This window comes from Trichoderma reesei (genome assembly GCF_000167675.1).
Source record: "Trichoderma reesei QM6a unplaced genomic scaffold TRIREscaffold_10, whole genome shotgun sequence".
Classification (NCBI taxonomy): Eukaryota; Fungi; Ascomycota; class Sordariomycetes; order Hypocreales; family Hypocreaceae; genus Trichoderma; species Trichoderma reesei.
The window spans coordinates 1-127,052 of record NW_006711157.1 but is presented as its reverse complement, the minus strand read 5'-3'; the positions used below and the strand labels follow the sequence as shown (position 1 = coordinate 127,052).

The window sequence follows — 127,052 nt, the reverse complement described above, 5'->3', positions numbered from 1 at the left end:
AGGTTAAGCTGCAGTGCTATTAAGGGGGTTGCGGCCTGTAAAGCGGCAGGCATTAAAGCAATTAAAGGGGTGGTTAGTAATAAAGCAGAGGTTAAGGCTAGCAGGGCTAAGGCAGCAGAGTGCAGGTATAGTGCATATAAAGGGGTGTAGTAAGGGTATAGCTATAGGCCTGCATATAGCTATAAAGGGCTATAAGGCAGCTAAGGCATATAAGGGGGATATATATATATTTAATAATATAAGGCGCTATAAGGGGCCTATGCCTAGGAGGACCTAGGGCTGCTTAGAAATAGTAGTAAGAATGTTATTTAACTAGTTAATATAGCAGTTAGCAGTGCTAGACCTGCAGTAAGCGCAGGCCTAAGAGGCACTAAAGGCGCTAGCTAAGATAAGGATAATAAGGCTTAAGGTAAAAACGCAGCCCTAGCTAATATATAATAGGCAGCTTTTAATACTGCAGGCAGAGCGGCTTTAAATAGCCTAAGCATTACCTAAGGCATAAGTCTAGATAGCAGGGCCTAAGGTGCAAGTCTAGATAATAAGGCTATTAAACCCCTATTACTAAAGCCTGCAGCTAGTTAGTTCTAGTTAAGACTAGAGAATGTATCCCTTAAGGCCTAGAATAGCGCTAATAGTCCTAGAAGGGTGTAGAAGGTTAAGTTATTTAATACTGCCTTTATAATACTATTAAGGAATTAATTTATAACTTTAGTAAAATTAACTAAATCTAGTAGTAAGGAGTAGCATAAATAGATATCCTTAATAAAGGCAGCCTTATATAGTTAAAGTTCTTTAAGCAGGATAGTATTATAAACTGCTTTAGCTACTGCTATAGTATTAGTTAGCAGGACTAAGTAAAGATAAAGGTAAAGCCCTATATTAATCTCCTCCTAGGCATACTGCAGTAATATAGTATTACTAATATAGGCAGCTTAAGTATAAGGGCCTAGGTTCTAGGTTAGCGCAGGGGTCTAACTAAAATCTATATAAGCAGGACTAGAGGAGCTAGAACTAGAGAGGCCTAATTTAAAGGGGTCTATACTAGTAGCGCCTAATTTAAATAAGCCTAATCTAGAGGAGCTAGAGGCAGACTATTTAAAAGCCTCCTCTAGGTTAGCTGCAGTTTAATAACTGCCTTAGCAGGGCATTATATTAAAACTATAGGGGGGTTAAACTATTCTATCTAGGGGTATAGGTCTATTTAGGGAATATATTATCCTAAAAGGATTAAAAACTCTAATATAGTTAAGGCTAAACAGCAGGCATTTAATTAGAGCTAAAGCCTAGGCTTTTAAGAGGTAAGAGATAGGGGAATTTAAGGAATTTAAACCTTCTAGCTATTACTATCTTAGGACTTATTAAGCTAGTTTACTAAGGAACACAGCTAACTAAGTATATAACTAAAGCAGTTATATGCCTAATTAACTAGGCAGTAGACAGTATATAGTAGGCTTCTTAGTTTATTTAAATAAGCCAGATATTAAAGGTGGCTGTAGTAAAGGTTATATATTTATTATTAGGGGAGTGAAAGTAAAAGTTAATATAAGTAATATAGCCTAAGAAGTAAAAAGGTATAGGCTAAAGATAGAGTTTACTAAAGCATCTCTAATTAAGGAAGGATTAAGGTTAGTCCTTGCTTTTAGGAGCCCTGTAAAGGAAAAAGCCTAGCTAACTTCTACTATAAACTATATAAGTAGGGAAGGGGCTAAAATAAACTTTAAGGCAGATCTAGGCCCTCCTAATACAGCAGGCAGCATATCTACCTAGTAAGTAAGCGCAGTAGCATTTATAGCAGGAGATACTAAAAGATATATAGCTAGTAAAGGAGTATATCTGCAGGTCTAATAAAGTAAAAAGCAAGAGCGAAAAGGGTATAAGGAGCTAGTTAGTAAAAGTATAGGCAAAAGCTTATATTATAAAGTAACTAGGCGTTAGGCTTTAAGCTGCTTTACTTTCTTTTTAAAAATAAAATATTTATTAGCTGCTTTAAGATATACTAGGCAGCTAATAGTAGGATAAATACTAACTTAGCAACTAGGCATAGGCTTAAGGAGCTAGGATAATTTACAGTAGTAAGTTATAACTAGTGCTGTAGTTAGCATAACATTAAGTAAGCTAGCATAGCTATATAGCACTTCTAATATAGAAAATGCAGAAGACTGCTATTTAATTTATAAAATAATATAGGTTTTAGAGATCTAGGGAAACTAGGTCTTAAAGCAAGGCTGCAAGGGGATAATCCTTATAAAGGAGAATCCTAGCGCTTAAGCAGGGATATAAGAAATACATACTAACTATATAAGTAATAAAATCTGTTTTAGAGGGCTAAGATTTTATAATAAAGCTATATACTAAGATTACTATAACCAGGGGTTAAGCAGTAAGTATTAGTGTAGCTTTAAGTAATTGCTACTATATTAAATAATAAAGGGATTAAAATAAATAATTAGGGCACTAGACTTAGTGGTTATAATAGATAATAATAAGTATATATAATCTAACTAAAAGTATAATGCAGAAACTAAGCTAGCTAGGGTATATATAAGGGTAGAGGGAACACTTATATCTATTTACTATTAGGTGACCTTATATATGACCTGTAATATCCCTGTTGCAGAAGAAAAGTTAATATAGGTAACGTGGCCTAAGGAGTAAAAAGGTGCAGGCTAGAGATAGAGTTCGCTAAGGCATCTCTAGTTAGGGAAGGATTAAGGTTAGTCCTTGCTTTTAGGAGCCTTATAGAGGAAAGAGCCTAGCTAACTTTTACTATAGACTACATAGGCAGGGAAGGGGCTGAAATAAACTCTAAGGCGGATCCGGGCCCTCCTAACACAGCAGGCAGCGTGTCCACCTGGTAAGCAAGCGTAACGAAGGGATCGAAACAAACAATCAGGGCACTGGACTCAGTGGTCGTGACAGACAATAACAAGTGTATGCAATCTGACTGAAAGTGTGATGCAGAAACTAAGCTAGCTAGGGTGTGTGCGAGGGTGGAGGGAACACCCATATCCATCCACCGTCAGGTGACCTCGCACGTGACCCGCAACATTCTCCTTCAGTCGAAGAAAAGCTCTTTCTCTCTCTGTTGTCGATGGATTTACAGAACTGCTGCTCCACGATCCCGAATGATATCTCTTTTCTATAGGATGGATTGCATTGGTTCCTGAGGACTCTCAATCAAAGGTTCAGAAGCAGATTGTTTTAAGGCCGGCGGCGCCAGAGAAGTGGTGAACAGTCTTGGAGTTTAATGGAGTTGCTCGATTTGTCGGGCTTCGAGCTTAACGATATTATTCATGGTCCCATTCGTCTGATGAGAAACTCTGCATCCTCTAGAATCATTGTTGATAAACCCGCCGCAGCTGCCCTTGGGTATCTTTGTTGGATATCTAAAAATCATCATTGAGTCGACAGTGCCCTGATGCCAAACAGTACCTTTAGGATTCAGAAATCTGCAAATGGCAGAGTAGCACCCCCCTCTGTCTCATACCTCCTGGATATTGTCGAGTTGGCCCACTTGATCGTCGTCTTTGAAAGATTGTACGTCGCATTTGGCGCGGCTGCCTCAAACTCGCTTCGCCATTCTGGTGTCCGTGTGGGTAATGAAGCGTTAAGATAAATAATTAAGGAAGAGAAACTTACAAACGGACTGCAGCAGGCAGTTCTTATTCTATACCTTACCTACTTTACTAACAGCATAGAAACCTGAGACAACTGTGTTTCTAGCAAGAGAAATGGTCTGAGTAAACAAGGAGATATAGTCTTGTTGAATAAGGAGAAGTGGCCTTTGCAAATAGGGGGAGATGGCCTGCATATCAATGCACTTTGCAATTCCGTCAGGACCCTCCCATGTTTATCCCAATTCCTCGAGATATGTTCTCCGTTGCAGCCCATCCCCTTATTCTTCCTGGATAGGAACGATTGAATCAGAGGCAAGATTCAAGAGAGAGAAACGCTCATTCCAAGCACTGGTTCTCAAGTGTATCACTGAGATTGGGAGACATGGGCGTATGTCAGGTATGAGTTGGTCTATCTCAAAATGCTTATCGGCATGATACCTAGGTAGCTCTAGGACACGTAGAAGCAGAAGCGAGAAGTTCTTGGTCCTACCCTGAAAAGAATATATTCACGAGGCACTCATAATCCAGACGCAGCGAGGCATTTGACCTTTTCCAGCTGCTATTCTAATTGGCCCCGGTAATCGTTGATAGCTTGACTCTTGTGATGTCAACTTCGCATTATAGGGTAATTAGTGTGTGAATCGCCGGCGGCATGTCGTGAGACTTGACTCTCTCCAACACACACCGCAACCTCATCTCAAATCTCCATACCTTATTCAGACAGCCTTGGATTTCACTCCACGCTTTCCATCTCGCTTATCACTAGCATCTCGTCCTTGTTTGTCCCCCCTTACCATTGGCCCGCCAAAAGCCTCGCTTCCCCAGAAAGCCCCGATTGCGACGCTGCCCGCGCGGGCACGAGACGCAGGAGCAGGGATTCAAGGATTCAAGGATAGCTTAGAGGCGGAATCAACTCGCAAATCTCCACTGCCGGGCAATTCTCATTCGCTCGGACATCTGCATCGTCCCTGTTCGGCAATTGAGGCCCTGCGTCTAGACGTGAAGCTGCTCCTCTTCCCCCGCATTCCTGCCATTGAGCGGTGCGACGGCGGCAACGATATCGGGCGTCTCTCTCTCTCTCTCTCCCTCTCGTCGCCGAGGCTCTCTCGCCTTTTCTCTTCTTTTCTTCTCATCTCTGCTCCTTTTATTTTTGTCTTCTTGTCTTCTTTTCAAGTCCATTTGAGAGACGCCTCTTCCTTGAGGCTTGAACTTGGGATCGGCGAGGTTGCAGCTTGTTGGCTTTGATTGTGCAATACATCGTTGATGGTGTGTTTGTATACAGCTGTCTAAAGACCATCCTTGTTACAAACGTTTCCAAGATGGATGCAAAACTGGAAGAAGCAATGGCTTCGCAAAAGGCGGATGTTGAAGCCATCACAATCTTCAAAGAAGTATGATCAATCCCCAAGCTGCTCCCTCTTCCTCTCATACGAAATGTATCAAGCAATCTAACACTCGCAATCTCCCAGGACCTCCCGCCCGCTCAAGCAGGCGTCATATCGGAAGCAGAGAAGAAGCTCCTCTGGAAGCAAGACATCCGCATCATCCCCATCTCGGCAGGCATCTACTTCCTCTGCTTCCTCGACCGCGCCAACATTGGCAACGCCAAAGTCCTCAACGTCACCACCCACGACGACCTGCAGCACACCGCCGGCATGAGCAACAAGCAGTTCAACGTCGCCCTCATGGTCTTTCTCGTTGCCTATGCCGTCTTTGAGGTGCCCAGCAACATCCTGCTCAAGAAGCTGCGCCCGAGCCGGTGGCTGGCCTTTCTCATGTTTTGCTGGGGCGTCATCACCATGTGTATGGGTGCCACCAACAGCTTCGGCAGCGTTACAGGAGTCCGATTCTTGCTTGGGGTGTTTGAAGCTGGCTTGTTTCCCGGACTGGTGTATTATATCACCTTCTGGTACCGAGACCACGAGCGCAGTGTTAGGTGAGAGACGAGTCTGCTTTGGCTTGGTTACTACAGACTGTTTGACTTATACGCGATCGGCTTAGGGTGGCCTTTATCCTTGCCTCGGCGACATTAGCAGGAGCTGTAAGTCCTTGTGCCATTCTTCGTTTGAATCTTGCCGTTTTTTTTTTCTGACCAGCGGCAATGCCTGCAGTTTGGCGGTGCCATTGCCTACGGAATCGGCCACATGAACCAAGTCCATGGCCTGGCCGGCTGGCGCTGGCTCTTCATCCTCGAAGGCATCCCGTCCTGCCTCTCCGCCTTCCTCGTCCTCTTTTTCCTCCCCGACTACCCTGAGAGCGCCACCTGGCTGTCCGAGCAGGAAAAGGACCTGGCCATCCAGCGCCTCTTTCACGAGGGCAGCAAGGGTCACCATCCCAGCATGACATGGCAAGACGCCAAGGCTACGCTCACCGACTGGCGTTTGTATGCTCACTACGCCATCTACTTTGCCGTCAGCCCGCCGTTTGCCAGCCTCAGCCTCTTTTCGCCGTCCATCACGAGCGGCCTTGGATATGTCGACCTGGAGGCGCAGCTCATGACGGTGCCCCCTTGGGCGGTTGCCTACGGTAAGTCCCCCCCCCCCCCCCCAGCTGCACAAACCACAACCGTACTGCCAGATACACTAGAAACCTGTTCTCGAAGTGGCTGACTTGACTCGTTATTCGCAGTCTGCCAAGTCTTGGTCGCGATATCAGCAGACCGCTTCAACGCCCGAGGCTATCACGCTGCGGGAGCTGCCCTCGTCGGCGCCGTCGGCTTCATCGCCTCGGCCGCTCTCCCGGCAACGTCCTACAAGGCTCGCTACGGAGGCCTCATCCTCGCCACCGCGGGCTCCTTTGCCAGCATCCCGCCGATGCTGGGCTGGCTGACGTCCAACGTCGTCAGCACCGCGTCCACGGGCCTCGCCATCGCCATCAACGTGAGCATCGGCGGAGGCCTGGGGCAGATCCCCGGCGTGTGGATCTACAAGGCGGACGAGGCCAAGAGGGGGTATCCCACGGGCCACTGGACGAATGCGGGCTTCTTGCTCTTTGTCGTGGCTGTTTGCTTGGGGCTGAGGGTGTTTTATGGGCGCAAGAACAAGGCCTTGATTGCGCATGGCGAGAGGGAGGGCGTTTCCGTGAGGCTGTACAAGCTCTGATGGACGTGGCTCCTTGATGATGGTTTATGGTTTATGAATCATGTTTGGCAACTTTTGATCTGGCGTGGCTTATACAATCGCAAGACAGCCGTATATAATCATCAATATTTGTGGACGCTGTGAGGCCTCATCACTCATGAGCGTTCCTGCTGCTGTTTCTGTCTAGGAGTCTGAGCAGATGCTTGCACAACTGAAGCTCTTGCCAGCGTCTTTTTCTTCTAATCATATGGGTTATCTCTAAGGAACCAATCCACCTAGAAGTTAGTTGTGTTATGGGTCGCAACATCTTGGTACTAATTCATGTCCCTTTAGAGTTGTGGTGTGTAAATGAATGATTATAATACTAGTACATGTATTTCCAGTCCCAACCTACAACCACCTGTGTGTGTCCTGACATGTGGGTATTTATCTGGAGGAAGACAGCCAGCGAATAACAACACTTCCAATCTCCCAGAAGGGAAGAAAACCTAGACAGCGTTCTCCAGTAGTCAAACATCACGCCCAGTGCCTCGATTAGACGATGCCATTCTCCAGTGAACCAAATCTGGGGATACATAGGGTCACCATCCGGCCGAGAAGCTCCGGGGAAGATGCATCTTGCAGACAAGACGCACCAACTCCACTTACTGCAACCCCATTTGCCTTGGAACCGGGTTCGAAGGACGGGCAGGACGGGGAACGAGGCTCGCCAGTTCCGTCTCGCCGTTTCCCCCGGAGTGATGCTGTTTGCATGTCGATCCTGTGTGGCAAATGATGGCATAGACTTCTTTGGAGAAGACGAGATTGTCCTTTCATGGTCCCAAAGGAACGCCTCAAAGGACACGAGCGTCTATAGTACATACAATACCTCGAATTACACAAAGGCAAGATGTGACCTGATCAACTTAATGCTCACTTCCAACTAGCAAAGTGAATGTCTCCGATACGTTGCGAGCTGTGTACAGTACTGATATCGTTCTTGTACTCGTACATGATGCATTATCAGAGCCCTGCATGTCAGACATCCAAGGCCGTTGAATCAAGTTGCACCATGACATCAGCAGTTTATGCGCCCTGCCGCGAGGCGACGGCTTCAACGTCATTGGCCTCCGGATGGGCTTGATGGCTGCCATGTCCGGCAAATCTCAACTCAAGCCTCTAGTAGTAAGAGATGTGCGCCAGTTGAGATGGACAAAGCTGCTTTACCAAGGCAATACTTCTCTGTTGTTGAGTGAGACAGGTAATAAGCGGTTTGTCAGTTCTGATCCATGTTTACAATCAGGACCTTCTGTCTGCCTGGGGGATCTGATGAGTGAGTCACATGTGTATGTTCAGCAGGTGAAGCCAAAGAAGCATGTGTCAAGAAGCTGTGTGCCTGGCCACGGGCAGCCTCACGAGAACACCGGTTCAGAAGGATGCAAGCAGAAGTAGAGAATCGAGGCCAACAACAGATATCATGGTGTGTGCTTTTGATACTATGGCGCACCCGTGATGATGTCGAAACAAGGTCCAGTCTCAGGTACCGGAACGTGTAAATGACGGCTTAGACTTGGGGCGGCCCACTGTGACGCACGATGACTGCATCCTACAGGTATACATACAACAACGCCGCATCTTTGACGGTATGTACGAGTACTTGTGCAAAGACCAGCAGATGGCGAGCATGGGCGATGTGCAGCGGCCTCTTCTTTTCTATTTTGTCCCCTGATTTTCTGGGCGTCGTTCCGGGTTAGTAGTAGTTGCAACTGGCCTCTCATCACGATGCACCCGTAACGTAATCACAGAGGATCGCCATTAGTCTGATGCACGCCTGAGCCAAAAAAAAAAAAAAAAAAAAAGGCTTGATCGAGGGCCAGCGCGATGCCAGAACGAGCCTGGCGATGCGCAGTATGTAAAGATGAGAAATGAATGTTCCCCTGTCCTTTGAGTTCTCACAAATCTATATGTATATAAATGTACATGCTTTTTGAAGACGGTTGGACTTCATACCAGTGCCACACTCTGCACAGTCCGGTGCTCAGCAATCGGCACTCACTCTTGATGGTGTCTTAGGTAGATGTAGGTACTGTACATCACACATTCTAGCCAGCCCCAGATCGCGCAAGATGAACCATTTCAGGCACCTCACCGAAACAACTGCCGCGGCCTGATACCATCAAGTATTTAGTGCTAACTTGGTCGACCTAGATCTCAAGACACGATTAGACGTGATTCTTCCCGCAAGTGATACCGCTAAAGGATCATTTGGTGGAAGCAAGGAAACGGGCATCCAAAACATGGCGTCTCTGCCCTGGTCCTTCCCAAAGTCGCGTGGCGCCGCAAGGATGACGTCGGCTGCGGCGTCATTGTCGCGGATCCAACTCGCGCCCCGCCAAAGGGAGAGAAGGAGAAAAAAAGAGGAAGAAGGGAAAAAAAAAGAAAAAAAAAAAAAAGGCCAAACACACCCTGCTGCAGGAAGTAGCCGGTACTTCTGTGGTGAGCCAATAGTGCTCGTTGGGGGAGGTATCGCAACAGCTTCGAGTACTTTGGGCAGCTAGCAGAAAAAAGAGGTGCTGCGATCCATCATGATGCATTTGCTCCGTTCTGGCAAGAGATTTGGTTTCCGCCCGTGGTCTTGGCATCGGTCATCCATGTGCGTTAGTACCTGATGTATACATGTAGCAAAAGTACACCTTGTCCTGCCATGATGCTGATGAAATCCCCCCCTCCTTTCGCATCTGTGCAGTGCCATGATGCATGAATTCCCTGGCAGGTGAACGATGCAGGTTCCTTGGTTCTAACTTCAACCGTGTTGGTCTACCCTTTCATCGCCCATTGTCTCATGCAGGTGTCCTTGCTTTGGAACAGGCCAACAGTCAGCTGTCGACGACGGCATCAGATCAGTCTCCAGATGGCATCCGGTGCCAGTGCAGTGCATGAGACACGATTGGCTGTTCTGTGCCCTCGCCACCGGCTGGCTGTGCGATGCTCGATACTCACTCAATACCTCGTCAATAGCCATCGCCCGGGGATCACGGTGGAATCCGTCCTTGCCCTCCAGCTCTGCAGCTTCGATTTACCCACCCCGCGGTTGAAGCTGCAGGCCTCTGCGGTCTCGACCCGTAGCGTCGCATCATGCCTCGAGGTCTAGATCTACCGGAGCAAAAAAAAGACGGGAGGCAGCCCTGGAGGGAAACGAGTCTAGGCGCTGCCGATTCAAGGTTACAGGCCGCCCTTGTAAGCACGGCTGGCGCCCGGTCAGCGGTAAGGCCTTGTCGTTAATGTACGCAGTATATCCATGCCCGTGCAGTACCTGTCTTCCAGGTTTTTGCTTGCCCGCAGGCGGGAGAGGGAATGTGACGCTGCTGTGCCCTTTTTTGGCCTCGCCGTCAGTACTATGTATGTACTTGGAAGCTGTACCTGTACCTGTACCTGTATTTGTTTGGTGAGGCGTCTTGACATCAAATGTCCTGCAGGCTAGAGTTGGAGTGATGGCACCTGCTGCAGCCAAGGGACAGGAGAGGGCGGGTTAGCTGATGGAAAGCAGCTGTTGCAATCCGCCTACGTGCGTCATCACCACCCGAGTGCAGGACGACTCGACGTCAACTCCCTCTACCTTCTAGACACTGTTACCAAGAGTACCTGAATACTATTCAAATTGTAGCAAACTGTTATATCAATAGAAAAATAATGATCTCCATCCCATTTCTTACTCTACTCTCTCTCTCTCACACTTTCATAATTATTAATCCTTCAGCTTCCATCTTTTACCCCCCCCTTGCCCTGCTGCCAAGTCTTCTTCGATCGCCTGTTAGTGCAGCTGCAGCGGCTAACGCCACTAAACGCTGCCCAAGTCCCCAGTCCTTCTACTACCATCCCCCCCTCTGCCTTACCAAGCCTAGCCTCTTGCAGGCGCACCAGCCGCACGTCACTCACCTGTGCTGTGTCTGGCCTGGAACTGGCCTGAACGGGCCTGAACTGCACTGCACACTGCACTGAACTGGACCAAACCTTGAATTCTAGTGGTGACGGCGCCGGAACCATCCACCTGCAGCTTGAATTCACTAAACAGCCCCCCCCAGCACCACCTGCTGCCGCCCGCTAAAAGCGATTCCCTTCCGCTGCCTCGATACTTCCTCCGTCTTCCTCTCTTTTCCTTCATCCACCTCGTCCCTCGCCAGCGGTCAAATCCTTCTCCCTTCTTCACACCCTCGATATCGCTTTGCCGTTTCTGCTTCTCCCACCCGCTCACACTTCCACCATAGAGCCTTTATTCCCCTAGACGGCCAAAGAAACACAAGGGACAGAAGAGAGAAAAGTACCCTCTTGTTTGCTTGCCAGCACTGCAAACTCCTTTCAAAACCCCGCATCATCACTCATCGCACTTTGCCTCCACGCAGAAACAAAATCGCCGTCAGACATCATCGCGTTACTGCTGTGCTCCGATTCTTCTGATTGAGCTTCTGCAAAAGAAGTCGTCTCCAATACACGATTTCTTATCCTCAATTTCCCCTACGACGCCCGATTATAGAGGGTTCCGAAAAGAAGCAACTGTTGAATTGCGCTACATAGAATTGAGGTTGCATTTCGCCTACTCCAACTTGCACTTTTCGCCGCGCTGTCGCTCGCCAGCGGCATCTCTCGGTAACCATGTCGACCATTCAACAGCTCAAGAACTTTATTCGCCATGGTAAGATCTATCCTTGCCAACTACTCTGCTCTTACGCCCATCCTCAATGAGCCTCGCCATCTCCAGCTCATGCCTCCTCCTCCAAAGTACGCACGCAGGGTGTGGCTGACAAGATTGAATTCTAGGCAAGCAAGCACGCACTGCCAACTTCGCCGAAGAACAACGCAAGAGTGACGCCCCTCCCCAGTCCGTACCACAGCCGCCCCCAGAAAAGTCCGTGGCAACAGGCCCCCTGTATGGCAAGGCTCCCGGGCACCAGGAGCCTCTTGCAGCATACTCCGAGGCGCCCAACGACCAGCAGAACCGCGCAGCGCAGGCCGCCCACGCCGCAGCTCACCATGTCGAGCCCGCTCAAGCCAATGGTACCAAAAACAGGAAAATCGACGAGGCGAATCTGGCCCAGATCATTGCCGAGGAGAATGCCAGCAAGAGCAAGTTCCCCAAGTATCCCGATCTAGACCGCTGGGAGCTCCTCGAGAAGATGGGTGATGGCGCCTTCAGCAATGTCTATCGTGCGCGCGATTTGCAAGGAGAACATGGCGAAGTGGCCATCAAGGTCGTGCGCAAGTACGAGATGAATCGCATGCAAGTAAGTTTGGCTCATTTGCTTTGTCATTTTCCTTTTTTCTTGCTTGCCTGCCTGTTGCTGCCATGACAGCCGGTCTCCCTTTTAGCTGGCTCGTTGTATCTGTCTCTGTCTTCTCGCTTCTATCCCGCTTTTACCAACCACGGCGAGGGGTTTCCCCTGAATAGGGAAACAAACATTTACATCCAGACTTCAAGAAGATACCAAAGGCTGCAGAGGTGCGAAAACAAATTTTCCTTAAACTATCTCATTGCTTTCAGTCCCTCGTCCTGAGGGTACGCATTGTATACATCGGGGCCAGAAGTCGTGGCCTCTGATGCAGGGAAACGATAGCCGCAATTACAGATGTGCTAACAGGTCCATCTAGCGCTCCAATATCCTCAAGGAAGTCCAGATCATGCGCCAGCTTGATCACCCCAACATCATCAAGCTCATCGAGTTCTCCGAGTCCAAGCAGTACTACTACATCGTTCTGGAGCTCGCCCCCGGCGGCGAGCTGTTCCACCAGATCGTACGCCTGACCTACTTCAGCGAGGAACTCTCTCGCCATGTCATCGTGCGAGTCGCCAGAGCGCTCGAATATCTGCACGAGGAGAAGGGCGTTGTTCATCGGTACGTTTCTTGGCTGCACACTCACCCGCCTCATTTCTAAGCAGACCCAAACCAAACAAAACAAAATGGTGGGACAGGGGTTGTCAGAGTCCCGCGCTGACGTCATGGCCACCCCCCCTTGTCCACTCAAAAGGCATACCTGTGCGCGACCCGTGCTGACTCATCCATAACAGTGACATCAAGCCGGAGAATATCCTCTTCAACCCGATACCGTTCATTCCGTCCAAGCACCCGAAGCCGAAGCAGCCTGGAGATGAGGACAAGGTTGACGAGGGCGAGTTCATCCCCGGCTTGGGAGCCGGCGGCATTGGCGAGATCAAGATTGCCGACTTTGGCCTGTCCAAGATCGTCTGGGAGGCACAGACCATGACGCCTTGTGGCACCGTTGGCTACACTGCGCCCGAGATCGTCAAGGATGAGCGATACTCCAAGTCGGTGGACATGTGGGCGCTCGGCTGCGTGCTTTACACCCTGCTCTGCGGATTCCCGCCCTTTTACGATGAGAGCATCGAGGTGCTCACCGAAAAGGTTGCCAAGGGCCAGTACACTTTCCTGTCACCATGGTGGGACGAAATCTCGTCTTCGGCTAAGGACCTCATCAGCCACCTGTTGACAGTGGATCCTGAGAAGCGTTACACCATTCGAGAATTCCTCGCCCACCCCTGGATCCAGGAGGTTGGACCGACGCCTCGAGACGAAAAGGCACCGGGCATGGTGCCGCTCAAGCAGTTCACCGCCACCCAGTTTGAAGAAAACGGAAAGCGGTACGACTTCCGATCCCCCGCTGCCGTCAACCTTCGCGAGGTGTTCGATGTCAGCTATGCCGTCCACCGCCAGGAGGAGGAGGCCAAGAGAAGAGCTCAGCTTGGAGCCCGGGCCGGCGGTGCGGGACGTCCTCTGGGTGGCCTCAACGAAGAGGAAGAAGAGGACGAGGAAGAAGAGGATAGCGACGTCGACAACATGGACGTCGACAAGGAATCCGCCGACAACAACAAGACGCGGGCTCTGGAACAGAGCATGCAGAGAGCCAAAATCCAGGACCATGACAACACCCAGACCCGTGGTCGCGAGCGGGAACGAGCTGGCGAGAGAGGCTATGGGCAGCATTCGGCCGCCGTGACCGCTGCCGCACGCCAGCAGGTGCGCGAGAGGCAACGTCAAAAGGGCGCGTTTGAGCTCAATCTCGACAATGCAACGCTGCTGGGCAAGCGAGGCAAGAAGGTTCCCGTCATGGGAGCATAGGGGCTCAACTTGGATGGATCATCGAGGCCTGCAACGCCAAAAGATGTAGCCGCCGTGGACGGCATATTCGACATGGATATGTCGCCCGGTGCGAGCGAGGCTGCGGGGCCGGCTGACGGGCGCGACTCCATGATACGCGACGTTTTACAATCCGGCATTGAGAGCGCGGCGGATCACGAGGAAAACGTGCTCGTCGCATCACACAGGGCGCACACGGCTTGACGCCGTTCCAGGAGGCGTATTGGAGTAACGAGGAAACGGGTTCGGGAATGGTTCTGAGAGCGTCCATTTTTATTATTTGCTTTATCTTGTATCCAACTTTGCTCCATCCTGTAGAACAAGGCAATGGAAAGACTAGCGGTGGAAATTTGAAGACGAATCGTGATTGACGCAGCACTCGAGGCAGTCGTGGAGGTGCTTATTCCCCAGTGACATGCCTGGGTTTTTCTTTCTTATTTTATAGACGAACTATCAATCTATGGGTATCGGAATGCGTGTTGTTTGAGAGTCCGCTCTGACTGCATACTCTGTCCGGTTCTTGATCTTCGTGTGCCTTGGTATTCATTCTCTTCCTGTCGAGTAGTTGGGTGACTGTTCTTGTACCCGCCTTTGTCCCGTCTTGCTTCCCCCCCCCGCTTATATCGTAAAGCCGTCTCTTGCTTCACCATGACCCAGCATATCCAATGATTCATTGCTCTAGAGATCAATCGTCCAGCTTCATAGCCCTCTCATGTCATGTTGTGCGTTGAGCCAAAAGAAAACAAAAAGACAAAAACCAAAGAAAAAGGGATAGAAAACAAGAAAAACATTCTCTTGCCCAGCCATATCCGTTGAACCCATCAGAAAACAAGTCTTGTTCATTCTTTGGTACAAAAGGACTCCGATCCATCATGTGAGAGAGTAACAGAAGGGGGAAAAAAGCAAAGGAAAGAAAAAGAAGGAAAAGATAACAAGGAAAGGGGATATCGTGGTCAAATTGACTTCTTGTCCATAAAGGCTGTACAAAGGAAATAAAAAGCACACAGACAGAAAAAAAGGGAAATGGAGAAGACAGGTGACAGATAGAATTAAGCCAAGATCCGTAGATATTTGGCGGTCCAGTCCGAGATGTGTCCAGCGTTGATCGGTGAAATCAGAAGTCGAGATTGACAAATCGCAGTAAATCAGTGCGCTGATAAACAAAAAGGTATGCATTTCGCATCATTGCTTCCTCCTTCTTTCGAAGGGTTGAGAGTATTTGTGATTTGATGTGAGGGAGGCATCTGGCTGGCCTTACAAGCATCATATCCAAGGTCTTGATTCGTGGCGGTTCGATCGTGTCCTCCTTGGTACAGGCGGAGGGCCCAGAGGCTGTATGTGCGGCGTAGAGTCCGAAGGGTTATACCGATGGAAAGGTGCAAAAGGTGGCGGAGGCATTCGAGACGAGGGCGACATCAAGGGCGGCGCGAGGAAGTACTGCGGCGAGACCATGCCGGCAGACTGGGAGAATCCCGAGTCGGAGGTTGCTGGCGAAGAGATGTTGGACGTCATCAGCGGCCGGGCGTTTGGCAGGCGTTTGGTAACTCTGCGGAGAGACGGCGGCGTGGTGCTGTTTTCGGACTCTGAGAGGTCCGAGTCGTGGTAGCTGTGGTGTGTCTGGCTCTGGCTGAAGGCTGGGTTGTAGTTGTTGGCGAAGCTTTGGCCGTAGCCTCCCTGATCGTAGTCCTGACTGTATCCCTGGCCGTATCCGTAGTTTTGGCTGTAGGTTTGGCCGTAAGTTTGACCATGGTTGTGGCTGTAATTCTGGGCATAATTTTGGCCGTAGTTCTGATTATAGTTGTGGTTATAGTTGTGGTTGTAGTTCTGGCCATGGTTGTGATTGTAGTTCTGGCCATAGTTTTGTCCATAGCCGTAGCTGTGGTTGCGACCATGAGCATACGCACCGTTATTGTTGTTGCCATAGGTGTAATTGCTGCCGTTGCTGCCATAGTTGTAGTTGCTGTAGCCGCTGTAGCCGCTGTGGCTGCTGTTGTAGCTGTTGAGGCTGTAGCGGCTCGCCGAGGGCCGGGCTCGCGGCCGTGGAGGCGGCAGAGCCTGGTCGTCCGTCTGCTGCCAGGCCTTGAGGCTGCCGTCGCTCTGGACCTCGAGGCCGGCGGCAGCAAAGAGCGGCACCGTCTCGGGGTACGAGAGAGTGAAGGGAATCCAGAAGGAGCGGCTGATGATGTCGCGCGCGCGCTCGGGCGTCAGGCGCTGGATCGGATCCGAGGGCGGGATCTCGGCCATGCGCTTGAGGGTCCAGGCCAGGTACCGCGCATAGAGGGCCTGGCGGTCGGTGGACGAGGAATGCAGGCGGAAGACGTAGCTGCGGGCGATTGTGTTTGCGATGCTGGGCAGCGTCACCATGCTGGCCTGGCCGGGGCCGACGCGCACGACCTCGAGGGCCTCGAAGCCGTTCTTCATGAACTTGATGCACACGGGGCACGAGCGGCCGTTGGCGACGCGCACGCTGAAGCCGTCGGGGTTGTCGGGCAACGGCGTCATGCCCTTGGCCAGCGCCCAGCAGCGGATGGCCTCCTTGGACTCTTCGGGACAGGTGATGCTGACGTGGTCGGGCGAGTAGGCGCGGTAGCCGTAGTAGATGAGGGCGGCGGTTCCGCAGACGGCGTAGGGAATGTGGTCGAACAGGCGGCCGACGCAGTCGACGACCTCGTTGACCGTGGCCACGTCCATGGTGGCTATTGTTCGTTTGTTGTGCCGAAACAGTTCGGTGCTGATGAGGGGGGTGTTATCGTATTGCGAGAATTCGAGAATGAGGGTCTGCGATTCAATTTGCGGCTTCGGGAGACGAAGGCATCGGGGTGTTCCACTGCCAATGTTTGTTGACGCCGTTGATGATCGTTCGGGCAACGCTGCAGATGGCGTCGATGCTGTGTATCTAGGATTCTGCTTGTCGGCAATGCTTGTTGGTGTTTCTTGATTCACCAGCCCGCCGTCAAACTGCCAGCACCACCACGGCCACCTCGACGTGGTCGCTGGGGGGGAAGCGATGGTGGCGCTAGTTGGTATGAGAGGGAAGCAGGAGGAGGAGGAAGAGTCCGTAAATAGAGAGATGTGCAGATTGTGGGATGGCTGTTGGGTAATGTGACCGCACTACCACTCACTACTCCCGCCTAGTACATGTACATACGAGAGGCGGCAGCAGGGAACAGAGAAATATCACTGGCTCGTGGTTGTACTGCCGGTCTGCACCTATGTAAGGTGTGTATGTACTCCGTCGTGAAGGTAGCAATAATGATTGATACCTGTAAGATGCTACCTTGGTAGTTGTCACAATGCTTGTCGATAACTGGGACAATAGCGTTGCCCTTTGCTCGCAACACGGCGCAACTCGTCTCTGGGAATGGTCTTGGAGACAATTGGGCTCCCCCCTGCCCCATGTAAGGTAGACGCACGAAATGCCGGCGCCGCAGGGGAGGATGCGAAGAAGAGGATGCGATGCGATGCCCGTGTCCTTGTGGCTCTTTGTTCAAATTCCCTGCGTTTGCAGTTGTGGCTCCTGCCTGCAGGTGATGGCGACGGCAATGATGACAGCAGCAGCAGCAACAACAGCAGCAACAGGGGGCACAAAAGCAAGCGGGCGGATCTTGCTGCTACGAGGGTTCGACAGCCGCGATTGTCGACGAGAATCAACGGAGCGTGAAGAAGCGTCAAGAGAGAAGACGGGGGGGAGAGAGAGTCGAAGCCGAGTGTCTGCGCGGGAGTTGCAAGAAGTGCGCGCAGTCAGAAGAAGAAGAAGAAGAAGCAGCAGCCGCGGCTTCAGTCCATGGCTCCTCCAGCGCCGATTGAATTGGATGGTGAGTGGTTTGAGCCAACGAGTGAACGAACGAGCGAGCGAACGAATGAACGAACGAACGAATGAATGAATGTTCAAATGCTTGTCTCTCTGTCTGTCTGTCTGTCTGTCCGTCTGTCTCGAGCAAGGGAAAATGCACGAGCAGAAGCGAAAGCGGGCTGCGGTTCCCTCCCCTGCACGTCATTGGCACTGTACGGAGAAACACCAGACCCCAAGCGCAGTGGAAAGCCTAAGCCTGGCTGGCGGATTCCTCGATCAAACTGCTTCTGCAGGTGGTCTCAACTGCACGGTTCCGCACGTTCTTCCTGGGCAGCGAATCGAGCCCCTACCGACGCTTCTCTCGCTTCCAACTGGTTCCCTTGCTGAGCCCCTTGGCAGCGGCTACTGCAGTGCTCGCAGCAGCGCCTCCAATCCGCGGTGACTGCCGGGCGGAGGCTGAGGCGCGTCGCCCTTTTGCCGCAGCTGATGATAGTACATACCTAGCATTGGGCGTACGAGTAATAAATAGGTACCTAGAATGCACGCAGGTATTGGACACCAGGGGAGGGGGGGGGCCTGCGCACTGTGGCGGCTGCACGGACAGGGGGTGGGAATGGGAAGAGAAAGCAGCAGAGCCTGTCCTGTCTCGTCTCTCGTGTGCGTGCGTGCGTGCATGGCGCGAGACATGAGAAAAGACGGAGACGACTGGAGACAGCTTCATGGATGTGCTGCAGCGAATCCCGGCTCCAGTCACTACTTGTTCCACAGGGCCCTTGTTTTTTTTTTTTTTTCTTTCTTTCTTGCTTTTTGGCCTTGACCTTGTCCTTTCTCCAGTCCGCGTCTTGTCTTGCGCCGTTTCCGGTCCCTCGTGTGTTTATTAGCGCCGGGCGAGGATAGTACTATTCGAGTTCAAGGTCTGTATTACATACATTTGTACTAGTACTAGTAGTACTTGTATTAACAAGTTCCTCGCTGTGGGAATGTGGTACTTGGTGTTGAAGTTGAGAATGCCTTCATTCTGCTAATAGGTATCAGAGGCTGCTCACCGACATCACTTCGAAAAAAAAACTCTTCATACATACGTAAATGCAGACGCGCATACGAAATTCCAGCTACTGCATCCGCCATCACAAAAGCCCGCAGTAGCCGCACCGCACATCCAGCTTGCTGCAGCCAACAGGAAAACAAACCAAAGCACCACATCAACAACTTGAACAGCAAAGAAAAGGCAGCACTTGTACTCTGTCTGTCCTCCCAATACAAAGCACCAGAACAAGGGGAGGGGAGGGTCTTGCAGGACGCCGATGAATCAGCCCCCCCCCCTGCTCACCCACTCTGTGGCTCCGTCCTCCTTCAGGGGTCCCTCCTCATCCCCCCTCCTCTCTGCAAGAAGCCCAAAGTGAACACAGGGCCTCTCTGTCGACCAGCCAGTGACAAGCAAAATGCACGTACATGGTGCTTCTGTGCAGAACAGAGAGTCGAACCAGTGCCGCCTGATGCCAGAAAAACCGCCGTGTGACTGCTGCCAAGCTTTGCGGCATCCTTTCTTTTCCAAGACCCCCCCTCAAGCGAGGAGGACACAAGAGGCATGCATTTTTCTTCGGTTGTCTTGTGTGAGTGGCGAAACACACGCACACACTCTCGAGGAAGCTGGGAAAATACGTAATCTATCTGCCTCTTTCTTCTCTGCTGTACTATTTCCTGATGCTCTCTTTCATCGGCTTGACCTTTGTTTCTTTGAATTTTTGTTGGGATTTGCATCTATAGTATATACAAGGAGCGTTACTCAGCAGACACATCACGCGGCGTTGTTCACGACATGATATGACATGACGATGCACACCCACGTGCAAGTCATTACCCAAGGTGGTAGTAGGCTCTCCATCTCAGATCCTACTGCTTGTAGCATTGCACAGCAACATCCTCCCATCTTCTGCATCATCATCATCATCTTCAGAAAACCTCTTCTAGGCTATGAGTTAGGTATCCTTTACATCAGGCATCAAAACACACTGCACTCTCCATGAAGTGCACAACCACCATGATCACACATCTGCTAAGCTACATGCACATACAGTAATAGCTCAACCACACCCAAACATCACATCAACACGTCAGCGAGATCATCACCCGAAAAAAGGCGGAACATGGTTCAGAAAAACCAGAAAGAAAGGCAATCAAGGTGCAGTGACATGTCATGATTCGTGCTGCCCAACGACGGCTTCATGCCCCGGTGCAAGGGGGCCCTACACATTCCTCCCGAAGCGACCAAAGAAAACCCGACGACACGGGACACCGCACGCCCACTCTATCTGTGTGTGCTTAGCTGCTAATACTACTAAGTAATGGCTCATGGTCACGCATAACCACCATCTGACCAGCCCAGAGACCCCCCAACCGGTCAGAGTCTGTCATTCAAGGCTGCGTCTCTCCCTCAAACCCCCCCGCCTCTTCAAACCCCAATGCAGCAGCGGTTTGCCAACATTTTCTACAGTCTCCTCTTGTTGTGCCAACCATGACCAGCGTGCTCCAGCTATCACATTAACCATGTGTGTGTGTGCCTGTGTGTGTGTGAGAGTATGCAGCCGCAGCAGCACTGAACAAATACTAGTGCGAGCATGTGGTCGTAATGGTTGCCCTCCTCGTGTTGCTACTCGTCTATAACTCCTCCTCCGTCTCCATCTGGTCGCCGTTTGACTGGGCTAGCGCTCCGTTCTTCTTGGGCATCGTCGCCTCCTTGTCAATCATCTGCCTCGACACCGACACAATGTTGTCCTCAATCAGCTCCTGGCCAACGTCCTCCAGATGCTTCTTGGGGTCCAGCTTGCCGACGTAGCGCGTCTTGAGTTGCTCCTTGGTCAGCTCCGTCTCCTCCTTGACCCTCTTCTCGTAGCCGTCTGCCAGGCTGACCAGCCTCTGCAGCCGCTCCTTGTTCTTCTGCCCCTCCGTCCGGAAGTCGTCCATCTCCAGCGCTTCCGTCCACACGTGCTTGTGGAGGTTCATCAGCATGTTCTCCTCCAGCGCCGTCTTGCGGTAGTTGATGGCGATCGAGTAGTAGTGTCGGTTGAGGCCGTGGATCAGCGCCTGGATCGATGGCTTGTTGAGGTGACCCAGGTTGCTCGTGCTCTGGCGCGGCTCCTGGCCCATCATGAGCAGCTGGGGGTTGATGAGCCGGAAGGCATCAATCACGACCTTGCCCTTCACCGACTGTATGGGATCGACGACCACCGCCACTGCGCGCGGGTTAAGCTGCTCGAATGACTGCTGAGTGTTGATGTCCACCGATGAAAGCCAGCAGCCAAAGCCAGGGTGGGAATGGTACCAGCCAACAACGGATTCCGGCCTGTCCGCCTCTGTTAGCCATCCCTTCCATCATTGCAACATCGAATTCTCTGCGAGCCGGCCCGGCCGGCTCCTCGTCGCCAGTATGAGCTCACCTTCCAGTTTGCCGCAGCATATCCATCATCTTTGTCTGAAACACCGGGTCGACAGCTTCGACACTGACACCCGTACCGCTCTGTGGCATGGCAAACACGTCCATGACCTTGACTGTGAAATCGTCGACGAACTCGCCCAGCATCAGTCCCATGACTTCCATCGGCACGCCCGCGCGGCCGTGCCGGAGCATCTTGAGCAGGGCCAGGGACGAGATGTAGACCGTTTCCGAGTTATCGATGAGGCTAGTGTTATCCTAAGAGGCACGATCATCGTTAGCCGCACGTCTCCTCGGCTCTCCCAGCTACCTAGACGCTCCCTGTTGATGATCCATCCAAAAAGTATCGATGGATTAAGACAACAAGCATGAGGGAGCTCCGAGCATCGTCATGACGGAATGAAGGCTTACCGTCCCAGGCGTAACTCCTCCCAGGCCCATGCCACCTCCACCCAGCAGATTCCTAAATCGCTCCATGGTTGCGGCTGTAAAGATTGGAGAGGACGGAAAGTCGAGTCGGGAGAGTAGAGATTGTGAGGCTGTCGTGGTGGTGCGAAAAGAGGTGCGTGTATGCTGAAAGCTCGAGGTTGGAGGCTGAGGAAACCAGGCGTTGGCTTAGTAGCACCTTAGCTTGCTGATACCTTGGGTCGTCCCGCCACGACAAGTTGACGCAGTTGTTCGGCAGCCTGCTACAGGGGTGAGCTGCTGAATCATCACATCACGTGCTGCTCTGCTGTTTCTGCAAGCTCTGATCCTTGAGTTCAAGAGTTCAAGGCTCATGAGCAATTGGGACGGCAAGCATGTGTTCCCAAACAGAGCACTTCTGCTTGGTATGAATCCCTAATCTTTTCCCATGATCAAACTCAATATCAAGATCACGAATTATTGCTTCAAAAGTCAATCCCACGTGGAAAGCCGTTGAGACCGTCCATCTCACAAGTGCCGCATCTCTCTCGTGAACCAATCGGAAGTCGTTGGCGCTTCCAAACTTGGGTGGGCTCGCAGCCTTGCCGCAGCAAGGTTTATCCGGCCTTTGCCGCATTAGCACCAAGTGCCAGGTGCAGCCGCCTCTCTATTACCAGCTAAACTTTGGGGCGGCGCGTTTCCTTATACACATCTTTCGGCTATCGTTTCCCTCATCGTTTCTACAACTTTCTCTCACCTTTTCCTCACTATAAATATGCAGAGCTGCCCTTGACTCTGCCATCAATCGCATCGCTGCTTCTTCTACACCCCAACCTGTCACTCTTACCAACCGACATCGATCATTTCTTCCCGCCAACTGACGCATTTTCACTCTCGCGCTCTCTGACAAGCAAGCTCCTTGCATTGCTGCAGCTTTTGCAATGGGCGAGAGCAACATGGCGGGCCTCGGGTCCGTGGCCCTCAACGGGTCGTCACCCAAGAAGGTCGCCTACTTTTACGATTCCGACATTGGCAACTACGCCTATGTCACCGGCCATCCCATGAAGCCGCACCGCATTCGACTGGCCCACAGCTTGATTATGCAGTACGGCCTGTACCAGAAGATGGAGATTTACGTATGTCAACCATGACGACTAAACCCCCAGCAGTCGCTCAATGATGGCGGCCTTGCGAATCTCATGAAATGCTAACAAGGGCAAACAGCGCGCCAAACCGGCCACTCGCGGCGAAATGACCCAGTTCCATACCGACGACTACATCGACTTTCTCCAAAAGGTCACGCCAGACAACATGGACAGCTACATGAGGGAGCAGGGCAAATACAACGTCGGCGACGACTGTCCCGTATTTGATGGCCTTTTCGAGTTCTGCGGCATCAGTGCCGGCGGCAGTATGGAGGGCGCAGCGCGTCTGAACCGGCAAAAGTGCGACATCGCCATCAACTGGGCCGGAGGCCTGCACCACGCCAAGAAGTGCGAAGCCAGCGGCTTCTGCTATGTGAATGGTGCGTTTCCACACCTCATATTGCCAAATAATCTCTGCATTTTGAAGCTAACCATTTCAACACAGATATTGTCCTCGGTATCCTCGAGCTTCTTCGATTCATGAAGCGCGTGCTCTACATCGACATTGACGTTCACCACGGCGACGGCGTCGAAGAGGCCTTTTACACCACCGACCGTGTCATGACCGTGTCATTTCACAAATACGGCGAATACTTCCCCGGTACCGGCGAGCTCCGCGACATTGGCATTGGACAGGGCAAGAACTACGCTGTCAACTTCCCGCTCCGCGATGGCATCACCGACGAGTCGTACAAGTCCATCTTTGAGCCGGTTATTGAGAACGTCATGAAGTACTTCCAGCCCGAGGCCGTTGTCCTGCAATGCGGTGGCGACAGTCTGTCTGGCGATCGCCTGGGAGCCTTCAACCTGAGCATGGACGGCCACGCCAACTGCGTCAACTTCGTCAAGAGCTTCAACCTACCCACTCTGGTTCTCGGCGGCGGTGGCTACACCATGCGCAATGTTGCCCGAACCTGGGCGTTTGAGACCGGTGTTCTGGTTGGCCAGGAGATGGACCGGGCTCTGCCATACAATGAGTACTATGAGGTTTGTCTCCCTATTCTCCCATTAAGCTTCCTCGTGGTCTGCGCGCTAACATTAGGCTTTTCAGTACTATGCTCCCGACTTTGAACTCAACGTGCGAGCGTCCAACATGGAGAACTCAAACAGCCGGGAGTACCTGGAGAAGATCACCGCTGCTGTGATTGACAACCTGCGCCATACTGGCCCTGCCCCCTCTGTCCAGATGCAGGACGTCCCTCGCAAGCCCTTTGGTGGAATGACGGATGAGGAGGAGGCCGAGCTAGATGACCTCGATGAAGACGAGAACAAGGACGTCCGAATGTCGGAGCGGCAGTGGGACAAGCACGTGGAGAACGGAGCCGAATTCGATGCCAGCGATGATGAGGACATGGCCGCCGAGAACGGAAAGACCCGCAGCAAGGGCAACAAGAGAACCTTTACCGACTTCCGGACAGGCGAGCCTGAGGAAAAGAGCGAACGCCCGTCGCCTGTACCTGCCGCCGCTGCCGCTGCCACTGCCACTGCCACTGCCACTGCCACTGCCGCTACGAATGGCGATGCTTCCGAGGCCCCAGCGGCCGAGGATGCCCACGATATCAATGATGACACCATTGAGGACTTTGCTGCTGCTGGCGAGCAGGACAAGGCCTCAGCAGACAAGATGGACGAGACTAAAGAACCCGAAAAGGAGAAAGAACCTGAAGCCGAAGCGGCAAAGGAGGATGAGCCTGAAAAGGAGCAAGAACCCGAAAAGGCCACTGTGGACGACGATGGCGATGTTGGCATGGCTGACTCGGAGCCCAAGGACGAGATGACGATCAAGAAGGAGGACGTCGAGCCTGAACCCGTACCCGAGCACGTTCCCAGCAAGAGCCCCGCGGTGGAAGAAAAGCCGACCGAAGAACCCGAAGCGGTTGCCGCCCCAGCTGCCCCTGCCGAAGAAGAAGAAGCCGCTTCTGTCCCAGAAGAGCCAAAGGCGCCTGAGGCTGAGCAAGCCAAGTCCCCCGAGGCGGCGCCATCCGATGCCAAGGAAAAGGAAAAGGAGGCCGAGGCTGCAGAGGCGGATGTGGACGCTATGGAGGTTGACCAGGACAAGGACGAAGCTGAGCCGAAGAAGGCCAGCACGCCGCCCGCGTAAGCCTGTGCAGGCGAGCGAGGCATTCAGCATTCAGCATTCAGCATTCAGCACCCGTCTGCAAGCTTGAAAGCCAGAGAGTTGGTTTACATGAAGCTGAAGAGCTTCGGTTTGATTGATGCAATTTACGTCGTAGAAGGGTAGGATTGGGGCGAAGGAGGCGTTTCCGGCGTGAGGGATACCTACAAGCCATATCACATCAGATGGTGAGATGTTCGAACCATCTGTTGAGCGCTGGGGTAATGTCTTCTCTTGTGTCTTTTTGTTGCTTTCTTGTTTTCTGATTTATACGGAGTCTATATCCATAGCGCGTGCAGATTTCTATTACGACGATAATACAATGACAGATGTCTACATAGTCCTGCTAGTAGAGGATTGAATACAGCGTTGCTTGATGCAAGTTGAACACACTGCTCATTCTCTTTCAGTGACTTACAACAACCCAACTCGGGGCTATCTTTATTAGCACCTACATATCTTCAAGGCAGTATTGAGACCCGTCTGCACCATCATGGCCCCGCCCCCACTAAAAGTACAAGACATCGGTACCTGAGCGGCCACCGAGATTCTCCCGGCGCGGCACAAGGTAAAAAAGGCAAGAGCTGCCAGGTCTCCACCCGCTTCCATTAAGGTCCAGGTATGATGGCAATTGGCAAGGCAAGAAAAAAGAAGAAAAAAAAAAAAAAAAGGTCCAAGAGCCTCGTCGTGTCCCACCACGATATGATAACGATTCCGACAATCTTTGCTGCTATCGCCCCGACGAGATAACGAATAACTTACGAACAAGACACCACTCAATATCATCAACCGCCGTCAATTGCTCCTCCAATGTCCATGTAGCGCCGGTATAGGCAGCCATTGATTCGAGAGCCCCGGCGAGAGGGCAGAAGGACGGGAATCCACGCGCCATTCAGCTCGGATTGACTCAGAGCCGGAAACCTCGACAAACCTCGATCAAGACCATTACCTCCTACGATCAAGAATCCTGTACCGTCTTCCACAAGCCACTGAATCCTCTCAACGACTGTACAAATCACCGCCCGTCACCACCTCCTCATCGCCTCTCCCCCCATCATATCACACAACACACACAAAGAGAGAAGACAAAAAGAACAAGGAAAAAACACACAAGATGTCGTCCTCAACCGCCGGTCCCGCGCGGACCCCCGGGGGCGACGTCGACGCGGCGAAGCTGGCCGTGCTCAAGGAGCTGCTGTACGAGCGATGCCGCGAAGAGGGCGACATGTTCTCGCAGGACGACCTGCTGCGCATGGACGTGATCCCCAACCGCGACCTGCTGCTGCTGGCGCGCGTGGTGCAGTCGCTCAGCGACGACAAGCTCTTCATCACGATGAGGGAGGCGTCGGGCCAGGTGCTGTGGAAGTGGCGCGACAAGCAGGAGGCGCACAAGTGAGTTTTCTTTCTTCTTCCCCCGAAACATGGTTGCTTCCAGAAGACGAAACGGTGGTCATTGGCGGGTTACTGATTACCCATGTGTGTTTGCGTGTGTGTGCTTCCAGATACAAGCAGTGCACGACGGACGAGCAAGTCATGGTCTACTCGCTCATCGACGACTCCGGCGGCGACGGCATCTGGACGCAGACGCTCCAGAAGCGGCTCAACATGCACGACTCGGTCCTCAAGAACGCAATCAAGCAGCTCCAGGCAAAGGGCCTCATCGCGCCCTTCAAGAACGTCGAGCACCCCAACAAGAAGATGTACATCAAGGCCTCCATCCGGCCGAGCGACCGCGCCACGGGAGGGCCCTGGTACACCGATCAGGATCTCGACGAGGCCTTCATCGAGGACCTGCAGCGCGTCGTGTTTGACTTTATCAAGCGGCAGAGCACCTACCACAGCACGCACGGCGGCGCTTCGAGGGCGGCTTCTTCGAGTCAAGGCACCACCAGCAAAGCACCCAGCAAAGGCATCATCAAGGGCGGAGATGCGCCCAAGGGCAAGAAGCGCGACGCCTCCGAGATGGAAGCCAAGCCCATCGCCCCCACGAGCAATCCCTCCAAGCCAACTACAACAGCAACAGCCACAACAGCAGCAAACACATCCTCCTCAGCCGCAGCACCATCCTCCCTCTCCTCCTCCTCCCGCAGAGAACCGGCACTCCTCCCCTTACCAGCAGGCTACACGGCCTACCCCACCGTCCGCGACATCGCCCGCCTGCTGTCCTCGAGCGGCATCACCAACAACACCATCCTGTCCGAGGGCGACGTCAAGAAGCTCGTCGACGTCCTCGTCTGGGACAACCTCGTCGAGCCCGTCAAGGTCGCCGGCAGGGTCGGCTACCGCGTCTCCCGCATCGCCCGCCAGTCCGTCGAGAGCTGGGCCGGCCGCGACGACCCCACGGGCCGCGCCGGCGGGCCCGAGCTGTACGTCAGTCCCCTCACCGAGGCGCCCTGCGGCCGGTGTCCCGTCTTTGAGCTGTGCGAGGAGGGAGGCCCCGTCGGGCCGAGCAATTGCGAGTATTTCCAAAAGTGGCTGGGCAAGGAGGATATTTTCTAAAGAGACAAAAAAAAAAGAAAAAGAGAAAAAAGAAAAGGACGGAGGACTTTTCTAAATTGTACGACGATGTCGGATCTTGCATCATTTGGAGTTCGTCCTTTCTTCCCATCTGTCTGAATTGTACAAGGATTTCATGCACCCTTTGTGTTCATTGGGCGACTGTATATATATATCATCATCTGTTTCTACATACTCGGCAGGCGCATCACAGGGAGGCAGGCTCAGTATCACTCACAAGTTGTACGCAGAATCAACTCGGAATAGAGACAGTCTTGGTCTCACTGCTAAAACTACCAATCTTACTTGGTCAGGGCATCACATTCGCGAGTGTACAGGATGAGCTCTTGCGGGTTACTGGCACAAGCTTTATCGTGACCTTCCTTCTTGATGCAACAGATGTGTATTTTTTTTATATGCTTTGCAGCACCGTAAATGATTGGCTAAAGGATATGGCGAGGTACTTTTATAGTCTCTCTGGAGCGCTGAAGCCCCTTGTTTAAGCCGCCCACGATGGCTTCATGGACCCAAACTTGCCACCACACGGACATGCAGAGCATTCTGCCAACTTGCACAAGCTTACAGGACACCGCTGTCGACAATGGTGGGGCGGGGCTCGTACTTGACCTTGCCGTCATCACGGCCGGTGGCCTCGAGGGCCTGGACGACAGCCATGGACTCCTTGTCGGCAACCTCGCCGAAGACGACGTGGCGGCCGTTCAACCAGGAGGTGACGACGGTGGTGATGAAGAACTGGGAGCCGTTGCTGTGGACGAGGCGTTAGAGCAGTGCGCCAACAATGCATGCAGAGTCCCTTGAGCAGAGATGGATTAAGCGCTCCGACTTACGTGTTGGGGCCAGCGTTGGCCATGGACAGCAGACCGGGGCGGTCGTGCTTCAGCTGGAAGTTCTCATCGGCAAACTTCTCGCCGTAGATGGACTTGCCGCCAGTGCCCTAGAATTGGAGTCAATCATCGACGCCCTTGAACCGATGGCTATTGTGAGGGGCGCCCATACGTTACCGCGGGTGAAGTCACCACCCTGGAGCATGAAGTTGGGGATGATGCGGTGGAAAGAAGAGCCCTTGTAGCCGAAGCCCTTCTCGCCGGTGCAGAGAGCGCGGAAGTTCTCGGCGGTCTTGGGGACAACGTCGTCAAAGAGGTTGAAGTTGATGCGACCGGTTTGCTCTGTGGTGAGAGACGTGTTAATGCCAAGCTCTATCCGACAGCTACAGCTACAGGTACAGCCAGGTGCAGGTACATGGTGCATGAGGTGATGTTTTTGGAGAAGGGTAGGGGGGGACCACTGCGTCACCGCTTGTCCCCACCATCGGATTGACAGCGTGTAGTGGGAGCCAAAAGAGCAGAGCCGACGGGAAAGGAGAGCAAGGGGGGGGGGGGAGAGGAGAGAGAGGAGAGAGAGGAGAGGAAGAGAGGAAGAGAGAGGGCAAGAAGAGCTCGGTGTGAAGCTCGATCTCGGTCTTGCTTCGCCTTCAAAAGGCTGCTGCTGGGCGAATTGATGCGTTGTCGGACGGAATTGGAGCTGGACTCACCCTTGATCTCGTTGGTGGCGCGGCCGTCCTTGAAGACCGGGCCCTTCCAGGCGATGTCGAAGTAACTGGAAAGACGGTTGTGTTAGAGAAAGGAACCGAGTTGTGCGGTGGATGAAGCTGAGCCGAGCTGGACACAGCTGGTGAGGACAAGGCCAAACTTACACCTTGGTGTTGGGCATTTTGGCGGGCTGTGAATAGAATCGGGGAGTCGTAAAGGAGGTTGAGGCGGTAATGCGTTGAGAGAGAGAGAAAGTTCTTGAGGCCGGGGAGCAGAAGTTATGGCGGGGTAGGAGGGGTTGGAAGAAAGCTGATCTCATTTTGAACGTGACTGGAGGGGTAACGTTAGTAACGCGTGCTGGGCCAATCAGGGCGCCCGACGGTGGCAACAAGGGAGACGGTGGGGTGCGACGAGAGGAGCCGGTCACGTGAGCGGCCAGGGTACGAGCGAGTAGCGGACTCGTACACGTACGAGGTACCCGAGTACCTAGGTAGGTACTTCCAAGGGACGCGACAGCAGCAGCTTGACGTCGCCCAAGACCTCGGAGGTGCCTGGGAGAGCTCCCAGAGCTTCTGTGGCAAAAAAATGGAAGAAAAAAGAGAGGGACAGCAATTGCTTCTCCCTCCTTTTCCCCAGCGTTGAGTCGTGCAGCACCTGCCAGATCCCTCACAGCAGCCGCAACCAGCCGCAGCGGCGCTTTGGCAATGGCTCCATCTCCCCTCCGGCCCTCCAGCCAGCATCCCGCTCAACGGCCAACCGCTTCGCCGCCTTCCGATCGCCAGCGAGACGAGCTGACGTGAACTTGGCGTGCGGCCGAGAGCTGCAGGCTGGCTGTGGGCAGAGGCCCGCGCTGATTGGACGGCCGAGCCAGGGAGCCCTTCCAACGTCTTCGCGCGGGCGGAGCTGCTCCGCCTATCATTTGGCCCATGCCTTTGAGCAAAACTGGCTGTTTGGCAGTTTGCAAAACGATGGCAAACAGAGAGCAGGGACAAGGAAGAGGAAACAAAACCGGTTCGAGAAAAAGGCCGAGACGAGGCGGTGTCATTGCTGGGTGGTGGCAATCGGGGCTGCCGCTGCCTCTCCTGCTCCTGCTCCTGCTCCTGCTTCTGCTCCTGTGCCCTGGCCGTTTTGCCTCGACCTTGGCTTCAATCGACGGTGCTGCCTTTGCTGAGGTGTGCTGTGTTGACATTCCCATCTCACTCGCATAAATGGGTGGTGGCTCTGGGTGTTAAAGGACAGAGAGAAGCAGCAAGACTGAAGGAAATTGGTGCACCGTACCTTGGCGTCAGACAGAACTTTACAATAGGCAAGGCAGTTGATGACGATGACGATGGGTGATTCTACGCAGAAAAGGTCCAGCCAGAAGATGATGGGACAGCCAGCAGAGGAGTGAAAAAGTTTTGGGTGATGTCAGTCACTGAGCGCAAAGTACCGTTTTCTGGCCTGAAGTCTCAGGTTGCCACTTGGTGTTGTGTTAGTACTAGTATGTAGGTACCTGTGCCATTAATGTCGGTGAGCCGGGCATTTGGCAGAGCAGCTCCTGGATATGTACCCGTTATCGATCTGGATGATGCGCCCGTGAAAAACAAACAAAAAGACATCACATCAATGGCGACTGCTGAATTGCTTTAATACATACCGAGAGATTGCATACAAAGTACCAGTCTTTATTACTGTAGGCGGAGAGGAAATCCTTCTCCCGTATTGCCGTTGTTGTTGGCACCGCACGGTACAAATCTGAAGAATATGCACAGTCCGCCGTCCAGCCATTCTCTCTTCTCCCCAATCAGGCAACGCGCACCACGTGACTGTGGCGCCCTTTGCGGCCTAGCTCCAAATTAGTGTCCAAGTGTCCAGGTTCGGCGACAACGTGGAAAGTGGAAAGTGCCAGACAGCCAGAGTCTCGTCACCCGCTCTGGCATCTTGAAAGACTTCCCAACTGCTCTCCTTTCGACATCCTCTGCTTCGGTCTGCTACTCCTACGCGCTCTTCAAGATGGATTTCAACGACTTAAAGAACACCGTCTCGAACCTGACCTTGTACGACCTCAAGGCCGGGTTCCGGAAGGCGCAGAATGGTACGAGGCGTCCTCCGCTGGTCCCTGGCGCTGCTCATGGGAGAGGCTGATACTGACGCGGTTCGATGTGCCTTAGCCGTCATGAACTACACCGAGATGGAAGCAAAGGTACGCTCTCTTTGCTCGCGATGACAATTGCAATTCTAATTAGCGAGAGAACTCCTGCTGACCTCGAGCGCATCAGGTCCGAGAGGCGACAAACAACGAGCCCTGGGGAGCGTCATCCACCCTGATGCAGGAGATTGCCAACGGCACCTTCAACTAGTACGCACGCGTCTGCCCTCGGACTCGCAGGGTCCTGTGTCCTCTCTAATGCTCGTGCAGCCAGCAACTCAATGAGATCATGCCCATGATCTACCGCCGATTCACCGAAAAGTCCGCCGAGGAGTGGCGCCAAATCTACAAGGCCCTGCAGCTGCTCGAGTTCCTCATCAAGCACGGTTCGGAGCGCGTTATTGACGATGCGCGCGGCCACATTACGCTGCTCAAGATGCTGCGCCAGTTTCACTTCATCGACCAGAACGGAAAGGATCAGGGCATCAACGTTCGTAATCGTGCCAAGGAACTGGCGGAGCTCCTGGGCGACGTCGAGAGGATCCGCGCAGAACGCAAAAAGGCACGAGTCACCAAGAACAAGTACACGGGCGTTGAGGGCGGCATGACCTTTGGCGGCGGCTTCTCCAGCGGCAGTCGCTTCGGCGGCTTTGGCAACGAGTCCGGCTACGGCGGCAGTGGTGGTGGTGGTTCCGCTGAATACGGCGGCTACTCCGGCGGCGTGTATGGCGATGGCGGCGGCTTCGGTGGCCAGGCAAACGACTTCCGCGACACCCAGAACCGCTCCGAGAGATTCGAAGAGTACGACGAATTCGACGAGGGCGACCGGCCGGCCGCCAGCTCTCGCCCTGTAAGGACTTCTACCCCGAAGAAGGCGACAGCACCGCCTCCCAAGCCAAAGGAGCCCGAGGTAGACCTATTCTCATTTGACGAACCTGCCTCGACTGCTCCCGCGCCGTCGTCGAGCAGCTCTGGCTTAGCAGCCCTTGCCCCTACCAGCACTACCAACGACGATGACGATGAGTTTGACGACTTCCAATCGGCCGCCCCGGCACCGTCGGCGACAACGACGACAACGGCCGCGCCCATGTCGCCAACATCAGCCTTTTCGCAGCCTCTGTCGCCCACCTCACCCAACTACTCGAGCACCCAGTTTGCTGCCCCTAAGCCGCTGTCGGCCCCGCAGCAGGCCGGCATCAACCAGATGGTCAACCTCGCCTCCATCTCACCAGCCAGCAGCGCCAACCCGACGCCTACGGCCAGCTCTGCGTTTAGCGTGCCGATGCAGTCCGCCAAGCCTGCCGGCTACCAGCCTACGGGCCCCAACTACTTTGGCACCGTCCAAGCCCAGCCGACGGGGTCCTCAGTCTCGTCCCAGACCACCAGCGCCAGTCTGCAGCCTGCGAGCAAGTCCAACGGCAAAGCTGCCGCGGCCGGCGGAGACGCCTTTGGTGCTCTCTGGGGCAAGGCCAGCGCCGGCATCAAGAAGCCGAGCACGCCCACTGCCGGACCGGCTTTGGGCCAATTGGCCAAGGAGAAGAGCAGCGCTGGTATCTGGGGGGCTCCCGCGCCAGCCCCTGCGGCTCCACAAGGAGGTTCTGCCTCTGGCGATCTGCTTGGGTGATGATGAGACCACCAGTTTTTTGAGAGAGGTTGATGTCGTACAGGACAGGGGGTCGGGAACGGTCTAAAAATAATGAGCGTGGTGGCTGAAGGAAGGGAGGGGGGGGCAATTGTATGACCAAAAGTAGTATTTGAGACCATTGAATGCAAGCGACGAGGAAGCAGGCATCTTGTCATGTTGGGAATCTTTAGATAGGCGTTTGCGGCGCGTCATGTTGATTGAATTGGCAATACAAAAACGAGCTGAAGCAGCCAACCGGATCTCATCCCTCGGCAGTGACTTTTTGGTTCAAGGAAATAATACTCCGATTTAACACGAGATATATGCGGCCAGACATGCAGCCGCCCCTCTGAAACGAGGTCAGGAACAAGTCCACAGCTGAGCCTCACTCAGCATCATCCATGTAGCACCATGTTTTTTTCGCTGCTGCTGTGATGCCGGACAGGGTTTGAGCGAGTCTCTCGGGGCCAATCGTCGGGAAGATGGGGCGCGATGCTCGGGCTCGGCGCTTAAAATAATAACAGATGCGGCGGATCGGGAGAATGAGACAAGCCAAGGGATGCCTGGAGGGGGCAAGGATGATTATTTCGCGATTAGGGAAAACAGAAGAGAGAGAGGAGGGGAGAGAAAGATAGAAGGAAAGACAGAAAGACATTGTCTTGGGCGTGGAGAAGATCGGTGAGCTGGGACATGTGAAACGGTGAGCGCGGCTATTTTCAGAGGTGTTGTCGCTTGTGCGCGGCAAGAGAAACACGATGTCGATCTTGCTTTTTTTTTTTTGCGGATCAAAAGGGTGATCGATCTGAAGTAGGTATTAGGTACTAAGGTATTATGTGACAGAGGTTAGTATATATAAGAGTGCTGCTTTGGGGTCATGTTTCTGTCTCGACTTGTGTCTTATTCTCTCCATCTCAAAGCATACGTTGTTTCCCAATTTCCTTTGTGGTTTCCTTGAGTATCATTTCCTTGTGTTTGTTCCTGTTCATTTTCCTTGTCTCTGTCGGTATTTCACGATATATATCCATCAGACTCGCGTCTTACACCAACTTTCGACATCCTTCTCTTTGGCACTTCATATATACAACCTCACAGGTGCACCTCCCACAAGCCCAACAGACTCTTCTCTTTTATTTTTATTTTCCCGTCTCCTTCTCCTTGTTTTACTTTCCCAATACATCTTCAGTCAGTTCGACCCAAGTGTCGAACACAAACACCGCCAAAATTCCACCCTCACGCCTCCCTTCTCCGATTCCCACCTACTCGAGCCGCCTCCCCCTCAAAACAATAAACGCCACTCGTCCCAGACTCTCCCTCAGAATATCGTTCCCTCCTCCTCCTCCTCATTCTTCATCTTCATCGTCCTCCAGAGATACAATGGGCCATCTGCCGGGATTCGGCATCCTGGGCGCCGTCTTCATGGCCCTGAGGCTCCTCCAGATTGTGTCTCTTGTTTCCGTCATCGGTCTCACGGGCAGTCTTGTCAAGGACATGGTGGAAGAAAAAGTAGCTGTTGCATCTGCGATTGTCGGCACGCTGGTCGTTGTAAGTCCCCTTTTCTTGCTCAATATATGTCTGTAAAAGCGTACAAGTTGTTTGAGAGACTGACCAAGATTCAACAAGGCCTGCATAGCAACGGCATACACCCTCACCAGCTCCATCCTCTTCTCCCAGCATCTCCTCCCTCTCCTCATCGCCACCGCAGCAGATGCCACATTCCTCATCGCCTTCATCATCGCGTCCTGCATCATCGGCAAGCCCGTGCACAATCTCACCTGCAAGACGCTCCCCAACCACGGCAACGCAGGAACATTCATGTCCTCCCTCTTCACCACCACCACCCCATCATCATCATCCTCCAGCATCACCACCATGATCGACCCCAGCAAAGCAGCCTGCCACACAATCAAAGCAACATGGGGCATCTGCATCGCCAGCACAATCCTCTTCTTCGCATCCGCCACCATTGCAATCTCCCTCTGGAACACCCTCAAGCGCCGCCGCGCGGACCGTCCCCGCAAGACCATCGACTGCGAATGAGGGTACGCCTGCCGCGATGGCTTACGGGGGGAAACTACTACTGCTGCGTCTGCCGTGCCGCCTCGTGATGGTGGTGATGGCCTGCGAAAGGGCCGGAGCCTGGGGACGTTGGCCATGGCGACGGCGCAGCACCGGCGGGATGCGAGGTCGCTGTATGATGATGACGACGACGATGAGGACAGCGATGACGGGGATTTCGATGAGCATCTTGTCCCTGCTGTCCATCGTCTGCTTAGCGACCGGCATCCGTACTTTCCCCCGCCACCTGCGGCAGCGAAGAGGATGAAGAGGAGGACGAGGCGTCCGGTGGAGGAGATGCCGCCGCTGCCTCCTTTGCCGGCCTTTTTGACTCGATAATTAGAGGTAAAAGGTGATCGAAGGAAGAAGAATGGAAAGAAAGATCACCCACATAAATACATGTATAATGGTTGGAAAGGGAGGGCTTGGTAAACAGAACACACAGGATGTGGATTAGACTCAGACTTGTCTTTTGAAAGAGGCATTTGCCCCTTGGAACAATCGCTAACAGGGGCAAACGTAAAACACTCATGCACGTGTGTGCAGAACATCAGCAAAGTAATGGTCATCGAAAACGAATTAGAATATACAAATCAGGCATTGAGATATACAAAGGACATGGCACATGCAAAATAGAGAAACAATGGACCAGAGAAAACCCTAGGTATTAATTAGTTGAGTAAACCAGACAAGGACAATGGCAACACCAGGAAAGGGTATCATAACAACACAACTCCATGCCCCAGGATATTCATGCACTGCGCCACGTCCCAGCTCTCGTCTAGGGGTCGCCGCGCCCACACCCGCTCCATAATGTTCATGGCCTCCCTCAGCGACCCAAACGGTTGCAGCCCGCCGAGTCTGGCCACGATGGTTTTGTACTTCACCTCATCTTCGGGAGGAGCCAAGCAGCCGGCGACGCATAGCGGCCAGGCCAGCGCCCCCAGACAGGTGCCGCTAGGAAGGTTCAGGAGCAGGTGGGTGGTTTTGGACACGGCGCTGCTGATTTCCGGACACGACGGCTGCCAGCCCGTGAGGACCGTGTTGAGGTAGATCAGGGCCGCGTAGAGCCAGATGGTGTTGTGCATCGCATACGACGGCTGCTCGCTCAGGACCGGCACGGAGATGACGGTGGCAACCGTATCCGGCCGTGGGTCCGTGTTCTGGATGGCCATGATGCCCCCCTTGATGGCGTCCATCAGTATCGTGCCCCGCGACAGGAGCTCGTTGATGGACAAGGAGCCGGCCAGGCTCTGGGACTTTTTCCATGCGTGCAGAGACGCAATGTCGCCAATTACCTGGAGGACCCAGTTGTGCAGCCCGCGGAACTCCTCCATTCGCAGAGGTCCCTCGCCCATGGTGCAGGGGCTCCACTGGGTTGTGTTGCAGGAGGGCATGATGGTGTTTTGGTAGCTGTACAGCCGAGGAGGGCACGCAAGCGTGACGCTCGACAGCACGTCCGTGTAGAGCAGGTTGGCCGTGAAGAACCTGCAGGCGGCCTGGCTCGTGCTCCAGGGCCGCTTCATGCCCATCTCGGGCGGCGGCCAGCGCTTGTTGACGAGGCCGTAGAGCATCTCCTCCCAGCCCTCGGGGTCGGGCAGGATCTGCCGGAACAGGGCGATGGCGGCGTCGAGATGCAGCTTCCAGTTCTCGCGGTTGCCCATAGCGACCTCGAAGATGAGCAGCTGGATGATGCTCTCCATGACGACGAGGCCGTCGCGCGGGTTCATCTTGCGGCTGTGCAGCGAGCTGACCTCGCGCTGCAGCTCGCGCAGGCCCAGCTCCATCTGCGTCTGCAGATTCTGGACCATCTTGGCCATGCACTCATTGTGCTCGGGCTCGCCGTTGTTGAGAATCAAGGCAAAGTAGTAAGAGGCCAGGGAGACGGTGATGTGGTAGAGCGACTTATTGTTGGACTGGAGCGCGTCCATGACCCAGCCGCGGCCGCCGACGAGGATGTGCGGGCGGTAATGGGGGAACAGGTGCGGGAAGACGTAGTCCAGGTACATGCAGGTGTAGTGGATGTCGGCGGAACGGTCCATCTCGGCCTGCTCGTCGACGCCGCCGCCGCCGCCAAACGCCTGGCTGTGCCAAGGAACCTCGGGGGGCGACGTGCCGGCGGTGCTACCCGAGACGTGGCTGTTGGGCGATTCTTTGGTGGACGGCGCCGACGTCGCGTCGTAGGCGTGCCCTCGCTCGCGATCACGATCACGATCTCGATCACGATCCCGATGCCGGCCTCCGTCCCCATCCCGGTTGTGGTCGCGGTCCCGATCCACGTCCGCCCCGGGACCGTCGTCGCTCAGGCTGACCTTGCTCGTGCCCGTCTCCAGCAGCTCGAGGTACTTGCGGTCCCGCCGCCGGCTGGCCTGCTTCTTGACCTGCGCCTTGACGTGCTCGGCCATCTCCTTCTGCTTGGGCCCGCCGTCCATCCAGTCGGGCTTGACGTCGCCATAGTGGCATGTGATCTCCAGCGCGGCGCATCCCGAGCACTCCGGACGGCGCTCGTCGCACTTCTTACGCCTCAGCCTGCAGGTGTAGCAGCCGGACTGCGACCGCACCTTGGAGGAGGACAGGATATGCCGGAGGGAGGGCATGGCCTCTTTTATGTTGTTGACCCCCTTGGGAGAGACGAGGAACTCGGGACGCGGCCCCCCGTTGCTGGACTGTAGGTTCTCACGGGATGCTCGTGCGACTGGCCGCCCGCCGGCTCAGGTGAGGCACGACTTGCTGCTGCGCGTTACGTTGTTAATAAGGTATATAGTGAAGCAGGGAAGTACTGTAATGAATATTCGATATTGATACACAGATGGTGGTGGTTGAGTGAAGTTGCATGTTTACTAATGCATCAGCACGCTGGATGACACGGGCTGGTGCTAGGCGGTGGTGCCAATCTGCTGCAGGGGCAGGCCAGCTAGTAGTACTACTATAACTACCTTACTGCAGGTAGTACCTGTAGTGCTAAATTGTCCGCTCTGATTAGTCAGTCCCGCTGACGGGTCTCGCTGGGGTAGTAATAAGGCTGAGGCGATCCGCACAGTGTCGATGCTGGGTGAAGTCTACTAGAGATGGATGATTACCCGGTACCTAGACGTGCTTTAACTCGTTGGTACTACAAGATATACCATATGTGTAGACCATCATGGGTGGGATGAGATTCGTCTATGCAATGCCCTAGCTCCTAGCATGGCGAGTGATCTGTCTCAACAGCAGACATACGGTTGAGGATGAGGCAAGCTTATGCCAACATGGAATTTCAGCATTTTGTAAAGGGATGGTACAGTAATGCCAAATACACTTGATATATTGTGCCCTAGCCGGACGATTCCACACTCATATCGCACCACTGGAAGGGTTTCTAGTCTGATGACATAGGGTCCCCTGATCCATGCCCACCTTGGTTGCCATTCCACTCAAGTATCTTCAGTCCCCTAGCCCAGATTCGCTACCTTCTTTCGCCAAGTCGATGCGAGGGAATGCAGCAGCCTGCGCCTAACCGCAGCAGACGGTAGCACAGCTCGCGGCACTCGTCTTGTCGTCCGAGCTACGCAACAGGTCAGCATACAAACGAGGCTCGGGGTGGTGTGACGTTTCCCACGTCTCCCGCGTGGCTTTTTCCCCCTTCTTACCCAGCGGTGAGCGGCTCCCAGTGGAAGACAAAGGAGCCAATGTAGGCGCCGATGAAGATGCAGATGATGAAGTAGCCGTTGTAGTACATGGCCAGCAGCATGACAATGTAGGCGACCGAGAACTGGGCCACGTGCAGCAGCGCGCGGAGGGCCTGCTGGAGCACGCTGGGACGAAAGGCCGGCACGGCACGAGGAGCTGCCTCCAGGCTGGTGACGGACTCGCCGCCGGCGGCGTCGGCAGCAGACTTGGCCGGCTTGGCCGCGACGGCGACGGGAGTCGAGGAGGCGTCTCGAAACCTTGCCACGTGCTGCTTGATCAGGAAGCGGTCGTATTCCTTGGACAGGCGACGGAGGAACTCGAGGGCGATGACGAGCAGGATGACGCCGATGCAGGAACCGGCGAACATGCCCTTGGAGGTGATTTGCCAGTGCTTGGAGATGAAGCAGGTGTTCATGACGTTCCAGTTCCAGAGCATCTGTGAGGGGGGGTTTTGGTTAGCTGGCCCTTGGGAACTGGTATCTGTGGTGGTTGGTTGGATGTTCAGGGGGGGGGGGGGGGGGGTTTCAATACCGAGATCTTGCAGAGTCCTCCCTTTCCCATCATGGCGCTCATGTCGTGGTCCATGCCGCCTCCAGTGGCAGCGGCAGCAGCAGCAGCCGTGGTGGCCGATGCCATGTCCATGGCCATGGTGGTGGTCATGCCCGAGCCCATGCCCATGCCCTTGTCCATATCCATCACGGCTGTTGCTGGAGGAGGCGAGCTGCGTATCGTTTGGGGATCGAGAGGAAGAGAACACAAGTTCGAGAAAAGAGAGAGAAGAACTTCTCTGTTTTGATGGAGAGACGAACGAAGAACAGCAGTGACGGCGTCCAATCTGCAAATTGTCAAACAAAAGGCAGAGCAGGTGCTGTTGCAAAGAGGTACTACTAGGAGGTGCTGCAGCTGGCACAAGGGGCGTGGTATTTATAGGGCCAGCGCATTGACCGCCTCTCGAGGAAGCACAGCATCAAATCATTTTGATTACTGCTGCTTGCCACCTGATGGACGACTTTTCAGGGCATGGAGGTACCAAAAGCGCTGGCGAGGGCCCTGGGCTGCCAGCAGCAACCCTTTGGGGGTCTCTTCAGGTTTGCTCTGGAGACTCGCTGTAATGTCCTCCATCCGTGCTATGGATCTATTCTACATCTATGGAATTAAAGCAGCGGGTGCCTACATTGACTCGAATCAAGGGCTACTGGGAGGAATTCAATCACAGACGGAGACATTTCTCTTGGCCATGGGCCAATGCGGCTGCGGGCGTTTGAGCAAGTTTTTCGAGAGAGAATCCAGCATTAGTGGCCTGATGGACGACAACAGCCAACTCGAACTTGGCGATAGTACACCCTTTTGTATCTAATACGCTCTGTGATGGCTTAGGTATGTTGTCTTTCTTCTTGTTCTAATGCTTGTTGATGTCAAAGCAGGTAGGTAATATCAGATCTCGAAGCTGTAACTTCTGACGCTACCTTACCTAGGTATTCATTCATACGAGCTCCTCCAAACTGAGCCGTGCCATCCAAAGAAGATGGCCACCATGAGCAACATCAAAAGGCATCAATGTGGCGAAATGCATCATATATTTCAGCTTTACGAGGTACAAATCAGTACCTTGGGAAGGGGAAGGAAAATCCCCAGCCAGAGGGTCTGACATACGAGACCAACTCTCGTCCCCAACGCCTCGTGTCACCCTCCATCTCGAAAAGAAAAAAAGAAAAAAAAAATTGTCAACGGGGCTCGACTGCCGAGACAAAATCCTCTGCCCCTGCTCTGTGTCTGCTCGTAAACAACCTCCAACTCCCCAGGATACCAGTCACCCTCCCAGGCTGGAAATAAAAAAATCCATTGCCCGCCAGACCTTCAAAAGCCCCAAGTCGAGAATCATCCGTTCTTTTTTTACTCCTGGCTGGACTTGGAACTCGAGCTGGAGCTGGACGAAGTCGAGCTCGACGAAGCCTTGGCCCGCTCCTCGGGAGACGCAGCAGCCTCTCCCTCTTCTTGTTCTTGTTGTTCCTCCTCCTGCTCCTCCTCCTCCTCCACAACAGGCGCATTCTCGGCCGGCGACACACCGTTCTGCTGTCGCGAAGAAGGAGGGACGTACACCGTCGGCTCGAGAATGACATGCTGCGAAGCCGCTGCCTCCGACAACGACGACGCGGACGCGGACGAGCTCGCGCGATCGGCCTCCTCGTTGGGCGTCATGGCCTCGACGATGGCGGGCATGTTCTGCTCGGTGGCCCCTGAGACTGCGACGGGGGCGGCCAGAGGCGGCGGCGTGGTGACGACGGGGTCGGGCAGCACGCCAATGTGTTGCGGGTCGTATTGCTCGGGCGGGATTCTGTGAGCACGCCGGGAGATGGTCAGCATCTAGAGGAACAGCGCAGGAAATCTCAGGTGAGTGTGGCAGCATCGAGGGACGAAGACGTACTGCGGAGGAGGCGTGGCCGCTCGTTCATGCTGGTCATGCTCGCGCCGAGACGCGGCGTTGGAAGCCTGGCTGGAAAAGCAGCAGCCCATCACGATAAGCGTCAGGTTGTTTTTATATAAAACTCAAGGGCGTTTTATCTTGGATGGTGATGGTGGTGATGGTGTTGAGGATGCAAGTTTCTTAACTTGAGGGGAAAAAAAAGGGGGGGAAGTGCGAGATTCGACGGGGGGGGATGAACTTGCTTTCTTCTTCGTTTTTGGTTTTCCTCTCGTTTTCATTTAATTTCAGACTTGAGAGGAAGATGAAGAAAAGTTGATTGAGTGATTGAGTGAGTGAGTGATTGACTGGGACGGCTCGGCAAAAGGTGGGCAAGCTGCTGGGCCAGGACAAACAACTGGCCACTTGTACCACTTGAACTGCTGGCTGGCAGCTGTCAGTCTTGTCTGGGGAGGCTGGAGAAACTGCCTAAGCTTGTGTCTATTTGTGCTCCGTCTGTTCCGCGTCTTGTTGCTATTCCATTCCATGTATTGAGTGTAGGTATCTTTTCTTCGTTCTGATTCAGGGTGCACTTGAGCCACCGCAGACAATGGCGGCGCTGAAGGCTGGTATTGTTGCACCTGGTGAGGTGAATGAGTGGTCAAGCTTTGCTTGAATCTGTGTCTGCGGTCATGAGACCTTGTATTCATGGCTAATTCACTTTCATTATGCTGTCAACTGTCGCTAATTTGGTCTTGACAATAGTTGAATGCGCCAGTTGTTGAAAATGGCCATTCTCACTGAATAAAGGGGGGGCGTGTTGAAGATTGTTGCAACGACCCAAATGATACCCCTGAATTCGTTGTCCTGGTCAGCTACATAGCTCTCCTCAAAGCCACATGCTCACTCATTGTAGAGACCTGCCTGAAAAGCCAATCTTCTCCATCGCTTGTATGCCCCCAGACCACACGGTCCAAGCATTCATCGCCTCACCAACTCTGGCGAACGTTGAGCATCCTGCTCCTCGTCATCTTCATGGAGAGACGAAACATCGTCATGACCCCCGACACCGCCTTGGTCATCTCCATCGCGCGTCTCGTCCAGCCAAAACCCAATCTGGTTCTGGGCGTCTTCGTCGACGCCCTCGTCTCCGCCGTCAGAGTCTTTGACACACGAAACATCATCAGCCGTCATCCAATTCCGTCTTCTTCCCGTGGTGACTGAGGAGGAATGTTTTCTTACCGTGACTTGAGTGTCTCCTGCTGTGCTGACTCCGATGGCTCTTTTGCTGCTTCTTATCACGACTGGACCTGCTCTTGCTCTTCCCTTTGCCTTTGCTTCTCTTCCCATTCGGCTTCTTCCTTGTGCTCTCCTCCCTCAGCACAAGGCCATACCGCTCACCCCCGCCATGTCTCCCACTCCGTGTTGAAGGCCCATCCACAGCCCGTGAGAAACTACCTCGATCGTGGCCATGAGACTGGCCAGCTCGGCGTCGGATGAGAACCTGTTCGTTGTGCTGCACGCTGTAGTAGTACTCGTATGCGACAGGTGCGCGTCGGGGCTCTTTGGGACTGCTCAACAGCTTAATGATTGGTATTTCTCATTTGCTTGCCTCCACCACCGGTAATTCAAAGAAGAAAAGAAAAAGGCAAGACAAAAAAGAGATCTGTGCTTAGTCCATTTGACTGACTGGAAATAAAGGGATACATACGATCGGGAGTGGTGGCGTCGCCGGGAGGGCGGGACAGGTCCGGAGAAGCACGAGCCCATTTCGCTGCGTCGATGAAGCAGGGATATCGCTGTTATTTCTCTCGAAACAAGATGGAGTATGCTCTGGAGTAATCACCAAGAACACTATGAGGGATCATGGAAGGAAAACTCCCTTTGGGAGGAAAGAAGAGTTACTATATACACCTATCTATCGCTCATGTTTCTTGGGCGAGTGTGACAGCTACTCAGAGCAAGATCCGCCAAACGGCGAGGCTCTTGATCACGACGGTGTCTCTCCCGTACTTCATCTCGTCTGCCTGTCTTTACCGGAGAGGCTTGGCTCTCTGTGCTCTAAACTATATGAATAACGGTGAAGCAGTGTATCCGATGGGAACAAACGGGCAGAGGCCGAGTGCAGCGTCATCATGTCTTGATGCTGGCATAGTCACTTGTTCAAGGCTTGTCCAGATTCTAAGTGGCTCCTCACAAGGACTGAGGACTGACAGAGTGCCGAAAAAGCTGTAGTGAAAGCTCCAATCGGAGGGAGATGGCATACAGCTATCACTTATTTATGTACCATCTTATGATAGAGTTCATCAAGGGTCAAGTTTCTCCTCTAGCAACGACATCTCAAGGGGCACGGAAGCTCCGTCAATGTAGACGACAATCCATCGTATCATTCTGCCTCAATCATGCATCAACTGATACCTGAGATCAAAGACGAATAAGAATGGGAAGGGCCGCAGTTCAACCCAACCGCCTTACAGATATCTCAGAGAGAACCAAACGTGAACAACGCGCACTGATGAATGACAGCAAAAGTTATATTCCATGTGGCTGTAAATCCCGATAGAGCCTCCTGTCTAAAGAGCACACATGCATGCTAGATGCCGCAAAGAACTTTCTATGAGTCTGCCCCCTAGCCTACCAACGCCAAACGGTAGTCAACAAGACAAGTGAATTCAACGAAAAGGGGGGGGCAGGGAGAGAACCAAGCAGATATCAACGCAAAGATACGGGTTAACCCCCCCTCACTTGGCAACATATAATAACCACGCCCAGAAAATGCCACGCAAAACAAATAAATAAATAGAGAAACCAACAATGAGGCTAGGCAAACGCTCCCACAGCCGCCATGAGCGCCGCGCCGGCCACGACGGAAAAGTAGGCCTGGACGCGCCTCTTGCCCTTCAAGACGCGATAGCTCTTCTCCGTCAGAAAGTCCTCGGCCAGCAGCTGCACCAGCCCCGCGTAGAGCAGCAGGCCCGACGAGATGGCGTTGGTGGTGCCCACGACGACGAGCCCCGTGGCGCTGCTGGGATCCCACTTGCGCTGCAGGACGAGGCCAATGGCCTGGCCGATGGGCGTGGTGGTGCCGTAGGCCAGCACCATGAGCCAGGGGCGGACGGAGCCCCTGGGGAACTGGATCGCGGCGATGCGGCTGCCCAGCGCCATGCCCTCAAACGACTGGTGGAAGCTGATGGCGACGAGGAAGACGACAAAGGCCGGGCCCGTCGCCACAGAGATGGCCATTCCTATGAAGACGCTGTGGAACAGGATGCCCGCCTCCAGCAGCAGACACTGCAGCATCCGCCGCTTCTGCTCCTCCGGGGACTGCACTTGATTGCCGTCGGGAGCCTCGCCGCCGCCTCCTCCTCTTCCCCCCCTGCCTCCTCTAGCGTTGGTCTTAACACGGGAAAGCGAAGAGTATGCGCCGTTCTGAGCGCTTCCGCCGGCAGAGACGGGATCGAGCTCCGCCAGGTCCAAGTCGAGATCCGAGTCTCGGTCATCATCATGGTCGTCGTCGTCGTCATCATCGTCCGCAGACCGTCGCCGCGGCATCGCCGGGCTCGACCCAGGCAAGGGCGAGACGCCGGCCATGAGCCCCTCTGACGCCTCCAGGTTGTCGAGCGAGATGTCGGCCGGCCGTCGCCCCGTCACATGCCCACGCCTGCCCGCCATGCCGTTGGCGACCGTCGGCAGCTCCCGCGCATCGTGGTCGACGTCGTCCTGCTCATCCTCATCCCAGAAGTCGTGCGCGTGCGAGTGCGAGTGGCCCGCGCCCCGAGCGGTCAGGTAGGACTCGACGCCCACGACGACGATGGCGGAGATCATGGCGATGAGGCCTGGGAAGGGCGTGTATCCCTTGCTGAAGAAGTACGGCAGACACGGGTCGGTCAGCGACGAGAAGGCGGTCGGCAGCAGGTGCACAAAGGCCGTGGCCAGGAGGACGCCGGTGCCAATGTGCTGGCAGTAGAAGACAATGTTCTTTTGGCGATGCCCTGTCGTCGCTCGTCGGGAGAGCAGGGGGAAGCCGCATGCTATGCGCGGGATCCTCTGGTCAGCTACACCCGTCACCACCACCCACCCAGCATCTCACCTGTTTTTTTGTGAGGAAGATATCGACGTACCGAGGGTGCTCAGAACGAGAATCAGGAGCAGCGCAAAGATGTGCGCCGCGGTGTCGTACCATCCCGAGTTGTGCCCGCCGCACTGAGGCCGTTCGCCCTCGTCCTGCCGCCTCTGGAGCTCGGCGCGGAGCAGGTGGGAAGGAATTGACGTCCAGGCATCTGTCATAAAAACGCAAGCATTCGCATCAGCCTCCCTCCTACAGCGCGCAAGTCTCGACAAGCGCCACTAGAAGAGCTCTCCCCCTTACCTCTGGCCATCACCTCGTCGACGCCATCCATATCGCGCATCTCGCTTGACCGTGGCAGCAGTCTGGCCCGCTGGGCATTGGCCAACCAAAGAATGGGCCTGTTGATGCCCTCAGTTGGGAATTGGAGTCGTGGCTCTCGGAACAAGCTGCCGGTGGTTCTGCGGCAGTTCACTTTCACCGGCGCATCCAAATCACATGGAAGCAAAGCAAGCTGGCTTCAAGAGAGGTTGCAGCATAGGTACAGTAAGGTATGTAGGTAGTACTCAAGCTAAACCAGGGTCCAGTGTCCAGTGGTTGAAACACCCGTTGGCGCGTAATCCTCGGCTGAGGCTGTGTTCACTGTCCGGCCACATAATACGCGTGTTTCCAGACTCGAGGCCGTGAAGCTCCGAGAACCTTGAGGGACTCAACGGTTTATTGTCTGGTCCTGTGGTCTGTGCTGTTTCACAAGCAAAGTCCCAGCTCTAAAAATAAAACAGGGGTCTGGTTCTGTCCGTGCTGTTCTGGCCTTTACATAATACTCCGTACATACCTCTAGCCTCATGTTACCTTTCCCGGTAGTTCTATGTACTAGCAAGCAGCGTTTCGCCCATGTGATTACGGGTTAGAATCTCCAAAAAGCTTCATTTCTTTGCATTAGACTGGCGAATCCTTCGCACGGCATCGTGGAACCCTCGAGAATTCTCGTCGAAATGGTGCCATTGCCCATGCCAGGACGAACGCCTACGTCATGATCCTGGAACACATATTATTAATTATTAATATGGAGAGCCTCTCTTTCCGAGCCAAGTCCGTATCGATATCAGGATATAAATTGGTGCAGTGAGAGCAGAGACTCTGCAGCAGCAGCAGCAGCAGCATCACCAGCTTTGTTCCCTGTGCTTCATTGATACCCATCCCCCTTCCATATCAGTTTGAAAGCGTCGTCAAACTAAATCTCATCACCAAAAAACCTACCGCCATCATGTCCGTCGCCATCTTCCCCGCCTCAGGAGGCCTCGGCACCAGCACTTACACCCACCTCCTCAACTCCAAAGCCATCCCGGCCTCCGAAATCGTCCTCATCAGCCGCTTCCCCGACAAGACCCCAAAAGTCTTCCAGGACCAGGGCGTCCACCTCCGCCAGGCCACCTTTGAGGACCCCCCCGCCGCCCTCGAGGCCGCCTTCAAGGGCGTCAAGACGCTCTTCCTCATCTCCTACCCGAGCCACAACCGCGGCTACCGCACGCCCCTGCAGCTCGCCGCCCTCGACGCCGCCCACCGCGCCGGCGTCAAGCACGTCTTCTACTCCTCCCTCGCCTTCGCCCTGCCCGAAAACGACACCACAAAGGCAGAGGTCATGGGCACCCACCTCGACACCGAGGCCCACCTGCGCAAGATCGCCGCCCAGGACCCGAGCTTCACGTGGACCTCGGTCAGGGAGGGCCTCTACAGCGAGTCCACCCCCATCTACACCGCCTTCATCGACCTCAAGGACCCCAGCAGCACCGAGATCCGCATCCCCCACGACGGCTCCGGCCCGGGCATCAGCTGGGCCAAGCGCGACGAGCTCGGCGAGGCCACCGCCACCCTCATCGCCCAGTACTTCAAGGACCCGGCCGCCTTCCCCTGGACGAACAAGATTGTCCTCCTCACCGGGCCTCGCGAGTGGTCCCTCGCCGAGACCGCCAAGCTGCTCTCTGAAATCGCCGGCAGGGACCTCACCATTCGCCAGGTCTCCGTCGACGAGTACGTTAACCAGCCGCAGGTCCTCCAGCACTTTGGCTCCGCCGACCTCGCTCGGACCTGGGCGACCGCCTGGGAGGCCATCCGCGAGGGCGAAACGGCACTTGTGTCGCCTACCTTGGAGCAGCTGCTGGGCCGTCGCCCTGAAGAGTTTGACGTGACTGTCAAGAACCAATATGCCTCGCTTCTTGCTAAATGAAAGCAGATTTAAATAAATTATACATGACAACCCTTCACATAAAGTGCATTAATAGCTCCAGAAGTACCTAATAAACCCTCAATATAATAATATCATTATAACCTCTCATACCTTCTTGCATCTGTCATCATCATTCTCAGTGAGATGAGGTATATGGTCAAGACCTACTACCTTGGGGACCACCAATAGTGCGTTGCTACCGTGGTGTATGTGAGATGTTGGTTGATTCCCAGGGGCATCACGGAAATGATAAAGGGTCAAGTCTGAGAGAAAGGAGATATATTGGGATGCTACTGGGCAGCCATTCCCATCATGTACAACCTAGGTACTGTGGTAGACTCTACCGACTCTCGAGATGTCCATGCCATATGTAAATCTGTCATGCATCTCAATCATCATGTACACCCAACCTGCATTGGACTCTAGTAGAAACAAAAAAACAAGACCCTGACCCTCCCAAACTCCTGGAAACAGTTCCAAAGGCACACGATAAAAACCAACAAGCAGTTAGACAGACTATCAGTCGTGAAAAAGGGGGCAACGCGGCCGCATCACAGTCAAAGCTAAAAGGGTATCAAATCATCACCACCTCTCCTGACTTACTCCAGTCATGTCGTGCGTCAAACTCAGCCAGTACCGGCTGCGCAAGAATACCTCCCATCCCCGTTCCATTTCGAAACGCTAACCGTTTTTTTCCATCATTCTGGCCGGATTCATCAAGACGAAGAGTATAAGCATATATCAACCAGGTTCAGTCTCGTGTGTTTCCACAAACTCGCTTGTAAGAGCCGCTGTTCAGGAAGAGCAAAGGAAGGGGGAAAGACGAGCAGAGCTGTCGGCCGTCTAGTAAGCCGTGGTGGTGGAGCCTTCACTAGTCGCAACGGCTACCAGCGCTTCGAGCCGTTTGAGCGAGTCGGGGTTGCTCGGACGATCTTGCTGAAGGGGCTGTTGCTGTTGCTGATGCTGTTGTTGTTGTTGTTGCATCTGCTGCTGATGCAACTGCTGTTGCTGGTGATACTGGGGATGTGGCTGCTGCTGCTGCTGCTGCTGCTGTCGATGGTCCTGAGGCTCTCGTGCTGGGAACCCAGCAAAGCCGGTGAAGTTGGGATGCACCATTCGCTCAACAAGCTGGTGCCGCGGGTCCTGAGATGCCTGATGGCCGCCTCCATGAGCAGCTGGATACCAGCCGTGACCCCTTGGCTCCCTAGCCAGGGTGGGAGCAGACATGGTATGCTGATGGAAGGATCGACTGGGGGCGGCTGAAGAGGGGACCATATGGCTCGGCCTGGGCTGCTCTTGAAATCGGACAACTGGTGGGTTCGGGCGTGCCTGTTCCACGTTTTGAACCGCCTTGTGGGCTTCGGATGCCCACATGCCGGCGCTATCGCGGGGAGGGGTCTTGGGTCCTATATCAAGACGGCCCAATCCGCGCTGCAGGCTGACGTCGTACATGTTGAGGTTTCGCCTCTCGTCACCTGGTATGGCCTCCATCATCGGCGGTCGAGGACCAAGTTCAGGGTCGACAGCCATGGGAGACGGCTTGCGCCTCGGCGGCGTGGTAGAGCGCGGAAGAGGATCAAAGGACTCAATACCGGGAAGGCGAAGGTTGGCTGGAGGTCCGGCCGGGTTCGCAATAGGGGGAGGGGGGTTAATCCGCGTGGACTGGCTGAGGACAGCGTTCAGCTGGTTACGGCTGTCAGGGTGCCAGGTTCGCCGCCGCCACGCCTCCTCGCCGGTGCTGGCAATCGACTCTCGACGGGCTGAGAACGCAGAAGGCGCACCAGACGTCGGTGACGCAACAATATTCGCGCCTTGGGGTACAAAGGCCCCGGCGTTGGAGCTGTTCATGAACGGCAGCCCAACGGGCGAGCGGCCTGCGGGCTGACCCGGGGGTATCTGGGGAAACTGGAACGGGCTGCTGCCTGACGGAACGCTCAGCCGACGACCGGGCGTCCTAGAGCCCGCGACGTACATGCTATGGGACCGCGAGTGTGTAGCCACCGGGGACGTCACGCTTGCGCTCCATCGCGGGCTGCTCTGGGCCGTCGAGAAGGTGGCAGAGGTTGGCGTGCTGTATTCACCGGGGCTCTTGGGCCGGTAGGAAAAGGTGCTGTCCGTGCTACTGCGGTACGACTCGATGGACATCCTGGAGCGGGGATCGGCCGCCATGACGAGCGGGGCTGGTCGTCGACGAGCATCATTCTGCGGGCTGTAGGCCGAGGCCACGGAGGCGATGCTGGAAATGCTCGAAGTCGAGAGGGATTTCGAATGTCCACGGACAGGTCCGCCGGCGCTGCCGCCAGTAGACGCCCTCGCCCTATTGCCGGCTTGACGGACTCTGTCAGTCCTTATCTGACGCTGGAACCTGGACCCGGTAGCCGCTAGAGAATCGATGGGGATGTCTTCGTTGACATGGACCGTCTGGGCATGTTGCCTTAGGTTGTCCAGCCTCGAGAACCGCCTCGAGCAGTGGCACTGGAAAGGTCGCTCTCCGGTGTGTTTCCTAGCATCTTGTTAGCACACAAGACTTGAGGCTTGACGAAGAGGAAGAAGAAAAGAAGAGAGGCGAGATAGATATCCGTCGGCTTACCGTATGTGCCTAGCCAGATGCTCACTTCGCGTGAAGCTGAGGTTACATGGCGGATAGTCGGTGCAGAAGAAGCGCTGGGACTTCTTTTTCTTGCTGGATCTTGTGCCGTCGGCGTTTACGCTCTCGTCGTCGGAGCCGGCGCCATCATCGCCTGCGCCGCCTTCTCCATCCGACTCGTCCATGTCGACGTCGAGCGAGCTTCTGTTGGGCGACTTGGAGTGATGGGAGCCGTCATGGTGCAGTGCGCTCTCGGGAGGGTCAGGAGCGGGCGGAGCTGGAGGGAACGAGCTCGGCGGCAGAGGCCTCTTGCTGGCCATGTTGATGCTGCTGAAGGTGGCTCGCGTCGGCGTCTTTCCGTCGTCCGACGAGCCGGCGGGCTGGAGCTGCTGGGGCTGCGGCGCGGTGCTGGGGCGAGGAGTCGTACTTCTGGGAGCCATCATGTCCTGCCTGGAGAGATCTGCCGCCATGGGAGTGTTGACGGGGCGAAAGGCAGCCGCCATGTTGGGCGCAGCGAGGCGACCAGGCAGTAACGATGGGCTACGGTGACGGTGACGGTGACGGCGATGGCGATGCAAGAAGAGTGATGGCGAGCGTCGGCGGGTTCGCCGGTTCGCAGTCCGTCGGCAGTGTCGTGCAAGGTCGGAAGAGGAGGAGGTTTGCGAGAGAGGTGATGCAGCACAGGCCGATTACGCAAGAGAGCAGGGTAAAACAGGGTGGCACTTGTCGACCTCTTGCGGGCACCACCCAGCGAGCAAGGCTGCGTAAGTACGGCCACAGTCAGGTCAGGCACGTCTTTCCGATGGTGGAAGAGACCGCCGGAGCCCGCACGATGATGGGGGGGCCGGCAGCTCGAAGAGCTTGAGAGTCCTCTTTCGTGTCTGAAGAACAGAGCAGAGCAGAGCAGCAGAGCAGCAGAAGGAAGGCCGGCACAGAGATTCCGTGATGCTTCGATGTCCGTGTTCCGCGTCCGCTGGGGAACCGAGCTGGGGAGCTGATGTTGGAGATGGTGAGCCCAGGCAACGGGCAAGAAGGCTGAAGTAGGGCCGAGGGGGGGAGGGGAAGGGAAAAAAAAGGTGGTGGGGGAAGTGTTTGAGGTCAGCAAGGGCGGAGGAGGCGAAAATCAGGAAGGACAAGGGGTGTGTGTGTGTGTGTGTGTGTGTAGGTGTGTGTGTGTGAACTCGGCCGCCCGAAACTTTGAAGCTTGTGCTGGGTAACTTTCTCGGAGGTAGGTAGCTGGAGCAGGTAATAAAGAGAGAAGAGTGAGAAAAGAAAAAAAAAAAGAAAGAAAGAAAAAACGACAGACTGCTACTCGTAAACGCTCGAGGCGGATGGCGGCGTTCGTGGTTGGGCTTCGGGTCGAGGCTTCTGTCTGTCTGTCTGCTGTCGTCAACAACTGCATGGGAGAGGATCATAGAATGGAACGATGACCCAATCTGCCAGAAAAGCTGCTGCCCGCTAATGGATGGAGGCACTGTTGGTGGCTGCGTGAGAACTGGGGAATGGCGCCCCTCACCAGCCTGCCGCGAAGCTGCTTCTGCTCGCTGCGTTCCAGGTACCGGCCGGCGAGCCCAGGGCGAGTACCTGAGCCGACCTGGAGCTGTGCTAGAGTAGAGGCCGCTGGGCTGGTTGCTGACCGGAGGTGGCAGCGAGCTGGTCGGCTGGTGGTGGTGGTGGCCGTGGTGGCCTAGCGGTAAGTCCGCTCGGGTCGAGTACTGGGTACCTGGCCGGCAAGGGCTGGGTACCTGACCTGGAGACAGTGGAGGATGCCTGCAGTGATTCTGCCGCTAGCCGACGGCGTCAAACCCCCGGTCCAGTGCGTGTTCTGCGAAGAGCGCTTGAGGTCTGGTGCTTGTTCCTGCTCTGGTGCGCTGGTTCTTGATCTGAGAGGCGTTTTCGCTGCTTGCGGCCAAGAAGCAGATTCAAGTTGTGCCTTGGATGCTGCTCGGATAGACACGGCGGATGGCCAATCTGATCCTGTCGCTTGGATCGGTCCTCAGCTCTGCATCTAGGTAGATAAGGTACCTCACAGTATAGCCCAAAGCGCTGGGAGAATGCACCTCAACTCCGCTAGCAACAACGGCGGCCAGTAACCAGAATAGCCTCCCGACGTCCTCTCTCTACTGCCGTGCGATTGGACAATCGCCAGGACCAGAATTGGAGACGGGAGAAGGTATTGATGTTTTAGCGGACAAGCTGAGCAGAGCAGCGAACGAGACCGACAGGGGGGGGTTGGTGAAAGCCGCCCGGACCCTGCGATCGGTGACACAGCGATGCGTGCCTGGTGGGCTAGCGGCTGGTTGACGACGTCGGTGCCTCTTTACCTGACACTCTGCCCGGTCATTCCAGGCTCTTGTCTGGCCGAGAGGGACGGAGCACCAGGGGAGGATTTGCAGACTAAGTATGTATATGATGGAGGAGGCTGGCATGCTCCTCCACGGAGAAAGGGTCCAAGAGACAGACATCGCGATCCTCGGTGGAGGCCGGATTCGGATTCGCGTGGCAGGGCATAGTAGCATAGCATAGCATGACAGGGCAGGGCAGGGCAGGGCGCCAAACACGCTCGTCATGATTCACATTTTCGAAGCGAAGTCCAGCTGGTGACCTTGAAGAGCGGCGATGTCGCTTGGGGCATTATTGATAAATATTGAAACAATATATTTGGTGATATCTGGGTCTTGTCGCAGATATCGGGGGCGAGTGAGCCATCAACTACATTCAAGGCATAGTATATCTTCCCTTCCATGCGATAGGACGAAGTTCCTCTTAGCAGTCCATGGGTACGGTAGCTAACATGAGGCTCAACAGCCGTCTGATATTTCAATTACAGCAGTACATATTACAGGAACATTCGGGCTGCATTCCTATCAGACCTGCCTGACCTTGAAGAGCGGCTGAGCGCTACCTACATGTACCTATCTAAGCAATGGATGTCCATCCCTGATGCGCCCCAGGTAGCGTGTACCTGTCACTACTGTACCTCCGGCACCCGCAACAGGCCAAGGCACCACGCCATTCTCCAGGTCAGAAATCGACGACTACTGCCACCACTAACACTAGCAAGAACTAGTATCTGGACTCGCACACGTTTGGGGGGGCTTGGCCTCGTCTCTCTCCCCTCCGGGAAGGTCGGAATCCTTGTCTGAGGCGCAAACCGCACCCAGATCGCAGCGCGCTACCGGCGGGCAGCAGAGAATGCGCATCCATGTGACACTCGGCAGCGCCCTGCAGCCCGCCCACGGCCACGGCCCACGACTATCCATGCCTTACCTGTGTTTGCCTTACTCGTGCCTCTCGGGGGAGAGGCCTGCTACCTGTCCCTAGCCGTCAGACGTTATGCGTTGCCTGCTCCGGGGAGCCTTTGCGACGATGCGGACTGCCGGGGACCTGTCGATACGAGGTTTGCGAGCTCGCTAACTTAGATGTGATGGCCTGCTGCCATCATGTCAAGGAATATGATGCCCGTTCGTATAAGAGGCAGGCATGCCTGCGAGAGAGAAGCTTTGAGACACAACCGCGCCGGATGACAAGAGGCGGCGCAAGCGTCGACTGCTGGACCGGGGGTTCCGCCGGAGATGGCGGACGGCGCTCGCTCTGCTGTCTGGATGATGTATGTATCTATAAGCTCGAGCCGGACCAAGCCAGGCGAAGGATGCCAGAAGCGACACAGACAGGAAGACGACATGCCAACCGACTATCCGATGCGCTAGGTCAAACAGTCCCTAGCAGCGAGAAAGAGAGAGAGCGAGAGAGAAAGGAACTGGTCGTGCACGGCATGCCACATACCAAACGAATAAAGTTCGCGACGCAGACAACAAACATTGTTGTCAATATTTTCTCGAAGCAGCCCGCATGGGAGTCCAGCAACCAGCAATCCTGTTGAAGAAGAGATGGTCGTGGGATGCAGAGCTCACGGATGCCTTTATCAGTTCGATAGCTGAGGTAGCTTCGACCTGGTACCTCGACACCAGATATGTGGAGCAAGGGTACCTGGGGGGGCCTGCCCTTCCCGACGAGACTGGAGGTGTGACGTCGTCGGTTCCCGTTGACTCGCCCACTTGGAAGGAGGGGGGGGCCAACGTAAGGTACAGGTCATCTGCCCTGCGCAAACCTTAGCGTGTGCGGCCCAGGCACATCTGCGGCAGTCCAGTGGGCAGGGCAAGGTCCAGGCGACTTCGCTCCAAGGGCTGGGGGGGGCTGCTGAACCTGAAGGGATGAGGTGGCCGGCCAGTGGCTGCTCCGGCCTCTGGGGCTGGGCTGGGCTGGGTTGGTTGGCCTAGTGGGCGCTAAGGCGCCGAGGCGCTGAGCGCTGCTGCTTAGCACGAGTGCCTGTAGCCTCTGTAGGCTCTGTAGCTTCTGAAGCCTCTGGAGGTGCTGGCCGAGCAAGGTGCTGCTGGGCGCAGGGCTAGGTAGGTTTCCAGGTGCTCCATGCTGCTAGGCTAGAAGCGAACGCCCGCTAACATGGGGCACCTCACCCAGGGCCTCAACTCCATGTTGCGGCTGGATGACGGCATGACGAGGCGTCGACTTTTGCGATTTGCATTCCTCGGCCTGGCTGTAAACTTATAGAGGAGTCGATAGAGGCGGCATCTGGAAAAAGGGGAGAAATGCCCCGGTTCTCGGGTCGGACATCTTGGTCTTCTCTCTGCTATGATAGTACTACTACTACCACTACCATGAATGGCTGCCAATGTGAAGTGAGGCAGCACGTGTAATACCGTATGACGGCTGTGGACATGCATTCATTGTACTAGGTAGTATGACGAACCCAACCGTGAGCAAGTGACTCGGGATTGCGCGAGAGTGGTCCCCTGTTGCCGCCCAAAGCCCGGCCGCTTGCGCTGGTACGGGAGCGACGAAGCGGATCCCCCGGCCCATGTTGGAGGCATCACGACTTTTGGGGGAAGGCCCAAGGTACTAGTAAGGCATTCGGACGCACATCTTACGCGCCCAACAAGAGAGCTAGGTAGTACCTTGGTCGTCTCACGTATAGGTACCATCGTTTTCTTTCGGGTATGTACCTAGTAATAAGGTACCTTGTGAGGCGATTATACCCAGCCACGCAAGAAACGGATAGACGAGGAAGATGGCGAAAAACCTCGGGCCATACATACTAATAGAATACTAGATGAGAAGGAGAGAAAAAAGGCAAAATCGAGGTCGCGGTATGAGGTCCGGAGTCTGTAGTAGTGCAAACTCTCTTTGTGCGGCCGGCGCCTGATTGGCTTGGTGCCTACGCTACAGATGGGAAGCCTTGAGTCATTGAGCCGTGCATGAAGATTTTGGAGGTTCCCAACTGATACCCGGAAGTATCGAGTATTACATATACCTTAGGTACAGTAGGTGAGGCAAAAGTTGGAGCCGCATGTGGCCTGACCGCAGATATACAGTACCTTAGGTATTTATCAGCAATTGGACGGAACAAATAGGGAGGGAAACTGAAAATAAACGGGTTGGGTTCTTTGGAGTGTCCACAATTCCGGCATGCAAGCGATCTATCGGATTTGCGACGTCATCCAGGCCTTTGGTTCGCTCAGAAAAGGAAGAGAGAAAAAGAGGGAGGGAGAGAGAGAGAGAGAGAGAGAGTTTATGACAAGCCCGGGCCTTTTGAATCTGCAACGCGCACACGTACACACACACACTCTCTCTCACTCTCTCACTCTCTCATTCACGCATGCATGCGTATTCTATTCGGCACGTATGGAAAGTATAATCTTCTGGATGAGATGCTGCGCGTCCATCCCGGATGGATGCGTCCAACAGGCATTTCATAGACGAAGGAATTCAAGGCGGTCACCATGATGATGAGATGATTGAATGGATGAGATTCCAGCGCCGTGAAAGTGACCGGTATCGAATGCGTTCGTGTTCTGCGCTTATGCTTCAGATGGAATCGTCACGACTACTCAATTGTTTTTACTTTAGGCGATAAGTGCTGCTATCAGACCAAGCTTCGTCATTTCTTTTTTTTTTTTTTTCCCTTTTTCCCAAAGAGTGTTCCAGCGCTGCTGTACACTTACAACATGACGTTGGCAGGACATGGAATAATCGAGACCACACAAAGCCATATCGGAATCTACCTATGTATGTACACGGCGTATTGAAGATTTCAACAGCCTCACTCGCATTGACCTACACATCGTAGTTCTTCTGTATACTACTGTAATTGGCCAGATGAATGAATGATCGACAGGGATCCCTCTCCGACCGAGTTCCTGGATGCGCTGCCACTTGCATCATGAGTGGCTGGCTGTAATCGTCCCGTATGCACATTCCACATACTGTACCTTACATACATACTACAGCTCCCTCCCTGCCTTACTACCTTACCTTACACGTACATACAACTCAACCCCGGCGTCCACGATACAAACCTCCTCCTCCTCTTCCTCCTCCCCCTAGACCGATGGTCTCAATCCAAAAGAAAACCTACCCCTTGCTGAACCTCCTTGGCATCGAGTCAGATGATGCCGCCATCCCATGCCCCCTCCATGCCGTGCCATGTCGTCAAAATCCATCGTGCTTTTTGTCCTCCTTACCTTGCCCTTCCTTGCCTTCCTCCGTGTCACCGTCGCTCAGCGAATTCCTTCAGAAACGGAAATTCCCTGGGTTGGAGAAACGGCATCCGCTTACGGTGGCACAGAAGGCGAGGTTCTACAGGAAATGGGTTCCTGCAACGTCAGCGAGGCATTACGACATTTGGGGGATACAGAACACCCAAGGCTACCGAGTGACGGCATGGTGTATACGGAGTACACGGCCATTTGAAGGAGCTGGGACGGAATGGCATCTAATACGTCCATTTTGTGATTGTGTGACCATGTTGCTTGTTGACCAATACGCTCGTCAGGATGAGCTTGACTTAACATCCGACAAGTTCAAGTCGATACATCTCACAAGTAAGTAAAAGGTCAAGAGTGAAGATTGAAGAATTGTATTCTTTATACAAGGACAAATATGTATATTACTGCCGCCCCGCGTGAGAGGCGGGAGTGCATTTGGCCTGATACGAGCAATGCACTCATTGCCCTAATCATGAATGTCCATCAAGCATGGCCTTTTGGCAAGAATGGCAGCAAAATTCATGTCCCTGTCAAAATTTCCTCCTTGGTCCGTCTCTTGTTCGCGTTAAAAGCCAATCGTCACCGACTGAGACGTAGTACATCGCTCTCGTCATTGTTCGTTATTCTCTCATCATCCTCTCGGATAGTCATCAATTCAAGCAGTCGTTATGCCGCAAGTCGTGATGCCGCAGTCATGCTGCCGCTTCACACATCCAGCATGCTTCTAACTTGCTGTGGCGGGGCAGCAATCGAGTTGGTGGTGTCGGCGCTGCCGTTCCTCTGCCCGTTGCTTGCGCCGGTTGGCCGAGACGAGCGGCCGCGCTCCTCGTCTCGATACGGAGGGGGTCCGTCTGCCGTGATCTCGGCAATCCTCCGCGCCCTCTCGGGGTCGACGTTGTTGGGGAAGAGCACGCCGGCAAAGGACTCGACGATGCGCTCGTTGTGTCGGCGCTGCGACTTTCCGGCATAGCGATCCGCAGATCCCAGGCTCCCGACGCCCGCCCTGTCAACCCGCGGGTTGTTCTTTTGAGACATGCTCGCCATCTCGATGCCGTCGTCTTTGCCGCCCGTCTCGCCTTCGGGCTCCCCTTCGAATCTGGCCCTTAGACCGCGCTTGCCTCCCACCTCGTTGACGTTCTGGGAGATCTTGTCTCGCATGGTGTACAGGTGCTCGCCCCTGACGCGCCTCCACCACGCCGGCTTCCTGACGATGCCAAGCTCGCGGTCAATCGTGTCACCGCGCTGTCGTCGTTGGTTGAGGAGAGCCTTGTCTTCGTTAGGGCTCGCGAACCCATAAGCGGCTTGCACGAAGATGATGAGCAAGGACGGGCCGTAGCCCCAGGCGAAAATGACCGGCACGATGCCCTGGTAGCGCATGACAGAGAAAGTCCAGTTAAAGGAAATCAGCACCTGGTAAGCAACAAGAGCGCCTGCGAGAGGAATGGTCAGTACGAAACGCAGCGGGAGCGCCTTGACGAGGCCCATGGTCCGGTTGAGGACTCCACGGTTCCGCGGCTTGTAATGATAGATGGAGTGGCGCAGCGAGAAGACGATTGTGAGCCAGGCGATGACGAGACAAAAGGCGCCCGCCTTGAATCGCGCTCCCGTAGCGGTGGGAATCGCCTTGGCTAGGGTCTGTTCTGGGGAGCGCTGCTGCTCCACAAACGACCAGCTCCGAGGAATGACGAGGAAGAAGTTCTAGATGAGTTGTGAGACAATGCACGAGACGAGATGAACCACCATTAGGGGAAAGAATAGAATGAAAGAAGAAAAAAGAAAAGAAAAAAGGGCACGAGCTCACCATCCAGGTCCAGAAATAGAACCACAGGGGCAAGTAGAATTCCACCTTGGCTCGCCGATCGTCCTCGCGGTAGACAAAGGGGTTCGGGTCGACAAACTGCCTCTCCTGCCAGCTTCCCCAGTGCCTCACCGACTCCCACACTAGCGCAACGGTGCCCTGGCAGATGAGGAACCAGAAGAAGGAGGTGACGATGATGGGCAGCTCGGGCACGTGGTAGCGGTCAATGTCGATGTTGGTGAAGAGGCTGATGAGGGCGCAGGCGGAGACGAAGCAGCCCCAGTACCACTGCCAGCGCCGACCGATGGGATAGAAGCGCTTTTCCTTGGGCAGATAGAGCCTGCCGTGCTTGGCCAGGCAGCTCAGCGTCAGCATGAGGCCAATGGCATATGCGACGGCGAAGCCAATTCCCGTGTAGCCGCGGACAGCAATCGGGTCGACGGCGCTGTAGCACTTGGTGGCGTTGATAAAGGTGCCGTTGCTGATGAGCAGCTTGGGCTCGTACGGCTCGTAGGTCAGATAGCAGCGCGAGTTGTTGGACAGGGTGCCATTGCTGTAGTAGGTGTAGTTCCAGTGCTGGAGGGTGGTGAGGTTGAAGTGGACGCCCCCGAAGACGGTGTCGGTGCTGTTGTCGCCGCCGGGGAAGGCCAGAAGGTCCCGGGCGTCGAAGACGTCGTAGCGAATCATGCTGTCTGCCTCGAGATGGGGAGTTGAGGTTGATGATTGATTCCTCAGATGGCGGATCTGCCGCTTCTCGGCACCTCGACCTCTGATCACGGGCGGTGATGACGGAGGGAGGATTCCAGAGTCAAAGTCGGCGACGCTCGTCGCTCTCTGGGCGCAATGCGAGAGCAGAGCACAGCGAGTCGACGGGACGGAACGAAGAAGAAAGGGGGGGTGGATTAAACCATTGAAGACGAAGTGTTAATAAGGTAGACAAAGGAAGAGAAAATAGAGATGGGAATTGAGTTTGGCAGAGCGGCTGGGGCTGCAAGGGCCGTCCAGGTTGGTTGAATCGGAGACGATCCGGCGCTGCCGTGACTCGGGGTCCGAAAAGCCGCGCACTATGTTCCCAAAACACCGTTCGCGCAAAGACCTCGTCTATAGCGATATGATCGTCCAGCACTGTGTGTGTTTTGGGTGCTGGACGATGGCACTGGACGGTGCAGCAGTAGTATCAGGATGGACGATCAGAACATGAACAGGGTGAGCCTCAGTATTACCGGACACTTTGTGCTTGTTGCAGTCAAGTATAAGCACGACAGACACTAACATCCATGGATTTTATGTTGCTGCTGATGGCTGGGATGGCCCTAGAGGTCAGTCGAAAGCTTGTTTAGTAGCGCTAATTTTTGCAGAGCAGGCCGGCATGCCGTCTGCATCACCTTGCAGTTGATAAAGTACATGGTAGTAGCCGATCTCTAGACTTGGCTCGCCATCTCCAATTGCAGAAAACCACAACCCCTCATACAGCTTCAAAGCATTCTGGTGACTGCTAATCACGACCTGACAAGGGACTAAACGCCCTATTTGTACGACTTTCTATTACATTCCACAAGCATATAGGGACAGACAGTGCACCATCGTGCTGCTCCCTACGACTCTCCGTATAAGCCAACCTCTCTCATACCTCACTTGCTATCATCACCTGCCTTAGAGGTAGTAGGTCACCTCAGATGGACACCAACCCCAGGATCCGCTGCCAATGCGGCGCCGTCTCCTTCCGGGCCGTCCTCCCCAAGCCTCTCCGCGTCGACATCTGCCACTGCCTCGAGTGCCAGAAGCAGTCGTCCTCGGCCTTTGGCGTCTCCGCCATCTTCCCCGTCGACGGCATGCTTCCCTTCCCCGAGAGCATACGGGACCGCGTCGGCATGTGGACGCGCAAGACGGACTCGGGAAACACCCTTGAGTGCTATTTCTGCAAGACGTGCGGCGTGCGTGTGCTTCACCGCGGGCTGCTGCCGAACGGGACGTCGCAGCCGACGGTGACGGTCAAGGGGGGTTGCATGGAAGAGGGCTTGGACCTCAAGGATGCCAGGCATATCTATACGAGATCGGCTAGAGTGCCTGTGCCGGAGGGGAGCTGGCCGGGGCCTCCAGACAAATACTAGAACACAACGACGAGAGACGTTCAGAGAGGCTAAAGAGGCCTGTTTGAGTTGCCTCGAAGCCAGTGGCTGAGTATTCGAGGATGGGGGGAGAACAACCCACATCTTCTGCATCTAAGGAACGTATATATGCCTTTGCCAAGCATCTGCATCTTCATGACAACCAGTCTCCTGAGTCTATGTCTATATGCATGGTATTCCTTTCCAAATTTTCCAAGATGTCCAACGTTTTTTTTCTCTTTTTCTTAAATCAAATCACCGCCCAATGTTGTTCAACACGCTACCCACCATGACAGCAATCTCTCGATCCCAGCTCGCCTCGGCAACGGGCTTCTTCTTGCTGCTGGCAAAGACGTTGGGGGCCTGGCCCCCTCGGACGACCGCCTGCCGTATGGCATCTCCAACCACGTTCTTGTTCGTGCGCAGGGTTCGAGCAACGATGCCTCCTCGGGTCGCAATCTCCTGCACGCGAGTGGAAATGTTGCTTGCCATGGTGCGCCAAAAGTAGGACACCAGAGAGCTCGTCTCGAAGCGGGACAGCAGCAGCTGATAGAGGCTGTGCTGCTGCTGCTTCTTCTTTGCGGGAGCCGGGAACAAGGGGTGGGTCGGCGTCTCAATGGTCTCGAGGATCAACTCGAGAGAGGCAATGTTCTGGCAATGAGAGACGACCTCGGCGAGAGACTTGTCCAGGGTGGGAAGCTGTCCCAGTGATCGCGAGAGCGCTGCGGTGCTTGCCTGTAGCGGGGAGCGGACATAGGTCTCGAGGGCTTGTAAGAGCAGCTTCGGCGACCACTTGTCAGGCTGTATGCCCGCCGAGGGGGACAACAAGTAAAGGGCAGATACGGCGGACGTGAGTCGCGATCGCGTCTCCTCGCTTTGGGCAAACGTGATGTTGCTCGAGACGGCGAATTCCCGAATGAGGCGCTCAGATGCCTCCACAATGCGCCGTTCTGTGGGAACAATGACAGTGTCATGCAGTGCCTTGATTGCGTCCAGCTTGTCCAGCCCGTGGCCTTCCTCGCCCGGCGCCCTGCTGTCCAGCACCTCACGCAGCGAGAGGATCGTGTGCGAGCATCGAACGAGCGCCCCGTGGTCGCCTTTGCCGGTGCCGGTGCCGGTGCCGGTGCCGGTGTTGGAGCCGCCCAGCTCGGACATTTGGACCTGGAGCTGTCTCCCGAGCTGCAGGCATCTCCCCATCGACCTCCCCAGCCTCAGCGTCTCCCATAAGCGCTGTGCAACCTGTCGAATCTCTTCGGCCTCGGCATGCTTGTCGATGACCTCCTTCTCCAGCTGCTTGTAGCTGTCGTTGAGACTCGCAATCTGGGCGTCGAGCTGGGCCACGATGGCCTTGCTGGCCTGCGTCTGCGACTGCGTGTACTGCAGCAGGGGCACGGCAGAGCGGGTTGTGAGGAGGTCAATGTGCGAATCAATCTCCTGGGCGTCAAAGAGGACCCGGGACAGGGGCGTCGCGAGATCCAGCGGGGAGTCGTCGGGGTTGTTGGTGGCGAGGACGAGGGAGTTGGCGAAGGAGGCGGGCGCGAAGTCGGGGGACAGGAAGGTCTCGTAGTCGATGTACGAGGGCTCTTCGACGGCCTGGGGATCGGGCGGCGCTGCCATGGCTGGCCGTGTCTCTTGGTGTTGTCTCCCTCTCTATAGCTAGCTGGTTGTGCCCAATTGAGAGGGGGTTGTCGCAGTGTCGTGTTTCGTGATCGTGATCGTGACGGAGTCGCGTGTGTGCCTCGTCTGGTCGATGTTGGAGGGGCTCTGCTGCAATAGGTAGCTTCCTAAAAGGTGGGCTTTGCGAGGCTTGGGGTTGGGGTTGGAGTTGGAGTCGGGCGTTGGCGGCGCTTGTTCGCGGAGATTTGCAGCCAGCCTCAACTGCATTGCATGTTGAACAAGTGTTATTATTACTGCTTAGCTGCATGTGATTTCAACGAACCGACAGCAGCAGCCACACTAGCGACATTTCCACAGCATGGCAAGAGACCAGAACCGCCGCAGATTGAGAGTGCGAAAGAGGGAAGGGGGGAGAGGCATCAGCAGGAGATCTGCCGTGCATATCAAGGTGTCACATGCCTTGTTAGTACTGTACGCCCAGTATCTGTTTGGAAAATGATCTACTAGTTGAGATATTGTATCGCGACGACGGACCAGAGCGGTTGCGTCTCTGGTTCGAGCTTCAACTCAAGTTCATCAACCAGCCTCGGCTTGATAGTGGAAATACGGAGCCTGAGGTTACGGCTGTCGCAGCGAGTGTGCGCCTGGCGTTGCATCCGTGATACCGCAGCTCCGCGGCCAGGCACACAGCCCGTGGCGCTGTTTTCTTGATAGGTTTCTTTATATATGCTCAATATCCACAAACATGAATGCTTTGGTACACTGAGTCAAGAGGCATTATTGCTCCCGGATGCGATGCTGCTGGGAATATGTATCTAATACTAGTATAGTACCTGGTAGGCTTGGCCCTCCCTCTGTTCAAAGGATAGATAGGCAAGCAGCTCATGGAGCGTCTCCGCACTGCAGATCACGGCCCATGCACCTCGATAGTAGTATCCGTAGCAGCTGCTGCTGCTTCGTGCCTCGCTCACATGATGAAAATCAGCCGGAAATCGCTGCTCACCAACTGCCATGAAGACAAAAGACAAGCTCTTTGATGTCACCCTCCTCTCAAGTACATACAGACAGGCACGCAAAGCACTCGATACGCGCTATAAAGACCACTGACAAGCCATCTCCAAGCCCGCCGCAGCTGTCAGCAAGGCGTGAGGACTAGATGGAACTCGCAAGCCTGGCATCAATCAGATTCCACGAGGCGCATCGCCACACTGTACTAGTCCGGCAGTTAATTATAGCTCACTGTTCCAGACAAAAGCCCCGTGTCCAGCAGCCTCAGCCGCGATATCCAACGTCGTCGGTCCTCTACTACTACTACATAGAGCTTCAACCCTTTCCTCCCCTCCCTCCCATTTCTTCTTGAGCTCCCTTCTCAACGTTACTCCTCCTTTGTCATCTTTCGAGGCCACGCAACTCCTGTGCGCCAAGGCCCGACCTCATCCACTCGGACTTTGTTTAAAATAAAGGGATCAGACAAGAGGAAACACAAGACGAAGGAGAGTCACAACAAACGGCCAGTCGCTTGGCCCTGGTTTGCTCTAGCCCTGTGCACCGCCCCAGGACCAAAGAGCCAGGCGAGTTGCGCCGTGCATACCTACATAATTCCAGACCGCCCGCCTAACGCAGAACCTACTTGCAAAGTATTACTATTGCTGCAGCTGCTTGAATCGCACCGTCTTATACAAGCAGCAGCCAGCAGCAGCAGCAGCAGCAATTCAACGCCTGATTGCCGCAACCCCGGGATCTGTACCAGGGTTCGAGGCCCCGAATCCCGCTATTTTTCAGTCGCTCAGGGCAGTGCAGACGCCGTTCGTTCGGGGACAGCCGTGTCCAAGTAGAGGCGCCCGCAGAGAGAGGGAGAGAGAGAGAGAGGTTCTTCCTCGTCTTCACACACACAGAGAGAGAGAAAGAGGGCCAGAGAGAGGAAGAGGAGAGCCAGGCTTCGCAGCAGCCATGTCAAGACTCGGCGCCACCTTTGTGCCCGGCAGCGACGATGATTACTTCATGCCCGAGGTCGTTGCGCCGTCGCCTCAACGGTAAGATGTCCCAGTCCAGCATCTCTCTGCTCCCGCTTCTGCTTCTGCTTCTGCTTCTGCTTGCGATCCCACACCAACATCCCTGCTCCCCTAAGCCTCCTTGTCCCTGTCCGCTATTTGCTCGCCCGGTCCCTCCTATTATTGATTGCTTGCCCTCTGGCCATTTCGCCTGGATGAGGCTGAATGGAGCCGTTGAGCCATTCGAGGTGGGGCTGCTGCTGACGTTCTCCGTGATCCTTTCGAGGCGATTAGGGTGACCCCTCAGGTGCCGCAGAACATGCAGGAGGACCTGCAGCGCATGGAGCTGGAGGCCCGCGAAATCGAGCCCCGGAGCCACGACTACAATAATAGGAGCCGCGAGCCCTCGCTGTCGCCGTACTACAACAACAGCACCAACAACAACAGCACCTCCACCACCACCAGCAGCACCACCACAGGCTACTACCCGCAGCAGCCCGACGCCAGAGCCTACGGTCAGGGCCACGGTTACGGTTACGGTCCCGGTCGCAGTCCCAGCCAGAGCCTGAGCCAGAGCCAGAGCAGGACGACAACAGCCACACGGCCGCCGCACCAGCTGCCCGACATGGACGACGACGCCCCGTCCTTCTCGCCCTTCCCCAAGGTCGTGGGCGACAACATCCCGCCGGCCGACGACGAGAAGGAGAAGATCCTCTGGAAGGCCCGCAACCATGTGCTGCACTCGCAGAACGTCAACATGCAGATCACCTGGGCCCGCGACGTCCTCAACTGGGCCGAGATCTCCATGGACGCCGCCGCCAGGGAGGCGGGCGACTCGGGCAACCGGCCCCCGACCCCGCGCAAGGAGCACGAGCTGCGCAACGACGCCGTCAACATCATCCGCTACCTGGCCGAGCAGGAACACCCCGACGCCCTCTACATCCGCGCCAAATGGCTCGAGTTTGGCAAGTTCGGCGAGCGCGTCGACAAGCGCGAGGCCTACACCGGCTACAAGAAGGCCGCCGACCTGGGCAGCACCCGCTCCGTCTACCGCATGGGCATGCTCTTTGAGCAGTCCAACGACATGTCCAAGGCCAAGGAGTACTACTACAAGGGCCTCAGCCTCAAGGACTCGGCCGCCCTCTACCGCATGGGCATGATGAGCCTCCTGGGCCAGCACGGCGAGACCAAGGACTACCAGGGCGGCCTGGAGCGGATCCGCGCCGCTGCCGACAGCGCAGACGAGGACGCCCCTCAGGGTGCCTACGTCTACGGCATGCTCATCGGCCGAGACCTGCCCGACATTTCCATTCCCGAAGGCCTGCTGCCGTATGCCATTGAGACGGCAAAGATCTACGTCGAAAAGGCGGCATATCTCGGCTTCGCCAAGGCCCAGCTCAAAATGGGCCAGGCGTACGAGCTGTGCCAGCTGGGGTGCGACTTCAACCCGTCCTACTCCCTGCACTACTACGGACTGGCCGCCAAGCAGGGCGTTCCGGAGGCTGCCCTGGGCGTCAGCCGATGGTTCCTCTTTGGCTACGAGGGCGTCTTCAAGAAGAACGAGGAGCTTGCCTACAAGTATGCTCACGAGGCGGCCACGGCAAAGCTGCCCACGGGCGAGTTTGCCATGGGCTACTACCACGAAATCGGCATCCACGTGAACAAGGACGTGGTCGAGGCCCAACGGTGGTACCAACTCGCCGCCGACCACGGCAACAAGGACGCCGTCGGTCGATTGGAGTCGCTGAGCCAAGGCGGCGGCCTTTCGAAGCACGATCACGAGACAACGACGATGACGCGCATCAAGTCCCAGCACGGCTCCCAAAGGGGCAAACGCCCCGATCGATTCAACAAGCAGGCGAACCCCATGCCCACCCTCAGCGAGGGTGGCGAGACTGGCCCGGCACCGCTGCCCAAGCTGGTCACCTCGGTCGGCAATTCCCGAGTCTCCCCATCGCCCTCGCCGGGCATGCGTCCCACGATCGTGACAGACAACAACAGCTTCGCCGAGCCCTCGAGGGCGTCCTTTGTCGATACCGCCGACCGGCCGCCGGCCTTTAACGTCCGCGTCGATCCCAACGCGCCGCCCATGCGTTCCCAATCTGCCGCCCCCTACCCCGTGGATGATCGAATGCAGCCGCCGCCACGGAACGCGCCGTATCCAGATGACGACGGCCGGCCTCGCCTCAACAACAACTACCCCCCATCCCAGGGCCCTCCAGCAGACCGGCCTAGCAGCGCCTTCGGCATCAGGCCACAGGGACCCGGCGATGGTCCACGGCCGCTGCCGGGCTCCCAGTCAGCCGGCAATCTGTACGGGTCTGGACCACCACCGGGCGCCGGCCGTGGCAGAGGCGGACCGCCTGGTCCTCACGGTCCCGGAGGCTACGGATCGCCAAACATGGGGCCAGGAGGCGGACCGCCGCAGGGACGCCCGTATCCGGGGGACAGTCGGCCTGGCAGCGCCCACAGCGGGAACCGCATGCAGAACAAGCCGCCTCAAGGTTATGGTGGCGGGCCTGGAGGACCGATGGGCGGCCCTCATGGGGGGCCGGAGCCTGGTCAATTTGCTCCTCGGACATCCTCGCGACCTGAAGGCCCCGGTAGCCCCGGACGTCCTGGAGGTCCAGGCGGTCCCGGAGGCCCTGGCGGTGGCCATTATCCGGACAGGATGGGCTCTCTCGGCCAGCAAGGCGGACCGCCCCCAGGAAGAGTCAACACTGGGGGACCTCCTCCGGGACATGGATCACCCGGACCCCAAGGCCCCGGCAACGGCCCTCGACCCGGACCCAACAGAGTTGGCACTGCTCCTCCGGGGCCTGCGCCTCAGGGTCCTGGTGTGCAAAGCGCCAGCCCAGCACCGAGCGCCCCAGCGGCTGCACCCAAGCCCAACAAAGGGGGCAAGTCGGGACCTGCCACGTTTGAAGACATGGGCATTCCTCAGGGCAAGCAGGATGGTGATTGTGTGAGTAGAATCTGGCTTCAAATGATGTCTCCTTGTCTCAACTGCGCGGAAGAACTGACAACTAGAATTCCAGGTTATTATGTAATTGGTTGTTCCGTCTACATATTGTAGAGCACAAAAAGACATGGAGGAGGGGTCCTCAACTATCGACATACCAGGTTGAACACAGATCCTCTCGTCTGGTGTATACCAAGCAAGCAACGCATCAGACACCATCTACGGAGAGCGCCCACTCTCCCACCTAGCGAGCCACCTCGAATCTAAGTCTCTCGATCGAAGTGGGCATTTGCCTTGTGAACGGGTTGGAAGCAGCAGGGAGAAGAAGCAAAGGAGGTTGAAAGCGGGAAGAGACTTGGATGGAGTGATTTAAAAAAGCCTAATCTCTGGCGCCGGGTTTATACAGTGTATTCTTTTGTATCCATGTTTTTTTCACTTTCTATATCCGCGTTCCGTGTTTGTCAATACATATCAAAGTGATCTATCGCAGGCGGAAGAAGGAGGCAGCATTTCATCGAGGCGTCCTCTCCAATGAAGTCGTCAAGCGCGGTGTTGTATATATATGTATATGTACATAAAACAATTTGCATCTCGAATGTTTGGATTGAGCATGAGACATCCCTTTCTTATCTACTCAATCCTTCTCTGGCCTTTCAACTTCTAGAGTCTCTTTGCTTTGCTAGGAGTTGTACCTACCTGCTAGTCAGGCATTGGTTCACATGTAAGCTGGTCGCTGCCATCACAGGTCAGCCAACAATCCCCCATTACATGACCACCCCCTGCTTCTTCTCCTTCAGCTGCTGCAGCTAGCCTCACCTCTTCCTCACCTCACTTACTCATACACATACATCGCCAGCCATTTCCATAAAGAAATGCCACTACCCTCGACTTCTCCTTTCAGCCTAGGCCTCAGCGCTGCATCGCTCCCCTTATCCCCTCAAGCAAACGGACCTCGACTCAGATTGGTTCGGTCGGGTACTAGATCCGGCCCGGCTCCCCCTCCTCGCTCCCGCCTGAACCCCACGATCCCCCGCGTCTGCCTCTTCCTCTTCTTCTTCTGCTTCTTCTTCCCCACGAATTGACGGGCTGACTATCGCGTTCTCTTATCTGCCTAGAGATACGTACAAAAGTACTGCTGAGAAGGGTCTTGGCGTTGGGTCGCCGGCTTTGCATTTGCCTTGCGTTATCTTTTTTATCTCCCTCATGTCTTGCCTGCATGGCCCGCTCCCCCGGAATCCTTCGATGCCAAGCTGTTGATGAACTGGCGTCAAGGGTTGGTCTGGTTTGATGGTCTGTCGCTGTCTGCCGACGCTTTTGCCGCATCTCTTTCCGTTAGCGAATGATTTCGCTTTCATGAGGGTGACACACACACCACTTGGGGGGGGGGGGGGGGGGGCAAACATGTCTATATAAATCACCGGGATCCCACCTATTCATGGCTTGGATTCTTTTTCTGTCTCCTCGGTAGGTGTGCGTACGTTCTCTTCTTCTGCCTCGCGTCTTGCTGGTTTCCTTTTCCCTTTTTTTACCTTACTCTCTCCATTTGTTTCATTTGGAAGCGAGCCGTCTCATCAAACGACAAGACTGACAAGCCCATTAGCAACGACATACGGGACAAAGGTCGCTCGAAGCATTCGCCATGAAGCGCTGCTTTGGCCTCCTGTTGGCAGGATGCTGCTCCGTGCTGGCCACGGCCCGAGCCGGCGCTTCCACCACCAAGGACGCCTTCGACTGGGACTCCATCACGCCCAGCGATGACCTCGAGTACCACGACTGCTACGGCGGGTACAAGTGTGCTCGCCTCCAGGTGCCCCTGAACTGGCTCAACGAGACCGACGCGAGAGTGGCCACCATCGCCATGATCAAGCTGCCCGCCGTCGTGCCGGACGACGACCCGACCTTTGGCGGCGCCATCTTCACCAACCCAGGAGGGCCCGGCAGCTCCGGCGTCGACTTTTTGCTCGTCATGGGCCGCTATCTCCGCCACACGGCCGACAAGCCGGGCCGTCGCCACTACGAAATCATCTCCTTCGACCCGCGCGGCATCGGCAGGACGGCCCCAGCTTCCGACTGCTTCGACAACAACCTGCTGGCGCGGGACGCCTTTCTCCTGGAAAACCGCGGCAACGGCGCCCTCACCAACGGCGACGGCGTCATCGCCTACAGCATGGCCATCATGGACGCCTTTGGCCAGCGCTGCCAGCAGGCCGGCGAAGACGCCATGGCCTTTGTCGGGACGCCCAACGTCGCCCGCGACATGGTCGAGATGGTCGACAAGGTCGACGAGCTGCGCAAAAGGGAGGCGGCTGCTCGGGAGTCCGAGAACAAGGGCGACGACTCTGCTGTGCGAACAGAGCTTAGGAAGCGCGCTGCTCCCAGGAGGAAACCGGCCGAGCTTGGTGACGAACCGGGCGATGTTCCGCGTCTTCAGTACATTGGCTTCTCTTACGGCACGGTGCTGGGCAATTACTTTGCCTCCATGTTCCCAGGCCGCGTCGGTCGTCTGATCCTCGACGGCGTGTGCAATATCCAGGACTACGCAACCGGTCCAGTTTGTTTCCCCTCCCGCATCCTCAAGAGTTGAACTGAAACTCGTATCTCCCCCCCTTTGTCGTTGTTAACCATCTTCTGTCACTCACAGGGCTGGCTCACAAACACCGTCGACTCAGACGAAATATTCGACAACTTCTTCGAAGGCTGCGCCGCCGCCGGCCCCGAGGTCTGCGCCCTGGCCCGCCCGTCCGACACTCGCGGCGCATCCGACATCCGCCGCCGCTTCGACAGCTTCCTCTCCGATCTGGACCAGAAGCCCAAGTCGGTGCTGCTCGACTCGGGCGACGTCGTCGTCGTCACCAGCTGGGACGTCCTCATCCTCGCCGGCAGGGTGCTCTACAACCCCGCTCCCCTCTTCAAGGTCCTCGCCCGCAAGCTCAACGACTTCATCGCCGGCGACCTCACCCAGATGGCCGTCATGGCGCTGGGCCTCGGCATGGTGCCCGCTATGCAGGACGCCTGCCCTCTGGACCGCGCAAACGTCACCAAGCCCACCATTGTCATCGAGAGCCAAAACGCAGTCGTCTGCTCCGACGGCGACGACGTCTCCGGCAAGGACCTCGCCTGGTGGCGCAGGTACGTCCGCAGCCAGCTCGACGTCTCCCGCGTCTTCGGCGCCACCTGGTCCACCATCCGCATGCCCTGCTCCGGCTGGCGCATCCGCCCCAACTGGTCCTTCAAGGGCCCCTTCACCACCCCGGACCCGGACCCTGCCCTCAGGCCCGGCCGCCCCGCCGCCCCCATCCTCTTCCTCTCCAACCGCCTCGACCCCGTCACCCCCCTCCGGGCCGCCCAGGCCATGGCCGCGCAGCACCCCGGCGCCCGCGTCCTCGTCCAGGAGGCCATGGGCCACTGCGCCGTGGCCTCTGCCCCCAGCAAGTGCACCAGGCGCGCCGTCGCCGACTACTTCGAGTCCGGCGTCATCCCCTCTGACCTGTCGCCCTGCAACGTCGAGTGCCGCCCCTGGGACACTTCTTGCCCGGCCACGGACGACGCTGCCCTCCACAACAATGATGACGAGATGGAGGCCATGGCCTCCTGGTTCAACAGAGACGAGGCTGTTTGGCACAGGAAATCACCTCTTGGATTACTTTAGCCCTGTCTCCTTCGTTGAACTGTTTCGCAACTTGGCGCTGCTAGCATACATGCATGTACATCTGACCGCGAATTGCTCCTGATGCAGTGACTTACGCGCCTTCGAATGATTCCTGGTATCGTGATGCCCGTAATCAAGTCGTCCACTGCTTTCCTCGCTTGTATTCGTAGGACTCGGCGACGCATCAGGCATACCCTTACATTGAAATCGAAAAAGCTATCGTCTTGGGATCTTTCCTCGAACCGAGTCACAACAACTCTTCACAGCAGAAATGGACGGCCTCGCCAGCGTAGTCAGTCTCATCAGGAAATGTCCATTGATTGTATTTTAAGAATGTAATTCACATGGCCCAGTTCCTCTCTCACGGCCGTTCGTCATTACATCTGATACCGCAGCTACAACAACCACATTATGCTGCTCGCCAAGAAATTAGGTTCAAATTGCCCCCATCAACAGAAAACAGCAAATATTCCTCCACCGCAGTTCATCACACCTAACTACCCTCCGAAATCATCAAATGATGGCTCTTATAGAGATTCCCAGATGTAACCGTCATCAAGTCGCTTCAGCCCATTTGGGGTCCAGTTCCAGACACCCCGGCGGGCAGCCGACTCGATAACCTCACGCTTGACGGGCTGGGGAACAGCACTCGCGCGACAAGCAGCAGCATCGCAACCGTTGTCGCTCCAGCCCAGCTTGAAGTCGTCTCCCCACCAGACTCGCAGCTCGGTGCCAACACGCAAGTTGATCAGGATTGCCGTGATGTTGGTGTAACCGTCAAAGGTCACAGGGGTCAGTCGACAGTTCCCGTGAGGGAAGTTGGGGCATGCCGGAATGCGCTTCGTCTCAGACCAGGCAATCGACTCCTCTCTCTGCAACACGTCGTTGTACCGGTACGCGGATATTTCGAACTCGCACCACTGCTCGGCACCCTCCGCTGCACAACCAAGACTGGCACCCTGGAAGTCGATCCTGAAGCAGTGATTCGGAGCGTTGGGACCGACTCCAATCTCAGCAGTGTCTCCCACCCCAGAATGTCCCAATGAGGGCAAGGAGGGCGGCACGAATTCGACCAGCTGGCCCCCAGATGAGGGACTATAAGATTGGAACGTCTGAGACGATGGAGGGGCGATGAGGAATCCTTCAGAGAACCAGACATCTCGTGATGGGTTGAAAAGGGGGCCGGTTTTGGTGTCGTCAAACTACTCAGGTTAGAGAGGGAATACACAGAGGGAGAACAAAGGGATTTGACAGAATGAATACTCACGTCCAACGTAAAGTTACCAATCTTTCCACCAGTGGGGCACATGGGCGAGGAACCTGGTCCCTCCACGGTAGAGACCTGCGGTGGCGCAGGAAGTGTCGCAGAAGGAAGAGAGGGCGTAAATGCGCTCGGGGCGCTGAAGGTCAAGCTCGGCAATGCGCTCACAGTGTTGTTCTCCGATACCACGCTGGAGACGATGGAGCTGGAGTTGTCCCATGCAACCTCCGAGGTTACCAAGCTGTATAAAGTTAGAGCTGTATCACAAATATCCAGGACATCAATCTGACTTACTCTTGCTGACGTCGCACGGCACGTCGATTGGGAAGAGTGACAGTAGCCATGGTAGTGAGAGGGAAGTTGATCGTATATGTTGTTGTGTCTTCAGGAATGACATTGGTCCACGTACTGGTCTGCAGAGCTGTTGCAAGGCGTGACGGACCTGAAAGTGAGCCGTAGGCGTTGTCTGACAACCCCGTAGATCCCAGTACTGGGGCCTGGTTGTTCCACTCGTCACTATACGGAACGAGAGTGGCAGGCTGCCCATCAGGACCGTTGACAACGGTCAAAGTCGACGTGCGGGTACCAGTCACGGTTCCTGTTGGACCAACAATGCCAGAATCAGCAGCAGATGGTGGCAACAAGGTTGGGAGGCCAGATCCAAGTGACCCGTACTGACCAAGTGTGGGAAGATTGGTCAGGCCACCATTGGAGACCTGGGGATTGGGAAAAGGCAGTGCGCCTGTTGACACTGGAAGAGAAGATCCAAGCTCCACGCCGCTCGGCAAGCCTACGACAGTCTGGACAACCGGCGTGGCCATGCCATCTGGACCTACTGTTGTGATCGTAATGCAAGACGTAGAGAGTCCACTTCCAGCAGGAATCGCAGAAAGTTGTCCCTGAGGAAGGCCTGTTTGGGCCGGCACGAGTGAAGGATACCCAGGATTGGTCTGAACAGGCAGAGCATTGCTCAAAGCGCCAGTTGGGATGACAACGGTCTGTACAACGGGTGTGATAGAGCCATCTGGTCCCACGACGCCGACGGTGATGCAGGTTGTGGCCAGATTGCCTCCTTGGGGAAGACCTGAGACGCCTTGGGGGAAACCGGAAGCTTGAGCAGGTGGCAGAGACAGTCCAGTGGCGGCGGTGGGCAGAGCGTTAGTTGGAAACACGACAAATGTGGACTCAACAACTGTGGGAGCACCATCGGCACCCAAGACAGTGTAGCTTGTGCAAGTCGTAACAGCATTCGCACCAGCATTCGTTGTCAGCTGTGACGAGTCGCCAGGGAGTCCGCCGAATTGGCTGGGGACTCCAGTGACAACATTGGCAGGATTGGCACCGTCAGTAGGACGAGGAACAACCCAAGTAGTTTCAACAACGGTAGGAAGACCATCCATTCCTAAAACCGTATAACTCGTACAAGTCGTGCTACCGCCCACACTCGCGGCAGCGGCCGATCCAGTAACCTGAGTCGGGAATCCGGTGAGTTGATTAGGAAATCCTGTGACCTGGTTGGGGAATCCAGATACTTGATTTGGAATTCCAGAGACTTGGTTCGGGCCAGAGATACCTGACTGTGTCGGCGCGGGCACCAGCCAAGAGGACTCAACCACTGTTGGCAGTCCATCAGGGCCAAGAACAGTGATCGCAGTATGTGTTGCAATGACTGGTCCTCCAGGCAAGCCCGTGATGACACTGGGGTTCATTGAAGGCTCAAACGGAAGACCAGATGAGAGACCGGAAGGAAGTCCAGAGGGAAACCCAGATGGGAAGCCAGACGGGAAGCCAGACGGAAAGCCAGACGGGAAGCCAGATGAGAATCCCGACGGGAATCCAGAAGTAAATCCAGATGGGAAGCCTGATGGAAATCCGGATGGAAGCCCGGCTGTGGCTGTTGGCGAGTTGACCCAGGTGGAATGCACGACAGTGGGAACGCCATTGGGCCCCAGGACAGTGTAGCTTGTACACATGGTCTGACCAGCTGTTGGCAAGACCTCTGTGGCTGCTGGAATAGGGCCTGAGGTAAACCCAGGAAGGGCAGTGGCGGCTGTGGGAAAGGGTTGACCAGCACCATTGTTGTTGGCGTTGGTGGGCTCGCCGCCAGGGAACTCGAGAACTGTTGGTTTTCCATCTGCGCCAATGACTGTCACTTGCACAGGTTGGCTGCCATCCGCGCCGGTATCTGAACCACTTGGCGACGTGTACTGCGATGGTTGCTGGCCAAAGGTCTGGGAAGGATTGCTGGGGAGACCGCTGGGGAGACCGCTGGAAAAACCGCTTGGATCACCATATGCAGAATTCTCAGGACCAGAGGTGCCAACAACTGGTCCAACGCTGAAGGATGCCTGTCCGTCTGATGGAGTGGAAAGTGGTGAGCCGTTGGGCCAAGAGCCTTCTGTGTCTGCAGGAGATCCAGCAGGGAAGTCGGCTGATGTCGCAACAGGGTCAGAGGCACCGTCAGTGTAGACAGGGGATGATGAACCATCAGAAGTGAATGAGTCTGGTGAATCAGGATCACCGCCCCAAACATCAATAGTGACCGTGGTGAAGGGTTTGACACTGGTGTGTGCTGCCTCGACGGACTGGGCAGAGGAGATCCAGGCCGGCGTAGTTGGGAATCCAGTTTGGTGGGCAGTCTGGTCAGGGTCAAAGCCATTGGGTTGAGTAAGTCCAGAGGGCGTAAGATGGCTGGTAGGGTATACAGTGACAAAGACAGTGGTGATGGCTTGCAGAAGGCAGGAAGACATATCAGGAGCTGAACCAGGGGCATTGGCAGGGAGGCCAGCAGCGGAGCTCTGCGGATCACCACCTGGAAATCCGTAGGCGTTGCCATTAGGATCACCATTGGTGCCGCCAGGGGGAGAACCACCATTGGGAGAACCACCATTGGGAGAACCACCATTGGGATAGCCGCCATTGGGATAGCCACCATTGGGAGAACCACCATTGGGATAGCCACCATTGGAAGAGCCACCATTGGGATAGCCGCCCGGCAGGCCACCAGAGCTGCCATGAGGACCATTGTCCTGGTTGCCGTCATGCGATCTGCATCAAAGTTAGTCAAATGAAAACAAAGAGAAAGGGATGACCTCAGACTGTACCCGTAGTCCACTTGAGCACTCGCGTACTGCGCTACGGTGCCGGCCATTAGGACCGCCAAGGACGTGGAAACCCGCATAATGGGCAGAGGATGGTTGGCGGAGTTGACGTGAGAACGGGCAATCCGTCAACGGTGGAGGAGGAGGACGTGAATGAGTGACAGAAACAATGAACCGGTAAAGAAAGGCGCGGGCCGAAACGAGAGGAAGAAGATGAGGTGAGGTGAGGACAAGAAGAAGAAGAAGAAGAGGGAGAAGAAAAAGGAAGAGGAAGAAGAGGAGAGGGGGAGAAGAAAAGGCTTTGTGGGCAGAGAAGCGCACGAGGTTGGCAAGGAAAGAGCGTCCATTGTGCCGATGGCGATTGTTTGATGCGGTCACTGTAACTGAGGAAGGTCCGACCTCTTTCTCTGAGTTGGCGTCGTTGCTGGCGTGTGCCTGCCTCGAAAGAACTCGTTCCTGCCATGCCATACCGCTTATCGGAAAAGAAAAGAGGAGTAAATGGGAGAACATACAGAGGCAGGAGCAGTCAGCAGCCCACAGACTGACGTAGTGGCATCATCTGGCTCAGGAAATTGAACACCATGAAGGGAAAGAGCAGTCGATGCTCGCTCAACATCGGAGCAGCGCACGTCACCGGTCTCGCATTTCTGGTCGTATTCGCGTTTTGGCTTTGTTCAGGTATGCCTTGATGCTTTCCCTCGATGTGTTGACTTCTCGGGGTGGGCAAGGGTAGGTAAGGTATGAAGAGATGCTGCCATGGTGGTGTAAGTGCAGTGTCCGAGAGGCAATCTCAGCTGGATGCCTTCATTGACGATGAGTCGCGCCCTCATTCGGGGCCATGTGCAGAGCTTCAGACGATACCGGCACTGCAATGCATCGACGTGATTGACATCAACATTGGCGAGTCTCGTAGAGCAGTTTCTTTGGCGATACGGTCAATTTGAAGAGAGTGAAGCAGTTGGATACACAGCCAGATGTCTGTTGATGTTCAATTGGCGCTATCCTGTGCTGCCATTCAAGCCAATCATGTCCGGGAACGGTGCCACATCAAGTACATCCAGCAAGCAGCATGGTGATTGGCGAGCTCAAGTACCTACTAGGTACTTAGGCATGAGGTGCCTTGGCACATGCTCCAAGTGTCTCTCTGTAACACCAGACCCGAAAGGTTCGTGGTACGTAGGAGTGCATCGCCACGACGGGCTTCCTTTAGGCATCACAGCCAGCCTCACCTACCTTGCCTACCTACTCTAGCCTTTCATGCCTCACCATTGCTGTCAATGAGACAACCATGTCTTCTCCAATGCCGCACAGCAACTTGCTGCCACCTCTCGGAGCGCATGTCCCCACTGTCACGCACTGCAGCTATCGACCGTTCATCTACCTCAAGCGCGCAGCCCTTGCGGCGAGCTACCCGATTCGCGGCATCTGGTACTTCTCGCGACACAGAGAGTTCTGGCCTCTTCTCTTTGGAAGGCTGCTGCCTCTGTCTCTGATCTCGTTCTTCGTATACTTTGTTCTGTTCTCGTTCGCCTTCCTTCCGCAATTCTTATTCCTGGCCATCTTCCATGGCTGGGGCGCGTGGGTTAACGCCGTTGTGCTTGTGTTGGGTGAAGGATTGGTGATCATCCAGGGTCTCTTTGAGGGCTTCTTTGTCGATGAATGTCGAGTGGATGTTTTTGACGTAAGCCGAAAAGCCCAGAGGAAATCCAGCCATTCATTCTTCAGCTAAAGTTCCATTTCCAGGCCACTCTTATCAATCTCTCACTGAAAGACTTGATCTCTCCTCACCGCATCCTGTTCGAAGATGCACCTAATGCAGTCAAGATGCTGGGAAAGCCGACAAGTTCGGCAACCTTCAACCCGTGGAGCACGATTCAAGTTGTAGAGCTCATATTCTTCCTCCCTCTCAACCTGATCCCCTATGTCGGAACAATTGCCTTTATCGTCATAACCGGGACGCGGATGGGGAAGCTCTCACATCACCGCTGGTTCCAACTTCGTGGCCTGTCAAAGGCAGCGCAAGCGAAGGAGATCAAGAGCCTTGAGTGGGAATACGTCTTCTTTGGGACTGTAGCCATGATTCTCGAGCTTATTCCTGTGCTTTCATTCTTCTTTCTCCTGACCACGGCCGCAGGTGCAGCCATGTGGGCGGCTGATCTAGAGAAGTCGAGGAGAAACGAAGCAGAATCCAGCGCTAGGCAGGGAGCATTAGCACGGTATACAGATGACCTTCCCTAGGCTTTGAGGAGCAACGGCAACTCTCTAGGTCAGAGATGGTCTACAGATGTATGGATCAAGAATTACTCTAGAGTACTATGCACCATATTCTTTCGCAATGATATTGCAGACGCAGTCACGTCTACAGATGATTTTGCCTCTTGTGAAGCTGCATGCTTGTCTACATAAGAACTTAGCTCGAGAGCTGCCCAGCTTAGTCATGATTCGCACCTACCGCCCACTGTTCGATACCCGTCTAACACCTCTTCGTCATCGTTCAGCCTAGAATACCAACACCTTGAAGCCACCACACATCAACACCTGCAAGTCTCCGTACGGCCACAGTCACTTCTCAAAGCGCAGGCACACCGACGCCCAATCCGCCACCTGAATACTTTCTTTCTTGAAAAATTCGACGACCCTTTCAACACGACTCTCAGTGGTAGCAGCAATCTCTCAGCAACCATGGCTGACCGAAGCCTCGCCCAGATTCTCGCCCAGCTCAAGCAGGCCCCTCAGATGAGCTATCCTGAGGCCAGCGCCCTGCTCTCCAAGGCCAAGCTGATCCTCCTCAGCCTCAAAGCCCTGACTCCGACATCCTCAACGCCCCCGAACCTCCTCGCCCTCGCCCGGGAGACGTACGAACAAGGCGCCCTCTTCTCCATTCGCGCCAAGAACGCAGATGCCTTCACGCGCTACGTCCAGCAGCTGCAGCCCTTCTACGAGCTGCCGTCCGTCACCCTGCCGCCCAACATCCCCGAACGCAACAAGGTCACGGGGCTGAGCTTGCTGCTGCTCCTCACCCAGGGCCGCTACGCCGAGTTCCACTCAGAGCTGGAGAGCCTGGCCAACAGGGATGGTGGCGGGACCGACGTCGAGGGCGACCGGTATCTGGGCTATCCCGTTCGTTTGGAGAGGTGGCTGATGGAGGGGAGCTATGACCGAGTATGGAAGGCCATGAAGAGCAGCGAGGTGCCCTGTGACGAGTACAGTGTCTTCTCCGAAGTGCGTATCCCCCCATGACCCGGACGTGTTATTGTTGCGTTCCATGACAGATAGCTAACCGGAAGGATGGCAACAGATTCTCAAGAACCAGATAAGGTCCGAGATTGCCAGCAGCAGCGAACGAGCCTACCCCAGCCTTCCGATCAGCTCCACCAAATCACTATTATTCCTCAACTCAGAAGGGGAGGTCATTCAGTTCGCCAAGCACCGCGGATGGGTCGTTAAGGAGGGCCACATCTATTTCCCTAACACGGCCGCTGATGGCAGCGAAGACGGAGCTTACGCCAAAGACGTGAGCCAAATGATTATGGAGAATACGCTGGGCTATGCTCGCGAGCTGGAAACGATCGTGTAGAGAATATCGAGTCACATGCTTTGCTTTTGTTTTAGATGCACCACCTCACAATACACATCAGCATACAACGTCATTGGTTAAGCAGAACAAGATGTAATAAGAGTCTAGTACGACGGCATCGAGCATGAGTCGTGAATGAGACTTAGATGGCTTTTCCACTGATCCCCGCCATCACTGCACCCTCGCGGCCGGCAACATCCTTCGATGCCATTCAGTTATATTCCGTGACTATGATACTGTTGCGCCCCTTTTGAGCCCCCTCTCTCCTTTTAACGAGTCCAAGCCCAAATTATGTGTCTATGAAAACAATCTCAAGCCGCTACCGTGCTTACCAATCTCGCAAACTCCGCACACCCTACAAACAGATCCCTTGTAGCTCGAGTGATACTTTGAGCCATCAAAGGCACACTCTTCGTATGGGGCTCCGCTGTAGATGGGAGTATGGCTGGCGGCACAAATTTCAAATTCTGCAAACTGGTCAAATTCAATCTCGATGCTGTCGGTCGGGTTTCTCTCGCATTGAGCTTTCGTCTTCTTGGCCTAAATTGGAAGCCATTAGTATCAGAACCGAAAGGGTAGAATAGGCATCACTGTCAATATGTGTGCGGCACTTGACTTACGTTCTCGACGATTTTGCTCGAACCTCCATTCGCGATGATGCGGTTCGCGAAGCCCAAAGCAGAATTATAGTTCTTGCTCTTAATTGCCACTTTGATAGCGCTTAGCAGTGCAATCTGCCTGTGAGGCACCTCAATCTTGGGAATGGTGAAGTAAGCAGCAAGTTCTAAGCTCTTCTTCAGTTTCGCGGGGTCTTGGGCGACCTCATCGGCCGAGCCAAGGTTTCTCCTGGCAAGCTCAATGTTCATCGCAATGGTGTATTCCCTTGCTGAAGCAAGCAGCTTCTTGGCTTCCGACACTTCGCTTTCGCTGGAGACGGCGTTGACCAAGATAGCATGCAGGATACCCTGGAAGATCTTGACGCCGTCTTCCAGCTTGTTCGCCTTCATCGAATCGTAGCCCTTTTGCAGATCATTCGAGGCCAAATGCTCAAGATCGCGCGGGATAATGGGCAAAACCTTTCGTAGGTCCGTTTCATCAATAGTACGGCGAACGTAATTGACCAAGGGAGGCAGGTTGGCCAACGCCGGAAGGAAAGTCTTGGAAGATCGATAGACCTCCAAGAATCGGGGCTTCAGGGGGCCGAATTCGACTGCGCCCACCTGGCGATTCAAGAGCTGCATAGCTGATTCAAATGAGCCGCCAGCAATGTGGTCAACAGCCAGAGGTGAGTTTCGTGCCCAGGCATCAGCCTCACAGCTTCCAGCACCGCCGGCTTCCGCACTGTCGACATTCACAAAGTCGTTCTCGATCTCAGGGACATCGTCATCACCCATATCCCAGCCTGCTGCATCGTCATCGTCTTCGCCAGCGATAGCAATGAGATTCTCTGCCGGTTCGTCCTTTGCGGCATGCTCGGCGTCGACGCCGTTGGCAGCACTTGGCTCATCCTCCAGTGACAAGCCTTCAACCTGGCCAAGCAGAGCGCTCTCAAAGTAAGACTGTGAGCTAGCCTTGGTGGGCCAGTTGCTCTTGAAGGTCGACACCACGGGCTTCGGTGGCACCAACGGCTTGCCCAACGCAGGCATGGTTAGCTGCTCTTCTGTGAGACCAGAGGCCTCGAGGATAGCTTCGCATTCTTCCTCCAGCCCGTGGGATTTGGCCGTAGTATACGCAAGGGGATCTATATGTAACAATTAGCAACCTATTTCCCGTAGCGAGTACAAACGAGTCAACTTACAGAGATCAATCTCCTTCAGCATCTGAATGCGGTCCTCGACATCGCCAAGGTACAGGGCGTTCTGGAATCGCGCGGTAAAGTCTCCACGATGCTCTGCGATCTTGGCCATTCGAGCAAGCTTCGAGTGGTCGCCTGTTGTCAAATAGAGGAACGACAGCTTGTCGAACTGCTTCAGCTTCTGGTAGCACATCTCCACAATCTGGTGGTTGCCGTGGGAAAGTGCTTCAGTAGCCAGTCGAGTCCAGAACTTGGGCTTGTCCAGTTCCTTGGCCATCTCCACAGCAACTTCCAGATTGCCGCATTCAATTGCCAGATCGAATCGAGTTGTCGGGTCCTGGACAAACTGCAGCGCAATCTCGGGGTAACCCTTCTTCTGGAGGTAAGAAATGATGGATTGGCCAACAAGGCTGGAAGTGCGGATGATGTGAAGCATTTCTTCGTAGTTTCGCTTGACCAAGGCCATCTTGAAGCGATACTCCGTCGGGTCGATGCGCAGAATGCGAGGCTTCGCTGCTCTATCCAAGCAATAGACGTTGCGGCCCTTGACGCGCACGAGGTAGACGGTCTGATCAAGAGTCCGAACGATACCATTGTCGCCATTGAGCAAAGCATACTTGACATGGTTCAGGGTCGAGTAGAGAAGAATGCCCGCATCATCCCAAGTGGCACTCTTGATGCGAATAGTCTCGTGCAGAGTGCTGATTTGCTCGAGTGTCTTTGTGACAATGGTCACGTTGTGTTTGCTCAACAAGGCGGCGTAAAGGCCGTCGTTGGACCACACAATGTACTTGACGCCGTTGATGGAAAGCTCTGCGGTAGTCTTCTTCTGCTGGATATCGTACAGATAGACAGTCGTGGGTGTGATGATGAGAAGATTGCCCGTGCCTCCAAAGTAGATATCAGTAGTCCCGGCCGGAGGCTTGAACGAACGAGCTGTGTTGTTTGACAGATCCTTGATATCAATCGTCTGGTTGGCAACGTTGAGGACAGCGAAGCGGTTTCTGGCGACAAAGATGGCGGAGTTGCCCGACCCGCGCTTGGACTCTGACGGCTCAATAGCGCCAGAGCCATCTCTGGGAAGGTTGACCAATTCGTAAGAACCACCATCGTTAGGGGTGGTTACGAGGATAGACCTCTCAGCGGGATTGTAAGACAGGGTCCGAGGAGTAACCCAGGGGCTTCCAAGCTTCTTGAGCGACAGCAGCGTCGGGCTCTCCACATCCTTTTGGAAATCGTAGGACTTGACGTGCTTCTCTTTGGTGATGTAGAAGAGAGTGTTCTGGTGGACTGCCGAGGCAGGGCGCTCGCGTTCCAGCTTGAAAACCATGACACCATTGTCATGGCCGGCTGCGAACAGGTTGATCTCGGGGTGAGCCGCAATAACCCAGAAGCGGTCGTTCTCCCTCTTGAAGGATTGCACAGCAGTCCTCTTGTTGAGGTCCCAGACACGTATCGTCTTATCCTCTCCGGCGGACAGAATCAGGTCCTGATGGGGGTGGAACAGACAGCCTGAGGCGTTCTGGAAGTGCCCGCGGCACGTGTCGACTTCCCAGGCCTTGGTTTCACTCATGCGCCAGAGCTTGACTAGGCGATCGTCGCCGGCCGAAACGATCAGGGGCATGGTAGGATGGAAAGCTACCCAGTTGACTCCACGGTCGTGGCCTTCCAGGACGAATTTGACGACGGCATCGGTGTTGCCGAACATGTCCGTTTGATTTTGGTTCGCACGCGCGATTTGGTCCTCGTAGCTCATGGAAGTCGGTGCGGAGTGCTTCTTCCGAAGCCCGGAGATGTCCCAGACACGAACTGACTGATCAAGCGAGGCCGAGACCACGAGATCTTCCTTGGGGTGGAATTGGGCGCACATGGCATAGTGGTTATGGCCGGTCATGGTGCAAACTGAGAGCGAATTAGCGATCTTACGCAGACTCCCAGCAGCTTACGAGATTGCAACATACTCAAGCTACGGTTCTGCCAGTTCCAGATTCGGATGGTCTGGTCATCGGAGGCGGACAGAATCCATGGAAGCTCGTGGTGGAAGAAGACGGTTCGCACGTAATCGAGATGGCCGTTGAGTGTGAAGAGACATCGCCGGGTCTGGTACGACCAGACTTTGATCTTGTAATCGTCGCCACCGGATACAAAGAGCGGCTGTGTCTTGTGAAAGTCGACGCCGCGGACCGGACCATCATGCTCCTCGAATCGATCGATCAACGTGCCCATGCGGTAATCCCAGAGCTGGATTGTGGAGGAGTGAAGGGCGACGAGAATCCATGGTCTAGTTTGCCTGATCAGTGCTCCGACCAATATCGCTCAGCAAGGGGAGGCACGCAGCTACCTTTTCGGATGGAACGCGATTCCTTTGGCCCTGGACGACTTCGACTCAAACTGGAGGGGCGTCAGTTGAGGATCCCGGAGCCGAGCAGCTCTCGGATAGGCAACGTACCTTGGTCAACATTCCTGGGGAGGACTGCATTCTGGCGGGCTGGGGAGGTCGCAGCCTCGCGCATCAAAGGAAAAAGGAACGGATAGACGGACAGACACCCGTACGAGAAGATGTAGACGACTGGCTTGAGAGGCCTCGATTGACGATGACAGCTATTCAAGCCTGGCCAGAGAGTCAGCATAAAAAGGAGCGAGATGGAACAGTGCAGTCGTATTGGCCAGCAGCTTCCAATTGAGTATCGTGTCCATCTCCAAGGTGGGTATTGCGCCAGCCGCAGCCCCGCAAGCTCATTGGCCGTGACATCTCACCGCCTTGGGTGCCTCACCCCTCTTATACTGCATATCTGCATAAAGCGCTACTTGTTTACTGCATACCCAACAAGCGGACACTCTTGCTAAGGGTCCTTTGAGGTACGGTACGATGATGCTGCGCTTGTACTTTTGATGAGAGCCGATTGCTGGAGCAGCAATTGTACCTTGGGCAAACGCTGCTTCAATCAGACAAGCATCACGGGTATCTACCTAGGTACTGTACTATCCATGTGACTTCTATACTGATCCCTCAGTAGTAAAGGCGTTGGGCTACTGACAAGGCTTGGTTAATTGATTCTGTCGTGGTTGACCTTGTTCATGTCCAGCTGCAGATTGTGGGGGAAGCTTTGATACAAGTACATGTGGCGCAACTATTGGTGGCCCGGCCTCGCATGTAGCGATTCGGGATAGCTGTCCCCTACGCTTTTGGACAGCTCTTGGGAAACGACTCGATTACCGACTTTTCGTCCATTGCATTGTTCTGGTCACAATTTCCTTACCCCCGTTGTCTTGATCCCTGCCGTCGCGATTCTAATTGTCTCGTCAATGGTACTGCATGTCTGAGAGACAGCTTCTGGAGGGATCATCTCGGCCGTCGACGCCTCTTATATGCTCCGCCCATCCTCGTCACCTATCATGACACAGCATCGCTGGTGGCCATGGAACCTGATATGCGCCCTCCTGCTTGCTCTGCAGGCTCATAGCACTCCCACGGTGAATGTGGGCATGATTGCAGCTTTCCCTGCTGGCCCATATCTCCTCGAGCTCTTGTACCTACCTATCCTCTCAGCCCTTTCTTCCTTGGACAGGACGAGCGAGTACTGAACAGTGGACAGAGAGACCGCAGCAGCAGAAAACTCGTCGTCGTACTTCCCACTGCTAGACCGAATTGCGGCCGGACACTTTGCCTCAGCCTCTACCGATGCTGCGTTGTACGCCCAGGTTCTCGATGCCTTGCAAGAAGACGGCAGCCTGTCTAGCCCCGAGGCGCTGTCGACATTCAAGCTTGCTTTATCTTTGCGGTCCGCTGCCCCTCGGATAGAGGCTCATTATCAATACTACGCCACTGCCGTTGCATCGGCAGTGGATGATGCCGCTGAGCCAGGGTGTACCAACTGGGTACTGCTGGAGGGAAAGCAATACTGCACTCCGGAACTGGACAAAGTCCATAGGGAGGGACTGTCTTCTCTGTCAGTATCTGCACGATGGCATGCATGGCAAGCTCTAATATCTGAAGTAGACAAGCAAAGGATCTTCCATTCGATCGAACGCTCGGATTGGGCAAAGAGGCCATCCTCTATGCTGACCCAACTTCAAGCTCCTTTGGAGACTTCCATGAAGCCCTATCCAAAGCCGCGAGGCAGGGCTCCTTGACCTACCGCCTGAGGTATCGCCGAAGTGAAACTACACATGCTTCAAACCTACCCATTAGCGGCTATGGCGTCGAGTTGGCACTGAAGAGAACCGATTACATTGTTCTCGATGATCGATCGCACGATGAAGAGGCTCACGCTGACACCCTCGCTTCTGCCACCAGTCTTGATGACGATGAGGATGTTGCTGATATCAAACCATTGGCATCGTCAGATCTCTCGTCACTTGGACTGAAAGCGGCATCGTTCATACTCCAAAGCGATAGGCCACTGGATACATTGATAAAGTTGACCCAGGATCTGCCCAGATTCCTAACATCAGTTGTTGCTCATAACATCTCGTCGCAGATTGAAGAAGAATTGCAAAGTAACGGCGCACTCGGAGTGCCGGAGGGCATGAACGTCCTCTTAGTGAACGGTGTTCAGCTCATTGAACGTCAGATCGAGCCATTTGCCCTCATCGAAAGGCTACGCCAAGAGCGTAAACTCATTGACGGCTTCCGCGCCCTCGGCCTTAGTGGGAAGCAAGCAGTCTCGATTCTTGGCCATCAAAGTGTGTCTCTCGCCAAGGACTCCGATGAGCCGCTGCGATATGACTGGACCGATCGTCTCGAGGACGGTCGAGTCTTGATCTGGTTAAATGATCTCGAGAACGACGATGCATACGAACACTACCCAAATAGCATTGCCTCGGTAAGCCGCAACAGACTTCTGAAGAGAACTTCATCATTGCTGATTGGTTCTAGCTGTTGCAACGAGCATATCCTGGACAACTACCTCCAATTGCGAAAAACATCTTCACTCTTGTTGCACCTGTGGATTTTACGAGCGCAGAGGATGTCTCATTCGTTGCGCAGTTGTTGTCTTTCGTTTCTCGAGGTATCTCTGTCAGATTTGGTCTGGTTCCCCTGACTTCCACACCGGAGGCCGCCGCCAAAGCCAAGATAGCCTATCACATCTTGGAGAATTATGGCATCCGCGGGCTCGTTAGCTACCTAGGCCGGCTTCAACAGGCTGCTTCAACGTTGAGTAACGAGGAACTCTTCGCAGAAATCACGGCAGACCATGAGCTCCTTGAAGACTCGGAAAAGATGACGCTTGGGGAAGTTCTTGAAGCAGACACATACCAGCAACAACTCAAGCTTGCTCAGCAATGGGCTAGTCGATTGAAGGTTGACACGCCCATCCGGCCAACCTTTTTCAACGGCCTGTCAATTCCTCGTGACGAGAGCTGGATGCAAAGATTGGGGATGCAAATCGGCGAAGATCTTCAAACGGTTCAGAAAGGCGTGTTTCATGGCCTCCTCACTGACGACGACTGGGCTCCGGGGCTATTCCTGAGCAGAGCAATCACCAGAAGAAACAGCTATATAACGCCAGACGACGAGAAAAAAAGCCTCAGGGTGCTCAATATTGACAAGGTCTATAAGGAGCACGCCAACCTTTTCGAGGCCGTCCCTGTTCTCGAAGCTGCTGCCGAATCGCAAAGGGAAGATTGGGCAGTTGTGACTGTCATCGCTGATCTCACAACGACGAGCGGCAAAGAGCTGCTCCTATCCGCCCTGGAGTTCAAGCGCCGTAATCCCAGCATCAGGATGGACATTGTTCATAACCCCTTAGCTGCTACTGGTGCCGCTTCAGCGAATGCTGCTCTGCAGGCCAGCCAAGGATTACTGGGCGATATCCAAAACATTGACGAACTGACAAACCTTTTGCAAACGCATTCCGAAGACTCTATCAACGACGGGTATTTTGAGGCTCTTGAGCAGTTCCTCGGTGCCTCCAAGATACCTTCGGGAGCCCGGATGATTATTCTCAATGGCCGAGTGATTGGACCCATCTCTGAAGACTCCCAGTTCGATGCCGACGACTTTCAACAATTCCTGGAAGTCGAGCGAATGAGGCGTATACTTCCCGTCTATGGAGCGATCGAGGAACTTGGCCTGAGCGACAAGCTGGCGACTCCATTAGACGCCGCTAGGTTGACGTCCATCACTGCCCTCTCTACGATTTCCGAGTTGCCTGAGGGCATTTTTGAATCAACGTCATCGGTTCGAACCACTCTCTATGACAAGTGGCAATCAACTCACACAGCCATTGAACGAGGCGATGAAGAAACCGCAAGCATATTCATCGTAGGCCTCTTGAACCCCGTCAGTGAACAGGGCCAGAGGTGGGCTCCCATCTTGAAGGTCCTCTCTGAGCTGGAAGGTGTCCACTTGAAGCTCTTCATCAACCCCATGAGCAAGGTTGATGAGCTCCCAGTCAAGCGCTTTTTCCGTTACGTGTTGGAGTCGCAGCCGTCATTCGACGAAGAGGGAGGCGTCCGGGGTCTAGTGGCTACCTTCAAGAACCTGCCATCTGAAGCCTTGCTGACAGCTGCGGTCGATGTGCCCCCCGCATGGCTCGTTGCGCCTCTGATCTCGGTCCACGATCTTGACAACATAAAATTGAGTGCGGTGAAGACAGCCGTTCATGCAACATATGTCTTGAAGCATATCCTCATTGAAGGACACTCGAGGGAGGGTAAGGGGTCGGCGCCACGAGGTGCCCAATTGGTTCTCGCCACAGAGAAGGACCCTCTCCTTACAGACACCATCGTCATGTCGAATCTTGGATTTTTCCAATTCAAGGCGAATCCTGGAGTCTACTCCATTCGCCTCAAGGAAGGCCGCAACACTGAGGTATATGAGATCGAGAGCATCGGTGCCCAGGGATGGAACCCGGTTGCTGGCGATAACGGTACTGATCTCGCGTTGATCGACTTCCAAGGCGTAACACTGTACCCACGTCTCAAAAGAAGAGCCGGCATGGAGATGGAGGATGTTCTTCAGGAAAAGGGGCCTTCGAACAACATTGTTGCTAAGGGACTCAAACTGGCAGAAGGCCTCTTTGGCGGAAAATCAAACAAGAAGTCGGTGTCTGCACAGGAACACGCAGAGATCAACATCTTCTCCGTCGCCAGCGGTCACCTCTATGAGCGCATGCTGAACATCATGATCGTCTCGGTGATGCGTCACACAAAGCACACCGTCAAATTCTGGTTCATCGAACAGTTCCTCTCCCCATCCTTCAAGGAGTTTATACCACGCATGGCCCAGGAGTACGGGTTCAAGTACGAGATGGTGTCGTACAAGTGGCCCCACTGGCTGCGGCAACAGAAGGAGAAGCAGCGAGAGATCTGGGGCTACAAGATCCTGTTCCTGGACGTCTTGTTCCCCCTGTCCTTGGACAAGGTCATCTTCGTGGATGCCGATCAGGTTGTGCGCACCGACATGATCGAGCTGATGAACCTCGATCTCGAAGGCGCCCCCTATGGCTTCACTCCCATGTGCGACTCTCGCACCGAGATGGAAGGATTCCGCTTCTGGAAACAGGGCTACTGGGCAAACTACCTCCGAGGCCGCCCGTACCACATCTCCGCCCTCTACGTCGTCGACTTGAGGCGCTTCCGGGAGCTCGCTGCCGGCGACCGCCTCCGCCAGCAGTACCACTCCCTCTCCGCCGACCCCAACAGCCTGGCCAACCTGGATCAGGACCTGCCGAACCACATGCAGTTCCACATCCCCATCCACAGCTTGCCCCAGGAGTGGCTCTGGTGCGAGACGTGGTGCAGCGACGAGAGCCTCAGCCAGGCCCGAACCATTGACCTGTGCAACAACCCGCTGACCAAAGAGCCCAAGCTCGACCGGGCGAGGAGGCAGATTCCCGAATGGACTGCCTATGACGAAGAGATCGCAGCCCTGAGACAGCTCTTTAAGCAAGAGACGGGAATTGCCGGCAAAGAGAAGCTTGCGGACAATGGGGACTCGAGAGCAGCTGAGTCGGGAGCCAAGAACACAAAGAGCCGAAACCTTGAGGGTGACAGACCGCACACAAAAGACGAGCTGTAGAGAAGAGATTACACGCCTACCGGAGACATCAACATCAACACTGACACGCTCCTCAGAGCACCCTTCCTGTTTGGCTACCTCTCCCGTAGGTAAATTCACACAGAGAGACACGCATTCACAGTGTATATAGCACGTACAAGAGTAGAATAAAAGTAGTACTTCGATATAGGTAGATAACGCAAGATAGTAATCAAAAGCAAAAAGTCTATTTATTTTAGGCAAACATCGTCGTAAGAGAAAATATAGAAAAGGGAATACTAGGATGATTCATAAAAAAGCCGTTGCTCAACAAGCGTGAAGCAAGCATATACTTAGTAACCTCTCCCTTTAGAGGCCAAGCAACTATGGATGTAGCTATAGACATTCTAGAGCTTGATCTGTCGCTCCACAAGGGAGAGACGTTAAGGTTACAAACTTGAATTAAACCAACATGATTAAAATAGCCTGATCTTGCCGGTGAAATCAGCACCCGCACCAGTCGTCGTCGTCGTTTTCCTGCCAGCGCCGGTGTAGTCTGGGGCGCCGGTACCAGTCTGCTGAGTTCCGTTCGTGTTGTCATTGTTCTGGTGGTTTGGCTGCATCAGTCGGAAACCCGCAATATCCGTGAGCTTGTCGGTCAACGAGGCAGGGACGGATTTGGCCGCAAAGATCGGCCCGACAATGAGAGCAATGAAGACGATGGCGAGAACGAAGTAAAGAATGGCAAAGCGAATGACGCGGCGTCGCCTGAGCTTCGACTGCTTCAGGGAGTAAATCGGAGGACGAATTTGTCGGCTGCAAAGATACTTGTCAGTACACGTAACTATGTGAGGCAACGCAGCGCAAGGAGGCGTAAAGAAGAAACTTACCTGGGCAGAAGCCAGAACAGCATCATCGAGTGCAGTACATCAACGCGAGGGATCAGGATGACGGGAATCATGAAGAACAGCAGCCAGTGTCCAAGAATGAAATCAGCCGCAAACATGCTGAGTTCGGTAATCTTGGCAAGCCATTCACGAGCGGGCTGAGTGACGGTGTGCCAGCCCATGGAGTACCATTTTCCAGTCCAGAAGGCAATGTTGGATCCATCACCCTTGAATTCTCGCGTCAAGAACAGCGAAACAATCAGCTTGAACAGGAATCGCTGCATCGCCACAACAGCAATCATACCGGCCATCGTGCGGGAGAAGTTGAAGCCCTCGAGCAAGAAGAGCACTTCGAAGAAGACCAGCATGAAGATGACGGCGAGGGCGTGAGCAATAGCGGCCAGAACACTGCCGAACTTCTTGCAGCACATGCTCAGGAGAGGACCCATAAAGCATGCCATGGCAAACATGACCATCAAGACACCAGCGTTGATGGCAACGGGACCGAAAGCCACGATCAAGATTCGAACGAGAGAGTCGGTAGGCTGGATCTTGGGGGCGGATTTGCCCTTGGAGACCTTCTGGTTGTCTGCGAGGACACCCGTCTGCGCGTTCATGAACAAGTACGGGATAAGCGTGACGACGGCGAGCAGGAGCGGCGTGAAGATTTCCGTGAAGAAAATGTTGGTGATGGCTGCTCTGGGGACATCGCCCGACAGCTTGGCCGAGGCATCGCCCAGGTTCTTGCGCTTGTAACCAGTGACTCGGATACGGGACAGTCGGCAAAACGCGATCCACGAAGAAGCGTGCGAGCGAGAGTTACCACGCGACAGCCAACGGAGGTAGTCACGGTAGTCAATGAAGAAGTCGGTCCATGCGAATTGATGCGGGTTGTACAGGAAGGGCGAGATTGTCAATCCGAGCAGGGTGATCCAGAAGTAGACGAGCGCGGGCTGCCAGGCGGTGACGGTCGCAAACAGAAGCATCATCAACAACCGAGCGCCGAAATAGATTGACGGGGCGGCGAATCGGGAATACAAGACGCCAAAGGGAATGCGAGCGGTGGCAAAACCACGACCTGTTCCGATATATCTGGCACCGCCAAACGAAATGTTCTGCTGTACAGAGTTCGCGTAAATCTGACAGACGAAGATTTCAAAGAACGGTGAAAGCGAGAGGAACTGCTTCAGGAAACGACTCAGGGCCCTCCAGATACCACGCTCAGTCAACTCCTGCACTATCAGAGGAACGAACGACAGGAAGAAGACGAAGAAGATGGAGAAGACACAGCGCTGGACCCAATCCATCAATGCGTCCGTGTTGGCGCATCCGGTGGGGAACAGGGGATCGGTGATGGGGACGTCTCGGTTGTAGTCGCATCGGATGGTCTCGTGTCGCAGAGCTGCAATGTTCATGAGCGTGATCATGAACATCTGAATGGACAACATGATGAACATGTTGTTGACGTGGAAGCCGGCGTGGGCATAGTAGAACGACAGGAAGCGGTCCAAAGGCAGCTGGGTTCCCAGGTAATGGTACTCTCGAGAGAGCAGCTGCTCACCCATACCAGTGCCGATCTTGGTGGTGAAGTTGAGAACGGAACCAAAACCCAAATCACGACCCTTACCACACTGGTAGTACTCGCAGTGCTTGATTCGGCCGCCTCGCAACATGGCATTCATACCGGCGAAAATATCTTCGTTCAGATGCAGACCCTTCTGAGCCTTGGAAACGCCTCCGCGAGTTGTCATGAAAATGCCGTTGAGGAAATCCGGGTGACCGTAGTGAAGCTTTCCTCCGATTTGAGCCATGGTACGCGCGAAAAGAGTACCGAATGTCTGTTCCTTTCCGGCGGCGATATCACCAAGAATACCAATGTTCTCGGAGAAAATGTACTCACGGGCACCGAGAATGGCCACAGGAGCAGGCGAGTTGGTCTTAACACCCGGGGTATAAGGAGACACGTTTTCCGTCTTCATTTCCTCGAACTCGGCAAGCACGCTTCGAATCTTGAGACATTCCTCCAAGTAGTTGTCCTGGTTGGCATCGATGAGCTGGATGTATTCGCCACGGTAGAAGATGATCGCATGGTTCTGGTTGTCGGATTTTCCGTCACCAAGAATTGGGTTACCAGAGAGCTGGACACGGAACTTGGGGCGTCGCATGCCGTTCTCCATGATCTCGGAGTGGCCGTCAATGAGAGCAGAGTACAGTCGAGGCTCTTCGCCTTCAGCAACGGGCGGTTCTTCATCCAGGTAGGCGATCTGCAGGTCGGGGTATGCACGCAGCAGGAACTCGGCGTTCTCCATTTCCTCCTTCTTGAACTTGGAATATCGCTGCATGGCTACGCAAATGCGGAACTTGCGGCGGGCCATGCGCTCCAATTCGCGCTCCAGCTTATCCGTGTTGCCACCGAACATTTGCACGACTTCAGGGTTTTCGACTCTATACAACAGCTTGATAGCACGGCTATAGTTCATGAAGCCGGAGATTGTTCGGTACAGCGTTTGGAAGCGCAGCGACGCCCAAATGCGTGTACGGAGGGTATACTCAGGGGCAGAAGACTTGAAACCGATGCAGTAGAACGGGAGATCGTCGATCTTGCTCTTGGCCGTGTCCTTCTCGTTCTTTTCTTCGTCGCCGCTGAGTTGCGATGTCTCGTCAGCGAGAATCTTGGTGTCCTTGACGAAGCAGTCCCATTCGTGCGGGTGAAGCTGCTTAAGGTACTCCAAGAGGGTGACTCGGGAATAGGGCTCATCCTCACGAATGATTTCTCGCAGAGAAAGAAGGATCTTTTCACCGTAGTGGGGAATCATGACCGTGAAGGTTGGCATGTTGTCCACCGGCAAGGGTTCCGGGATAGGGGTAGAGAGCGACTGGGCAAAGAAGGAAATTCGGCGTTCCGCCTCACTGTTGCTGGGGAAGAATTCGGTCTTGAAGGAGTGATCTTCCTGAGACACAAAGAACGTCGGGGCTCGCAGTGTTCGCTTTCCTTCTTGCTCTGACGGGACCTGGTGGTACAGCAGCTTCTGCACGTGATCAATGGCGAGAAGATGCTCTCGGTACATGGAGATGACGATGGCATTCCAAACTTGGGAAATGAGGACCTTGGGCTTATACTTTATTTCCATGTCCGTTGTCGCCAAGACTTTGGAGTAGATGCGCTTCGGCAGACGAGAGAAGATGTTTCGCCACGGGGTCCAGATCGACGAACCGATGTAGAACGATCGCGCAATGGAGAAGATTGCGTTGATCAAGACATAGAAGAGGTATGTATCCAGGAAGAAGAAAATCATGTCCGTGAAGATCATGAGTCCCAGGACGATCTTGGGCTGATTTTTGCACAGGATGTCACCACCCAGGAGGTGGTCACCTTGGCATTGCAAGTGCATAATCGAGAGGTATCTCATCGGATCACGGAATGAGAGCGCCAGGAATACATATGACTCTCCGAACTTGACGCCGAAGACTGTCAGCCACAAGAAGTATGAGACAGCCATGTCATTGAACGGCAACGACGGCCATGCAGCCGTAAACGTCTGGCTGGCCACGTATCGTCGAGAGTTGGACACCATGTAGCTTCCGAACAAGCCACCCAGAGGCATGACGGCGAAGAACAGGAAGGTGATGATGGCAATGATGAAGTGCACGATTCCGATAGCATGGTCGATTGCGGAGTTGGGGTTCTTGTCCGCAAACATGAAGACCTTGACACCGGGCGCAACATTGAGAACGAGCATGAGGAGGAGGAAGAGAAGTCTCTTGGTCAGATGCTGCGCGCCGGCCCATCTTCTCGGAACGTAGGCCCATTCCGCCAGGGTGGCAAGGACTTGGATCAGCGACGCGATAGCACCTCCAAAGCCAACGATGGAGAACTGCTTGGCTGCAGAAGGCGACTGGTTGACCTGCTGCTCGTAGTTCTTCACCAGCAGCGTGGGGGCGTTGTGAGCAGTGTAGAACCAGAACATGGTGAGATGGATGATCCAGATACGGTTGAAGTTGGTCAGGAGATGGAACCAGGAGCGAGTTTCTCTGTAAGTCTTGAAGAAACACTTCTTCCAGTTGACATCCTTCAACTTCAGGTAACGCTCGGCCGGAGGGACATCAATGAGCTTGCTCTTATCATGCAGGACGATGCGCTCGATACCTTCCGGGTACCAGAAGAGCTGATTGCAGTCGTCGTAACCAATGATGTGCTTGTGGTCGCGTTCACGTCTGACGTAAACGCCGTTGAGAATTTCGTAGCCCTGGTCTCGACAGTACTGGTACAGTGGCGTGATGATGTTGTTGAGGAAGGTGAACTCGTCCACTGGCTCTGTTTGAGCCTGGCACGCGGGAGAGCCGAGGTAGTCATGCGCACACTTGAAAATGAAGCAGAGCAGCTCTGGCATGAATCGGACCTGGTTCGCTTCTCCCCAGCAAAGCAGATAAAGAGCAATTTGACGAACTCGGTCGTGCTGGGACATGCGGTTCATCCGAGTCTTCCAGCGGTACTCGGCGGCCTCAAGACTGTCGTCGCCTTCGAGGTCCTGCAGCATCTCGGCTTCGTTCGCGGGGTCGTCCTGCTTCCCCTTCTTCTTGTTCTTCGCTTTGCGCTTCAACCCCTTGGCAGTGGCATTGGCGAAGCCGACCGAGTCATCCAGATCAAGATGCGCGGCAAAGTACCACTTGCGATAGTTGGCGTTGTCACCGCCGATGTAATCAGCGTGCAGAGACAGGAGTGCCTGGTTGGGCGTCATTCGCGAGGCCCTCGAGTCCAGCAGCGTCATGAAGTGATCATACATGTTGCGCATGCTGTCTCTTTGGAATCCGAACTTGGCAGTCAGATCGAGGAAAATGTCCTCAATCTCCTCCTTGGACAGAGGAATCTGAGCGTCCGAGGTCCAGGCTGGGTAGGGCTCGCGTGAGCGCTGTCCCGCGGGCAACACGTTGCCATAGTCCATGCCGTAGTTTGGCGTTGACGCGCCCGACGACCGATTGCCGCCGTAGGAGACCTGGGAAGAGGGAGGTCTGTATCCCCGACCGCCCGACTGAGGGTCGCCGTAGCTGTTGTATCGTTCGTCTCCGCGACCATAGTAGTCCATCTCGGCAGCGCGAGCCATGTCCGACCTCATGGTGAAGTCGCTGAATGTCTCAGAATCTTCCTCAGAGCCTTGACGAGGAGCCTGGTCGTAGTAGCCTCCATGATTCTGATATTCGTCGTGATACTGATCATCGCCATCATAATACCCGCCGTCGTGGTGGTACGGGTTGTTGGGGTCCGCGTTGTAATATCCTCTGTGCGTCACGGTCAGCTTTGTTCATCGGGAGAAGAAAAAGACGATATCACAGGCAGCTGGGAGTCGTACGATTCATCATAGTAACCATCTCCTCCGGGGTTGCCGCCATGAGCTGCGCCATGGGCATCGTAATTGTTGTCATAGTACTGATCGTCTTGATAGTAGGAATCGGTCTGGCCTTGCTGGCCGTTGCCGCGTTGGCCGCCTTGACCATAGCCATCATCGTACCCGTCGTGGTGGCCGCCGCCACCGCCGCCAGGATATCCCGACATGATGAGAAAAAGTTACCTGAGAAAGGGCAAAAGGAGGATGTCAGCGGCTGATGCAGCACACAACGACAAAAGAAAGAGACAGGTCCGCGGCCCTGGGCAGCATATCGAGGGGCCGTTGGTTTCCACACGAGAATGCTTACCTAGTGGTTGGAGTTCATGAATGGACTGAGAATGATGAAAAAAACAGAGTAGAATGAGCGATGGAATGCAAATGGGACAGCCGGCGGGAGCTCGCAGGAACAGAAGCCCAGCTGGTGTGACCGAGTGACGAGAGACGCTCTGCAGCAGTTGAGTGGTGCTCACTTGTGTTTCAAGCACAAGCGGCGATGCGAAGAGCGTGGAAAACACTGGCCAGAGGCGAAAGACAAGTCACAGCAAGAACCAAACAGTAACGAGAGACGTAAGGTAAGGGCAGGTATGGGAAAGACAAGAAAGATGGATGGCCCGTCAGAACGAAAGACTGCCAAGAACAAGCAGAGCCGGCGGAAAACAGGAAACTTCAGTAGGACGCAGGATCACGTGGAGGAGGCCTGAGCTGCGACTTTAAGGGGGCGCGCCTCCCCCTTTCCCGGCCAATAGGGCGGGGAGCGGGACGGAGGTGCTGTGTATCAGCTTGCAAAGGACGGGTGGGGAAGCCTGGAAAGGGGCAGATGGGAGCATGCAAGCACACAAGCACAGGCAGAGGCAAGGCAAGGCAAGGTAACGCAAGGCAATTGGCAAGGTACCTTACCCGAGCAAGCACACCAGCAAGCACAGGTCCAGGTCCAGGTACAGGTCTACTAGATAGGTAGGTAGGTAGTACCTAGGTCCAGGCACGGGGCACGGGCACGGAGTACCTGCGTACAAGGTGTGGGACGCGGCAGTCGTGCAGGTACCTGGCCAGCCACGGCAGCGCCGGACGCTTGCCACAGCGACGGCAGCCAGAAGATCCGCAAGCATTCGATCGATAGGATCCTGAACCGTCGTCAATGGTGCTCCGCAGCGCCGTCCATTGAGCGATTGGCCACCCAGAAATTATTAATAGTAATTCCCGGCGCGATACGACAGGAATTCCGGCGGTATTAAGGACTGCCCGCCAACCTGCCCTTCAAACTCGCGAGCATTCCCCTGGCACAGCCCCTCCGCGAGCCCGCCATCGTGCTGAGGAGGGATCGAGCCAGCGAGCTCAGGGGGGCAACTCGGAGTGGCCATCGGAAATACCTGAAATGCGCTGAAATGCAAGGAACGGATTGGGTGGGTTTCCCACCGGCCGTGCGCGCCACCGTTGCACGCACCGTAAGCCACGCAGCAGCCAATGGGTGCGGGAGGCATCGTATCGCGACGGAAGCGGAGCGAGCATGTAAGACGCGTCCAGGCGTCATGCACTTGTCAACAACAAAGCCGTACGGAGTGGTACGTAGTACATGAGCACTCATAGTCCTGCTACGATACTACGTACTACTACTACAACATACTACTACTAGCACGATGGAGCAGCAGATGGAGCAGTCCTGTTGCAGCGGCACATCGGCCACGATGGCCTGGCACTAACGTATCAGCCTGGGAGCTGGTGGAGCGGGTGGTGGGAGGATGTGGACAGACGGAGCAATCTGTCAATGAGCACTTTATCCGTGACGAGCAGCAGCCGAGATGCATTGAAACGGCTAAGGGAGGTGTGGCTTTGTACTATCAGCAGATAAGGACGGCAAATACGAGTCCTCGTCCTTGAGAATACGATGCGAGTAATACAAGAACTTGCACGACGCCGCATGCACGAAGCAGCATCGATTACCACTGATTCACGAGGTGCCAAGGGCGCATTCGATCATGATTCTGTCATCAGGCATTAGGCATCTCATTAGCATCTCCGTCTCTTCGTCGTCCTCGCCAATGGCAGGCTGTCTGGCCGTCTGGCTGTACGAGGCTCTAGTACGCATGTAGTCGGAGGTGCTGCCTCAATGCGGTAGGAGGTTTCCGTGTGTGCGCCACGCACCATCAGGCGTGCCAACTTTGAAAACTGGATTGCAGATCGACCGGAGGTGCCTGGCCTAAGCTGGTGCTAGAGGGAGGGACGGGCGTAGCAGCGGGGCGGCCCATGACTCAGCAGTTGACTCTCTCGGAAAAGCTCAGGTTCCGACAGCCGTTCGATCTCGCGTCGGCTCTAGTCCCTTTGCGGTATGGTCGCATTTTCCAACTGACTAAGGAATTTGATGCCGTCGCGAGGCTCTCGCATGGTAGTGGTAAATTCGCGGCTTCACGACGATAGCCAGAGGGCGTCCATGGAGCCTGCTGTTGCCTCTCAACCATCGCATGCCTCTTGCCCAAGGACAATCACTGCTTGCTGAGGCGTGTAAATTGCTATAGTGCGCAATGTCCCAAGAGCGCCCCAAGGATGCGCCCGACGGCGACGTCGAGATGAAGGAGAACGTCGATGAAAATAATGTAGACGCGGGAGACGATGCGGGCCAGGATGAGCCTCACGACCTCTACCAGATAATCTCCGACCTTTCAAAGTACCTATGCAGCGTGGAAGAAAAGTGAGTCCTGCTTCTTGCAGCCATGGCCCGCGGCGCGTCCCCCCCTTGAAATCTGACAGGCCTTTAGTGGCGAGGAGCTTGCGGCCGGGTTCCAGCGCATTCCGAATCGACGCCTCTTGCCTGACTACTTCGACATCATTTCGGAGCCTGTGGCTTTCAGCACCATCCGAGTATGTCTTGGGAGATTGTCCACTGTCCAGCGGCGGCCATATTGACGCAGTAGCAGGGCAAAATCCAAAAGAAGCAGTACACTGCCTTCGCCGAATTCGTCAAAGACGTCGCCCAGATATGTCACAACGCGCAAGTTTACAATCGTCCTTCGGCGCCAATCTTCGGCGCTGCTGAGCGGCTTCGAGAGATCTTCCAGGAGGAGCTCAAGAAACTTGTCGATAGCGGCGACATCACGGCCGAAGATGCGCGTCTGCCGGACCTGGGAGAGCTGCCACCCGTCGAAGAATCGCCCTCGCAGCAGTCTGAAGATGAAGACGAACAAGATGAGAGGATGAAGGGGACTGGCAATGATGACGACGACGACGAGGAGGATGAGGATGAGGATAGCGACGAGGATTCCGACGATGAAGACTACAAAGGGCGAAATGGACGACGCCGCACATCGGATCGAGCGAGCCGCGCAAATGGTAAAGATGCAAAATTCCAACAGAAAAGAGGCCGGCCGCCGATGGTCCTTACCCCAACGGAAGCCAGGATTTTCTCCGTCCTCAAAGAGCTTAGGAAGATCAAGGATGCAGACGGGAATCCGCTTGCTGCGCCGTTCGATAGGCTTCCGGACAAGGCCATCGTTCCGGACTACTACCAGATAATCTCGAACCCCATTGCGCTGGACAACATCAAGAAGAAGGCGAAGCGGAAGAAGTATCAAAGCGTCGACCAGGCGCTATCGGACCTCGAGCTCATGTTCGAGAATGCCAAGCTGTACAACGAGGATGGCAGCCCGGTGTATGAGGCCGCTGTGAAGCTGCAGCAGCAAGCTCGGGTACTGGCAGAACAAGAAAAGCTGAAGCCAGACGACGATTTCCGAGATGAGGATGGGAAACTGCCTTTGTCAAGCATTGAGTACAACGGAGAAACTTGGAGAGTTGGTCAGTTTTCGGACCCCCTTTGCCCCCTGCCTTTGCGGTCTTCGTTCTTTCTTCGTTCTTTCTCCTTTCCCTCTCCCGACGGACACTTTTCGGGCTGACTCTGGTGGTAACTGCAGGCGACTGGGTGCATATTCGCAATCCCAACGACCTAGCGAAGCCTATTGTCGCGCAGATCTTCCGCACATGGCAGGATCGCGAGGGCCAGAAGTGGATCAACGCGTGCTGGTACTACAGGCCAGAGCAGACAGTTCATCGATTCGAAAAGCACTTTTACGAACGCGAGGTTGTCAAGACGGGCCAGTACCGTGATCATCCGATTGCGGACGTCATTGACCGCTGCTACGTGATGTTTGTCACTCGATTCAACAGGGGACGGCCGCGCGGACTAGCGCCAGACAAGGAAATCTACGTCTGTGAATCTCGGTACAACGAGGAGAAGTTCTACTTCAACAAGATCAAGACTTGGGCCAGCTGCCTACCAGATGAGGTGCGAGACAAAGACTACGAGATGGATTTGTTCGACGTTCCTCGTCCGATGAAGAAGATACCCAGCCCAATCAAGCATCTCCTGCGCGACGATGCCAAGGAGACGGACGAGCTCCCGCGACCAACGTGGGGAAGCCCGAACGCGCCCCCCATCATCGGCGCCGTCCATCGTCGGCCACCGGGGCCCAATGTGAGTAGAATTCGTCCTGTTCGAGTTGTTTCCCTGTTTTATTAGTCCTTGCTTGTTTTGTTTTCTTTTCTTACCTGCTTTCCCTCCTTACGGGCCATATGAGATGGACTTCGGGCCTACTTGATAACTGCACTTGATATGTCGAGTATCTCCAGCTAGCTGACCAGAGATGAATTACGCCAAATAGGAATCGCCTCCTCCAGAGTCAATGATGCCTACGATGCCTGCCCACCCTAAGATACCCGCGGAGCCGATGCAGCGCCTTCCCATGAATCCCGGGGTGAAAGACGCCACGAGTGAGGCAGCTAGAAACGGAGCCATGCCCTATGCCATGGTTGGTGCAGTGCCACCTCCGGGCCAGTATTACGGACACCACCACACACCACATTTCCAGCCGGTCCCTCCAAGCGCCGGGCCATCCATACCACAGACGCCGGTGCCGATACCTCACCCGCCACAGCAAACCCCGCCACCGCACATGTCGATGCGGCCATTGCAATACCAACAATATCAGCCTCCTCAGCCCGCATACATGCAGAACTACAACCCAGGCTATGCCCCATCACCAGTGCTGCCCATGCACCACCAGCCGGCACCGATGCCACGACCGACAGGATACATGCAGGGCCACAATGCCGCAATTCCTAGGCCCCCAGGCGTGGGGACGCCCGGCATGCCTCAGGCACATGGCAACATGTATAACCCACCGCGACCCCCCGAGGTCTACACGTTGCCAGATAACATCAACGAGACCCTGCCCCCAGCAGTCCGGCAGGCGTTCCAGCACGATGAGGCTGGACGAGTGCTGTTCTTTGCCGCTGCTCCTCTCGACCGTTCCACCAAAGGCCTCTCGCCGCTGAGCTCAGGGCTCGGCCACAGCGCCAAATATCTTGCTGGACGGGGTAAATGGCTGGCCGAACGCGAGAGGAAGCGGAAAGAGAGGGATGAGCAGTTGACTGCCTTGCGACAGAAACTGCGGCGTACTGAGCAGCAGCCCGACGAGTCTCCGGTCGTCTCACAGGCCGCTCGTGCTCTGGAGTTGTTCTTCCAAAATCTGAGCCAAGACACTGAACGTCTAAAGAACGACGTCGGGCTGTAGCTCTCTTTTCTGCACTCACTCGGCTTGCCCGGGAAGTGTGTGCAAGCATCCTCATGCTTTCAGTCTGCTGTATCTTACGCACAAAGGGCGATTATTGGGGTGGGCGGTGTTTTGGAGTAACCCGGATTTACGGTATGGAATGGTATGCTGCCGTACAGTACCTGGAGGGATCATGAACCTGTATTTCGAACTGCCAATGACTGGACGAGCGCCGGAATCGGGGGCCACGGGTAATGCTTAACGGGACGAGGGGGTCTCTCTGGCTCGACAGTCAAGGCTCAAATAGATGCACTCGACGCATTGATCTACCGCAGGCTTGTAGGTGCCGCAGGCTGCTTATGTACTTGGCACGTAATAACATTGAAATTGCTAAAACTGCGATTCCAGCTCTTTGCCGGTCAGTATGTTGCGCAGATTCAGCCTCATGCTCCATCGAATGGATTCAGTCACGCCCTGGTCACGGACACTGCCGTCGCCACCAACATTCTGGATGTCGCTGCCGGCAGATACCGGTCCCTTTGCTTTGTGATGGAACATGATTGTGGGGTTGACGCTGAGGCACTTTACGTCGAGACCGCTGCTCTGGTTCCGTCCCAGCCCATACACGGCGTCTCTGCAGAGCTGTGCTAAGGAGTTATCAAAGGCCATGTGCAGGCCATCCACGCTGAGTCCGTAGAGGATCTTTCTCGCTCCGCTTTGGGAAACGGCATACGCAAAGGTGCAGATGGGCGCCGCAGACGTGTGGACGATCCTCGTACGCGGCGGATACTGTGACCAGTCCACGAGCTTGGATACTTGGCTGTAAGGCGGCACCGTCTCATCGTCGTGGATGATGTATTTGGCCGACATTTCTGCCCTGTCGTCCAACGGCAGCCCGGCATTTTCTTGAAGCGTCTCTGGAAAGGGCTCGCCGCAGTGGCCCAGCCACAGGACGTCCCAGCCATCGCCGTAGGGGGAGTGAGGCAGCGTCGAAGCCTCGCGCAGTATATGACGGGCGCCGTGTGCGATATCATGAAGTTGGGATTTGAGGTGGATGTCCCAATCCATGTCATCCTCGATGATGAGCGCTGAGCCAATCTCCTGCTCGACGACTCTATATTCTCTTAAGTAGGGCCCTCGGTAAACCAAATATGAGAGCGTGACCCTTTTCACACTACTTACTGCCGGATAGCATTCATGTGGCCCCTCCAGCTCCCGAGGAAGTTGTCTCGAATCGCCGCTGGATCGATGCCGTACGGCACAGCCTTGTTGGGGATACTAGAGGGCTTTACACCATCCACCCATTCGATATCGAAGCCGGTCAACGACGCCATCAGTTCCAAGGCATCCCTTTTGTCTGACCGCTCCGGGAGGCCAATGGCAATGACTTTTTCAAATCCCAGCGTCTTATTGGCCACTCTTCCGAAGTCCAGCTCCATGGCATTGGTCGATCCCAGGCGTCCATATTCGGTGCCGCCGCCCCTCTCGACCGGGACGGTTTTGACGCTGATCCTGTTGGAGGCGAAGAAGAATTCGTCAATGGCAACGAAGGTGACGATGTATGTGACGATGACCACAGGCACCACGGCCAGTAAGCGAAGGCGAAGGCGGATGCCGGATAACCATGCTGGAGCTTTCATCGTGCGTTTCTGCTCAGGGGGTTTCTGTCTATGTCTCTTGTGTGAGACTGTATGGTACTCCGTAGGTATGGATAGTATAAGGGGGCAGGAATTCCAAGGAGCAGCATCGCTCGCTGACTCTGCAGATCTGTTTGAGACGGTGTCCCAGGCAGAAGGCGGATGGCCAGTTGAACGCTGCCTGTGTGTCACAGCTTGTTGAAAGGGGGGAGGGGCCGGGGAAATGGTCATGAGTCTCCCGTATATGCGTGTCGCACAGCTCCCGTTTGCGTATTGGCCCTGGTTGATTCTCGTCGGAAAGCCGCGACATTCTCAAGGGATGACCCATGTGGACTTGGCGAGAAGGTCGCCCTTTGCGGCCATGTTTTGATAAGGAGCTGTGTCTTCTACCACGCTTTCTACGCGCTGTTTGTATGAGGTCTACTTCAGCTTAGGTGCAGCCTTGCATGATATGTGACAAATGTGAGATTCCGAATGCGCGTTGATGGAGCTATTCGTGAATCTGTTTCTCCTGGCCGAATGCATCCACAGACGCCACCGTCGAGAACTGCCGCCGGCCTACGTACATACATTGATGGACATTGACGGACAGTCTTCTTTTACTGCGAAGTCGGTCGAATTTGATAGCCGAGGATGCATCCTCTCCACTAACACCACAGTGCTGGGTCATTGTTGGGTTGCACAGCATTTCATGGACCAAGGCTGCAGCACTATCGCGAAATACCCTGGAACCAGTGGGACTAACAGCTCTGTCGTCAAGATTCGAGAGTCATAAGCGACCTTTTGCGCTGAGATATACGGGGATGAGCGATACAGTAGTCTGTTAGTTTAGATATCGGAACTCACACAGCCGAAGAGTCTCCATCATTTGTTGCCACCAATTGTCCTCGTGAGGTGTCGACTTTTTGTATGGATGCAGCTGTGGAACGAGAGCCCTTTTTTTTTTTTTTTTCTTTCTTTATTTTTCTTCTTTCTTCCTATCGGCGACTAATACTGCCTGGTTACGTCTGCTGTGGGCGCGTTACATAATCTGGACGCACATTCAACACCGACATTCTTTGCCTTGTCACGTCAACGGAGATGTGACCAGGTGGTCTTTGGAGTGTCCGACGCATGCTGCAAGAGATCGATGTTATGCGCCGTGAGCGACAGCGTTTGCATGTATGTAAGATATTATCTCGACTGCTTATATACATACCTTTGAGGTAGGTAAGGAAAGGATGGTCGGAGCCATGAGGTGCTTGCGGCTGTATGTATAGCGGTGATAGAGAGCATGTACCTGTACATCGACGTTACCCGTAAATGTAAATGGGACGCGGGGCTCCACCGATGGACTGGGACGCGGTTGCATGCAGATACACATCGAGAGCCAGATTGGTGGGAGGGAGGACGGATGTAATGCTCCGTTGCCAGGGACTAGGAAGGTAGGCAATGCCTTGACAGGGCAGGGAAGGAGCCACCACAGCGAGCGGGAAAGAGGCGTGCCGCAGCTGAGCAGCAAGTACCTACATGTGCTACTAAGGTAAGGTAGGCACACATGGGCATACAAACAAACAATAATACCCTAGTACCTACCTTGGTAGCGGTACTAGTACGCACATGCTGCTAAGACCCGGGTAATACCTTAGCGTCTTAGGCGACGGCTTCCAAAGCAAACACAGGTCGGCACATGTCTGACCTACAGGCAAGGTACAGTCCTGCTAGCACGACCTGCAGGTGGTAGGTACGGAGTATACTAGTCGTAGTTGTAGTTGTACATCACTAGTAGGTAAGGCAGGCAGGTAGGTAGGCACTGCCTTACCTAAGGGATAGTCCTGTAGGTAGGATCTGACCTGCCTGTAGGACTGCGGTCCCCCAGACGTCTCCCATGCAACGCCGCATCGCCGGATCGACTTGACGAGCTACATATGACAGATGCTGGTGTCGGGACGCTGCCAAATCCTCAGCTTGCCAGCAGCTGACGTGCCCTGTCCCTCGCGCCTTTCCCCTAGCGCGCTCGTCGAGGGGTCGCTTGATCCTCCGCCTAGCCGGCAGCGCAGCGGTCGCATCTTTGCTGGCTAGAGAAAAAGGTGGTGGGTGCTGTGCAGAGATATCCGATATTCGACCTTCTCACACAACAAGGCCGCAGCCGCAACCACAGCCGCAACCACAGCCGCAAACCCTCGCCCGCGTCGCCGTCTGTTACACCCCCAGCGGCCCAGACACACAGCGTCGCAAGCCTCGTCCGAGCGACTTCGACTGCCGAACCAGAAGCTCGATCCCGTGTTCCACCCCGCATGCCCATGGTCGGATCAGCTCATATCACGTCCCAACCCTCATTTGTGCCCACCGAAGCGACGATAGACGGACGACTGGAACCGCGATCCGACGCCACATCGACGACGCCTCGCCTCTCCCTCATTCTTTGCCGAGCGAGACTGTGAATCTTTGTGCACTTGGACAGATGCTGCCGCCATGGAAGGCTACTACCAGACGAACCAGTTGCCCCCCCAGCAGCTGGACGGCCAACTGCCACATCCGCCGGACGAACAGCCGCCGACTCACATCTCCCACAACGTTCTAGCCATGTCGATGCAGGATCACACGCTGCCCCCCGAGCTCCAGCAGCAGCTCCAGCAGTCACGACAGGCCATGTCCAACCCCATGATATCAGGCCAGGCCGTGATGCCGGACGGCCACATGGATGACGTGATGCGCGACGGCCACCATGACATTCAACGACGAAGGAGCATGCCTCAGGCCTACGGCAACACCTTGGGACCTGCGTCGCAGGGTAACCCGCCTCGACGCATGTCGACGATCGGGCCCAGAGACATGATGACCTTCGACGCGGGGCCTGCTGGCTTTGGCAATTATCAGTTCGATCCGGAAATGCCAACTTCCTTCTCGGCCATGGGCGCCAGCATGGGCATGCAGGATCCGATGGGCGGTTACGTGAGCGATGCCGGTAACTTCCCGGCCATGCCCCAGGATCTCATAGGCACCATGATGCAGTCCCAGTTTGCGAATATGGACATGGACGGACTTACTGCCGAGCCTTCGGCCATGGACCTATTTCCCGGCACAAGTGGCCAAGCATCAGATCTGGCTGCCACGTCCATCGCTGGCCAGATGGATGCAAGCCAGCTAGCATCCGGCGGTGACGGCTATGCCCTGACTGGCGCCGGTGCCGGCGCATCACTCGGTGGTCGCTCAAACGGGGGCCACAAGGGCATGGCATTGGGGCACGACGAAGACATGATGAATGCTCCACCTCCGCAGTTCCCGACGATGACTGCTGGCCCTTCTCACCTTGCCATGGAATCGGACATGGTGGCATTTGAGCCAAACATGCCTTCTCCCCTCCCTGGATCGGTGCCTGCCCTGTCGACCCAGCAAAGCACTGCATCGATGGAAATGGCTCAGCCGAGCTCTGCGTCCGCGACCCCGGTTCCGGTTGCGAATTCTAGTGACCAGCCCAAGGAAAAGACCATCTACTCGAAAAGCGGCTTTGACATGCTCAAGGCGCTGTGGCTGGTCGCGACTCGCAAGAACCCCAAGATCCACCTCGGCGCTGTCGACATGTCCTGTGCCTTTGTCGTTTGTGATGTCACGATGAATGACTGCCCCATCATATACGTGTCAGATAATTTCCAGAACCTCACTGGGTACAGCCGCCACGAGATCATGGGCCAAAACTGTCGCTTTCTTCAGGCACCCGATGGAAAGGTCGAGGCTGGGTCGAAACGAGAATTTGTCGATGACGGAGCCGTGTACAACCTCAAGAGGATGATCCAGGAGGGACGAGAGGTGCAGCAGAGCTTGATCAACTATCGCAAGGGCGGAAAGCCTTTTCTGAACCTACTGACAATGATACCTATCCCGTGGGATACCGATGAGATCAGATACTTCATCGGCTTCCAGATCGACCTCGTCGAATGTCCCGACGCCATTTCTGGCCAGGAAATGGGCGGCGTCAAAGTCAACTACAAGCACAGCGACATTGGTCAATACATATGGACTCCGCCAGTGTCCAATCAGTTGGAGGCTGACAACGGACAAACACTCGGCGTGGACGACGTCTCTACCCTCCTACAGCAGTTCAACCCCAATGGGCTTGTGTCGGACTGGCATAGGCAGTCCTGGGATAAGATGCTTCTCGAAAACACCGATGACGTGGTCCACGTCATATCGCTCAAGGGCCTCTTCTTATACCTTTCGCCCTCGTGTAAACGCGTTCTCGAATACGACGCCGCCGACCTGGTTGGAAACCCATTGTCTTCGGTTTGCCATCCCTCTGATATAGTTCCGGTGACACGGGAGCTGAAAGACGCAACAACGGGCAGCCAGGTCAACATTGTCTTCAGGATACGGCGGAAGCAGAGCGGGTATACTTGGTTTGAGAGCCATGGGTCATTGTTCGTCGATCAGGGCAGGGGTCGCAAGTGCATCATTCTAGTTGGCAGAAAGCGACCCGTCTTCGCCCTCGGGAGACACACCTTGGAAGCGAACGGCGGTATCGGTGATAGCGAGCTCTGGAGCAAACTCTCCACGTCGGGCATGTTCCTCTCGGTCTCGGCAAACATCAGATCCCTCTTGGACTTGCAGCCCGAATCACTGGTCGGCACAAGCATTCAAGAGCTCATGCGCAAGGAATCGCGGGCAGAGTTTGGACGTACGATTGAAAAGGCAAGAAAGGGCAAGATATCCACATGCAAGCATGAGATGCTCAATCGGCGAGGGCAAGGGCTCCAGGCTCAAACCATCCTGTACCCCGGGGACGCCTCAGAAGGCCAGAAGCCGTCCTTTGTCCTGGCTCAAACGAAGCTTTTGAAAGCCTCGTCCCGCCATGCTCCATCGACTCTCACTGCCGCAAACGCGTCATATGCCGCCAATTCATTACGGGCTGATGGCCAGCACCAGGGGGCGGGCCATGGTGGCCCGATCCTTCAGCCGGCAGGCGGAACGCTTGTCCCAGGCTCCCAGGATGCTGCTCTGGCGTCTGACGACAACATCTTTGACGAACTCAGGACCACCAAATGCTCAAGCTGGCAGTTTGAGCTTCGACAGATGGAGAAGATCAATCGCATCTTGGCAGAGGAGCTTGGGGGCTTGCTGTCGAACAAGAAGAAGCGGAAAAGAAGAAAGGGGGTAGGAAATGTGGCGCGCGATTGTGCCAACTGCCACACCCGAAACACCCCAGAATGGCGGAGAGGGCCAAGTGGACAGCGAGACCTGTGCAATAGCTGTGGCCTACGGTGGGCTAAACAGGTGAGAACCAGCAGCCTATCCCCCCCCTCCCTATTATCAAATACGATGTTGTTGCTGACGTCTGAAACTAGACTGGTCGAGTTTCCCCTCGCAATTCCACGCGAGGAAGCCACAGCGTCAACACTGACACCTACACGAAGAAGTCGACGTCCCCCATCCATTCCTCGCCGCTGCACAGGAGCGAAACGCCAAATCCAATACACAGCAACGGCGAGAACTTCCTGGACCCTAAGCAGCTAGCGAGCAAGATCGCTGTGGCCACGGGTGGCACGGGCTCGATGGCTGGGCCGCATGCTTCCTCCACCATGCCGCCTCCAAGTCAATCATCCCTAGCCCCCGGAGCTGTCAGCTCGGGAATGACATCGATACGAGAAGAGCGCGAAAGCAGCCAAACATGATCGGACTGGCTGAGATTGGGTGCTTTCATCATTTACCTTTGCTTTGGCTTGCTCATTTGATGCGAGAAGAGGCTGGCCTACCTCTCGAACCTTTTCTTCCCTTCTATTCTGGTTCCCCTTTCTCACTTGCTACATGTACAGTCATGCCCAACCACCGTACACGACCTTTACCCCATCTTTAGCTTGATCTGCCACAGCATATGTCTAGCGGAATTTTGCGACATCGTGCCCGGTCACTTGTATATGGTGATTGAGCCATATTTTTCTTCTTCTTTGGATACCAGGCACCTTACCCCTTTACCCCAGTCTTGGAAGCAATATGTGTTTTTTTATTTGGCGGCGGATGCAAACGATACCACTTGTATATATATATACTGCCTGTATACTACATACCTTATCCCCTTTCCTTCCCCCCCAAACTTCTGTCCTACGCAATGGACGTGTCGCTGGCTTTTTAGAAATCCAAGTTGATGATGCGGTCATACCGGGAGCCAGTAGCTAGTAGGCAAGTAGCAATCATGACCTTCCAGTTAGAAGAATAGACGACGACGTACATGAAGCACTTCATCTCTTGGTATATTCTGTGACCCCACCGGCAGATACCGGCAGAGAAGGACGGTTCTACATCTGTATATCTGCACAATTTCACTGCAAAACTTCCAAGAAGTCATCTAGTAAAATGACGCGGAACTTGTCACGCCACTGAGACATCCACTGCTTATCAATCCATCGGAGGGAGAGGTTGCCTCGCCAGGAGACAACTTCAACGTTCCAACCCATCTTGAGCGCTCTTTGCACGCACGAAAAGAATCCATCGGAATGCGGAGATGGTTTGGCATCCCCGGTAGCAAGCACGATGGTTCCCGGAGTACGAAAGTACTCCATGACGGACTCGGCGATGCGGACTTGCAAGGTCTCATCCACGAGGTCCTCAACAAAGCGTAGAGTGTCTGGCACTCCAGCCAAGGGTAGTCCGACTTCGATGACCCTCTTGCGCTCCCGCAGATCGATTTGGTAGCCCAGGTCGCGCAGCTGCTGTACGTAGCGAGGCTCCGAACGGCCCGGGACGGTAGAGCAACCCACATTGAGGGCGACCACTGGCCGATCCCGAACGAGGATCTTGGTCAGGAACTGCAGGTTGAGGTGAGGCAAAGGCGATAGACGAGCATGCTCGTCGAGATGCCGAGCCTCCTTCAACGTGCTCTGAAAGCCAATGTCGATGTTGGACATGTCGACGAAGACGTGTACGCCTTGCGCCGCGATTTCGGGCAGCTTTTCAGCTATGGCGGCGTCTCGGGCCCGATGCGGGACGAGGCCCATCATGAGCGCCCTGTGCTTGTCATCTTTCAGACGGGGCTTCTCTCGCGGCTGCTTGGTGTTGCTGCTGTTGTTGCTGTTGGTCGAAGACCGAGAGTGGTGCGCGGCGGTGTTAGCCGACGGCGAGCACTCGGGGCACTCCGGGAGAGACGCAGCCAGCAAGACGGGCTGCTGAATCGCCCGAAGCCCCCGGTTGCAGGTACAGCGCCGATGAGACGACGGCGGAGAAGATGCTAATATTCCAGAATGGCCACCAGCTCTCGCTGGGGCATGCTTGGCCTTTCGCGGGGAGCCATGGGCGACGGCGGCGCTCTTGCGAGAGGCTTTGGTAGATGCATTGTTGTTGAGACACCGAGCCTGGGTGGCGTCATCGAGCGACTGGTCGGGAATACGATCGGACGCTGCCGACGACAAGCTGGTGGCCTTTAGGGCGGGCGAGGAGTCATCGTCGTAGTAGTAGTCGTCGCTCCCGTCGGATGACGAGGAGGACGAGAACGAGGACGAGGCGAGAGCAAGAGGATCGAGATACTCGGCAAAGAGTCTGCTGAAGTCTCCGAGCTTTACCGGGTTCGCAGGGGCATGAGATGCGGCGCCGGCAGTCTCATTTCCTTCTATGGGTTGGGCATCTGAATTGTGAATCATGGACGTGTCTGAACCGAGTGGTGTATATATTGAAACAAGAAAAGATGGTTTATATGCGTTTGAATGGCAGAAGAAGAGGAGAAGAAGGAGACGAAGAAGCAAACTATGGATTTACATAGTCGAGATTCCATGGGATGACTCTTCAGGCATCAAGGGTTGCTACTGGGCGAGGCTTCAGGTTGATTAACGAATGAATGAATGAATGACGGGCATACCTGGTACTTGTATGTCATTGTATGCACGCGACCACTCTATTGGGGCGTTGCCTTAGGTAAGCATCGGCGTTGGGTCTCCAGCACTTTGCATGTACCGCCTACTCCAGTTACGGCACATACATACCTTATAGGTAGCTAGGTACCTATATCTCGACCACAGCTCGAGAACCTCTGGCTGAATGTAAGAAAGAAATGATACTACTCTATATAGTTCGTTACTCGCAAAAAGAATGTCACTGTTTCTTGCCTTTCAGTGGTGTGAAGACTCGCAAGTTGCCCATCTCTGTGAGCTTGAACCCTGAACCTTTGGCTGCTAAGCAAGTACTTACTGCTTTAGGCAACAGGCGAGTCCTATGACATAAGGTAAGTCGGCCGCCAGCGGCACATGAACATGCCTACAGGTACCTACTGCTCCCGTACCTCCAGTGACAACATCGCCCGCCGCGAACCTCGTTCCTCTCAACACTCCCGTCGTTGCACCATCAAACCATGGACTCCAACATCGGCGTCGACCTCGGACGGTACCGGCGAATCATGCAGATGTTCTGGGACCCCGAGCCGGCCAACGATGTGAACAGCGACGAGCCCGTCTGGTGCCTGGGCCGCTCTTACAAGCTCGACCCCAGCAGGCATCACAGCTCCGGAACCGAAGCCGTGCAAGCAACGACGAAACAGGCCGGCCACGACGCAGAGACGGGCGTGTCGTCTCCGAGCCAGAGCCCTCCGCCGCCGCCCGCATCGAAGCCGTCTGCAAGTGCAAACGCAGCTGCAAATGCGCCGGACACACCGCCGGCGTCCGCCTCGAGCAGCCTCTCGTCCTCGGCGGCGGCGGCGGCGGGTGAGGAGCTGCCGCTGGAAAACGGGTGGCCTCCAGGGTTTACAGAGGACATGGCGGCAAAGTTCTGGATGACATATAGATCTGGCTTTGAGCCTATACCAAAGTCCGTCGACCCGAGGGCTACTTCTGCGCTTTCGTTTTCCGTGAGGATCAAGAGCACGCTCACAGATCCCACCGGTTTCTCTTCCGACAGCGGCTGGGGTTGCATGATTCGTTCCGGTCAGAGTCTTCTCGCTACCACTATTGCCACGCTTCAACTTGGAAGAGGTATGTTTTGATATCCTAAGATGGACTCCTGTCTTCGGAAGAGAAGAAGAGAAGAAGAGAAGAAGAGAAGAAGAGAAGAAGAGAAGAAGAGAAGAAGAAGAGAAGAAGAGAAGAGAAGAGAAGAGACATAGGTCTAACCTGGAACACTCCTCTAGACTGGCGACGCGGCAAGAATCAGCAGGAGGAACGGCGGCTCATCAGCATGTTTGCCGACGACCCAAGGGCGCCCTTTTCGATCCACAACTTCGTACGCCACGGGGCTACTGCTTGTGGGAAATTCCCGGGCGAGTGGTTTGGCCCGTCTGCCACTGCGCAGTGCATCCAGTATGCCGATTCTTCCAAAACGCTCCCGAAGCTCCAACATGTGATATTGCTGCTAACATGTGAGAACACACAAAGAGCCCTTACAAGCTCTTCAGACCTCGACCTGCATGTATACTCTCCGAATGACGGGCAGGACGTCTACGAGGATAGCTTCATGAAGGTTGCGAAGCCCGATGGCCAAGACTTTCACCCGACTTTGATTCTCATACGAACGCGCCTCGGTATTGACAAGATCACGCCGATATATTGGGAGCCCTTGATCGCCACTCTCCAGATGCCACAGTCGGTCGGCATTGCTGGGTAAGTACTCCCATTGATGTAGAAACAGCTGCAGCTAATGTTAATTCTCAGCGGCCGTCCCTCGTCCTCCCACTATTTCGTCGGCAGCCAGGGCAGCTACCTCTTCTATCTCGATCCTCATCACACAAGAAAGGCCCTTCCGTACCATGAAGATGTAGCAAACTATACGGATGAAGACATTGATTCATGCCATACCTCGAGACTGCGTCGGCTTCACGTCAAAGAGATGGACCCCAGCATGTTGATAGGCTTCCTTATCCGGTCCGAGAGCGACTGGGCCGAATGGAGGCAGCGTGTAGAGAGCGGCCCAGGGAAATCGATCATCCACGTGGCGGACCACGAGCCCGCGTTGTACAGCAGCGAGGGCAGGGATGGTGCCGTGGATGAGGTTGAGATCCTGAGCGATGAAGATGATGTCGACGACGTGGCGACAACGTGATAGGCCGTCGACAACCTCCTTCAGACAAGGCACGCCTTCTGCTATTTACGGACCGTTGTCGTCGTCTTTCTTTTTCTACCAGCAATCATAACCGGCGTTACGGTGCTTCATCTAGTTGATATCCCTCGTCATGTGCCAGCATCTGACAGAAGAAGCGGCGATATAAACATGCAACATGTCGGATGACGAGGCCTTCACGCTTTCCTCCTTTTGCCTGCGCCACCCGGCTGGACAGGGGCAGCGGCGTGGTTGAGGTCGCGGATATGTTTAAATAGCTTCGTCTTGGAGTCGAATGCAGCCGTGCAGACGTTGCACCGATGCTGTGTCAGGGTTTGGTCATTACAGGTTCGAACCTAGTCATCAGCCCATGAGAATACGAAACCTACCTCGTTTTCGGCCACCATGGCCGCAGCCTTCTTCTGCCGCTTGAGTTTTGCCTTTCCAATCTTGACTTTCGGTTTCGTGTCGTCAATCGAAGGCTCCTGAGGTTGCTCGGATAAATCGCCCGGTGTGTCCTCGTCCAGATCGATGTGAATCGAGTCTCCATTTGTCGATTGTAGATTCAACCTGTCGAACGTCTCATGGAGCTTTTCGCCATCAGCTGCTGCTTCTTCGTCTGCTCCTGATGCACTCTGATCTGGTAATGCTTCGTTTTGAGTGACTGCTTCCTGCTCATCCGCCTGCTTGTTCGATTGCCCCAATCCTTCTTCTGGCTTCTCCTCTGGTGAAGACGACGCATTCTCCGGTCCTACACTTGCAGCATCTTCGTCGTTCCGTGACGGTTCCGCATCGGCAGTCATTGCTTCCAGGTCGAAGGTTGCCCCCTCTTTCTTCATCTGGCGCCGCAGGTCCTGGACAGCCTTGATATGCTTTTTGCTGCGCTCGTGGGACTCGAACTGCTTTTCGCTCTTGAACCGCTTATTGCAGACCACGCATTCCAGGATCTCGGTTTCCGACTCCTCAGTCTCTGATGGCTGAGCCTCCTCATTCCCGTCTTCTTTGGACTGAACCCAATCTGGGACCTCGAATGACGCATGAACTTCCTTGTTAGCGGCCCGTGATCGCGCAGCTTGCGCAGCGGCGGCGGTCCGAAGCGACTTGTGGCGATCTGCTTCGCTCTGGCTGTTTGGCGCGTAGCGTGGATCTCGTTTCTTGACAAACGAGACGAGAAAACGAACAGCATCGTTGAACTCTCGGATTGCGTCGTCTCGTATCTTTTTGTTTTCCTTCTCCATCCATCGTCTGGTCCTGCGATCCGGAGCATCTGAGAGGCGGTACTTATCCTGCCACATGAACGACTTCTTCGTGGTGAAATTGGTCCAGGCACTATAGAAAGGTTTCACAGTGCTGTCAAACTCACTGTTGGATGAGCCAAAGGTCGGGTAATCGGGACACTCGGTGCCGTCATAGTCGGCAGCAGCCTCTTCCTCTTCAGCGAGGTGCTCAAACGTCTTTCTCGTGATGGAGAAGAAGCCGTTGGCATCATCAGTATAGGGAACGGTGGTATTAAAGCGGGAGATGAGACGCATGATGTCGTCTGCCGTCGTGAGGCGAACATTGTGGAATGTCGGAGGCGCAGATCCGTCATGAGCATCGTCCTGGCCACTGAGGATGCTGTCGCGATGTGAGTCGTACCAGGCCCTCTCCTGAGGGTCAGACAATATGTCATAGGCAGCTTGCACCTCTGCGAATTTCTTGGTGGCCGCTTCAACATTGTTGAAATTGCGATCTGGATGCAGTTCTAGGGCTTTCTTGCGATATGCCTTTTTTATTCTAATGACATTTGATGAATAACTGAGCTGGCGAGAGAATGTTCTCACGGAGAGCTTACTCAACATCAGTGGCAGTCCTCTCAACTTCTAAAAGTTCGTAGTAGCATGTTCTTTGAGTGGTCTCAGTGTCGGTACGGCGCGATCCCGCATTCGAGGACTGTTCGGCCCCCATGGTGCCGGATGGTTATACGAGAGCAATGAACGATGAAGTGGCTGATTCCAGGTGCAAAGGAAGCTTCTGTGAGTAAGGAAGAGAGAGGTTCACAGCTTGAAAGATTGGTGGTATATATGTTGGTACATGAGGTTCACTTGTACGGCCAAGGAAGTTTTTCAGTATAAGGCAGTTGCCTGCTCACCTTAACCTTGAAATTACATAATCCGTCTTTTTTTAATTCTTTTCTCTTTTGTTCCCCCCCTTCCTATCTTTTTCCTTTAATGCTTTTGCAGTCCAAGCCTTTGGAGGGGTTTAGTGCGTCCTTGTAGGGGCTAGACTGTGAGAGAGACTTGTGCTCAGTTTCGATATAGTACTTGCGTCTCGCCAGCAGATACGTCACATATGACAACAACAACAACAACAACAACAACAACAACAACAACTCGCGTTCGGCTTACACACAATCTCTCACCAAGAAACCACCAACTATATCCTATGACCAGTTGTTGACGCGAATTGCTTCCGCAAATGGTGCCACCAACAGCCCCAGACGTTCACCAGAGCGGCGGACGTCATCCAGATCCGCGCGCATGGACATCGCGACCTACCACGCCCCTTCGCCCGCCGTCACAGTCGTCGTTCCGCGGTTCTCTTCATGCTACAGGCGACGGCGATGCCGCGTTTCCTCTCAAGAGGCTGGAGCCCATGTTTGCGGAGCTTTCCGACTCCATGGCTGATCTCGAGGCCAACATGATGCACTTTCAACTCATCGACGAAAGCTTGGCTAGGTTTGGCGAGTCCTTCGCCAGCTTTCTCTACGGCCTCAACATGAACGCCTTTTGCGTTGACTTCCCCGAGGTGCTACCGCTACTGCTACTGGCTGCGAACTTTGTCTGTCGATGTGGCTTGATCTGATTCGTATTGTCTTTTAATATATAGTGCCCCATACCTCAATCATTCCGTCGAGACCGTCAGCACCTCAGTCAGCCCAGTACGGATCTGAAACCCGGGCATGACGGAGAAGCGACCTATATGTAAGCGGCCTCATTTCCAGGACTCGACCGCCAAGACGAAGGCTCGAGGCACTGCATCCGTTTGCTGACGGCAGCCAAGGACGACCGACATATCTTTTGTGGAGAGCCCTCCAAGATCGACAGGACCCAGCCTGAAGCGTGATGCCTCTGAGCAACGCCAGTCTCGACTGCCATCAGCAAGAGGCAGGCTCCGCAGTCGTTCCTCTAGTCGGCCTAGTGGTCTTGTACGGCCGCGCGGGCGGGCTTTGAGATAGCAGGAGACTTTTTGACGAAGATTAGTGCTAATCCATGGCGGTTTGTATAACATACGGCGTCAACGGCCGTTCGACGGAGATCCAGAAATAGACTACAGGACCATTTCGACGCCGCCATCAGTAGAGTCTTGCGCCGTCTCTGGCTTGTCGGATTCGAGGACGTTCGACTGTTCGGATTTTGAGGTGGCCTTGGATTCGTCTCGCAGCTGCTTCAATCTAGCAGAGTCCGTCAGCCGAGGCGAAGAAAACCAGAGGCATAGTGCAAACGCAGACTTACCTTCTCTTGTGCGGCTTTCCGCGCTCGTGGGTAGCCAGGGTAAAGGGAGTGTCGAACCACCTGGCGCATGCAACGCAGTAGTTCTTCCCCAGCCCGGGGAGGTCCTCCGGCGCTTTGGTGTCTTTGTATTGCTTCAGGTGTTTGTGAGATCGGAGATCAGAGATGACTTGGTCCACGTCCCTACCAAAGGTCAGCTTGAGGGTAATGGCCCCATCCATATAATAAATGCCCTACCGCGTCTTCCGTCTCGTTTTTGTGAGCGTGCGCTTGTTTCCGACACCCATTGTGATCGATTCAAGGGGTCAAGCCAGAGGTGGAGGCTCGTATGAGAAGCAGGCAGAGGTTCTCCTGGGGTTTTCCACTTCGTGTGCTGTCACTAGTAATGCTGCGAGGTTGAGATTGTGCCTTTAAGCGATTGTGTATATTCAAGTGCGTTGAAGCACTAGCGCAGCGTCGTCGGAAACGGGGGTGGAAAAGAAAACAAGAGGAAGTAGAAGTGATTCTAACAGACAGGAAGTCTGGATCAATGAAGATGTATAGGTACGGATGGAGCGCCAGCTCTACAGCAGTTCTGCTTCACAGGTTCTTGCTCCTCGCTTTTGTCCCTTATCTCTACTTTTTTTTTCTTACTGGGCGAAAGATAACGGATTACGGATACAGAGGGGGATAAGAGAGGGAAGAAAAAAAAGAGAAGAAAAAAAGAGAAGAAATCGGAACCTGGGCTAAGCCTGAAAGGGTAAGATCCGCGTGGCCAAAAGTCAGCACGCGGACATTGTCACTGGAAATCAATCACATGGCAGCGCCCGACTGTTTTTGTTGGAAAAACAAGTCATGGCGCCGACGATACTGTACTTGACTCTGAGCACAGGCAAAACGGGATGTTGTATCAACGTCAAGCCAAGTTGTATTCGATCAGCAAGCTAATCTACTTCTCATGGTCAAGATTTCAGAGAATGTCCCACGCATCCTCGGCCGCGTGGCAGAACTTGCTGCACGCGACACTTGCCGATAGCGAGAAGTTGCTGATGGAGATCTTCTCATCGACTATTGAGTCGGCGAAAGTATCGGCACCCTTTGCCATGGCTCCAACAAACACGCAGATACTCTCCTTGGGGCCAAGCGTCTCCATGTACTCACGTACGCGCACTACTGGGGCATCATAGCTCAGAGTTACCTTGCGGCAGTTTGGCGGCAGGTGATCCGTGATCGGATTTTGAATGACACGCAGAAGCTTCTCGTTGGAAGTCGTGGAGCGAATCGAGAGCCGGTGCAGGAGCTGCACCATGAGGCCTGCAAATCGCTTGAACGTCCGGGGTATACGCACGGAGGGAGATACCTCGATAAGCACACCTTTCGCTGTGTGAATGTAGATTTGGAGCCTGCCGGCCTTGTTGATTGGTGAATCCAGGAGAGTCAATAAGCACTGGCGAACATTAGTCTGGGTGCCTCCACGTCGTCATGGGCCCAAGGAGCACAACCTGATGCGCAATGTCCGGCCGTGCATCGCTAATGTCGCGGTTCATCTTGCGCATAACACCTATATGCTCGTCGCTGTTGAGAAGCGAGTACTTTTCCTCCCGGTGGAGCCCAGCCCGGTTGACACCGCCCTGGACAGCCTTGTATGTCTCAAGGCTGGCATTTGAGAGCACGACAATGAGCCGCTGGGAATCCTTGTCGGTGGCCGGAATCGGCGTCTTCTGTTCAGCAACCAGCTGGGGCAATGACGGCGGCGGGAGCGACTGCGTTCCTGCGGGAAATTGCAAAGATTAGCCACGTCTCGCCGGCCAAAAGTTTGACAAGCAGCACGAGAGACACTCACTAGGCCGTTTCACTCCGGTACGATGATCGGGGGACGACATTGCCTGCGTCTTTGGAGGCCAGAGGCTGCTTCGGCGGGAGATTGGCGGGAGAAGGGGCACTTGCTCAGACAATGATTACGAAAGGATTGCGCGCAGGATGTAAGCAGATACAATGAAGAAGAGATTGACTGCCTGATAGCCATATCGTGAGAACGCAGGATCTGACGCGCTACCATATTGGGCAGGCGGTATAAAAAGGCAGAATTATAAGTAAACTTCACCAGACTGTTTACGGCAACTGCTTCGTACCTACCTAGGTACATACTAGTAGTATAAACCTAGGTACCAGGGTACTTATCCCAGTATGGGGTGTAATGGGAACCTCATGGAAAATAAGGTACAGAAGGTAGTGTACTAGTAGTTCCTTTCAGATATTCCCTTCTAATATGTCAGGTATCCGGGTATCTAGAACCCCCATCATATTGAACTTGCAGTATATACAGTAACCTATCGAAATGCATAATTCCAAGTGTTCATGTGGTATCCCTTCCAAAACTACCATTAGATTTCCTCCATTAAAGCAGATATAAACCCTTCTCTGATGTAATTCACTCTACCCAATGCTATATCTTAGCGGCGTCCGACTGACTTTTTTCCAACATCCAACCTCCAACTTCCCAAGTGCACCATCGAATTGCCAAGCATTGATTGTAATATGCTTTGTATTTGTTCACTGGCTATCAATCAGCGCATACCTTGGGAGGCCCTTTGACCAGGGGCCACTGCTAGCTGAAATATCCCATAATCGTTCGCTGAGACTCTGGGGAGAACTGCTGCAGCAGTGGCATCGGGTCTACGTTGGCAGCTGTTAAAAGAATCTTCGCCGCGGCCGCTACGCGGTTGGCAGTTTGTCCCTGGAGCGTTTCGGCCTCCAGGGCTTGCGCAATAAATACAAAAACCTTGCCGGCCTGGTTCATCACGGATGGATATTGCCTGCGAGTCTATGTTAGCCACGTGCTCCTGTTTCCATCACCCCCAGCACATGGAAGTCAGGGCATGTTACTCACTGGTCGATCAGCTCTGCCAAATATGCATAAGCATATGGCGCTGCTTCTTCATCATTCGTGACTGGTAGGGTATCAATCCACCGCGTGATCACGGTGGGAACGTCTTCAACGTTGCTCGCATTGTAATGAAGGATCTTAGCAATAGCGGCCGATGCATTTTCCGTCGCATATACATTATCCTCATTCCGGGCATCGGGCACTTGTGTGACTTGGAAGAGGAACGGTACGGATCCGCCGAGGAACGCTGACCATGCAGCGCCGCCCCTGTGTGCTGCAACACCGATGCCGTACGCAGCTGCCTGGCGAATTGCGGCAGAGGCATCCTGGCAGCCGTCAATGAGAGGCTGCTGGATATAGGATGCATATCGAATACTCTGCGGGCCACAGTACTCCAAAACGTCATCCATGATGCAAAGACCCCATTGTCGCTGAGTGGGGTCGGAGGATGCGAGGAAGCCTTCATATGTCGACATAAGACGTTCCCAGGCAGGCAAAAATGAAACGCCATGGTTCTTGAAGATGGAATGAAAAGCTTTGTTCATGTCGGACAGGAGAGTCTGGTCGTCTTCGATTGCAATCAGAGTCTCCTCTGCCTCATCCTCAAAGTCATCAGCAGTTGCGCCCTCTTTGGCATCGGCACGCTCCGCAACCCGGTCCTTATAATCTTCGAGCGCAGAAAGGGCGGAGTCGATGAAGCGATTCATGTGATCCATTGTCAGGCACCCTTTCCCCAGGACTTGCACAGACTCGTAGAAACACTGATACATTTCCGCGAGTGTGTCAATCCCGGGTTCTGCAGTGAGGACCTCCAATAGCTTATCGACAGTTGCGTTCCACAGGCCAGTCAGTTCGTTCGAGGGGTTTCCGTACGCCTTCTTGTAGGAGCTCAGCAGCTGCGGGACAAGCTTGGCCGAAATGTAGCGGACAGGGTCGTGAAAGAAGAATGAGAGGCCAGGCAGTGCGATTTTCTCCATTATGGTCGCAACGTAGGGGGCAAATGCGCCTTCGAGCACCTGAGCATAGACGACCAAGAGCTCAATGGCCATATTCTTGTCATCCATGGTGCTAGTGCGAATACCAATCATTTTCCCCTTTAGTGGTACGAATTCCCATCCCTCCTCTCCTTGCATTTGTTCTGCCTGCTCATCGTCATCCAGAAGCTGGATGTCGGGCTTGGCCATGGCAAGCTCGAGAAGTGGTGGCATAACATTCTGCAAGAAAGGGATGAAGTCAGTACCAAGAACGCGGCACATACGACCCCAGCAATGCATAAGGTATTGAGCCTGGGGGTCATCTGCGTCCGTAATGTTCGTTTGGATGTGTGCCAGCAGATTCACAAGAGTCATGGCATCCTGGCCAAGGCGCTCTTTTCCAACGGCAAGGGCGATGAGAGTTGCGCATTCCATTGCTTTTGCACGTAGTAGCCTGTATTCTCTTTCATTCTGAGTCTGAAGGACGTTGACGAGAAGAGGCATCAGGGTGTCGTAGTATTTCGCAAATGCCGCTTCGGCGGCATCGGCGATAGTTGCGATCGTTGACAGGGCCTGTTCCTGTACAAATCGCTTCTCACTCTGGAGTAGTTGAAACAAGTGAGATAGAAGCTCGTCCAAGTAAGGTTCCAGGATGGATTTTTCTGCTTCCTCGCAGAAATTGACCAGAGCTGCAGCCGCGTGAGATTTCACGCGAGCCTCCGGCGAGTTTAGGACGGGGATGATGGCTTTCAGGATCCGGTCGTAGAAATCGGTCTGCATCTTGGGGGCGAAATCGGTACTCATTTGCCCTAAGGCGTTGCAGCCAGCCCATCGCACACGAGGGTGCGGATCCTGGAGGGCTGGGATTACCAAGTCGAGAACTTGGCCAAGTTCTCCTATCATGAGATCGCGGCAGCCCTCGGAAATGGCAGAGATGGCCATGAGAGCGGCATGCCGATCTCTCCAAGCCATGGAAGTCATCATCCGTGGAAGCCAGTTGAATGTGGGGGCAAGAATTGTCTGTCCTCCTAGTTTATTGGCGAGGCGATCCATGGTCTGCTCTCCAGCAACATGATTCTGATCACTCTCATCTGCTTCGAGCTGTAACAGTCGGTCAACAAGGGTTAACTGGTGTAGGCCAGACTTCGCAAGATACTCACATCGTCGGACGCCAGCCACTCGGTAGCATCGTCATCGTCCTCGCCAAGATCAGTCATCAAACTCAGGCATTGAGTGATCATATCCGTGGTGTAAGACGCATCCTTCCGGCACATTGACGGGGCGTAGTCGGCAAAGGTCGCCATGAGCTCCAGCGCATTCTGCCGGCAAATCGTATCCAACTCTTTGTCTTGAACCACCGAAATGCTGAACTGGACCAGATTATGGAAGAGGGGCTTGAACATCTTGGGAGCTGTCTCGGCCAAGTCAATAAGGGCGACGAGAGCTTTGCTCAAGTCATCTGAGTCCTGGCTGTCTTTGATGGGAGGTAGGATATTAAGCACGTCGGGGATGAGAGCGTAGTACTTCGATTGTCCTTTCTTGCTGATCGTCCTGAAGAAGGATGCGAAAGCGTCCATGGCCGCCAACCTGACCTAAGCAGAAGTACCATCAGTACGACGTACTGCATCACAGAAACCATTTTGTTGTACCTGAACCGCGTCGTCTTTGAATCCTCTTTGGAATGCTTGCAGGACAGCTTCTTCATGCTGTTTCTCGATGATTCCGGGGGTCGTAGCAAACACCCTGTATGCTGTCTCGCGCTTTTCGGCTTCCATTGCCTGGCTCAGCTGGAACAGCGCTCCCAGAAGTTCTGGCCAGGAATCGTCTAGAGACAACAAGTGTTAGTGGCGAATTAGTATGGAGGGAAGCATAGCATGAGATGCGGATGCTTGTTATGGAGGCTGACTGTTATCTGTATATTGCCGTGCAACCTCAGCAACAGCGTCACTGATTTTGTTCCGGACAGCTCGATCGGTCTCAGAGCCGAGTGTCTCCAGTAGCTTCTGGCGAATGGCGATGGCTTGATCTTTCGCTAGCGAATAGAACATGTCGACGTTGTTTCCAGTGTCCGTTTTTCGGGTTTTCGAAGAGATCCGCCTGAATATGACAGCAGCAAACGACCGAGTCTGGGCAGAAACGTCAGGGAGAGGCTCATACTTCAGCCATCAGAAAGCTGCGGGTTATATAGGGTGAAGGCTTACCGCGTTATCCCCACCGGCTTGTATCTGCTCCGCGAGTCCCATCAAGAGTACCTCTGGGCGCGAGCTCGTCCAGCTGTTTTGGAGATGATCCTCAGCCTGAGATCGAATGCCATTGTCGGAAGCCTGGAGCGCCTGCAAAAGCTGCGTGAGCTCTGCATGCACGTCGGGCGACAGGAGGGACATGGTTGCGACGGCCAACGGACGAGAGCGCCGCGCAGTTACGCCAGCGAGTATGTTCGACAATCAGCGCAGGAAGAAGACTCGTTAGATGACGGCTCACTTGGCGGGCAGTTCAAAAAAGAAAACTTGACAGTAATACGGCAATCGAAGTGAGAAGAAGGTGGGGGAGGGGAAGGGTGTGCAGTACTTTTTTGGGTGTGTGATAAGAAAAACTAGAGCACGATAGCACTATCTAATCGGTCGAAACCATCGGCAATGACTGCATCTCCTCAAGTATTTGGGTGCCTAGGTAAGAGTTAGGTAAGGTAGTACCTATAGTAGGCAGCGCCTAAGGTAGTAGGTAACTAAGGTAGGTACCAGTGCCAGAGGTACCTGGTCATGTAGGCACCAGCCTGAGCTTGTCCGCAGGCCATGCGTGAGCTCTGATGGTGCCGAGGTCAGGAAGGTAGGGACGCCTTAGCGAACTACAGGCATGACCTCTCTACCTTAGTACCTACTAGGTACTACCTAATCACTACGAACCTTAAGGTAGTACCCAATGCTGCAACCATATCCTCCTCCCTTAGCACACTACCTACCTCCTACGCTATCCTGAACAACTAGTACCTACCTCTCTTATTGCTGCCGCTACTCTGCAACCTTGCTTCACCTGTGCATGCAGCTTGGGAAACTCTTCGCCCTGTTCCATCAAATTCTTCTTCATCGCACGGCTTTCTATTGACAAATGATGGACAGGGAAACGACAGCGGCAGGATCCAGCATGTCTAGCAATACCGAATCAGACAAATCCGCCAAGCTATCTGAGCCGAAGGCGTCGCCCTCACCACAGAGATCGCCTTCGAGCTCGAGCATCAGTAAAGCTTCCCATCGACAGAGCTTCACTGAGAATCTCCGCAATCCTCCAGCTTCGCCACGTCATCGACACCCCTCCCTAACTCACGCGGCGATTCAAGATCTTCTCATCCATCCAGCGTCCACTAGCAGGCACCAAAACTCCAAGTTTGTCGGTCGGGAATGGAGAGATATCACCATAGGAGAGTTGACTTCGCCTGACGACGTGAGATGGATCGACATTGAATCCAGCGTGGAGGAGGCGACCTTGGTAAGCTCAAGCCCCTCAGAGTCTTCATGGCACTTCCACCCGTACTTACGTTCCACTACCAGATGCTTCTGCAGAGTCCAACGGGCGTTGTACTCGTAAGAGAAGGAGCCCATACCGCAGTGCCGATCTTCTGCTTTGATTACAACGATCTCAACGCCTATCTTCTCACCGTCGTGGGGGTTTCTCGACCCGAGGGCGATCAAGCCACGCTCTTCCATGACATCATGACTAAAGCTCAAGGAGGTGCTCATATTTCACTTCGCGAGATCCAACCCTTATGTTCCAGGGAAGCTATTGTCAAGATGAACTCAGGTGTGAACCTATCTCAAGCTATAGAAACGCTTGGGAGCGGCATTCACAGAGTTTTGGTTACCGACTCGACTGGGAATGTCATTGGAATCATAAGCCAGCTGCGGATGGTGGAATTCTTCTGGAATGAGGGGGTCAATTTTCCCACCATTGACCGACTCAACCCAGTCACGCTGCAAGACCTAGGAATTGGCGTGCGGCCCGTTCTCTCAGTGCAGTGAGTAGAGCCAACACCGCGAGCGGAGCAGTCATTGTCTCTGGGGAGCCTGAACTAACGCGCTCTTAGCTCCGACGCTCCCCTTACCGAGGCCTTGTCTCTCATGTATGAGGAAGGCCTTTCAAGCGTAGCAATTGTAGACAGCGGACACAACGTGGTGGGTAACATTTCGACAAAGGATGTGCGACATTTGACAAGCTCCTCAAGTGCATATTTGCTTGGTAGTTCTTGCATGCACTTCATTTCTGTCATTCTTAACGAAAGAGGGGTAGAAAAGGGACAAGATGTCTATCCAGTCTTCTACGTAAACCCCTATTCGACATTGGGTCATACGATAGCCAAGCTGGTGGCGACAAGATCGCATCGAATGTGGATCGTGGAGTCAGCACCTCAGTCATCACCTCTTTCAACGCCCGCCACGCCGACGACGACTTCGCAACCCTCCTTGTCTAGCGGGACAGTTCCGGCACCTGCAATGGCTGGCGCTCTCTTGTCAGGCAAGCTCATTGGAGTTGTTTCGTTGACAGACATTCTCAATATCTTCGCCAAATCTACAGGACTGCATCCTTCCGAGCCGTCGGAACAGAGAGCACGCCGCCGACGCAGTTCGAGCAGCTCTGTCCGGCCTAGCGTTGAGTCGTTACGGTCCAGCGTGGAATCAAGGAGGTAAGATACAGAGCGTCTTTGAGTTGCTACGCCGCATCCTGTGTGAGGATATATCAAACACAGTCACCCCAAAATCAATGGCTTCCTTCCCTGTAATTAATGCACCGTAAAGTCTGCATCTTTGGAGCAAGAAATGATATAACAGTGTATCAAGTGGTATTGAATGTGTGTGACGTGAGTAACTAAGAGAGGAGCACGCGGATCTCGGCCGATGTCCTTGAAAAACTCAATCCTCCATCTGGATCAGGCGCATCCTCGGCATTGTTCTGGCTTGCAAGAAACTCCTCCAGCCTCTCGAAGTCAGCACAGAACTTCTCGGCTGCTTGTTCTATGATTTGTCGGGCCATCTCCGCATCCTGTAGCCCCTTCAACCTGTCCATTGCATCCATCAATGCGGAGGGGAGGAAGTCGTCCAGCTCTTGACTTGCTTGGCGAACTGACGCCTGGCTCACATCAACCTCTTCACCTTCATCTAGGTTCTTCAGCAAGTCATCCAATCCCGATTTCCGGCGGAAGACAGCGTGCTGGTCGTTGATTAGGTTCAGAACGTCCCTGGCAACTTCATCTCGAATCTGGGTAGCTCGAAAAGCCGTGCTTTCGAAACTACCTAGACAATGAGCTGCCGCAAGTTTGCAATTGACGAGGAATATTCCTCCTTCAGGGTTTGTCATGGGTTTCGCAATTTCCTCGCACCCAGACATGAATGGATCAAAAGCTTGTGATAGTATGCCCTGGACCTCACTTCCCGAGTCTGCAGAAGCAGACAGGGAGGATTCGTAGATCTGGAGAATGGCTCCGAGTTGCTTGAAAGCTTCCTGGAGAAATCGAGGAGGCTCTAGGTTCGAAGGAACTTGCTGGAACTCTCCTTGGACGGATAGGACATTATCCCTGACAAGGGATCGAAATTGACGTTTGGCGACTTTCTCCAGAGCGCCCGCGCACTCCTCTAAGCCAGATCCCGGGCCCAAAAGCTTTTCAAAGGTCGTCCGATAGAAGCTGAGGAGCGTTGAGATCTTATAGGCAGGGATGACGTCTTCATTTGACTGAATGGCCTGCTCGACACGTTGGCGTAGTAACCGAACGACAGGTAGGAAATTACGGTCCATGAGTTGTCCGAGGGCTTCGAGGACCTTGAATTCACTACCTTCGGATGCCTCGTCGACGGGAAGATCCCAGAGCGTTGTATTGGGATTTGATGTTGATGCATGAAGGGCGTCATCTTTGCCAACAGCGAACAAAGTTTCGAGCGCTTCCCGCTCGCCCACAGTGGCAGAATGAACCCAGGCAAACATGTCGCCCACATAGCGGAGAGGATCATGTGCTGTCAAATCGATTGGCCTGATCGAGGCATCTTCAGCGCCCTGTGGCGTGATGCCTGTGAGGGCGCAGTGAAAGGTTTCAGATAGATATCGCTCTCTGGATGTTGCAAATAAGTCTAGACAATTCTGGAAGAGAGAGGGCCGCTCCGCGAGAACCCGTAAAGCTTGCCGCATGGAGGGATTGACGTGGGGATTGTCCAGGTTCAACGCCTTGAATTCCTGTTGCACCCATTTATAGAGCTTCTGGAAAGCCATGTTTACATGTACGGATGTCCGATCGATCAATTCCAGCCCAAGGGTCTGGCTTTCAAATCCCAGGAGTATGTCACAGCCAAGGGTAATTCGTCTGGCTTTCTGGAGATGGGAGAAGAATGAAGTGTCAACCGGCCTCATAGTCGAAGTGAGCGACTCAATCTCGTCATCCGTCATGATGAAGTAGCTCTCAATAGCACCAAGAATCTCCTGCTTTCTCTCTATTGCCAGTCGCTGTTCAAAGAGTGAGGCCATTCCTCGAAGAGCCGGCGTTGTCCGATCGTGGGCCGAGTCGATCTGGCGCTTCATGTCTTGGATCCGGGAATTCAATCTTTCAACAACTCCTCGAACGTCTTTCAGTCTCTACCTCTGCCATTAGTGATTGACCCGCGAGAGTGAGCAGAAGCTCTGACAAACCTCCGCGACCAAGCCCATTTCTCCAACAATCTCGCCATTACAGCCAATTGCCTCTCCTAAGAGGTCCAGTCGAAGTTGGCGCCTGTTCTTGACATTGGTTCCCACAGCCCGTTGATCGGCGAGGAGGATGGCATCGCGAAAATCGGTATCCGAATAGGAAGTAGAGAGCACCGATGCAACTTTCAAGACCATCAGGTCAGACCCTTTAGGACTGGAAACATTTGAAAGGGTGGATGATAAGCCATTCTGGTGGTGGGTGGTGCTTAAGAAAGCCATAGTAGAGTTGTAATATGCAATTTTAGGTAGGGGTAAATGTAAGGTAATTAAAGTAGCTGTATATAGAAAGTAATTACCCTTAAATAAATTCTAAAGCTGCTAAGACTACTAAATATACTATTAAAACATAATATAATTCTTCTCTTTTTAATATACTTAGTTTATAATAAAATTTATAAAATTCTATATATATATATATATATATTAAAATAATTATAAGTTTTATATTTTATTTATAAAACATTTTATATTTTAAATATTAAATATAACTTTACTTTATAAAATTAATTATTAAAGTTAATTTAATTTTAAATAGCTTTTTATAATTTATATAAATATATATATTTATTTATTAATTATATATTTTATTTAGTTAATATAATTTAAATTAAAAAAAAAATTATATATAATTATTATTAAAAAGCTTTATTAAATATAAAATATATATATATTAAACTAATATAATTATTAAAAGAGTTTTAAATAATAATTTTATAAGTCTTATTATTTTAAATTATTAAAAGTATATAATAATACTTATAAAAAATAGTTTAATATAAAAATCTCTTTAATTAAATATTAGCTTATATATTATATATTTATTTAAATAATAAGTAAATAATAAGCTTAATTTTTTAACTTTTTATAATAAAAATAAGCTATTTTTAAATAAAATAAAGTACTATTTTAATATATTTAAAAAAAGCCTTTTTAATTAATATATATTATTAATTTATATTAATAAAAGTAAATATAAATTAATTTTAATATATATACTATATTATAATTAGCTTTAACTATTTAAATATTAGTTTAAAGTTTAATAATTATATTTTTATTATATTTTATTAAGTTACTAGCTTTATAACTATTATATTAATAAATTAAAATATAAATATATATATAATAAATAATATATATTTTATATATTTTTAACTTATTATATACTTTAATTATATAAATTAAATATAAGTAAATTAATAATTAAGTTATTATAATAAAACTTATTAATAAGCTTAAGTATAGCTTAAGCTTATAATATACTTTTCTTAACTTAGCTTTAATAATTTTAAAAATAAGGCAGTAAATTTAAGTAAAGTTTATATTTTTATATTTTATTAATATTACTTAATTAATTTATAAGTTAAATATAATTATTTTTTAAATAATATTTATAATTATAATTACTTAAGTTACTATTTTTAAAGCTATAGAAAATTATATATATATATTATAATTTAAAAGAATTATATTATTTAATACTTAATAAAAATACTTATATTATATATAGAATTTAGTAATATTTTAAATAAATAATATATTTATTATTATAATACTAAAAATTACTTATAATATACTTATTAAGCTTAATATAATTTAATTATAATATATTATTATATAATATTATATAATACTAGTTTT

General features: G+C 54.0%; 38 protein-coding genes across 38 annotated transcripts; 19 read left to right on the top strand and 19 right to left on the bottom strand.

Annotated features, from left to right (window-relative positions):
• Positions 1-4,839: 4,839 nt before the first annotated feature.
• TRIREDRAFT_121986 (uncharacterized protein) lies at positions 4,840-6,816 on the top strand. The gene is made up of 5 exons (XM_006965702.1): positions 4,840-5,008; positions 5,087-5,553; positions 5,619-5,658; positions 5,714-6,143; positions 6,246-6,816. The coding sequence occupies exons 1-5, from the start codon at positions 4,937-4,939 to the stop codon at positions 6,716-6,718; spliced, it is 1,482 nt and encodes a 493-aa protein (XP_006965764.1). The 5' UTR covers positions 4,840-4,936; the 3' UTR covers positions 6,719-6,816.
• Positions 6,817-8,051: 1,235 nt separating this feature from the next.
• TRIREDRAFT_107657 (uncharacterized protein) lies at positions 8,052-9,827 on the top strand (the record flags this gene model as incomplete). Its single annotated transcript, XM_006965701.1, has 7 exons — positions 8,052-8,156; positions 8,289-8,319; positions 8,537-8,584; positions 8,690-8,755; positions 8,885-8,990; positions 9,185-9,329; positions 9,450-9,827. 7 exons carry the CDS (start codon positions 8,052-8,054, stop codon positions 9,825-9,827), a joined length of 879 nt encoding a protein of 292 aa, XP_006965763.1.
• A 1,499-nt stretch (positions 9,828-11,326) lies between these two features.
• On the top strand, positions 11,327-14,251 carry TRIREDRAFT_22381 (kinase; the record flags this gene model as incomplete). Its single annotated transcript, XM_006965506.1, has 5 exons — positions 11,327-11,366; positions 11,492-11,600; positions 11,742-11,955; positions 12,320-12,564; positions 12,738-14,251. 5 exons carry the CDS (start codon positions 11,327-11,329, stop codon positions 13,804-13,806), a joined length of 1,677 nt encoding a protein of 558 aa, XP_006965568.1. The 3' UTR covers positions 13,807-14,251.
• A 1,664-nt stretch (positions 14,252-15,915) lies between these two features.
• On the bottom strand, positions 15,916-16,518 carry TRIREDRAFT_40519 (uncharacterized protein; the record flags this gene model as incomplete). Its single annotated transcript, XM_006965527.1, has 1 exon — positions 15,916-16,518. A coding segment is annotated over one exon (603 nt), but the record flags the coding sequence as incomplete, so codon positions are not given.
• A 3,323-nt stretch (positions 16,519-19,841) lies between these two features.
• Positions 19,842-21,647, bottom strand: TRIREDRAFT_121981 (proteasome regulatory particle subunit). Its single transcript, XM_006965545.1, has 3 exons — positions 21,462-21,647; positions 21,055-21,308; positions 19,842-20,960 (listed from the first exon to the last, which is right to left on the bottom strand). Exons 1-3 carry the CDS (start codon positions 21,525-21,527, stop codon positions 20,276-20,278), a joined length of 1,005 nt encoding a protein of 334 aa, XP_006965607.1. The 5' UTR covers positions 21,528-21,647; the 3' UTR covers positions 19,842-20,275.
• A 579-nt stretch (positions 21,648-22,226) lies between these two features.
• TRIREDRAFT_48386 (uncharacterized protein) lies at positions 22,227-23,978 on the top strand (the record flags this gene model as incomplete). The annotated part of the gene is made up of 4 exons (XM_006965700.1): positions 22,227-22,591; positions 22,680-22,980; positions 23,046-23,587; positions 23,652-23,978. Coding segments are annotated over exons 1-4 (1,365 nt in total), but the record flags the coding sequence as incomplete, so codon positions are not given.
• A 1,852-nt stretch (positions 23,979-25,830) lies between these two features.
• Positions 25,831-27,215, top strand: TRIREDRAFT_4040 (uncharacterized protein; the record flags this gene model as incomplete). Its single annotated transcript, XM_006965489.1, has 3 exons — positions 25,831-26,108; positions 26,219-26,592; positions 26,809-27,215. The coding sequence occupies 3 exons, from the start codon at positions 25,831-25,833 to the stop codon at positions 27,213-27,215; spliced, it is 1,059 nt and encodes a 352-aa protein (XP_006965551.1).
• A 385-nt stretch (positions 27,216-27,600) lies between these two features.
• On the bottom strand, positions 27,601-30,109 carry TRIREDRAFT_121977 (cytoplasmic cyclophilin). Its single transcript, XM_006965544.1, has 6 exons — positions 30,041-30,109; positions 28,927-29,092; positions 28,765-28,829; positions 28,230-28,399; positions 28,061-28,167; positions 27,601-27,978 (listed from the first exon to the last, which is right to left on the bottom strand). The coding sequence occupies exons 2-6, from the start codon at positions 29,079-29,081 to the stop codon at positions 27,792-27,794; spliced, it is 684 nt and encodes a 227-aa protein (XP_006965606.1). The 5' UTR covers positions 29,082-29,092; positions 30,041-30,109; the 3' UTR covers positions 27,601-27,791.
• Positions 30,110-30,679: 570 nt separating this feature from the next.
• TRIREDRAFT_121975 (uncharacterized protein) lies at positions 30,680-32,721 on the top strand. The gene is made up of 4 exons (XM_006965699.1): positions 30,680-30,839; positions 30,916-30,947; positions 31,024-31,103; positions 31,164-32,721. Exons 1-4 carry the CDS (start codon positions 30,758-30,760, stop codon positions 32,515-32,517), a joined length of 1,548 nt encoding a protein of 515 aa, XP_006965761.1. The 5' UTR covers positions 30,680-30,757; the 3' UTR covers positions 32,518-32,721.
• A 1,170-nt stretch (positions 32,722-33,891) lies between these two features.
• TRIREDRAFT_107644 (uncharacterized protein) lies at positions 33,892-34,554 on the top strand (the record flags this gene model as incomplete). Its single annotated transcript, XM_006965698.1, has 2 exons — positions 33,892-34,059; positions 34,138-34,554. The coding sequence occupies 2 exons, from the start codon at positions 33,892-33,894 to the stop codon at positions 34,552-34,554; spliced, it is 585 nt and encodes a 194-aa protein (XP_006965760.1).
• A 737-nt stretch (positions 34,555-35,291) lies between these two features.
• On the bottom strand, positions 35,292-37,169 carry TRIREDRAFT_62199 (uncharacterized protein; the record flags this gene model as incomplete). The annotated part of the gene is made up of 2 exons (XM_006965543.1): positions 35,292-36,811; positions 36,866-37,169. 2 exons carry the CDS (start codon positions 37,167-37,169, stop codon positions 35,292-35,294), a joined length of 1,824 nt encoding a protein of 607 aa, XP_006965605.1.
• Positions 37,170-38,197: 1,028 nt separating this feature from the next.
• On the bottom strand, positions 38,198-38,680 carry TRIREDRAFT_62716 (uncharacterized protein; the record flags this gene model as incomplete). Its single annotated transcript, XM_006965542.1, has 2 exons — positions 38,198-38,401; positions 38,507-38,680. Coding segments are annotated over 2 exons (378 nt in total), but the record flags the coding sequence as incomplete, so codon positions are not given.
• Positions 38,681-40,134: 1,454 nt separating this feature from the next.
• TRIREDRAFT_107641 (uncharacterized protein) lies at positions 40,135-40,755 on the bottom strand (the record flags this gene model as incomplete). Its single annotated transcript, XM_006965541.1, has 2 exons — positions 40,135-40,576; positions 40,667-40,755. The coding sequence occupies 2 exons, from the start codon at positions 40,753-40,755 to the stop codon at positions 40,135-40,137; spliced, it is 531 nt and encodes a 176-aa protein (XP_006965603.1).
• Positions 40,756-43,462: 2,707 nt separating this feature from the next.
• On the bottom strand, positions 43,463-44,929 carry TRIREDRAFT_62340 (uncharacterized protein; the record flags this gene model as incomplete). Its single annotated transcript, XM_006965540.1, has 3 exons — positions 43,463-44,007; positions 44,047-44,673; positions 44,764-44,929. 3 exons carry the CDS (start codon positions 44,927-44,929, stop codon positions 43,463-43,465), a joined length of 1,338 nt encoding a protein of 445 aa, XP_006965602.1.
• Positions 44,930-45,975: 1,046 nt separating this feature from the next.
• TRIREDRAFT_107639 (uncharacterized protein) lies at positions 45,976-46,935 on the top strand (the record flags this gene model as incomplete). The annotated part of the gene is made up of 1 exon (XM_006965697.1): positions 45,976-46,935. One exon carries the CDS (start codon positions 45,976-45,978, stop codon positions 46,933-46,935), a length of 960 nt encoding a protein of 319 aa, XP_006965759.1.
• A 575-nt stretch (positions 46,936-47,510) lies between these two features.
• On the bottom strand, positions 47,511-50,025 carry TRIREDRAFT_22375 (uncharacterized protein; the record flags this gene model as incomplete). Its single annotated transcript, XM_006965505.1, has 2 exons — positions 47,511-49,445; positions 49,551-50,025. 2 exons carry the CDS (start codon positions 50,023-50,025, stop codon positions 47,779-47,781), a joined length of 2,142 nt encoding a protein of 713 aa, XP_006965567.1. The 3' UTR covers positions 47,511-47,778.
• Positions 50,026-56,758: 6,733 nt separating this feature from the next.
• On the bottom strand, positions 56,759-58,847 carry TRIREDRAFT_78191 (uncharacterized protein). Its single transcript, XM_006965539.1, has 2 exons — positions 57,887-58,847; positions 56,759-57,783 (listed from the first exon to the last, which is right to left on the bottom strand). The coding sequence occupies exons 1-2, from the start codon at positions 58,568-58,570 to the stop codon at positions 56,791-56,793; spliced, it is 1,677 nt and encodes a 558-aa protein (XP_006965601.1). The 5' UTR covers positions 58,571-58,847; the 3' UTR covers positions 56,759-56,790.
• Positions 58,848-59,559: 712 nt separating this feature from the next.
• Positions 59,560-59,994, top strand: TRIREDRAFT_62535 (uncharacterized protein; the record flags this gene model as incomplete). The annotated part of the gene is made up of 1 exon (XM_006965696.1): positions 59,560-59,994. The coding sequence occupies one exon, from the start codon at positions 59,560-59,562 to the stop codon at positions 59,992-59,994; it is 435 nt and encodes a 144-aa protein (XP_006965758.1).
• Positions 59,995-60,246: 252 nt separating this feature from the next.
• On the bottom strand, positions 60,247-61,608 carry TRIREDRAFT_78189 (intra-Golgi transport complex, subunit 5; the record flags this gene model as incomplete). The annotated part of the gene is made up of 1 exon (XM_006965538.1): positions 60,247-61,608. One exon carries the CDS (start codon positions 61,606-61,608, stop codon positions 60,247-60,249), a length of 1,362 nt encoding a protein of 453 aa, XP_006965600.1.
• A 1,950-nt stretch (positions 61,609-63,558) lies between these two features.
• TRIREDRAFT_62663 (uncharacterized protein) lies at positions 63,559-66,675 on the top strand (the record flags this gene model as incomplete). The annotated part of the gene is made up of 4 exons (XM_006965695.1): positions 63,559-63,641; positions 63,894-64,126; positions 64,196-66,049; positions 66,104-66,675. 4 exons carry the CDS (start codon positions 63,559-63,561, stop codon positions 66,673-66,675), a joined length of 2,742 nt encoding a protein of 913 aa, XP_006965757.1.
• A 1,525-nt stretch (positions 66,676-68,200) lies between these two features.
• Positions 68,201-70,262, top strand: TRIREDRAFT_121968 (uncharacterized protein; the record flags this gene model as incomplete). The annotated part of the gene is made up of 2 exons (XM_006965694.1): positions 68,201-69,112; positions 69,203-70,262. 2 exons carry the CDS (start codon positions 68,201-68,203, stop codon positions 70,208-70,210), a joined length of 1,920 nt encoding a protein of 639 aa, XP_006965756.1. The 3' UTR covers positions 70,211-70,262.
• Positions 70,263-75,980: 5,718 nt separating this feature from the next.
• Positions 75,981-76,801, top strand: TRIREDRAFT_32149 (uncharacterized protein; the record flags this gene model as incomplete). The annotated part of the gene is made up of 2 exons (XM_006965520.1): positions 75,981-76,253; positions 76,316-76,801. Coding segments are annotated over 2 exons (759 nt in total), but the record flags the coding sequence as incomplete, so codon positions are not given.
• A 408-nt stretch (positions 76,802-77,209) lies between these two features.
• TRIREDRAFT_48366 (uncharacterized protein) lies at positions 77,210-78,156 on the top strand. Its single transcript, XM_006965693.1, has 2 exons — positions 77,210-77,794; positions 77,871-78,156. Exons 1-2 carry the CDS (start codon positions 77,255-77,257, stop codon positions 78,147-78,149), a joined length of 819 nt encoding a protein of 272 aa, XP_006965755.1. The 5' UTR covers positions 77,210-77,254; the 3' UTR covers positions 78,150-78,156.
• Positions 78,157-78,294: 138 nt separating this feature from the next.
• Positions 78,295-82,423, bottom strand: TRIREDRAFT_121966 (vesicle coatomer complex, alpha subunit; the record flags this gene model as incomplete). The annotated part of the gene is made up of 6 exons (XM_006965537.1): positions 78,295-78,689; positions 78,770-79,890; positions 79,948-81,846; positions 81,906-82,225; positions 82,286-82,335; positions 82,394-82,423. 6 exons carry the CDS (start codon positions 82,421-82,423, stop codon positions 78,447-78,449), a joined length of 3,663 nt encoding a protein of 1,220 aa, XP_006965599.1. The 3' UTR covers positions 78,295-78,446.
• Positions 82,424-83,340: 917 nt separating this feature from the next.
• On the top strand, positions 83,341-87,970 carry TRIREDRAFT_62305 (glycosyltransferase family 24; the record flags this gene model as incomplete). The annotated part of the gene is made up of 4 exons (XM_006965692.1): positions 83,341-83,474; positions 83,541-83,894; positions 83,942-84,770; positions 84,824-87,970. 4 exons carry the CDS (start codon positions 83,341-83,343, stop codon positions 87,968-87,970), a joined length of 4,464 nt encoding a protein of 1,487 aa, XP_006965754.1.
• A 256-nt stretch (positions 87,971-88,226) lies between these two features.
• TRIREDRAFT_78176 (glycosyltransferase family 48) lies at positions 88,227-94,736 on the bottom strand. The gene is made up of 5 exons (XM_006965536.1): positions 94,507-94,736; positions 94,164-94,382; positions 89,394-94,092; positions 88,819-89,360; positions 88,227-88,744 (listed from the first exon to the last, which is right to left on the bottom strand). The coding sequence occupies exons 2-5, from the start codon at positions 94,364-94,366 to the stop codon at positions 88,405-88,407; spliced, it is 5,784 nt and encodes a 1,927-aa protein (XP_006965598.1). The 5' UTR covers positions 94,367-94,382; positions 94,507-94,736; the 3' UTR covers positions 88,227-88,404.
• Positions 94,737-96,971: 2,235 nt separating this feature from the next.
• TRIREDRAFT_62493 (uncharacterized protein) lies at positions 96,972-99,757 on the top strand (the record flags this gene model as incomplete). Its single annotated transcript, XM_006965691.1, has 4 exons — positions 96,972-97,052; positions 97,109-97,982; positions 98,099-98,658; positions 98,846-99,757. Coding segments are annotated over 4 exons (2,427 nt in total), but the record flags the coding sequence as incomplete, so codon positions are not given.
• A 369-nt stretch (positions 99,758-100,126) lies between these two features.
• Positions 100,127-101,175, bottom strand: TRIREDRAFT_4027 (glycosyltransferase family 25; the record flags this gene model as incomplete). The annotated part of the gene is made up of 2 exons (XM_006965488.1): positions 100,127-100,850; positions 100,919-101,175. 2 exons carry the CDS (start codon positions 101,173-101,175, stop codon positions 100,127-100,129), a joined length of 981 nt encoding a protein of 326 aa, XP_006965550.1.
• Positions 101,176-103,282: 2,107 nt separating this feature from the next.
• blr1 (blue light regulator 1) lies at positions 103,283-107,070 on the top strand. Its single transcript, XM_006965690.1, has 2 exons — positions 103,283-106,623; positions 106,695-107,070. Exons 1-2 carry the CDS (start codon positions 103,828-103,830, stop codon positions 107,019-107,021), a joined length of 3,123 nt encoding a protein of 1,040 aa, XP_006965752.1. The 5' UTR covers positions 103,283-103,827; the 3' UTR covers positions 107,022-107,070.
• Positions 107,071-107,666: 596 nt separating this feature from the next.
• TRIREDRAFT_121960 (uncharacterized protein) lies at positions 107,667-109,116 on the bottom strand (the record flags this gene model as incomplete). Its single annotated transcript, XM_006965535.1, has 1 exon — positions 107,667-109,116. The coding sequence occupies exon 1, from the start codon at positions 108,978-108,980 to the stop codon at positions 107,667-107,669; it is 1,314 nt and encodes a 437-aa protein (XP_006965597.1). The 5' UTR covers positions 108,981-109,116.
• A 589-nt stretch (positions 109,117-109,705) lies between these two features.
• Positions 109,706-111,693, top strand: TRIREDRAFT_48351 (protease required for autophagy). Its single transcript, XM_006965689.1, has 4 exons — positions 109,706-110,300; positions 110,456-110,624; positions 110,700-110,924; positions 110,976-111,693. The coding sequence occupies exons 1-4, from the start codon at positions 109,730-109,732 to the stop codon at positions 111,361-111,363; spliced, it is 1,353 nt and encodes a 450-aa protein (XP_006965751.1). The 5' UTR covers positions 109,706-109,729; the 3' UTR covers positions 111,364-111,693.
• Positions 111,694-111,716: 23 nt separating this feature from the next.
• TRIREDRAFT_62613 (uncharacterized protein) lies at positions 111,717-113,307 on the bottom strand (the record flags this gene model as incomplete). Its single annotated transcript, XM_006965534.1, has 2 exons — positions 111,717-113,136; positions 113,195-113,307. The coding sequence occupies 2 exons, from the start codon at positions 113,305-113,307 to the stop codon at positions 111,717-111,719; spliced, it is 1,533 nt and encodes a 510-aa protein (XP_006965596.1).
• Positions 113,308-113,817: 510 nt separating this feature from the next.
• TRIREDRAFT_107616 (uncharacterized protein) lies at positions 113,818-114,204 on the top strand (the record flags this gene model as incomplete). The annotated part of the gene is made up of 1 exon (XM_006965688.1): positions 113,818-114,204. The coding sequence occupies one exon, from the start codon at positions 113,818-113,820 to the stop codon at positions 114,202-114,204; it is 387 nt and encodes a 128-aa protein (XP_006965750.1).
• Positions 114,205-114,638: 434 nt separating this feature from the next.
• Positions 114,639-115,298, bottom strand: TRIREDRAFT_78162 (uncharacterized protein). The gene is made up of 3 exons (XM_006965533.1): positions 115,089-115,298; positions 114,855-115,034; positions 114,639-114,793 (listed from the first exon to the last, which is right to left on the bottom strand). Exons 1-3 carry the CDS (start codon positions 115,136-115,138, stop codon positions 114,670-114,672), a joined length of 354 nt encoding a protein of 117 aa, XP_006965595.1. The 5' UTR covers positions 115,139-115,298; the 3' UTR covers positions 114,639-114,669.
• A 404-nt stretch (positions 115,299-115,702) lies between these two features.
• TRIREDRAFT_121955 (uncharacterized protein) lies at positions 115,703-116,713 on the bottom strand (the record flags this gene model as incomplete). The annotated part of the gene is made up of 3 exons (XM_006965532.1): positions 115,703-116,277; positions 116,333-116,601; positions 116,674-116,713. 3 exons carry the CDS (start codon positions 116,711-116,713, stop codon positions 115,801-115,803), a joined length of 786 nt encoding a protein of 261 aa, XP_006965594.1. The 3' UTR covers positions 115,703-115,800.
• A 725-nt stretch (positions 116,714-117,438) lies between these two features.
• Positions 117,439-121,174, bottom strand: TRIREDRAFT_78158 (uncharacterized protein; the record flags this gene model as incomplete). The annotated part of the gene is made up of 6 exons (XM_006965531.1): positions 120,893-121,174; positions 120,598-120,817; positions 120,341-120,516; positions 119,852-120,283; positions 117,721-119,792; positions 117,439-117,646 (listed from the first exon to the last, which is right to left on the bottom strand). Exons 1-6 carry the CDS (start codon positions 121,073-121,075, stop codon positions 117,439-117,441), a joined length of 3,291 nt encoding a protein of 1,096 aa, XP_006965593.1. The 5' UTR covers positions 121,076-121,174.
• A 658-nt stretch (positions 121,175-121,832) lies between these two features.
• Positions 121,833-123,370, top strand: TRIREDRAFT_62351 (uncharacterized protein; the record flags this gene model as incomplete). The annotated part of the gene is made up of 3 exons (XM_006965687.1): positions 121,833-122,174; positions 122,237-122,700; positions 122,770-123,370. The coding sequence occupies 3 exons, from the start codon at positions 121,833-121,835 to the stop codon at positions 123,368-123,370; spliced, it is 1,407 nt and encodes a 468-aa protein (XP_006965749.1).
• Positions 123,371-123,548: 178 nt separating this feature from the next.
• TRIREDRAFT_62685 (intra-Golgi transport complex, subunit 6) lies at positions 123,549-125,630 on the bottom strand (the record flags this gene model as incomplete). The annotated part of the gene is made up of 2 exons (XM_006965530.1): positions 123,549-125,300; positions 125,355-125,630. 2 exons carry the CDS (start codon positions 125,628-125,630, stop codon positions 123,549-123,551), a joined length of 2,028 nt encoding a protein of 675 aa, XP_006965592.1.
• Positions 125,631-127,052: the final 1,422 nt, after the last annotated feature.

Excerpts from the sequence above, each read along its gene's own strand:
- TRIREDRAFT_121986 (XM_006965702.1), top strand. The coding sequence starts at position 4,937 with ATGGATGCAAAACTGGAAGAAGCAATGGCTTCGCAAAAGGCGGATGTT. Across the intron at positions 5,554-5,618 it reads GACCACGAGCGCAGTGTTAG|GGTGGCCTTTATCCTTGCCT; the intron begins GTGAGAGACGAG and ends CGATCGGCTTAG. Across the intron at positions 6,144-6,245 it reads CCCTTGGGCGGTTGCCTACG|TCTGCCAAGTCTTGGTCGCG; the intron begins GTAAGTCCCCCC and ends CGTTATTCGCAG.
- TRIREDRAFT_121981 (XM_006965545.1), bottom strand. The coding sequence starts at position 21,527 with ATGGAGCGATTTAGGAATCTGCTGGGTGGAGGTGGCATGGGCCTGGGA. Across the intron at positions 21,309-21,461 it reads GAGGAGTTACGCCTGGGACG|GATAACACTAGCCTCATCGA; the intron begins GTAAGCCTTCAT and ends CGTGCCTCTTAG. Across the intron at positions 20,961-21,054 it reads ATGCTGCGGCAAACTGGAAG|GCCGGAATCCGTTGTTGGCT; the intron begins GTGAGCTCATAC and ends AGAGGCGGACAG.
- TRIREDRAFT_121977 (XM_006965544.1), bottom strand. The coding sequence starts at position 29,081 with ATGAGATCAGCTTTCTTCCAACCCCTCCTACCCCGCCATAACTTCTGC. Across the intron at positions 28,168-28,229 it reads GTGACTTCACCCGCGGTAAC|GGCACTGGCGGCAAGTCCAT; the intron begins GTATGGGCGCCC and ends CTCCAATTCTAG. Across the intron at positions 27,979-28,060 it reads GCCAACGCTGGCCCCAACAC|CAACGGCTCCCAGTTCTTCA; the intron begins GTAAGTCGGAGC and ends CCTCGTCCACAG.
- TRIREDRAFT_121975 (XM_006965699.1), top strand. The coding sequence starts at position 30,758 with ATGGATTTCAACGACTTAAAGAACACCGTCTCGAACCTGACCTTGTAC. Across the intron at positions 30,840-30,915 it reads GTTCCGGAAGGCGCAGAATG|CCGTCATGAACTACACCGAG; the intron begins GTACGAGGCGTC and ends GATGTGCCTTAG. Across the intron at positions 31,104-31,163 it reads GCCAACGGCACCTTCAACTA|CCAGCAACTCAATGAGATCA; the intron begins GTACGCACGCGT and ends ATGCTCGTGCAG.
- TRIREDRAFT_78191 (XM_006965539.1), bottom strand. The coding sequence starts at position 58,570 with ATGATTCGCTACGACGTCTTCGACGCCCGGGACCTTCTGGCCTTCCCC. Across the intron at positions 57,784-57,886 it reads TCTATTTCTGGACCTGGATG|AACTTCTTCCTCGTCATTCC; the intron begins GTGAGCTCGTGC and ends CAACTCATCTAG.
- TRIREDRAFT_48366 (XM_006965693.1), top strand. The coding sequence starts at position 77,255 with ATGGCTGACCGAAGCCTCGCCCAGATTCTCGCCCAGCTCAAGCAGGCC. Across the intron at positions 77,795-77,870 it reads AGTACAGTGTCTTCTCCGAA|ATTCTCAAGAACCAGATAAG; the intron begins GTGCGTATCCCC and ends GGATGGCAACAG.
- TRIREDRAFT_78176 (XM_006965536.1), bottom strand. The coding sequence starts at position 94,366 with ATGTCGGGATATCCTGGCGGCGGTGGCGGCGGCCACCACGACGGGTAC. Across the intron at positions 94,093-94,163 it reads GATGGTTACTATGATGAATC|AGGATATTACAACGCGGACC; the intron begins GTACGACTCCCA and ends CGTGACGCACAG. Across the intron at positions 89,361-89,393 it reads TCCTCGCAGACAACCAGAAG|CCTACCGACTCTCTCGTTCG; the intron begins GTCTCCAAGGGC and ends CCCAAGATCCAG.
- blr1 (XM_006965690.1), top strand. The coding sequence starts at position 103,828 with ATGGAAGGCTACTACCAGACGAACCAGTTGCCCCCCCAGCAGCTGGAC. Across the intron at positions 106,624-106,694 it reads GCCTACGGTGGGCTAAACAG|ACTGGTCGAGTTTCCCCTCG; the intron begins GTGAGAACCAGC and ends GTCTGAAACTAG.
- TRIREDRAFT_48351 (XM_006965689.1), top strand. The coding sequence starts at position 109,730 with ATGCAGATGTTCTGGGACCCCGAGCCGGCCAACGATGTGAACAGCGAC. Across the intron at positions 110,301-110,455 it reads CACGCTTCAACTTGGAAGAG|ACTGGCGACGCGGCAAGAAT; the intron begins GTATGTTTTGAT and ends ACACTCCTCTAG. Across the intron at positions 110,925-110,975 it reads CAGTCGGTCGGCATTGCTGG|CGGCCGTCCCTCGTCCTCCC; the intron begins GTAAGTACTCCC and ends GTTAATTCTCAG.
- TRIREDRAFT_78162 (XM_006965533.1), bottom strand. The coding sequence starts at position 115,138 with ATGGGTGTCGGAAACAAGCGCACGCTCACAAAAACGAGACGGAAGACG. Across the intron at positions 115,035-115,088 it reads AAAACGAGACGGAAGACGCG|GGACGTGGACCAAGTCATCT; the intron begins GTAGGGCATTTA and ends GACCTTTGGTAG. Across the intron at positions 114,794-114,854 it reads GGAAAGCCGCACAAGAGAAG|ATTGAAGCAGCTGCGAGACG; the intron begins GTAAGTCTGCGT and ends GGACTCTGCTAG.